Source organism: Xiphophorus maculatus, chromosome 21 (genome assembly GCF_002775205.1).
Source record: "Xiphophorus maculatus strain JP 163 A chromosome 21, X_maculatus-5.0-male, whole genome shotgun sequence".
NCBI classification, from domain to species: Eukaryota; Metazoa; Chordata; class Actinopteri; order Cyprinodontiformes; family Poeciliidae; genus Xiphophorus; species Xiphophorus maculatus.
Genome location: NC_036463.1, coordinates 23,077,593 through 23,191,942, shown reverse-complemented (window position 1 = coordinate 23,191,942; position 114,350 = coordinate 23,077,593). Strand labels below are relative to the sequence as shown.

Genomic DNA, 114,350 nt, shown 5'->3' with positions numbered 1-114,350 from the left:
GGAAGTATTCACACCAGAGAGTTCTGTCATTTTGCCATTAAAGGTACGGAGACCCGCAATGGCCTTCGTCAGGCTCCCGTTAGCTGCTGTGTTTGGCAGAAATGTGCAGCACCTTCCTCCAAGATGGCACACACACCCCTTTTTTCAGCTAGCAGCCTGTCAAGAGCAATGCGGCTTTGGAAAGCCATCAGTGAAGTAGCGGCCAGCTGCTCGTGCACCACCTCGAAACCAGCCTGTGTCCAGTTGCCCAGTTTTTGCACGTTTGTAATGGATGTAATTGATTCTGTCTACGTTTTTGTTTATCGTACACCACCAACAAATCAAAGATTCAAAACCAGCCCCAACCTGATCAACTAATTTATATTCATCAGGTACACCGCGAGGGACGCCGATGGCGGCGATGTACGTGGAATCATCATAATTTTTCCATGTTAGATCGCGTTTCTCTAAATGATGCCACTGCTGTGGCAAAATGCTAGATAAGGTGTGAATTAGATCTTTTGCGGACATAGGATAGACAGACACAGGTAACAGTAAGGAGACTAATGCACAAAACCCTGTCACCTTTCGAGGTAATTTATCAAAAAGTCTGTTGTCACCGCACCACCACCAACATCTGCACGAGAAACAGGGTTAAAGTCATTGTTTACAGTGATTACAGCAGTACACATGGTGTCTGAAAGATTTCCCAATCTTTTCCCAGACCCTGTTATATTTACACATGAGAAGTTACTCGGAGCTATCTTTAGAGAAAAAAATGGTTTCTTTTCATCTGCAGCTGTAAGGGGAAATATTGAATCATAAATCACACAGGTGCTATTAGGATTAGTCTTAGTCATTACTTCTAATAGACATTGTTTTGTAATGGTTGGTGGAGTCACACGAAGTAGAGGCCTTGGGTCCATACATACTACACAATACAACAGTCGTTCCCTGATGAAAACACAAAAATAAAAACAAAAACAACATATTTACTCGCCATTTCATCAAAAGTGCATCAAACCTAAACTATCAAAATGTTATTTAAGAAATTTAACGGAAAAAGTGAAACTTCTAAGATTTAAACGGTTAAAGTGCTTATTTCTGGCAGTTTTAATGATTCTTTACAGCTACTAAAGACCCAAATTTTAGCTTCTCAGAAAATTAAAACATTAAAGACAAAAGAAAAAGGATTTTGAATAGAAATGTACCACAGCAAAATAATCGGCTCTTCATTGAGAGCGGTATGCAAGCATATTACAGAAAGGTGAGGGAAGGTCTTAATTCTGTCAATTAACCTTTAGCATGTTTTCTTGAACCAAAAGATCAGAACTTAAGGAGAAAACAAATCAGTATCAACAAAAAAAAAAACCCTCGTCGAGTATTTCTGTGATTAAATTTTAAACAACCCAACCCCTCTGACAACATAACAAGTCTGAATATGGCCATTTCACGAATACACACATTATTAGGTCCTTTACAATACAATGAAATGTATCAAGTAAATAGTGATGATCAGTGTTTCTCACACTACGTTACATATTGTGAGGTAGGTGTGCCTTCATTCCACGGCTGTACTTCACTTATCGCTACATATGCCTCATAAATAACCCTTAAAAATTCTTGTAATGAGTTTGTAGCCCTTCATATCTGCGAAACATCAAGAAATGAGAAAAACAAAAACAATGTGCAACAAAACTACAGATAAATGCACAGATGGACTAAGTACATGATCACAACTCAAAAGGCAGAGGAAAGCACTTTAAACTTTAGTTTCAGCTTAGAAAAGAGCATACAAAAGTTTTGACTGTTCGTATACTTGATTGTTTCTGAGATAAGTTAGGAAACTGTCTAAAAACATAAAGAAAACCTCAAAAAAGCCATTTTTAATAGTCATTTGTAAAACATTCATAAAAAGTCCGTCTCCCATCCTACAAAAAGCTTTAGCTGAGCTGAACCAGGTGTTTATGTACAGATGTAGGAACATCTGTGATAGCTGGTAGGTGCAGCCTAAAATACCTTAAACAATAATCATTACATCAGGATGAGACAGAATGGAAAAAAACAAAACAAAAACTAAACAATTATATAACAGAAACACTTCAAGTTGAAGCCCGAGGTGGAAAACAGAACTTATTCAAGATCTACAAACACACGCCACACTATCTAGTTTAGATGAGAAATATGCTACTGGTCTCATTTTATCACCATGTTGTTGAACCAGTACAGAAGTCATAAAATGACCTTTACAATCTACCATTTGAACAAAAGGTTTTTTATAGTTTGGTAGAGCCAGTGCTGTGCTTGACACAAGGGCCTGTTTTATTCTGCAAAGGGCCTCTTCTGCTTCATCTGTCCAACTCAGCGGAGAGGACATTTTAAGATCTTTTTCATACATTAATTTGCTTAAAGGAGCCACAAGTTCTGCATAATTGGGCACCCAAGTTCGACAATAGTTAGTCCTAAAAAGGACATCATCTGTTTTTTGTTTGTGGTTTGGGGGCTTGGAGAATTTTTTTTTTTTTTTTCTATCCAATATGGTTCGTCCCCCTGCACTCAAATCATGACCCAAATGTTTTACTTTTTCTTTACATAGCTGGAGTTTATTTTTATTGACCTTATGACCTTCTTCAGCTAAATGTTTTAAAAGCGCTAACGTGTCTTGCTTACAGGTTTCCATGTTTGGAGAGGCTAATAAACATCATCTACATATAACAAAACTTGGCTCCCTCCTGGGGGTCGAAATGTTGACATACTGGCACTCATCACTTGAGAGTAGATTGTAGGGCTCTCACAGTAGCCCTGGGGCAGTCTGGTATATGTGTACTGTTCCCTTCGAAAGTAAAGACAAACCAGAATTGACTCTCCTTATCAACAGGTACTGAGAAAAAGGCATTACTGATGTCTACAACAGTGATACCTTTGCATCTGATCTAAGGGAATTCAACAATGTGTGTGGGTCAGGTACACACGGTGCCCTCTGGATTACAGCATTGTTCACTGCTTGTAAATCCTGAACCATCCGCCATCCGACAGAAGGGGGCTGTTTTTTTGACAGGAAAAATAGGAGTGTTGCACGGAGAATTGTCACACCGTACTACGACTCCTGCCTCAATAAGGTCTTCTATTACTGGTTTTATACCCTCCTGTGCATCTTTTTTAAAGGGTACTGTTTCACCTTTGGCCTATATTCAGTTTTAGGTCGGACTTGCACTGGCAAGGCTCCCTTCACGAGGGCCAACATCCGTGGGTCCTTTGGACCATAATTTATCAGGAATGTCCTTTAAGAGAACTTCCTCTTCTTCTGTAAGCAACAGATGTCAGTGTTGTCTAGAGTGCAAACGCTGCCCCTTTTGAACCCATGCTGTCCAAAAAAGTGCTTTTCTAGTTAACCCAGTAGACGCACTAGTTGCCACATTTGCGGAGGTTGCCACCCAATCAGTAGCAGCTTCTCCTTCCTCAACGACCCTGCCCAATTTATCCCACTGCTCACTTTTATGTTTAAACAGGGACACATGTGGAGTGTTCCATGTTCTGTTCAAAAACTTTAAATCCTCTGGGAGGCTCACTGCTGCCACCGAGGTGTGTTGTGTGTCAGTGTACAGATAGGTCACTGTTATCTTGGCCGGGGTGACCTTGTTGAGCCTGGCTTCATAGTTCTTATCAGGCCCTGGAGTTGTTTTAACCCAAAGACTGATGTGAAGACTCTCAGGAGATCTTTGATCCTGTGGGGCAGAGATGGCTTTACGCCCCTCGCCAGAAGAGTCTGTGCAATGTTGTGTGGAGGCCTGTTAGGCACATCCAATGAATAGTGATAATATGGTTCCCCATATCCCTGGACGACAAAGAAATCTTCCTTTTTTATTTCTGATCCCTGCCTCTAAAATCTCCTCTTCCTCGTCCTCATTGATAAAAAACTTAGTTACCCATGATCTTATTGCGTCTTTTGACCCTGTATGTAATGCATTTTTTTAACTGTTGTTTATATGGACCATTTTCGTCATCATTTTCCACCAGCCCACTGTGCATCTTAAATGTGTTCATCATTCTTGTTCTAAAATCATCAAAGTTTCTTCCTCCTTCTGTTTGATCCTGCTTATCTCAGTGTAGTTTGCTCTGCGTTTATATTTTTGAATTGTTCTTGCTGCCCCCTCTGCTCCTGCATTAGGATTTGCCACTTGTATCATTGGATACAGTTCAGATGTATTTGGGGGACTATCTTTCCCTACTGAAGGACAAAATGGGGGAGGAGAGAAGGCGCGATGGAAGCAGTGGCCCCCTGCACCAAGCTCTCCTCTAATGTTCTAGACCATGCAAACTTTTCTCCTTTTGATCTAGTAATAGGCCTGTCACTATCGCTGTCCTCATATTCAGGGGGCGATGGCAGAGCTGGGTATAAACTTCTACTCTGCCCTCCCGGTTTTACCCCTCTGTGTTTTTTTTGTAGAATCACCATCTAGTTCTCCACCCCCTCCCGCTGCTTGTTGCTGCGTTATCTGCCTCCTTGACCCAGTTTCATTATCCTCGTTGCTGTAGTACATCACATTCCTGTCTTTATTCTGTTCTACACTCCTTTTTTTAGATTTATTCTGCCCATTTTCTCTTTTTAGTGCTAATTCTAACCAAAAATTCACATCGTCATACCCTGTTCGCGCATTTTCTTTGGATTTGACTTTGTTTTTTTTGTTTGATATTATCCTGCAGTAAAGTTTTTGCGAGTTAAGACGGCCGTCAAAGTTATAGTTTGTTATCCAATTATCCAAATGTTTTATTTTACCAGGATCCTGGGTTTCGACATATTTCCAGTCATTTGATGTTAAACTGTCTGTCGGCTTATTTTTACTTATCCCTTTCCCCATTTTATGAAAATTTGGCCCAGTTTGTCGACGCCTAGGGAGTCCTAAAAACTGGGGTTCTGTTCAGTAGGCCAGCAATTGAAATAACCTGTTGAGGTAACCCACGCTTCAACTCTTTCGAGTGGGGGTTCTTACCTCTGCATCCTCAAGAGGTTTGCTGGTTACAATCCTACTGTTTTATATGAGGTAAAATACCGAGTGGTATTTCTACCTCCAATCACTCGCACAGTCACACACTTTTTTTTTTTTTTTTTATTTTGTCGCGGAATTAAGCGCCTGTTCTCGCAGGACTCCGCCGTCCTTTTTTTGCAACGGGTATTCGTCGGGCCCCGTCTCCCTGAACAGGAAGGCACCAGGCTCCGTCCACCTAATCACGGAATTTTGCGCGAGGACTCCGCCGTCCTCCACGGATTTCGTGCTCTATTTGTTACCTGTTAGAGTCTAGAATTGACAGGGTTTTCTGTGCGCGCAATGACCCTCAGTCACTCGCCACTTTTAAACAAGAATCACTCACCCCCGTTGTCTTTCCCTGGAGCACCGTCAACCGTGAGATCCCAGCAGGCAGGTCAAGCTCCAGCCCTTGAACAGGATCTGATAAGTTTCCACTAGGAAACTTGCCGTGCGCACGGACTGTACTGGGGTCGACCAGACCTGCCGGAATCCTTCTGGTGTATTGGCGACCGGCAATCGAAGGACCAAGTAAATGTCAGGTTTGACACCTATTAAAGACAAGTTGAACAACACAGAAAAGACAAGAGAGTTAGATTCTTTTGTACTCGCGAGGAGAACGGACAGAGATGTGTTTACAGTTACAAAATCTCCAACCGCTCTGAAACACATTTGTCCGCTCCTCTCTTTTTATTATCTTCAGAGTCCCTATCACAGAGAGCACTGCAACTCTAAGGGGTGGGTCAAAGCATTTTAGTTGCAGTGCTAAATGGGCAATCACTAACTAAACACATGTTATCTTGCATTAGAACACAGAGTAAAACAGAACAGGTCGTATATCTTCAAGGCGACGGTTCGTCAGCTATCTAACAGCTCAAAGGAAGAAGAAGTCCTGGTGAGCAATGAACCCCGTGAGCACGGTTATCACTGCTTCTCTTCAGGGAGGCCCTCTTGTGAAGACGGAGATAAAGTAGATCAAAACATACAGAAACAGTCTTTATGTTTAGAGAAAATAAAACAATCAAGGAACATAAAATATGAAACACTATTGTTATAAAGGAAACAACAAATATATGATAATATATACATTTCACCTAACATAAGTAAATAATTCCTTAATATTGATGAAAAGTTCTGGTTCCATGACAGATTATTTCACTTATAACAAGATATTTTTCCAAGGCTTCGATGTTTTTCTGACCTGGGAGGAATTATAATTTTTTGGATGTTATTCGTAGTTTATTAAAAACCAAACTAACTCCTGCTAACGTTAAATTACTTCATTCTACCACAAACTTCTTCTGGAGTAAATTCCTCCTGTACTTCATTGCAGACCTGGTGCTTTTGTTATTTTTATTTTAAAATTAATAAAACAATAAAACATCAGCAGTTGCTCTGGAAGTTTTCATTTCTGAGCTGTGAATCAGCAGAAGCTGCTGTTAGCTTAACGCCCCGTTCAGGATTCCTCCCTCATTCTTTACTCAGATAAGATACTGACTGCTCATAATGACTCAAGACGACCACATTGCCACAGAACTAAAACATTCGGGTGGATTTTTACTCAGACATTAAATATTTGGTAGGATTGTCTTTTAAACAATTGTAGCGTTTCGGTTAGAAGTTAGTTTGACCTTTGACCTCTTCCTACTGACCTGATCCTTTCCAGATTTCTCAATTGTCATGACGTTAAAAACGATTTAATCCTGGTCAGTTAAAAGTTTATTTATACACTGCAGTCATGTTGGATAAATCAGAATCCAATGAGTTTCATGATCAGGTTAAAAGTATCGACTGAAATCGACATCAAACATATTTTACATTAAAACTACTTTCTACTTTTAAATTACTATAATTAACAGAAATAAAACTTTCAAACATCTGTTTGTAACTAATAGTTTTTAAATAAATAACTGCAGTTTTTACAACATTTTCAATTATGTTAATTTTTTTGTTGTTTGTTTTAAATTGAAGTTTGATGATTTTTGTCCATAAAAATGTTTGATCAAACTTTGAACATCGACTTTTATCTGGATTTTTATTTTCAGAAAATGAATCAAGATGTAGAAAAACAAACATTAAGGTTAGATTAGAGATTTTTATTTCTTTATATCTTTACAGTTTTACTTCAGAGTGAAGCGTTAAACACCTTAAAGTAGATAGATAGCTTAAAATATTTTACAGGCATTTTTATCATTTATTAAATGTCACAAATATATAACGTATATATATTTATAAATATAAATATATTTATCCTCTACCTGCACAGTGAAATACTTTAATAAATAACGTTACCAAATTAACACTGAAAAACGGAATATTTAATGTGAATCGTAATTTAGCTTAATTATATTCTTTCATTTTCTTCATTTTACATTTTTAGTTGTACAGAGAAAATAAATTAAATATATTTTCTGTTTTTTTCCATCAGCTGCAGCTCTACTGATCTCTGGAGGCAGAAAACGTCTCACTTTCTGCGCTTGTGGAGGCAGAGGAGGAGAAAGACGAAGACGATGAAGACGGTCCAGGTGACGATGATGAAGGAGGGGCAGCGGTGGATGCAATGATGGAGAGGAGCGAGGAAGATGAAGATGAAGGAGGGGTCGAAGTGACAACCTGAAGAGTGGACGACTGAGCTTTGGCTCTCCTGTTGGAAAATCAATAAAACATAAAAATATGAGTTTAAAGGTGGAAAATTGAGGTTATTAGGAATAAATTCAGGTTTTCAACTCGCCTCAGTTCTTGGATCTTCTGGAAAACCCAGGGAGCGAGAAGGTGGCTGCAGTAATGCCCCGTCTGAGTGGTGAAGCTGCAGGGTGCAAAAAGGAGAAAGGTCAGGGGTGTACAAACTTTCTGTAAACCCAGAAGCAGGCCAAAATAAAATAAAAATAAAATAAAAACTAAATTCAGCCAAATAAACCTGATGTTACTGTAGATCAAAACCCGGATTTTTACCAGATAGCAGATTGAAAAAATGAGTAATTTTAATTTAAAAAACTGAAATTTTGTGATTAATCTCAGAAATCTTCTAGAAAAAATTTAAAATACAAATTTTTTTCAACATTTTTGAAAATGTTGAAATAAATTCAATGTTTTTTTCGTTGAAAATTTTTAAGTTTTTCTAGATTTCTGAGATTACGCCCAAATGTTTTTTTCCTCAATGGCCCTGAAACGCCGCAGCAGGTCCTGCGTGTTAAAGGAAAAGCTTTTAATTAATAAGAACAGGATATGGGTCACTTTGTTTCAAAATATTTGTTATATCTACCCAAGTTTTAAAAAAAGAAAGAAATTTGGCTTTTCGGTAAAAGTTTCTGGATTCACTGGTTTTACTTTTGTTCAAACTTAATTATTAAAAGACAAATCCTTCCTGTTCAATTTGACATTTTTCTGTCAGAAATGTTATCATTTCTACCCTGATTACAAATTAAAACCTCCATCTGAATCTACAGGACAAATTTGTATCATTTTTAAAAGCAGTCGGGGGGCCGCATAAAATCTGTCAGGGGTCACAAATGGCCCCCGGACCGCCCTTTGGACAGCCCTGCCCTAAACCATTATTTATTTTGCTGTAAATCGAACCAGAATCCTGGAAGCTATCGCCTCACATGTTCCGTTTTAATCAGAAACTGCAGGTACGTACATCACGGCTCTCACACACGGAGGATTCGGCGCTGGACCTCAAACTTTATGATCGGCTCTGTGATCTCAGCTGTGCTGACTTTCTTACAGCAGCTAAACAACTTCTCACCTGAGAACAACAAACAAATCAAATATTTAATCTTTAACAGGAATTAACATTTAATATTCAGCTAAAAGTTTCCCTTACCTGGGTTTGCAGAAACAGCCGCCATGATCACAGCGACCAGCGCGACCTTCAACATGCTGATGGTTCAGGAGAATAAATAGAAAAGAAAGTATTCTGGTCGGTCAGTCGTCTCACTTCCCCTCCAGAGAGCTGATGGTGAACTGACATCCCTCGGAAGAAAACCTCTATTTATTCAACCGAGAAAAGCAGAAGTTCAGCTCTGCTTGTCATCCAGCAACAACTCAATATTTGACTAATTCAGATGACGAATTTGTAGATGATTTCACAAAATGACAAAAATTATATTTATAGTTTTTGTCGTATTTCTTCCCTGACTGTGTGGGCGCATGAAAACCCTGGGAAATAAAAGGTCAACCTGATGGCAAAAATATAATTTCACTTCAGACATAAACTTGTGGATTCACTGCAAAAACACAATCTTACCAAGGTTTGGATTTCTATTGCAAATATTTTAGTACACTCGAAATAAACTAACTTTACAGCAAGATACAGGAGCTTGTTTTAAGGAAATACTTTCTTATTATTGGTGAAAAAGTTCTAGTTCCACTGGCTGATTATTTCACTTAAAACATCTTATTGTAAGTGAAATAATCTGCCGGTGGAACAAGAACTTTTTAAATAAATAAGGAATTATTGACTAAAAACAAGCTCCTGTAACTTGATTTAAAAAAAGAGTTATTTGTTAGCGTTACTTATTTCAAGTGCACTGATGTTTTCACTAGAAACTTGACAGAAACCTTTGTAAGATTTTGTTTTGCAGTGTAGGGTTAAATGCATCAATAAAGTCAAAATATTTGCATAAAATTTGACCCATTTTCATATTTCTTGTAGAGAATATCTAAAATATTCAAAACAAAAAGCGAAGCTGAAATATTTAGGTTGCTACGCTATTGGCTGCCAAATCAGCCAATCCAGGAGCTGCGTTCATTTTGCTTGGTGCTGATTGGCTGAATGTCTTTGAGCGTAAATAAGGAAGACAGTGGATGTTAGCTTCTTAGCAGGTATATTAGTGAATATTATTAATATTAATTATCTTTGGTGTTTGGTTGTGTTTTCTAAAAAACGTGAACTGGAGATCCACGGTAAGAAACAAGTTAAAACCGGTTTAAAACGATTAAAAAAAAAAAAATCAATATAAACATTCTATAATCAACACCAAAAAGTACAGTAATACATACAACAAACAAAAAATCCCAAAATGAATCTTATCAGGGCGTTTTTGTATAAAAATCCAGGGCAATAAACTAAAATATAAATATTTTCAAATGGGAAATCAACTTAAATGCATTTTTCAACTTCACAAAACGTATAAAATGAATTGAATTAATTCCTGTACAGTATAAAGCAGGCCTGGTTTAACTGCACCAACATTAGAGTATGTAATACATTTTACATTTTGGTTCAACGTGTTTTAAATTCAGGTTGAAAACAAGTAAAAACAGGAAGATTTTAAGGTCAGGATGTTCTTGGTTTGTGGAAGTTGCATTTATGTCTCAACAGGTTTAGCAACGAGTCTCAGCATGACTTAATGCAACAAGTCACAATGTTTTCCCTCCCAGTAACACAAAAACAAGCCACAACACTGATATCTGGACACCTTCAGGCAAAACTATATATAGATATCAAAACTATAATAATCCTGTTAGTCAGGATTATTCACACATTGATCATTATTGTACCATAGAACAGAAATATCATTTGTTGTCTCACTGGGGAGATTCAGGTGTGTAACAGCAGAAATGACAGAAACAAAGTTAAAAACATAAACAAACTTTCATACGACGAACTCCCAACTCAACCTTTATGCTGATAAATTGTCTGAATAGATTATTTTGGTTCTATCTTTATGTTTCTGTGCAAATTTTAACATTTCTGTGTGAATTTGTTTATATCCACTTTCTCTTCTCAGTGCTGCCCTCTAGAGGGCGAACGGTGCCTCAGCAGGTGGATTATCCTGTTTCTTTAAAACGTAGAGATCGATGGGCTCTGTGCAGCTCAGCTTCCGCGTTCAGGGAAAAGCGGCTCGGTCGTTTCCGATCTATTGAAAAAGGTTCTTTCCACTGGGTGTTTGTCCAAGGTAACAATTAATGATGAACATCGATCCGAAGCCCAACAAGTAGCTGGAGAAAGGTTTTAAGATGTTCGCCTCGTTATACACAGATACGAAGGTGAGTTTTGCTTTCTTTAAACTTTGTGGCTAACATTAGCTTTAGCTTATGCTAGTAGACAATATTCTCCGACATTTTTCTTGTAAAAATGTGCTATTTAAGTATCTAAACATTTTTCATCCATTCTAACGGACGATGTTTTTACCTTATGTTCAAGTATATTATGTGGTTTATTGTCGTTAGTGTCAGAGACAAAGTAACGGGGATTTTACGGTTCAGGCTTTTTCCTTCTGAAGAACAACAAGTCCATAGCTTAACAGTAGAGCAGCTCTGGTGTCAACAGTTCTAGTTCAGCTGACTGTTCAGGTTCAAAGTTGTTGCTTTTAGAAAAATATGGCCGTGTTCCTTAAGGTCTCCGTGTTATTTCACTTTATTAGTTTTGCATGTTTCTTGTGAAGCAGGACGGTGTTTACAGCAGTGTGTACAGGCGGATCAGTAGCTTGGCTGTCTGGCTCTGGTCTGCTCTCTCGTTCCCATAAACTCTTTCAGGCTGAATACAGAAGTGATTCCATGGAAATAACACAGGAGGCTCCTTTACCTTCTGCTTTAGGCTGAAGAAGTTGATCCGGAGTGAAGTGAAGGCTGTAAACTTTGCTGTGCGGTGTTAGCTTTAACTAGTAGCACCGTCTTCTTAATTCAGGACCGCTTGGGAATCCATGAAAACTTAAAAACCTATTATATTAGGAAGTCAGCAATGTTCATAGTATTGTTTTATTTGCGTCTGAAATAAGACTTTGTCTTTTCTAGCTGTCATGGTAACTCAAAGCGGAAAAAAGAAGAACCCATTCAAACGGTACCGAGTTCAGGTATAGAAACATTTTGAACACCATTATGAATTAAATCTTTATAATAACCTCTATAATGATAGACATGTAGAAAAGAAAATTGTGTAGATATATTTAAGTATATATATTTTACACAGAATGAATGTAGCATCGTTCGGTTTAGCAACATTAGCGAGCCAGTCGCAAAAATACGGTGGCCGACAGGTGCAAATGCGCAGCAAAAGAGAAAACATGCAAACAAAAAAAAACACGCGGACAAATTAAATGCGGCAAGCAAAAAGCGAATAAAATGCAGCAAACAAAAAGAGAGAAGCAAACAAAAAAGAAGACACCCCGAATGAAATGCAGCAAACAAAAAGTGTTGAAAACGAAAGTGCTCCAGACCACTAGGGGGAGTCAAAGAAAATAGTATTCATTTCTATGGGACCAGATGCAAGATTCAGAGAAAGAAATTTGAAAGAAAGTAAAGGTACGTATTACTATATTTCTTTTCAGATACGCCGTCTTTTATAATATTATAGAATAACAGAATAATTTATGGGTAGCGTGATAGACTTTGTGTCAGTCATACCGTTCTGGGCTCGGTCTCGTAGATGCTTGCCCGAATTAGCAAAGCAATTATGCTAATCATACCGCAAGAAAAAATAAATAAATTACACACTCGTATAATTAAATATCTTTTTTGAGAATGACTCATTTCAGCGTTTTAGTAGGCAATGTCTCCACTTTTAATGTATTTATTTCCTGACGTTAAAAAACAAATTTTCTTTCAGATGTACTGTCCATTTTGTGGAACTGCCGCCATAAATTCTGCAGACTTTTGTTGTCAATGTGGCAGAAACATAAAATTTGTACAAGATCATGCAAACAAAGCCCAAGATGAGAGGAACACTACCACTGCAACTCCTGATGTTCAACCAAGCACCAGCACAGGTAAACCGAAGCATGGGTTATTTATTTCAGCATGCTTAAGTGTTAGCATTTTAAACCATCTGTAGATGCAGGTACAATCATTGCAGTATTGATCGTACCTGCAATTAATAATTAATGCATTTAAATTATAACTAAAGTGCCAATCGTGTATTTTTTTATTACGAATTTCAGGTGTAGAGTGTTTCATGAACTTTAGAGCTATAAAAGAGAGGGAAAGAAAGAAATTTTTTACCAAGAAGCATAAGAACAAAACACAGAAGGGAAATAAACTGAAGGTATGCCTTTAATTTAGTGCAAACACAAACTGGAAATTACATACTTCATCAAATAATTTAATTTGATTGATTAAATTTTGTCTCTCCCCAGATTAATGTTGGGCTTATGAGGATGCAGGGAGATTCCCTTAAGACAGTGAGAGGGAAGTTACTTCCAGTTGAGATTCACCCTGAGTGGGCATCGGAACAAGTGCTTGCTGCTGCTGTAAAGAAACAAAAGGATATAGGTCAATATAGACCTGAAAGATTGTGCCCATGTCTTGTTGTATCCTGATGCAAGGGAGGTTAAGAACATCCCAGGAACAGACATTCCTTTCACAGTGCAAAAGTACAAGGAGGCAATTGGAAAGCCTTACCAAAGAATTACGCTTTACATTTGCCCTGTTGAGCAATTTGCAAAAAGCTGTAAGTGCTTTTGATCTACATTCCAAATAGTTTGAAGATCAATTTTGCTATAGTCTTATAGTTAAAATGGCAAGATTTCCTCCTATATCCAGAATTCTGTGCATGATTAATTCTAGCTATGATGTCATATATTTTATCTAAGGAAGCCAAAGGATTTTCCTCTTTACAAAACCTACCTCCCTTTTGTAAAGATTGATGTACAAACGTACATTTTATTAATTGCAAAATTTAGCCTTGCAAAAGAAAATTTATTATTTATAGTACATATTTATAGTATATTTCTTTTCACTGGTTATTGAAATGATAGTAACCATTTTCCTTTGGTTAATATCAACGAACAAAACTGTGTGGTTCATAGTAATAGAAGACTTACTGTGTTCAAATAACTTCTAAAAGATAAATAGAAATCTGCTGCCCAGTGACACAGTTGGTGGCATTGTTGCCTTGCAGCAAGAAGGTGTTGGTTTCAATTCCTTGCCTGGAGTCTTTCTGTATGGAGTTTGCATGTTCTCCCTGTGGGTTCTGACCAGGTGCTCTGGGAAAAGGGTATAAGACAATGGATGGATGGATGGATGGATGGATGGATGGATAAAGAAATCTGAATATACTGTGCTGCTAATTGTACAAAATTCTATTTGTACAACTGATACTAACATTTTCTTGTTGTTTAACATGTATATGAAGTTATGAAAAATTCCTATGCAACTAAACAATTTGTGGAATTACATAAAAATAATAATTAAAATAAATGTCAAAATAATCATTGCTTTTTAAAGGTTTCAGTGGACAGAGTTCAAGTGATGATGACAGTGTGGTTCATGTAAGGTTGCCATCTCAAGATAGTCCACTATCTGATACTGTGGTCAGTCTGCATCTTTATGACATTTCTCCTGAATTGAATTACATACACTTTCTTTTGATAAGATAAAACCTGTCTTTTATATGTTGTACATAGGTGTGGGATGGTCCAGATGAAGCAAGCACTCCAAGACTGGAGAAAATTTTGAATGGGTAAAATACAAATTACTGTTTGCTTCATATTTTGTTGCAGAAACTGTTATATCCACTTTATAGCTATGTTAATTTTTATTTTCAGGCCTTTTGGACACACAGAACAAGGGTCTGATCAGGTAAGATTGAACTCAATCCCTTTCACAGTTCAATATGTAAACATTACATACCATAAAAGATTTTCAAAAATTCACAAAGACAATCACCCAAGATGAGATACATGACATTGTGTTAGCTAAGTCTGTATGGTATTGCCACTACCACAACTGGAGTACTAATTTATGTTAAATTAGGATGGCGGAAACACCAACGTCCAGGAGCATCCCATGTCCTCAGAGGGCCAGAACCACTTCTATCGGTAGGTTGTGTGAGCACATGTCAACTTTTGCACATGTCAACACATTTACTGAAATGATTTGTAGAAATTACACATAACTGTAACTTACTGAATTATTAATCTCAACTAAAATGTCTTCTTACATTTCCAAACTGAAAAAAGTCATTGAAAAAGAAAGGTTTTGCACCTGTCCAGTTAAAACAGCAACTGGTACATTTGTGAGTGCATTTACTATCTCCACCCAACTGGCACACACATCACAGAGAACCAAGCGCACCCATCCCTTTCACTTAGGCCCATCTGAACTCTATAAGGTAACTTGGCACACCTGTGCTCACAATGATCTCTTCAGACAAAGAGCCTCAGCTTCAAGCTTCCACAAAGACACTCTGGTAGGAAATGGACATTATATCATTTAATCTGCATTCAGAGACCAAAATTAGCCCTTGATTCAATGGGTTTTATGTGTTTGGAATGTAGTTCATTTGTTTGTTCATTCACTGTTAACTTAAAAGTAGCTTGTTAACATTACCTGAAACATACTTAATTAGTTCATTGTGATCTGTAATTGATTTTGTTTAATTTGTTTGTTGGTTTTCAACCTGCTCTGTGACTACTTATGTGAAGTCATGGTGGTCTTACACTGTCAATTGAAATAATCTAAAGACAAAAATAAAAGATAACTAAAAATTGTTGCTGAGATGAGTGGTTCCTGATTTTCTTTGAGGGAAGCAAGCTGTTTGAAGTTTGGGCAGAAGCTGAGGTGGTTTAAAGAGCAAAAAGCTTGACAGCACCATAACTTCTGGTTGTTCAATATTTTTTTTCTTTCAAACTTTGAGTAGTGTGCAAGAATTACCCAAATATGCTGGTGTTAGCTGTCCTACTGCCAAGAATGACTGACAGAAGTCTCTATGCCTTATCAGGGATGAATTTAAATTTACCTAGTAAAGTATTTACTCTATTTCCTTTTCAATACAGCAACTACACAAATGTGTACGCACCAATAATTGTTGACAGCGACTCTGAGCCGGATGAATATGTGATGCAGTTCCCTGAGCAAAGGTATTAATTAGAAATTAGTTTTCTTCTAAATCCTTTTGTGCTTTTTGTATTTGAAATAATTGTACACTTCATGTTTTATAGTACAGACAACGTGACTGCTGCAGACATCATTTCAGAGCTCTCGGCAATGATCACGTCATCATCTCTCAGCCGCTTTAACATAAACAGAGCCAATGTATGGGATGGAGCACTGAGAGGTTTCAAGCGGGCTTCTTTCAACCCTTTCAATGAAATATTTGTAAAATTCACCGATGACGAGGGACAGGCAGAAGACGGCGTTGATAACGGTGGTCCCAAGCGCGAGTTTCTAAGCCTTTTAATGAACTGCTTAAGGACTTGAAGAGTCTTTGATGGGCCAGAAGAAAGGAAATTTATCACTTTTGACAGTGAAGGTATTGCCGTTAAAGGCAATATTTCAGAGTTTTCTCATAAGAATGTGACAGCTGTTGGTGAATGTGTAATTAATGTGAGCAAAATCTACACAGCAGCCAAAAATGATGAATATTTCATGGTTGGGAGGATGATTGCCACTTCTGTCGTTCATGGAGGTCCAGGTCCTCAATTCTTATCTGAGAAGCTCTACCAGCACCTCACAGGAACATCAACAAATACAGAAGGAAAGATAGAAGACATCACTGACAACACCATGAGGGCTTCTTTGATTGAGGTAGGATAGCATTATTGATGAGGCTTTACAAGTTGTTACAATCAAGCAAAAATTTTGTTATTCCATAACTTCATGTAACATTAAGATCATTTGTATTTTGTGTTTGATACGATTCTATTGTGCAGAATAAATCTGATATTTTCTAAAAGGCACATGTTGTCATATTAAAGCACAAACAAGTACCTACGCTACCTTCACTTATGAGAATGCTATATGCATAAAAAAGACAAGCCACTTTATTAGGTACATCTCGTTAGTACCGGTTTGTACACTCATTTGCCTTCTGAACTGCTTTAATCTGTAGTGGCATGGATTCAACTAAATACTGGAAACATTCCTTAGATAGTCTGGTCCATCTTTACATGATGGCATCACATAGTTGCTGTAGATTTGTTGGCAGTACATCCATGATGCAAATCTCTCCTTCCACCACATCCCAAAGGTTTTCTATTGGATTGACATCTGGTGACCGTGGAGGCCATTCGAGTTCAGTGAACTCATTATGTTTAAGAAACCAGTCTGAGATGATTCATGCTTTCTGACATGGCAAGTTCACGTGCTGGAATTAGCCATCAGAAGATGAAAACACTGTGGTCATGAAGTATTTTGCTTGGCAAAATACTCAGGTAGGCTTTGGCGTTGACACGATGTTTGATCGGTACCAATGGGCCAAAGTGCACTCCATAGCACCACCCTGAATCGTGGAAACGTTGATACAAGCCAGATGGATCCATACTTTCATGTTGTCACCAAATTCTGACCCTCCCATCCAAATGTCGTTGCTGAAATTGAGACTCATCAGACCAGGCAACGTTTTTCCAATCTTCTATTGTCCAATTTTGTTGATCCTGTGCGAATTGTTGCCTCAGCTTCCTGTTCTTAGCTGACAGGAATGGCATCCGGTGTGGTCTTCTGCTGCTATAGCACATCTGACTTAAGGTTTGACATGTTGTGTGTTCAGATGCTCTTCTCCATAACTCGGTTGTAACGAGTGGTTTCTTGAGTTATTGTTGCTGTTCTATGAGCTCAAATCTCTCTGGCCATTCTCCTCTGAACTCTGGCATCAGCAAGGCATTTGCGGCCACAGAACTGTTGCTCACTGGATATTTTGGTAACACTTTATTTGAAGGGGGTTGAATAAGACTGTCATGACACTTTCATAAACATGACATAACAACTGTCATGAACATGAATAAGCCTTCATGAATATTTATGACTGTTGTCATAAAGCGTCATTCGGTAAAATATGACACTTTTAATACAAAGTTGACATTATTCAAAATGTCTTTATGACAACTTGACATTAACCAATAATTAAACTTAATCTTTAATAACATAAACTTACCTAATTTTTAAAGTGCAATCAGTAATACTTTTATAACAAATTTATATCAGTAATGATTTCATAAATATTAATTTATGTTTTCGGTTATTGTTCTCTACCATAGATATCCAGTGCAGGTACATTGACTGAACTACACCAGTCAGTTGAAAGACATGCAAGCATCTTGCAAACTGCTGGCTGCTTGCAGTTCCCTGTGACTGTTGATGACAAATTGAAAATTGTAAAGGAGTTCATTGATTGGTACATCATTTACCGCAACCATTTCTCTATTCAAAGGTAATGTTTCTCTTCCTTAACTTAAAAAATAACTATGCTAATTTAGTTACTATTTTGTTGCAGTTAATACAAGCAAATGTACAATAGTGCAAGAATCAATCAATCAACAGCACCCAGCAGCCAAATAAGTAGGAGCCTTATTGATTGGACGGCTTAACTGGAGAAAATTAACGTTACTGTAGGTTAATTCACTGTGTACAGTGCATCAGCAATATTACCTATGCTAAATAAAAATAATAAAAAAAGATTAGACATATTAATGTTCTTTGTGTTACTGAAAAATATCAGCTCTTTTGATAATAATTAAGGTGATTTCTGTTTCAAACTTTTTATAGATTCAAGGATGGCCTTTCAACACTGAACTTCCAGAATGCTTTGGAGCAGCATGCTTCCGTCTTCAGGCCATTTATGTGTGTAAGAGTGGAACAGCTGACATCCAAAATATTGGAGGAAATATTTGAGGTTCAGCTCAGTGAAAAGGGTAGCAGCAGACGACATGAGGAAACAAGAGTGCTAGGATTCTGGAGAGACTTTCTCCTTGACACAGAAGGTGGACTTTAAGATTTATTGCTATATTCTGGTGTTATTGTAATATCTGATACATAAACTCATTGCTTCTTTTCTAGAACAAAAAACGGGTCTCTCTCTCCAGGACATCCTGATGTTTGCCACCGGCTTGAACACACTACCTCCATCTTCAATTCTGCCACCACCAAAACTGATCTTTCAGGCCACTTCTCGTTTTCCTGTCAGTAGCACCTGCCCCAACACTATCAAAATACCAATGTCCAAGACGTATCATCAGTTTAAAGAAGACATGGACTTTGGGATTCAAAACTCCCCTGGGTTTGGGCTTTATTAAGGTCAAATGCATAACAACAAAACAAAATGCTAACTATTTAACTTGTCAAACCTGTTCAGTTATGACACTGTTTAGTGTTTGTGTGCGACCTTCAAATTTGGATTCTTGTTTGTTTATAAGCCGCCATGTTTTTCAGTTTGATATAGTTTTCGACACATGATTCCCAACTCTGTGGATGTGCTAGGCCACACTGTCTCTGGAGGTTCTCAAAATGTGCCTGAAGGTGTTCATCTCCACACTGAATGTTGTTAGTCTCTGTCACAAACTGTCCCAATTGCTCCTGGGAGACTGGGAAACCACAGTCTGTTCCACCAAACCTAGGAATAGAAGAAGCACAGTAAACATTTAGTTATATTTACATTTCTTCACTAAACTGTTACTGCTGTGACTATTGTTGTAACCTGTCTAAATGATTAATTGTATTTAAATTTACATTTTAGAAATTGTCATCTGAAATGTTTAGAATAAAAGGTGACATACTGTTAACACATTGTTCATTATTTTTACTTTGGCAAATTATTTTTTAGAGTTCCCAAAGAGGTTTTAAATTAACCACATGTTGAAGACAAAAACAACAAAAAATTACCTGTGAGGTAGATGATACATCACATCTGGTTTACCAGATGGACAGCAAGATTGTTTAACAGGTCTTATGGTATGTTTATTCCACCTGTCCTTGCATTCATCAAGATCTCTCTGTAGCATATCCATGAAGACAAACCGCACAAGGCATGTGTGGTCATGACTTCCATTGAAGAGATGTCTTTCCTTCAAATCGTTCATGAGATCCATCCAGAACTGAGATCTACAATAAACCAAAATTATAAGATAATTATATCAGCAGAAAAAAATAGGACTAGTTTCTATGTCATGAAAATATTTAAATATATGTTGACCTACAAAGTTAAATATAATGTAAGCAGACATCAACTGTTATACTTTAAATGTTGAGCTTCTGATTCATCCATTTCAAATGTTACACTATAAAATTAAGTTGTATATAGCACAAAAACATAATGGTCATTAAGAGATATGCAAGTACTTCATTTCTTCTGACAAAGTAGAGGTAATCGAGTAAAATGTTGCATTATAATTTTGAAATGTTTGCTTATCCAAGAAGACTACTAAATTTATTCACCTTTTCAAGGTCTACTACTTGATATTTATACAAAAATTACAATAAACTGTTGACAAACTCACCTTTGTTTTCTGAAATATGACCACCAGCTTTCGATGCGTTGGTTGGCTGTTGAGGAGCCATACATATGGCTGGCAGCCCCAGCAAAGTCATCAGTGTGTGATGACCTTAATGTACAATGCATTGCCACCATTGTTCCATTTTCAGTGCCACAGTCTGTGCGGAGGCGCATTGGTATCTTCCCAAATTCTGAGACACATTGCACATAGTTTTGAGCAATGACTCCAGGATCATTATTGCTGGCTTGACACACTAACCATAGCACCTTCCGAGAATACCCATCTATGCAACCACTTATTGCCAAGCCATAGGGCTTTAGTTTGTCATAACCATCTGCATGCCATACATAGTTTGGGCCACAAGAACTATAAACTCTTCTTATAAATCTTCGTCTTGCACGCAGTTGTACTCCTGAGGGGTCAAGTTCTGCCATCAATGCCATGACATCGTCTCTTCTGACAGTCAGACAATACTTCTGTCGGAGTGTCTGCCACATCAAGCGATAGCCATAATGCTGGCCTGGTCCCTTTAGCTCTTCTTCAATAGCAGCACGTACCAAGTGAGGCGGTGTGTAACTTCTTTGTCTAAAGAGTGATAATTTTTTTAATTTGCTCTTTAAGGAGCGAAGGCTTATTTCAACATTGTGAAGGTTTCCCAAGAAATCCAAAATTTCTGAATGACTATAGCCATCATGAAAATACTTTCTAATCAGGTCATCTTCTGAGAGGGTGTCCAGCTCAGATCCTGTGAAACAAAATAGAGCAGAATATCTTTTTACTGCCCAACATCAGGGAAATTAAGTTGGCACAGTAAAAATGTTACACAATTCAAACAATTAAGTTCACACCAAAATAGAATCTGTGTAAAAACTTAGTAACATACAGTACAGTAAGGGCAAAAGTTCTGTGCTGTTATTAAACGTAGCTTATAAATAGTCTACTCTACAAAACTATGTGCAGTTAGGCATGATAATTTTAAAAAATATTTAAAAAAAAATAGAATAAGACCATATTTATTGAGATAAACAGCTGGGATATATATCTAAAAAAAAGTGTGGCTTGTTAAACCAAAAGTACTTCATGAATATGTGCGACATCAAACGCGTTGCTAATTCAAATCCAGTAGACCATTATTAAAGTTACTTATCCAAATCACTGTGCGTTGCTATTTTCTTTTGTAATTTAATTTAATCCCTATGTACGTCTTGGGGAGCGACCGCCCTTTACATGTGACAGTTATCTGCGGCGACAGAAACATAAACAATACGGGGAGGAGGGAGATGTTGTTGCTGGGAAAACAGGAACTATTTTGATCATCTGTCCTCAAAGTCCGATTATTATTAGCGGCTTTGGGCTTCTTTTTTTCTGAAATCGCTTTCAAATTTCATGAATCACGGGTTTAAGTTTTTGGGCTTGGTTTTGATCCTGAAGTTCTTATTTTGACTTGGAAATAAGCAGAAACATATAAGCCCCGTAATTTGTCTGACATCCAAGTAGTTTTAGTCAGGACTTCCAGGTACATCTATTCCTGGATGATCCATCTTGCTGAGCCTTTGGTAATGTCAAGGTAATATTTGTTGTGAGCGACCTTGACTTTTGCATTGCGCTCCAGAAAACGGCAAAATCGAGACTAATATGAACAGCGCAATAAACGTGAAAGCAGCCATGAATGAACGTGTCCGTAAAGTTGCCCAACTAAACGCATTTATAATCTTTAAGTGTCACAAATCTGCGGACAGGGCCATAGCGCAGAACCTAGAGGCCGAGGTAGGAGGGGGCTCTACAATCTTATTTATAGTTATCCAGACAATAGTGGAAATCACAAAAACATACACAAATTACTAAGGTTTTTTTGTGTGTGTGTGTGTGTGTAGGTGTGTGTGTGTGTGTGAGTGTGTGTGTGTGTGTGCGTGCTGTTGTAACCATTAATCTCCCGTTCAGTTCAACCTTATAAGCGGAGATACATACTTGATATTACTATAATTTAATAACTTGCAATTAATTATTTGCAACGTTCAAGCTTTTCACAAGTGGTGGAGATAAATAAAAAAATATGTAACTTAGTGAATTTCCAAAAAAAGTAATCACTAATCTACTTTTTCAAGTAGTAATAAGTATTCGATTTAAGTTAATTTTTACAAGTAACTAACCCATCACTGCTTACCAGTGTCTTGAGCTTGTGCCAAGATCTGCACATTCTTCCCACATGAAAAACAGAAAACTTGAATTGTTCCTAGATTTTGTCCACAGAAACAGCAAAACATGGCCACCTAAAAAAGGTAAATGGTATGCACATAGGTATAGTTGAAACCAGATATGTACATACACCACAAAAAAAACGAAAAAGTTACAAACATCACTATCCCTCTTGTGACAGATAGGTGATAAATCGAATTCACTATCTATCTATCTATCTATCTGTCTGTCTGTCTGTCTGTCTGTCTGTCTGTCTGTCTGTCTGTCTGTCTGTCTGTCTGTCTGTCTGTCTGTCTATCTATCTATCTATCTATCTATATGAGTGTGTAATTTATTTATTTTTTCTTGCGGTATGATTAGCATAATTGCTTTGCTAATTCGGGCAAGCATCTACGAGACCGAGCCCAGAACGGTATGACTGACACAAAGTCTATCACGCTACCCATAAATTATTCTGTTATTCTATAATATTATAAAAGACGGCGTATCTGAAAAGAAATATAGTAATACGTACCTTTACTTTCTTTCAAATTTATTTCTCTGAATCTTGCATCTGGTCCCATAGAAATGAATACTATTTTCTTTGACTCCCCCTAGCGGTCTGGAGCACTTCCGTTTTCAACACTTTTTGTTTGCTGCATTTCATTCGGGGGTGTTTGCGTCTCTCTTTTTGTTTGCTGCATTTTATTCGCTTTTTGCTTGCCGCATTTAATTTGTGCGCGTGTTTTTTTTTTTTTTGTTTGCATGTTTTCTCTTTTGCTGCGCATTTGCACCTGTCGGCCACCGTACAAAAATGAATGTTGTCCAGACGCAAACAGCTAGCTCACTAGCTAGCTAGCAGGTGTATTAGCAGCTAGCTAGCGGTAGCTACAACAGCCTCCAGTCGCAAATCGCAGTTTTCTGCACAAAACTCAGACATTTTCTACTTCACTGAATATAAGTGTTAATTAGGTTAGGTTCTTAGGTTATTTGCAGCAAACAGGATGGTGTATCGGTCAGGATACAGGAAGGAGGACATGAGATCAAACTTGACTTGGATGCGAACTGGTTTATTCGTCGTGATGCTCAGTGTTGCCAGTAGTTTTCCGTCATCAACTTAACACTCGGAGCACCACTTCTCAAGACTACAACATGAATGCGGTCTCACATGCTGAGAACGCAGCAAACTGACCCGGAAGTATATTAAATTGCTCCCATGAGCAGGGCACAGCACTAAACTCCGACTTACGTCACTTCCTAGGATACTCTCTAAACCAACATTACAAAATAAAATACAGAAATGTCAGCGCCTTTTATACAGCCGCCCCCAAATGTGGTTACACATTTGCTAAACATAAAAGGCTTTATCAAGTCTTGGGGGACTTCTGGCTGTCCTCCTCAGTGTCCTTTCCTTCAGCTGGCACAGCTGGTAAAACAACCAACCGAGCAACTGGTCTAGTGTAGACATGTTCACTAACTTTCACATCCGCTGATCTGATAAGTCCATCATCACTGCGGTGAATCTTGGTCACATGACCTATCGGCCATAAGGCGCGGGGCAGCTGGGGATCCACAATCATAACAATTGCTTTCTGCAGAAGTTCCGGAGGGCTTGATTGCCATTTGTGTCTTGTCTGTAAGCCAGGATATTCTCTGATGAATCTTGCCCAGAAGTGATCAGCAAGAATCTGTGAGTGCCGCCAACGTCTTCGACTGAGGTTTTCTATCTCTGGGTAGACCACCTGGGGTAGGGATCCATCAGGCCGCCCCATGAGGAGACTATTTGGAGTCACAGGGTCCACGTCTGCCACGTCAGCTGATACATATCCCAAAGGCTTTGAGTTCAGTATCGATTCCACCTCCAGAAGAACTGTAAGAAGTACCTCCTCCTGTAGAGGTTGGGAACCCACACAGCTTCGGAGAGCTGCCTTCACTGAACGAACCTCTCGCTCCCACACTCCGCCAAAATGTGGAGCTGCTGGGGGATTAAACTGAAATTTAATCTTCTGGGAGGCTAGCTGCCCCTGCAGCGTCTCTGACATGTTGGCAAAGGCTTCTCTGAGTTCCCGGTCTCCTCCCTTAAAATTGGTCCCACAATCAGACCATAGCTCTGCAGGCTTTCCCCTTCGGGCGATAAATCGTCTCAGGGCCATAAGGAAAGCATCTGCATCCAGGCTACTTAGGAGATCCAAGTGTACTGCCCTCGTTGTCAGACACTTGAAAATGATACCCCAGCGTTTCTCCTGCCGTCTTCCTATTTTCACAATCATGGGCCCAAAGCAGTCAACACCAGTGGAGTAAAAGGCGGGCTTGTACAACCTAAGCCGAGCGGCAGGAAGGTCAGCCATCCTCGGAATTGAGGGTTGCGCCCTCCAACGCTGGCACTCAGGACAGGTGCGCTGGTATTTGCGTATTGCTTCTCTTCCACGCAGTATCCAGTAAGATCTCCGTAACTCTGCAAAAACCCGTTCAGGGCCTGGATGATGGAGATCAATGTCGTATTTCTGGATGAGAAGACGTGTGAAGGGGTGAGTAGGATCCAGGACAATAGGATGCAGTGTCGATCCGTCAAGACCTCCTAGACGTCGTAATCGACCTCCTACTCTGATAAGGCCTGCTGAGGTATCCAGTTCAGGTGCCAACGTGAGTAAGCGACTTCTGGATGAAACAGATTTCGCTTCGGCAAGTAAACGACATTCTTCTGGAAATGACTCCTGTTGAGCTCGCCTAAGGAGAGCCTGTTCTGCAGCCTGATATTCCTCAGCACGAGGTGAAGTTGAGAGCGTTTGTCCTTGAAGTTCCTTAACAGAAGCATCCAAGAGCTCCTGCCATGTCTTGTACTCCATTTCATCCCAACAGATAGATGCGGAGGTGGTTACTGTTCCACAGAAGACAGCCTTTCGGAGCTCTGATTCCTCATTAAAGGGCTCAGAGTTAGGCTTCTCTGGCCATGTGTCGGGACTGTGGAGCAGAAAGGGGGGTCCATCTGACCACCTGTTTGGCACTTTGAGTTCTGCCAGAGCCTTTTCCCTTGTCAGGTCATCCGCTGGATTACTTTCGGAGTCTACATAGCGCCAGGTACAGTTTTCTGTCAACTCCTGTATCTCAGCTATCCTGGCTCCTACAAAGATTTTATAGCGACAGGACTGCGAGCTCAACCAGTTGAGGACAGTTGTCGAGTCTGACCACAGAATTATCCCTCTGATAGTCGAGGTGAGTTCTTTTCTCAAGATACTGCCCAACTGTGCTGCCACCAAGGCTCCACAGAGCTCTAGGCGAGGGATAGAGAGGGTCCGTTTTGGAGCTACACGGGAACGAGCTAGGATGAAGGTGAGATGAACCTGACCGCCGCACTCCTCAGTCCTCATATAAGCTACAGCTCCATAGGCTTTCTCAGATGCATCTGCGAAGATGTGCACTTCAGGGATGTCCTCTTCTAAGTTGGTTTGAGTAGGAGCATAAGCGCGTGGGAAGGTAAGCTGAGGTAGAAACTTAAGCTCTGCCTCCCAGTCATTCCAAGCTTGAAGGAGTGTGGATGGAAGGTTTGAGTCATCCCAACCATGCTTCTTATCCCACAACTGCCTAAGGAGGAGCTTGGCCCGAGTAGTGAAAGGTAACAGATAGCCTAAAGGGTCATACTGTGTCGCTAGAACTCTATAGATGTTTCGAAGAGTTGGCATGTCATAGGTCACAGGTCTGTGCTTATAGCCCAAAGAGTCTGTATTCCAGTCCCAACTGAGCCCAAGTGTCGTCTCTGAAGAGTTGGATTTGTCTTCTGCTAACCACAGATCCAGGCTTTGAGATCTCGCTTCAGGGGGCAAATGACTCACAACACTGGGGTCGTTGCAAGCCCACTGACGTAACTCAAAGCCGGCTGATTTCAGCAGTTCTCTCAGTCGGTCTACGAGGATTTTGGCTTCTTCAGGTGAACTAACACTTTGTAGACAGTTGTCTACGTAGAAACACTTCTCAATGGAGAATCTTAGGTAGTCATCGGGCTGGGTGTGTTCTGTCACATGACGCTGTAGAGCGAATGTTGCACAGCAGGGGCTTGAGGTTGTCCCAAAGGGTAGGACCTGCCACTCAAAGATTTTAGGAGGTTCATCCACCTTCAAATCCCGCCAAAGGAACTTCAACAGGGGGCGATCCTCCTGGAGAAGAAGTACTTGATGGAACATCCCCTTGATATCGCCACTCACAGCTATGGGATATTCACGGAACCTAATTAGGACTCCCAGTAAAGGGGCTCCAAGTGTGGGACCAGGCAGCAGAAACTGATTCAGGGACTGTCCAAGGTATTTATGAGAGCAGTTGAAAACCAGGCGATTCTTCCCATTATGACTGACGAGATGATGGGGAATGTACCAGCTCCCCTTTGATGAGGTGTTTTGTGTTACTTCTTTTACGGCCCCAGAATGAATCAGCTTCTGTATTTCTGCTCTGTAAGCATCAGCCTGGTGGGAATCCTTTAGTAGGCGTTTCTCTGTGCTTCGAAGCATGGCCATGACAGATTCCTTTGGTGCATTCAGTTGTGGCATCTGTGCATGACGGAGGAGAGGTGTGGCATACCTCAGCACGCCATCCACCATTATGCGAATCGTTTTAGCTTCGAGTAGAGCCACAGCTTGAAGATCCTGCTTTGACCGGGTCACTTCCTTTTCAGATGTGTAAGGCACTGCATCCATCTGCCAGAGCCGCTCTACATGCTTAAATAACTCATCCGATTGGGAGGACGTGTATAAGCTTAGGGCAGGCTGGGTTGGCCGCCCCATCAAAAGACTTGGTCCCTGAAGGGTCCACCCCAGCCGAGTATGGACAGCTGCTGGACTGCCAGGTGGGCCAAGCCGAACCGGTTCTATGGGGGTTATCAGGTGCGGCTGGTCTGAACCAATAAGGAGCAGTGGTTCGACTCGCTTCAACGCCGGCACTGGGATCCCTTGCAGGTGTTTATACTTCCTCCGCAGCTGATCAACAGGATATGTATGATGAGCTAAGTTGAGGCTGTCAGCTGTAAACGCTCCCTCAATCTTGTGTTGCAGCCCAGGATTGGTAGCTGCAGAGACACTGAAAGATACGTTACGTCCATGTAACATCTGAATATCGTAACGGACGGTGCGTAAAGGAAGGTCCTCGGGGATGCCCACCAGACCAAGGATTTTTGCAGCAGCCGGGAGCAACATGGTTCGCTCGGAACCGTCATCCAGGATTGCAAAGGTATCTAGAGTGTGTTGCCCATAACTTAGAACCACAGGTACAATCTTGAGCAAAACACGATGGCCGACCCCATGTCGATCTAAGTAGAGGGAACCTGACGCTGAATTGGTAAGGCAACTTTCTTCCTTTGCAGAGACACCCGTGTCGTATCTTTCAGTTCTGACATTTACCTCATGAAGAGCCAGCAGGTGTTTTCCTTGGCAAAGACTGCAGGGTTTCTTCAGTGTGCATTGAGCCGCTAGATGATTTCGGGCACAACGCCAGCATCGTTTGTTGACTTGAATCCAATTCTTTATTTCTTCTTTGGAGAGCTTAGCCACACCATCACATTGACTGAAATAATGTTCTGTGCTCTCGCAGTAAGCACAATAGGCTTTGCTCTTATACTTCCCTCCAACTCGACTCTCCTTTGGTAACAGGGAAGTGTGTTCTGAGGGTCCTTTCACATTATGTAGGACTGTTACAGTCTGTTTGAAGGGATGGGCATCCGCCTTTCTGCAGGTCCGTTCTCTGCTACCCATCCCACCAGCTTGGCTATCGAACCCTTGACACCATGACTCCTGGCGTAGCCATTCAGATAAGTCATGAAGGGTGTAGGTGGTGCCAGGCTGTTTGAACTGATGTCGACGAAAGTCAGCTCTTTGCTCTGGAGGGAGCTTGCTTATCAGACGGGCAACGTGAGAGCCACAATTCAGTTCCACTTCTCCCTCAAGTCCTAGTGTTTGCAACAGACCAACTAGTGACTGCACCTGGAGAGAAAACCTTTGGAAAGCTACTATATCACCTCTCCTTATTTCTGGGCCATCTAGGACACTTGCAATTTTCCTTAAAGCAAGCTGATGAGGTTGTCCAAATTTATCATGGAGGGCAGCCATGGTATCAGTATAAGGCTTTGGTGAATTCAGGTAAGCATCAGCTATTAGTCGAGCTTCATCAAACTTAAGATGGTCCACAAGTATTTGATACTTAAAGAGCTCGGTTGCGTTACGAGGGAGTAGGTTCTCCAGGGCCATTCGGAGCCTGGCAAACTCAGTAGGATCTGAATGAAGGAACTTCGGGATTGTTGGTTTGGGCCCCCTATATACTGTCTCAGATGAAAGAGGTGGGGCTGAATTATGCCAATTCGACATCTCACACGCTGCCCCCGTCACTGAAGTATGGGGTTCAACCTGAACAGGGTTTGGTTGCAGCAGGCCTACATTTATTGATGCCCACTTTGAGGATGGCTCAACATGTTGCGAAGAAGCGTGGAACACGTCTCCTCTGTGCTCCTGAGGGATGCGTGTTGGCAGAAAGGATTTACGGGGCAAAGATGCTGTATTAGGCGGGGGGTAGTACTGTAAGCCATAATCTGAATACTGTTCTTCAACCTTTAGTTTGGAGAATCCTGTGTACAGCTCCTCTCCCGGTTCAGGCCACGGAGGTGGATCAGGCCACTCCTCCTCATCTTCATCTTTAATCGGCCTTGTGTTAGTGGTGTACACCCTTTCTGAGCTGCTCATAGGGGGCTGATAAATGGGATATTTTGAGGCAGTCAGCTGAGCCATATCCTTTCTCAGTGAGTGAGCAACTTCAATCAGTGCTTTGATATCACTCCTTGCTTCATTAAGTTCTCTCAGGCCCTCCTGTAGAACTTCCTGTGATTGAAGTAGCTTCTCTCTTTCCACCTGCAAAGCTCTGAATCCTGTATGAGAGGGTTGGATGGGCGTCTCCAGCAGGTTGTAGGGGAAAACTTCAGGTGTGAGATCCCTAAAGTTCCTCCCTTGTTCACTTCTCTCCAGCTGAGGAGAAGTTGGTGCGCAGGTTACATCACTATCACCGTAGCGAGGTGGTGCAGTGCTATACTGAGGTTGGTGTTCCACATGTCTTGGGATAGGCGGTGGGATTTCCCAATGTGGCATTTCTCTAATGGAATGATGTGTGTACTCAACTTCAAAGTCATCAAATCGGCTTGGTCGGCGTGACTGCCGTTTAGGTCTCACATCAGGGAATGACGCTCTGTCTGGCTCCATCCTGATAGCTTCTATCCGGCTCGAAGGACCAGTGTTAATTAGGTTAGGTTCTTAGGTTATTTGCAGCAAACAGGATGGTGTATCGGTCAGGATACAGGAAGGAGGACATGAGATCAAACTTGACTTGGATGCGAACTGGTTTATTCGTCGTGATGCTCAGTGTTGCCAGTAGTTTTCCGTCATCAACTTAACACTCGGAGCACCACTTCTCAAGACTACAACATGAATGCGGTCTCACATGCTGAGAACGCAGCAAACTGACCCGGAAGTATATTAAATTGCTCCCATGAGCAGGGCACAGCACTAAACTCCGACTTACGTCACTTCCTAGGATACTCTCTAAACCAACATTACAAAATAAAATACAGAAATGTCAGCGCCTTTTATACAATAAGAGATGAAATATTTGTGTCACAACAAAACTTAAGACCTGTGATTATTGTATTTAAGACAAACTTACATATTTAAATGAGTTTGAGACATTTTTAGGGCTGCAACTAACTATTATTTTAATAAACAGTTATTCTGATGATTTATCAATTTTAAAAACTTGACATATTCTGAGATTTTCAATTTAACTTTTTAAAATGTGTTAGATGCAAGTAAACAAATACTAATTATTTTCTTATTTAGAAAAGTAATATTTTTATTGCCCAAAATGCAACAGCATTACATTCCTTTAGTGAATTTGAACCAAGAGAAGCTAGAACTATTAAACTTGATGGATTTTGGCTAAAAATGTAAAAATATTTTTGACAGTTTTGGCTTATTTAGTGCTCTGAATATGTTGTTTTTTGAGAAAATTGCCTTTTGTGGGGGAAATATTTTTGCAAGTGGAACTAGAACTAATAATGTACATAAAACAAGCTCTTATAATTTGTTAAAAGTTACTAGTAAGTGAGTTTTGTCTTATTTCAGGTGCACTAAAATATTTACAATAGAAACTAGACAATAAATAGTTGGTAAGATTTTGTGTTTTTCTGGGATTTGAACCTAAGAGCTACTGACGATATGAGATGGAGACCAAAATGAACAAATAATTTATATAAAATCATATTTATTAATGCATAAAGTTCTTATTTTCCCAGATGTTTCCTTCAGGATACAAAATTAAAGCATTCAAGTTTCTTAAGTTCCAAACATTTCCACAAACAACTAAATGAGTAAACATTCAACATGTCCGAACTGCTTCATAAGTTACTCCAAATGTTTATAAATACACAAGGTAATAAATATTAACCTTCACTGTATCAGAACAGTAAATTTAGCTTTACCAAATAAATAATTTAACTTATGAAAGAAACTAAAAATCCTAAATTAATTCAATATAACTAGGCTGTTTGCTCCAGTGTTGATGAAACATGATCAGTTGTTTTCGCCGGAGCCGGAGGTCATGAAGGTCACGAAGCTCTCGTCCTCCTCGCTCCCAGAAAACGAATCGCCGGATGAAACCCCGGAGGCAGAGCTGAAGAAAGGAGAGGAAGAGGAAGGGGGAGGAGTGGAGGGAGGAGGAGTGGAGGGAGGCGGAGCGGAGGGAGGCGGAGCGGAGGCGGCGGAGGTGATGATGGAGAGGAGGGAGACCGATGGTGGAGAGGAACTGGCCGCGCTCTTTAGAGCCTTCGCTGCCCTGTTAGAGGAAACGTAGAAAACAGATTATAGACGAGTAAAACAGAAGGACAAGCGACGTTAGGAGCTTTTATTTTAGACAAACCTGTATTCGCTGATCTTCTTTTTAACCCAGGGAGCCGTCACCTGACTGCAGTAAAGACCGCTTTCTGTCTGAAAGCTGCAGGGAAAACAGAATCCACATTTTATAAAAGTCCAATTCAATTTAAGAATCAAGGTTAGCATCTTAAAATCACACAAAATCTGACCAAGTATTTATGTCTAGATTTAGTGCAAATTTCTTATATCACATAAAATAAGACACAATTAATTTGCAAGTAACTTTTGAGCAAGAAATAAGAGCTTATTTATGTAAATAAACTGTTGATATTGGTTTAAAAAAATACTAGTTCCACTTATAATAAGATGTTTTTTTATCTTATAAGTGAAATAAGCTGCTAGTGGAACAATTTTAAGAAATCATTGACTTAAAACAAACTCTTATTTCTTGTTCAAAAGTTACTTTTAAGTTAATTTAATCTTATTTCAAGTATTATAATATTTGCACTAGAAAGTAGAGAAAAATATATTTTTTTATATTTTTGCAGTGTTGAGTCTCATTATTTAGCATAATCTGAATAAAGAGTGTAAAATTCTCTCATTAAAGATCTGATTTCATTGCAGCTCTTTAGTTTTTGGATTGAAAATACTCACATGATGGCCTGGACACACGGATAATTGGCTTTCTGGAACAGGAATCCCAGGATCGGCTCTGTGATCTCATTCCTGTTCACTTTCTCACAGCAAGTGGCTAATTTCTCATCTGAAGATGAAGATTTTAAAAAAAGCTCTAAGTCTCAAATCATTTGCAAAAAAAATCCTGCTTCATTTTGAACCAGTCTTACCTGCGTTTCCAGAAGCGACCACCCAGACGACGGTGACCAGCGCAGCCTTCAGCAAACCGTCAAACCGGATCATTTTCACTGACTGAGGGAAGAAGTGGAGAAAGTGTTTGGTTCTGGTCAGCCGCCTCTGCTGCTCTGCTGTGAACTGACGGCTGGACGGACGCCGCTTCTACTTAACCGACCGAAAGCAGAAGCGGCTCCCTGGTTAGTCATCTTCCGATTCCCTCAGCTCTGAACATGTGAATGAAGGAGATGCTGACTTCAGGGGAATTCCACCAAATGACCCAAAAACTTTACTGTTCGGAAACGCTTTCATCAGAAAGGTTCGCTCGGAAAGTTGAGTCAAAAATAGGGAGCTCCTCGCTGAGGGGGTGTAAGGAATCATCGAAGGCAAAAGTCCAAACATCTTTAATGCACTTAATGATGGTGTCATTCACACAAGCCCGGCCCGGTCCGCTTTAATCAGCTCCAGTTCATTTATCTGAAACAGTCTGGTTCATTTGGGGAGGTGTGAATGGTAATCGAACCAAAAACATCGAATCTGCTCCTTCAAACCTCGGGCTCAGTTCGGTTGTAGTGAACTCTGGTGCGGTTCGAATGCATAGAGAGGGGCATTCTGGGTAAATACAACCAAAGCAAACGTGCTAACCATGCTAGCACTAGCAGGAGAAATGGTTATTAGTCTTTTACCAAAAACAAAAGAGAAATGCTAAAATAACAACCGCTAAAATCTGATGCTGCTACATTTTGCTCAGGAAGTTGCGCTCAGTGTCTTCGGAGGTTTTTATGTCGTTTCCTTTGGTGGTTCTCGGAGCAGCGCCCCCACAGGTGGGGAGGGGAACAGGTTGGTTTGACCCAGCAGAGAGAAAGAGAACCAGAGTTTCAGGGCTGAACAATGTGACTCTCATCAGCACTGTGATCTCATTGCTGTTTTACTTTATTTAGGCCTTTTTGTTCTGGGTTCAAATCCCAGGCTGTGGTGTTTATGCAGGGAGTTTCCATGTGTATGCTGTGATTCTCTCCAGGTACTCCTGCTACTGGTTCTATGTTGGGTTAGCTGGGCTCTCTAAGTGTCTCTGTGATGAACTGGTGACTCGTCCAACTAAAGGATCCTGAGTCCTGCTGTCATTTCCCGATTATCTAAAATTCAGTTATCTTGTAGATTAATAGAAAAAATATCTATTTTGTTGTCATTTATTATTATTAAGAATGTAGAGAAATTTGGTGAAAAAGACTAAAACAGAAAATTTTATCTCCAAGCTGATTGCCTGATAATCTCTGGTTGCAAAAATCTGATTTTTAATCCAAGTTAGTCCTCTAACTAGGGAGAAATCACACATCGGAGTTTATGCAAAATGTTAAATTTCTCATTTATTTACAGGAATGACAACACAAACGTAGCTAAACGAACAATTGTTCCTTCTTTAAATGTGGGATTGGTCTGCAGTTTAGTATTAAATCAAACAGTTATGTCTCATAAAATTCAACACATCGTCACATGTTAGAGTCCCATCCTTACCACAGAATATCAGGACCAAACTGAGAGAAAGAAAATTTACCTACAAGAACAAAATCAGAAGATTACAATAATGAAGTCATAATAATATGAGAATAAAGTGTAAATATTATCTGAATAAAGCCAAAGTAACGAGAGCATATAGTCATAATTTTCCAAGAATGAAGTTGTAATATTACCAGAATAATGTCAATTTACCAATATTCCAAATTTTAAGTCGTTATTTTCTCAGTTTCACAATTTAATAATTAAAAAATGCTTACAGAAACAAGATGCATGTGCCAAATACTGGAGAAAAGCCATACAAACAGGCCTCAAAGAAATATAATAAATATTCCATCAATGTCAAAAATAATAGAATCAAATATTCAAAGTATTAAAATTTACTTACAAATCTTATTTTCCTCTTTATTTTACAAAACATCCACACAAAAATAAAATACTGTAGCTACATTCTGATGTCCTGTTGCAGATATATTTTACTTTTTACTCTTTTTTATTGTAAAAACCTTTATTTCACTCTGACACAGTGAAACCATGGAGAATAGAGGAAATGTCATCGTTGAGGTTAAATGGAAAACCTCAGAGAGGAGACAGGAAATGACTTGGCGTCGGTTCATTCATGTGATTCACCTTCAGTTTGTCCTGCAAGATTTAAACCGTTCAATATTCCAACCAACCTCTAAAAATGATTACAGATTCATTTTAGTGAACTTTACTGAATAAGTTCCTCTCCGAACAGTTCAGACGAAATTGATTCATCGATTCTTTTGCGAAGTTGGGATAAATTTCTCTGAAAATGTTTCAGCTTCTCACTTTCCTCAAGTTGGAAAATGTTCTCCAGAACTGAGCTCAGAATTTCCCTTTTTGTCCAATAACTAAACTTTTCACATTATTAAAACTTCCTGATCATTTTTTTATGATATATCATTAAGTACTGACATAAAATGTTGATTATTTAACACAAAAAGTTTGATTCCCAGCCACTAAAACACAATTTGTTCTAATTTCTGATCTGTCTTGTAGAGTAAAATTATTTTTCCTTCATCAGAGTCCATCTTTTCACATGCTTTAAAATGTAAAACACACATTTCCTCACAATGCAAACATATTTATCCTCAAAATTAAATTCAGCTTATTTATATTGCATCGATTCACAACAAATGTCTGAATGCAATTTACAAAACATCAGTTTAGAAATATGTTTAATTCAAAGTCAGTTACATGTTTTCAAAGTTCAGTTTATTATTCCAGTTGATAAAAGGTTAGAGGTCAGCAGCAGTCAGATAATGTGTTTCAACTTATTTCTGCACAGGTTTTGGTAGCAAACAGCATAAAAAATGGGATGAGCTGCTTTACATCTGCACAAACATAGATTTCTTTTAAAACCAAACTTTAAACTTCAGGAGTATTTCAGTTTAGATAATATTAGAACCCAAACTGCTGCGTTTGGGAAAAACAGAAGACCGGAAAGAAAAACAAAAGCAGAAGCAGAAGAGGGAAACTGTCGGCTTTCTTAAGTTTTTAAAGTTTCTGTCTGGAGCTCTTAACTTTAAAAAAGTTTTTTAATGCAAAAGAGCAGATTGAGGATTTAAAGACAGTCGGTTTCAATGCAAAGCTAAGAAGACAGAAAACTTGAGACCAAACTCAACTGCAGCTTGAAGTTAATCGAGACTAGATTAAAATAACTCCAGCTTCCTGTCTGATTTTCTCATTGACCGTTTTTTATTCTCAGTTGCAACACGTAATATTTCTGCCAGCTATAAATGCAGAATGGACTTTTCATCTGGAGAATTTCCCCTTTTAAAAAGAGAATATTTCGGAAACCAGCGTTTGAGTAGCACAAAATACTTTCCCAGACCTAAAATAACCCCAAAAAGCTGCTTGTATTAAATATTAATGCCGGTTTTAGAGATCTGGTTTAAATACGACACTTTCAATGAATTTTTGTTTTGAACTGAGTTGTTATTCTGCTGCAGAAAGCATTTCTGAACAGAGAAAATCCAACTGCAGGAGGCCAACAACTCATATTACTCCCACTCTGACAAACTATGATTTAAATTCCTCTTGTCTCCATTGAGACCCTGCTGTAAGGAAATGTTGCTGAATGACTCAGTTGTGATCAGCAGTAACAATATTTCATATTTTGTAGGACTTTCAGCTCTGAATGTGCGAGGAATAATAACGAGTTTTCAGAAAACTAGATACAAGTAAATAATGTGAGAAATTCATTAAAACATCCAGAAAGAGAAACTGAATTTTCTGCCTTGCACAAACATTTTACACCTTCCCGTTTAGATCAGCTCTCTTCTGTCAAGCGTTTTATTTTAACACTCTGACCTGCAAACCAAGACTTCAAAGTTATCACCGTACGCCGCTGAAAAATAGAAATAGCAAACTAAATTTACTGCTACAGTTTGAATGTGCGAACAGGAAACGTGTGAAAGCTCAGGCTGCTAAAGAGCTAAAGGCCTGTAACCATAGCGATGGGAATCAGCTGAAAACCAACTGAACTGACATGACACCTCATTTCTGACACTAAAACTAAAACGTTTCGCAACACTTTGCATGAAACTCTTCCTTATCTGAATTCATCCTTCCTAGAATCTTAAAAACAAGATTATTTTTCAGATGTTGTACGTGCCGCACACAGGCGAGACGTTTTCATTTTCCTGTCGCAGAGTTCACTTCTGTCGCTTGTGGTTGACCACACATGCAGAAAGCTGATGCAACAGAAATGCCAAGCTTGATTAACTGAGGGACGGACTCTGTGCTAAACCAGGGTCAATAATGTCACAAATTTTGAATGCAATAAACCTGAAGTTGTGCGAATCTGAAAGACTTTAGCTAAAAGTTTCTGTTTTGTTGCTCCAACCTTCATCTTGAGACCAAAGATCTTCAAATACTTGTTTTTTGTTTTCAGTCATGATCATAATTTGGTGACTTCAGGTTTGGTTGTGCAGGTTTTAGCTGAGCTCGGCGTTTCATTGATGCAGAAATGGAGCCGTAAATCAGAGGAACATTTTGTGGTGACTGCTGCTCTCTTTCAGTTTCAAAGTGAACACTAGAAAAAGAATAATAAAAATGTTAATTCAAAACATTTATTAAAGTTATAAAAAACACACTGAGTTAGTTTGAAATGACTGGAATGGCTTGTGTTATTGCAAAACACTCAGTGGGAGGATAGTCTGGCAAACTGGTGCTTCTGGAAATGATGTCATGTTTTTAAAAGTGTTTAGAAAGGAAACTGTTTAAAAATAAAAATAAAAACTGAACTCATCTGTCTGCTGTAACCTGAATTTGGGCCGACGTTGCAGCAGCCCTGCATGCAGCCGTCATCACGTTTAGGCCCAGGGGTTCAGTTACAATAAAAATATTCCAAAGAGCACCAGGATGTCTCTTCCTGAGGACGGCCTAGTCAAATCACGCTACCATCAGCGGAGAGGCAGTAGAGCCTTTGCAGCAGGTGATTGTGGTGCGTCTGCACTCAGAGGTAAAAAAACATCGATGACAGGAAGATATTCTGCAGGAAACAGATGGATAAAAATCTTACCTTATTTTTTATCTAGTTCCAAATGCAAATATCTTATTTCACTTGAGCAGCTGCTTTAGGGAAAGCAAAAGAATAAAAACTCTCAAGGGGTTTAGTAGCAGACCACACACATTCTGGACACAAACTGTTCAGACGTCTACCGTCAGGTCTGCGCTACAGCCAGTCAGCTAATCGACTAAAACCTAAAAACATGTTTGAACTTTTCTAACCTCACATTAAAAATGTGTTTCCACACATGAACATAGACGAAGACGCCACTCCTTCAGTTTTATTTCCTCTATAGTTGTCATATTTATGCTGGACCCATTTTTATTCTGTTTGATTCAGGCAGTTTCAGAATCTTTTATTATGAAAGTTTATACAGTATATTAGTATTTTGTTTTAACCTTACATTTAAGTATTTATTTGTTGTTCTTATTGCTGTTTTCTCGCTTCACTTTATTGAATTGTACGACACTTTGGTCAACATCTGTGGTTTTGATGTGATATATAAATAAATTGACCTGCTTAATGTTTGAATTTGTGCAACAAGCAAATAAAACTGATTCAGATTCTGATCTGCAGTGACATAAAATTGTTTGTTTTGGTTTCCCTTTTAAAATAAATGAATGCAGAACCAAATCCTGAGTTAAAAGGTGAATATAAACCATTTTCAAATTTGCAGAAAGGCTATCATGTCAAAAACAGAAGAAAAACCTTCCAGAAACGCTTAAAATTTAACACTAAGTGTAGGAAATGTGTTGCGCAGCGAGCAACAGACAGTAGCGCTACATCGAACCAATACCAAGAATACCCACAGACATGAACAGAAACCGTAACCAAGACAAAACCGTCGCTCCCATCACAGAACTACAATCTTTCTTGTGGCGTCAAAGGTGAAAGCAGCAGCGCTGTGCAACTATTTGACCTCTTACTCATCCGTCTGAAATGTTTCAGATCATCAAACTATTTTTAATGTCAGATAAAACTACAATAAAGTAATTCCCCAGTAAACATGACATTTATTTCAGTAAAGCCATTTACTTTGGAGATCATTAAGTCTATTTGTCAAACAGCAGATCTATTATGCAAAATTAACTTTTTGCACATTTTGATTATTAGGCCCGAGCAGCAAAGCGCTGCGAAGGCCTATTGTATCTGTACTGTTTCTTATTATTCTAACGATTCTGCCCCCCTCTTCGTGCGCCTTTTTGGGGGCTTTATCATATTCAAAAACTCACCAAACTTGGCGGTCGCGTCTAGGCGGTTTAAAAATTTTGAATTTTAAGGTCGCCGCAAAAATCGCAAAAAAAATTGCTCAACGGCGGCAACTAGCAATTTTCAAAAGACCCATTGCTATTCACTTACTTCATCGTAGAGACTTGAAATTCGGTACAGTTGTAGAGCTCACTAAGACGCTCAGAATTTACAAGTAATGTCATAGTGCAAGTATCGCAGGAAGTCGGCCATGTTGGATTGAAGGTCCATTTTGGACCCTATTTTGGCCGTTTACAGCCTTCGTATTTGATCGAACTCCTCCTAGGGATTTCGATTGATCGGCTTCAAACTCGGTCAGTCTGATCATAAGGCATGTCTGATTTAAAGTTATCAAATTGGTGAGTTTTGGAGCATGTTGAAGGGGGGTTACCAGGGGTCAAAGTTCACCTACACGCCATGAAACAAAAACCTCTTATATTTCCTATACAAAAACACATAGAGGGACCAAACTTTCAGTGATTGATCGTCATCGGGTGTCCTAAAATACCCTGCAGTGAAATTTTTTTTTTATGTAGGCCACGCCCCCTGAGAGCAGGAAGTGTAATGTTTTACTGTGAACGGTCGCTATCTTAGCCCTTTGACCTAATCAACATGAAACTGTGTCCAGAGACAGAAGACATGTTGGTGTGTTGTGGATTCCAACCCCGACCGGCTGCGATGAAGCAGGTGGGCGTGGCGGCGTTGCGAACGCCATCGAATTTTGTTTGGCTCTGAATTCCACAGTTTCGGGGTGAGCTGCTCCAAACTCACTAGGATGGATCCTTATCCATCCCCGAACAGGAATCCATAGCGATATTTGGTGGGCGTGGCCTAATTTTTCTACATTGCCCCATAGAATATTTTAAAAAATCAGCCCCAAGACATGCTTTGACTTAGAATTACGAAACTTGGTACACACGTGTATCTTGTCAGGACGTACAAAAAAGTCTCTTAGAGCCATGCTCTAAACCCAACAGGAAGTCGGCCATTTTAGATTGAAGTTCATTTGACCTCGATTTTGACGTTTACAGCCTTCGTATTTGATCGAACTCCTCCTAGGGATTTCGATTGATGGACTTCAAACTTGGTCAGTCTGATCATAAGGCATGTTTAATTTAAAGTTATCAAATTGGTGAGTTTTGGAGCATGTTGAAGGGGGGTTAGCAAGGCTCAAAGATCCCCTGTGATTGACTGTGTAATATGTTACACAGTCAATTACAAAGGGGATTATTTTGTCATATGTAGGGCAATGCTGCCCTCTGGTGTCGAATTACTGAAATAATGAAACTATTTCAGTAATTTCAGTAATTCAACACCAGAGGGCAGCATTGCCCTACGGAATGACAGTTCAATGTTGAATTGAAGAGGAAAAAATTAAATAATTTGTAATTCTAACACAAAAACTCACAGAGACACCAAAGTTTGAGTTATTGATCATTATCTTGTGTCCAATAATATCCAATGGTCAAATGATGACATCACGTAGGCCACGCCCTCTGACAACAGGAAGTCTTGTATTTTTCTGTGAACGGTCGATAGCTTCTGCACCAAACTTTGCACGAGTGACCCTGGTGGGATCCTTGACGACCCTATGTCATCATATTATGACGTCATCTAAGCCCCGCCCCCTCAGAACAGGAAGTGCCGTTTTTTTACTTGGAAAGCTCCGTTTATGGCTCTCTTGACCTAATCAAGATGATTCGGATGATAAACTCTGTCAATGCTCGCTGCTGGCTGAACCTTGTGGGCGTGGCCAAATGGCGAATATCAGTCCCTCGCCATATTCATACGTTTGGCTCTAATTCACACATAGATCATCTGATTGGCGCCAAACTGGATATGTATGACCTTTGTTCACCTCTAAAGAGCCCAACGGGTTTGAAATGTAATTTGGCTCCACTGCGCCCCCTAAGTTAATACATCGGCTGTGTCTCCTCGATGCATCGACCGATCTGCACCAGATTTTTTGACAGTCGTCGGGGAGCGCTGCCGAACGCATTCACGCGTGTCGCCTGGTGGACGGGCGTGGAAAATGCGCGACAGCTTCTGCGGTGGCTAGCGGGCGGCGGTGCTGGAAACTGCGGCAGAGCTTCTGCGGTGGGGAGTTGGCTGCGGCTCTGGAAATTGTGCGAGAGCTTCTGCGGTGGCTTGAACCCCCGCGGTGGCCAATAGGCCGGAGCGGCGCTTGCTGCGAGGGCCGCCCGAGGCTGCTTGCAGCTTTAATTCTGTTTGGGTCTCAACCGCGTCTAAAAGGCTCTTATTAAAACCATCCAGATGTTTTTTGGTGTCTGGAAAATGAGCCTTTTCAAAAACCTCCCAATGGTTGAGTCACATGTCACCGTTACCTAGCAACTTAAGCTAAGCTGCAGCGCATTAGGTCAGCTGGTTTTACCACTGTATGTGAGGTACAATGGCTGCTGTGAAAGATAAGCAGCAACTGATGAATGATTTCTCCAAAAACTTTAAACCAAAACAATTTCAATTCATCATTTAACAAAGGCAACAGCTACTTCTTCCTCAGATCGATTTTCTTTCACTTTAATATATAAAATTACTTAGAAACTGCTTTTTATACTTGCATGGGTTGTTCTGGTTTAACATTAAAACTCTTTAATGAGCTGAACTTTATTCTGAAAAGAGTTTTTCTCCACCAGCTGAATTTTATTTTTTGCTTTAACTGTAACTACAGAAAGTCTTCTGATATTTTTGAGAAGCAGACAGTGGAAAATTGGTGTCATGTACTCATGTAACAGGAAAGACGACATTTCCTTGAAACCCCTCGATGACTTCCTTCCCGCACTTCATGTGTTGTGACTTTAGCTTAAATCTGCTGAGAAAGAGGAAGAAGTTTTAGCTTTGGACGGATCAAACGGTCATGTGACAATTATTCATCAACTGTTGGCGTCTTTTAGCTGGACTGACTCCATTATTCACAGGAAGCGGCGCCGCCACACCCATCAGGCCTCAGTTTGTGATAACGAGCCACTTAAATGAGTCAGATTAGTTAATACATATTCAGCAGTAATGAGAAAGAAAGTCTGTAAGTTTAACTTGCATATTTGTCCTGGATGTGGTCAAGTCTCCTGCTGAGGAACGGCGCTGAATAAATTAGCAGATTTTACATTATGACAGTATTTCTGCTTAAATACATTACTGAGAAAAATACTGCTAAATGTAAGCATTAAAAAAATCATGAGTTTGGACAAGATCAAAGTAAAGCATATCAAAATAAATATCCTAAAAGTGGCACAAATGCATAAAATGCTAAACATTGGTAGCATCTTTTACCCATGAACTGAAATCTAAAGATTATGACACAAGTTTCATAACAGCATCATATTTGTATTGTGTTAAAGTAAGAAAAAAATGTATTATAAAAATAGACGAGGGGAATGAAAAAGTAACTAAATGCATAAAAAGAACCGGTTGCACAATCACAGGCTGTGTGCCAGTCTTTGGTACCGTGAGATTCACGCTGATGTGCTCAGATAGCAACGTCTTTATCTGCAGTTTTATCAACTACGCAGCTTTAGGTGGTTTTTAGGATCTCTAATGCCAGTGGCAGCAATTATACTAACGGTTCAAATGAAAAATTGATAGTGAGAAAAGTATGAATATATGTAAAAAAAAAAAAACTGTTCTGCACAGGGAGCGATTTATTCAACTAATCAAACTGTCACGTTTTTAAATGACTTAAGTTAGCAAAGAATCTATAATGTAATTAAGCCAAATGTCGTTTTAATAGAATCGTCTGTGAACTCAAGAAATATGATCATCAGACTTAGACGTACCAGCAGAAATACATCTAAATATATTTGCTCTTATTTAAAACTGATGCAACATTCAGTTGCACACTCTTCACATACTCGAGCTTTTACAGGCCGAGGATCACTTACCCCGTTTAACAAACCCTCACAGACCACCTGACTTAAAACTGCCCCACAATAAGACAACATCTTAATTAAACATCTGAAATTAAAATGTTAGGCTCTTAACTCACTGTCTTTGTTCCGCCTAATGTGAAAGGTTGCTCTGTTATGTAAATGTGACTGGCCACAATAAAACCTTCTTCAGTTATTCACAGGTTCTGAAAGTACGGATTCTAAACTTTCCAGTAAAAAAAGTCCTTTACTACGAGTGTTGTGTGAACTAATAACGTTTTAGGGCTTTGTAATTTAGAAGCATAATAAATGAAAAAATAAAACATTTTCTTTCAGCCAGTAGATAGCCCAATGTAAATAGTTTTATTCCAGGTGTTAAGATGCAGTTAGTCAGCATGGGGCGCAGCGCCTAGTTACAGTCATATCGCACTCAACATGACAGTATTCAAAAACAAAAGCTCTGCATTTCATCCTGAGACACTTTCCACCGATATCTTCGGGTTTTCTTTTTAGTAACCTGGTCTTCAGCCATTTATCCGTTATTATTTTAAACACAATCCTTTGGTAAGCTAGCTGTAGAGCTGCACTTTGAGCCGAGGTCACCACAAATAAACGTTTTTTTTAAATGCAGTACCTTGCAGACCCCTAGGGGGCGCCCACAGACCCTGCCTTATTACTGGGTTTCAGGTGACGTAGCACCGACGTCACCCAATGCCGATGGAAGGCCGGAAGTAAATGCAGCCAATTTATTTGTGTCGATCCAGCATCAAAATGCCTAAAGTCTGAGTCCTGTACGGTTGTTCCGACCGTTCTAATAGAGAGGAACATAAACGTTATTATTGTGTTTCGAAGGTAGTTGGTCACAAGGGAGTTAATTTTAAAAAACTTACAGAAAAAAGAGGAGAAAAGTGGATCAGCAATCTAAAAACAGGAGGTGCGGAAACTAACAACGCCAGAGTTTGCAGCGCCACTTTCTAACAGGTAACGATCCATTGTTTAAATTGTATTTTCATATATTTTATTGGACAGTTACTTAGAAAGCCAAGCATTCATATGTAAGGTAAGATATATTATTTTTATGCCGTAGCGTGGTTGTCCTCAGAGTGCTAATGTTGTTAGCAGCTAGCTCAGTGCTGAGTCACGGACAGAAAAGATCATGTTTATTCAGTGGGACTTTCATGCTAAAAAAAGAAAAGCTAAATAAATGAAATATAAGCCAGCCAGCCTTACAGTCACAGTGAGCTGTGACCATCCCCACATGCTTCAGCTCCAAGCTCATAGAAACAACATGGGTTAGTTTGTAGTTAGCGGTAGCATCGTTATCATAGACTAATTACTTAAAATAGCACAATTCACCACTCATCCAGCAGAAACAAGTCGACAGCCGTTTAATGTTTCTTTTGATCCTAAATGTTTGACCCAACTTGAAACTAAATGATTGTATTCTCCAGGCTTTTGAAAACTTTCTTCTGGCTCGTATAATATGAGGTCTGCGGCTCCAGATAGTTAGTTATGTGGATCTCCTCGATGTGGGTAAATCCTCAGTATTATGAGAGAAGTTTTTTTTACTGAGATAACACGGATCATATCCTAAACATGTATTTTTTTCGAGATGCCTCGTCTGTTCCAGCCTATTTAGGACATTAGCGTACTGTTGTGATCAATTTTGCTTTGTTTTGAACCAGAGAAATCCACTTCCGGCCCTCCATCTGAATTTCGCGCGTCATCTGGGTCACGTGTCTGAAACCCAGCAATACTGCGGATGGGGCAGAAACAAATTTATTCATTATTCTACAAAATATCCTGAAAGCATCATAATCCTAACAGGCGAACATATTGATTGTCTTCGTCTTTGGGTTGCCAGGTTTGTCCGTCCCAACGTGTGTGTATGGAAAGTCTGTAGGTTGGGGGGAAACAGCGTAGATGTGATGAGCGAGGTGGTGTGATGAAAACCGTAGGGAAAAACCTCAAAGCCAACGCCAACAGTGCAGTACATGTTCATGCTGTCACTTCATGCAGCAACAACCTGAAAAATAAAACACATTTAGAAAAAACTGATCAATAAACAAAGGTATGTACAGATGGAGGTTTTGCAGATTCACCAAGTAATTTTGCTCCACTTTAGCTTCTCTATGCTTCCTTCTGCCTAAAACCTGTTTGGTTTTGTAGTCATCCAGAAAGTGGGTATTTTCTCACCACATTGTCATGAGACCAGTCACTCAGCAGCGTTAAGGAGCAGCTCGGTCTGAATATTTTATAGAGACTACATGCAAAAATGTGGTTGTACAGTCAGGAAGTGAAGAATTTATAGAGGTCAGGGCTGAGTACAACATGTTGGCCTAAATATGTTGAGATTTACCTATTAACCCAAACTTGAGTTATGTAAAAACTCATAAGTACTTGAAAATTTTTATGTCTTGCTGTTATGGATTGATTAATGTGCAGTTATACAAGAGATATCTGTTAAAATATTAAGTAGAGCTAACACCGTTAGCTGGAGCTAACATTAAAACAAATAGGAAGCTAATGAATGTTTGTTTAAAGTAATGACGATGCATTGCTACATTGTGGCAACAAACCGTATATATATGAAATATTTTGACCCTGATGCTTACTGTAAACATAGTTAGAAAGTCAAGTTCTTTGCAGGTATATTCTTCTTTCCGACATTTTCGGATAAATCTTTCCAGTAGTAACCAGTAGTATCTTCATTTCCTCTGGTCGTTTCTGCATTACTTCAACGCACTCCGGTTCAAATTGAAAGGGTCGACTGTTATTGTGCAAAAATTAGTGTTCAGGCTGGACGGAGTTAGCATATAGAAACTGGCATTTATGTACCCAGAATGCAACGTAAACAAGATGGCGACCTCCGTGTGACAATATTCTATATATGGTAAATGTATAAAAGCTAAACAACCTACAGTAAATTTTACTGCATTGTTTTTACATCTGAAAGAAATGTTTATTATTACAACTAATCATGGATTTCTTGAAGACTTGGGCCTTTTGCTGCTGATGAACAGCCAATAATGTTACATATTAACAACATCTTAGACTTTTGTCTCGACTTTATGTAGATCGACCTGTTTTATTGGCCTTCTAATCATTATTGTGATCCTACTTTCCAGGTGGGTTGAGAAATGTTTCATTAGTTCCTGAATTTCTTTAGATTGTGGTATGATGTACGCTACAGATGCATTAAAACAAAAACAAACACTCAAAAACAGCTTCTTCCCAAAAGCAATTAACACTCTGAACACTCACATGCACTAATTATATGGAGGTTATATGTGTATGTATATTTAAATCTAACTGATTGTAAATAATATATTGTAAATAATGTAAATATCAACATATTTATGGTTATATTGCATATATTTCCAACATTGTTTGCACTGTTGACGCTGACTTTTAATTTCATATGTGTGCAGTGACAAATAAATTGAATTGAATTGAATGTGCTACATTGTGAGATTCTTTAGTCAACTTCCTGTTGTCAGAAACATTTTGTTTAAGTGGTTAATTGGTTTTACAGTACTAGCTGTCAATTTAGTCTTTAGAAATGTGATTAACTACAAGTAATTTATGATTTTCCAAGTGGGTGACTGTTTTTAATCTGGGGGAGTAAAGTTTCTAGTGTTTGCAGGGAACAGAAGCAGGCACAGCTTGTGTTTTTTTAACACCAATGCCTCGGTTTGCAGCAGAAGGTAAGAATGATAGTGAAACCGCTTTAACCACAAGTTTCCTTGGTGTTGGTGCTGATGTTTATCTAATAGTTCTGTGTAAAATGTTGAAACTGATTTACTATAAGACGAAATTAATCACAGGCCTGTTAGAAGTAGTGCGTCCTGACGTTGTCCTTCGCTATATAAATCATGCTTATTTCTAAAAGTAGCTACATGGTAGCGTGCATTTCATGAAAATGTATTCTTAGATTACCAGCTCCAACCAGATGTTTACATGCCTGCACTGCATAAAAGACATTTGGCTTTTTGGGAGGAATAACATTACTAACATAATAACATAACTATTTCTAGTACTAAAGGACACTAAAATATATTTTTTCCAGGTATTTTCTTGAACTTTTTCCAAATGAAGGAGTAAAATCATTGGAAACCGGTTGAATGCTTCCAAGAAGTTGGTAATTAAAACTGACACCAGATTCTGTTTCATTTGTACGTTATAGATCAAATCTCTCCTGAGTAGTAATATGAAACTCAGATGGAAGATAAACGGCTTGTGAATCTTTCTATGACTTATGAAAGAAAACCTAATGTGTCTGGTTATGCGGAGCAGGCAGAGTAGATAGTAATTTATTAGAAAAAGCTGAACTGCAGTCTGTTTTGAAGCATAAAATTTAGCTATCAAAATGGATAAATTTGAGCTATTCTCAATTTTAGTAATTTTTTTCTAATAGAGAAACCTGTTATATACTTTTAGTTCTCGACATTTTCAACCTGGATCATCATGACTCTTTGTCTCCCCCTAAAGGTGAAGACCGGATTGCTTTTAAGTTGATCAAATGTCCTGAATTAACTCTTTGATTTTTATTTATATTTAATATATAATAACAGTACCATTTAAATCAACTTAAATACATAAAATATTAAAGTTGATATCTCCTTTTATTGAAAAAAGATGACAAAATTGTTTTTCCTTAAACATTTCTCATTAATCTGGTTGGGAAGATTTTGTTCTGACAGATTAATCTAAACAATATATTTAGCTGTGACCTATCATTATTGCTTGAACAGGTAAGGATAGGTCCATGGCTACACAAAACATGTTAATTACGTTTCTTTTGCACTTTATTGTTCTTAGAGAATGAGATTTTAATCAGTCAGCTGTTTTAGGGCCTCTGTCACTTTAAATCCAAATAAGCTGCTGCTGGCCACGCCCCCATAAAAAAAATGGCTGTAAAAAGATGCACAATTATACACCTGTTCATCTTTGAAAAGCAGAAGTGGAGCCTCCTGCACAACTAGCAAGAATGCAGAGAGTGGTTTCTGGATGGCAAGCCAACAACCAAACACTTGTCTTTTCTAGCAGCCATTGTACAGCACATACAGCAGTGAAACCAGCTGACCAAATGCGCTGGAGCTCTGCTGGCGTTGCTAGGTAACAGGCTGGGTTCCGTTGGGGTTGCTAGGTGATTTGTGACGTTACATATGGGGTTGTTTTTGAAACAGCTCATTTTCCGGACACTAAAAGACTTGAACATATTGCCCAAAAGCAGTTGGGTGTTTTTTAAGCACTTGAGTTGTTTTTAGAAGCAGCAGAGACTCAAATGGAAATACAAAAATATGTAAAATCTGAATTTTTCATAATACGTCTCCTGTAAGTCTAAATCTCCAGGAAGTATGAGCATTTCTGGGCTTGGACGTATGATAGTTAAAAGAAAATCATCAGAAATGAACTATCCACAGTTCAGTTGTATTTGGTCCGTCACCCTGGATAAAAGCAAAACATGTATAAAAGTATCGTGAGGTTGAAGTACTTTTTTTAAAGATTTGATCTTTAAAGACAGGAAAGGAGAACGAGTAAAAACAGGAAGACTCTGATGAAAATCTGCTTTCTAAGATTTATCTCAAACCAATATCACATCATTGACATCATCGTCTGGTCAGCAGAATCGTCCAAAGTGCTGCGGTTAGTGAGCCGGCTAAGTTCACATGATGGAGGGAGCGCCGGTCAAAAGAGTTAAAAAAGTATTCCTGGACTCCTTTGAATGTCAAACATATCAAAGCCCTAAAAAATAAAACAAACTTCTTCAATGATTTTAGTGACTTTCTATCTGCTATTAAGACTGTTTTATTATATTTATCATGCTGACAGAGGAGCAAAAGTTTTTAAAGTTTTGTTTTGACTCTAACAGCCAATGCTCGTCGCGGACAAACTCTCATCAGTAATGGTGTAAATATCTGTCCATCTTCTGTTATCTTCAGAAACGTCATCATTTCTGTTGACCCACACAGCCAGAGAGACGTTTCTCAGAGAACGGCTCAGCTGAAAACTTTAATCAGCTCTTCAGTCTCTCCTTCCTTCTGTAACTCCGTTAATGAACTGTTGGTGACCTTTCAGGTTTTATTTCTTTTAAAGTGAAGGCTGTCTCTCGCAGGACATGCAGTTTGCTAACTTCTTTAATTAAAGAGAAGTTAAAGGGCTAATTTGTACAACAATGTTAAGTCCTATAAGAGCGATGATCAATGCAGAACTGCAAAAAAATTAAAAACATGAAATCTTATCAAGTATTTCTGGTCTAATTTCTACTGCAAATATCTTAGTACACGTAAAATAAGACAAAACTAACTCAAAAGTGACTTTTCAGAAAGAGAAATAAGGTTATTTTAAGTAAATAATTCTTGAATATACATTAAAAAGTAAAGTAGTTCCACTGGGAGATGGACAATGACTTGTTATAGTATTATTAAGAAGTTATTGACTTAAAACAAGATCATATCTGATTAGAAGTTACTTGTCGTATTTAAATTGTTCTAAGATATTTGCACTAGAAACTAGAAGTAATATTAATGTTTTTGCAGCATAGGATTTTGTTTTCCATTTTTACTCTCTGAACCTCGGAGTCTCAACAGCGTTTAGTTTTTGCTGCCGTTTCTGCGGGTTTGCTCCTCCTGCCCTGGTAGATGTCAGATTATTCTAATCCTGGTCCTGTGGCATTTCTTCTTGTAAACCCAGGTAATCTCTCCTCACCGTCACCACTTGCGTGTGTTATAATTTGGAATCAGATAACAAATTATGCAAACACACAGCTTGTTTTCTTGTATGCAAACACACACTTTTACAGCAACTCACACAGTTTCCAAGGCGTCATGGTGACCAAGATAAAGTCAAAGCAACCAGTTTCTCACTAATAAATGAAATAATTTAAGTTTTTATCTGCGCCTGCTTTACGGGTGGATAAATGGAAAAGGCCAGAAAATACTGAGGTTTCTATCGTTAGCATGCAGCAGAGCAGCTGTGCTGACGGTTAAACTCAGAAAGACAGAATAAGCTGCAAAAACACAAGATTAGACCAAATATTTGTGCCGTTGTTGGTGCAAATATCTTAATACTTGACAAAACTAACCTACAAGTAACTTTTCAGCAAGATATAGGAGCCTGTTTTAGGTTAAAAAAGAAAACCTTAATATTGTTTAAAGAAGGATTATTTCAGCTGGCAGATCATTTCACTGATAAAATGTCCTATAAGTGAAACAATCTGCTACTTTTTCATCACTTTTAAGAAATTATTGACTTAAAACAAACTCTTGTAAAAATGGAAAAATGTCATAAGTGAAATTATGTTTTTTAAAACAAAATTAAGGAATAATTGACCTGAAATAATCTCATATTTCTGGTTGCAAAGTTGCTTGTAAGTTGGGTTTATCTTAATTTAAGGGTATTAAGATGTTTTCTCTAGAAACTAGAACAAAAATACTTGGTAATATTTTGTGTTTTTGCAGTGTATCTGTTATGGACGTAGAGTCAAACACAAAATCTAACATAACATTTCATCACATTATTCCCAAATGTATTGTTAAGGAATCATGGCTATTTTTGATGGTTTAATATAGTTAAGCTAATGCCATGTGCGTATAAGTAGACCAACATTCCATTTGGACAAAAGTAGATGCAAGGCAGGAGTTCACAGATAAACATTCTTTTGGCAAGGCTGTAATTTAGACCAGCCATAAAACACAAAGCTCTTGAAAGGTTTTAAATTAGGAGGCCATAAAGAATATCTTCCCCGGCTCGCAGGTTAGAGGTCGGGGGTTTCCCAGGAGCTCAGAGTTGCATCTGGAGTTGACCACAACTTAGGAATCTTGGAAAACACTTAGTTTAATTTCTGATATACCTCTTAATATTAATAGCAATAGTGTGTTAGATTTAAATATATTACCCAAGTTACAAGTACTAATCTAGTTAAATGGAATGTATTTGAAAATGTACTAACTATGACAATATCGGAAACCAAAAGGGAATGGTTTGAATGTTATGTTTTACAGGATGAAAAAGACTTCTATCTCATTATTGTTTGTGATAAGGTAAAGATTCAAATCTTTGGAGAAGCTGACTGCAGAGGAGCAAGATAGGTTTTGTGAAAATAACTTATAATTTTAATAACTAAAATAACTCTTGATATTTGTCATTAAAACTCAGGGGAAGGTCTAAGTATTTGCCAAGGTAGCTCTTGGTTGGTCAAAACAGAGGTACGCCCTATTTGCATATATTAACAAAGAGAAACGCCTTCACTAGAAAAGGGAATGCTCAGTAATAAGAATTCAGACAACTGCCCTGTTTTGCTTTTAAGCATCAGCTGTCTCCAAAGGCGCCTTTGTTCTTATTCTTTTAATTCTTTTGTCTCAGGTAAAGAATGTACTTCTGTGTACTCTGAAGTTTCTTGTTAAATTCATACGGTGTTTTATATTGAATTAAACTCTGTATTTTTGTGACGTCATCGTGCCTTGCCGTTTCCTTGCCGGCTGTGACGAGATCCGCTTGCGACCCGGATAACAGGAGGAAGGAGAGCCTTGCTTTTTCCAAAAATTTAAGCTAACCTAATAACTTTCCTTCTTAACAGTATCAAACAAAATAGTAGAAATTAAATTTTTTGTGCTTCAGCATTTGTCTCATAGTGGAAATGTTTCTGCTGTTTCTGATTCCATTTTTTTAATGACCTTTAAATTCATTAATGCAAATTTAGATCTAATTCAAGCAATAAATGCAATAAAGATTGAGAGTAAAAGGTAAAAACCTGATCTTTACGTTCCTTCAGAGACGTAGCAGATTACAGACTAAATCTGTTTCTGAGTCAACCCATAATGCATCTGCCCAGAACTTTATCACATTTTTATTAAACTCAAACAAGTTGCATTAAAGAACAAACTGTTAACTGACATATTCACAGGAAGGGGAAAAATATGTCAGTTTTGATACATTTAGTAAAGAAGGAAAGCAAAGAGATTTTTCATCGTTTGGCGTTTTGAGCAGAGCGGGTCGGAGCTGATCGGGAAACTGGAGGATCAAAGTTATCGATGCATTGATCATTTTAATTAAGCGGAGCATTATCAGCGTCAGGTTTTCCTGTAGCAGTCAGTAGAACGGGGAAGTCAGTGCTTCTTTTTTGGTTTTGCTGCACCATCTAGTTTCTGTCGACGATGCCCGTTAATCGGGTGGCACGTTATGTTTTCCTGTGAAGAGAAAGAAAAAAACAGGTTTCTGTTTTAAGATAAAATAATGTAGATAAGTCTCCATATTATTGGCTGATTCCTAATTGAGACAAATCAATCAGTTTATTACACAGCTAAAACAAAAGTGTGCTCAATTATTATACAATGAAATACTCCATAATACATTGAAACCAAAGAACAAAACCTGTTTACAGGCCCAAACATTTGTTTAAGAAATAAAAAGTACTGTATACAGTTTTTTTGTTTTTTTTTTACAAATAACTACTGTACTGTAAAATAATAATTTTAATATGAACTGAAGGCGGATTCCCGTGCCCGAATTGCGGAGATCAGCTCCGCCCCCTGAGTTATTGGATTAGAACTGGAGAAAATAAAAAATGATTATGAAAAAAAACAAAACAAAGTACAGTAGGACAAATAGTGACTATCATGTATTTCACTGCTCTTCTGACTGAGCCGCTGCAGCCTGACTCCGCTCTGTAGCGGGTTTTCTTCTAAAGCCCGCGGTGCAGGTGTGTTTTTTGAGAGAAGAACATAGTTATCGGTTGCTGCTGTCGCTCTTTTTTCTTCTGGGCAAAAAGATTCTTACAAACCTACATGCCACCATCGATTATGTTAAATATGGCAAGCTGTTTTACGTACAGTATGTGTACATATTAAACCGCAACGTTGTTGACACACAGGTAGAGAAGAAGCGAAGAGACTGTTTAGCCAATCAGAATGCAGAACACAATGCAGGTGCAAATCCGCGAAGCAGCGAGACGTGACAGGTGAACCGCGAAATAGCGACGGTTCACTGAACTCCAATGTTGTTTTGTTACTCATTCTGCTGCAAGTTGGCTCAATTTTGACGCACAAGATGTAACCGGTAAAATCCGGTTTAGGATTTTCAAAATAAAAGATCCGGAAGTAGTTCATTATTTCTTGCGCGGCCGGTACCAATTGGTCTGCGGACCGGTACCGGTCCGCGGCCCGGTGGTTGTGGACCACTGTATTAGTTGACACGAAACTTTTCAGTTTGACCAAAAAACAAATACATTTTTAAAAAGCACAAATCTATTTTTTTACAGCTCAATAAATAAAAAGTTAGACTTAATTAAATAGTTTTTGATGTTTTTATAGTTGTGACTCACCTTCTCTTTCTTGTCTTTGAACCACTGGGATTTTGGATTGATGCAAAGTCTTTTACCATCATTGGTCTCAACGCTACAAAGAGTGAAATTGAAAAGTTAGACAATTTCATTATTACTGTATGAAGCGCAAAAATAAACATTTAAAATGACCAAAATGTAACATACATGACATAAACATAGAGTGACTACTTAATTCAGTCCAATGTTCTTACATAAATCATATATTATCTGGTAAATAAAATGCTGAATGTAAAATCAGATGAGATAAATAAATGCTGCAATATTTCAGTAATTCTCTTCAGGTGTTACAGCCGATATGAATTACACCCCTAGATGGCGCTCAAAGGGAAGGGAAGAAGATTGCAGTTCTTACATGAAGAAGTGTTTACCACAGGCGGGTCCTGCTTTTTGTTCAAAACACTTTATGATTTCCTCCTTGATGTCGTCTGTCCCTTCGTCACAACAGTTTGGCGTCACATGCTGACATGTGACTGAGACAGAAAACACAAAAATACAAGGAATATTTTCACAAAGTTTTCAAATAATTTCCTCTTCTTTCAAACAGGCGTTAATTAAAAAGTACAACATATTTAACAGCAAATCTTCATACATTTACTGACAGAAGGCTTGTTAAATGATTGGTTTTGCATATTTTTACGAGAGTTACTGATGTTTTACTGACAGTTTCTGACAGTCAGATAATGTTTCAAAAAATGTATTTCAATAATATCCAACATTTCCAGTCTCCTGGCTGACTGAAACACGGTGGTGGGGCAGACTGGATGTCAGATTGAAAAAGAAATATCAGTTTTGTTAAATATTACCTCTAAAAGTAGTTTTATCTCTGAAAGTATTTGCTGTAACTCGTTTTTACTGCAGAGGATGTGAGAACAGATCCGAGTCAAACCCGTTTGCTTTTCTGTAAAATGTCCTGAAATGACGCAAGTTGTGATCTCTGCTATTTAAACAGGTTTTAAATGAATTAAAGTGTTTTTGTGCCATGGATCACTCTGTTGAAATGTCTCCTTTTAATCAAAAATAGTCTTTTAGACCAAATGATTAATTATACAAACTACGGCGTCCTGTTTGCAGTCAAAAATGTAAAACTTTCACTCATAATATCTAGATACTACGGAAGAGGATTAGGGCCACCAAAAGAATAAAAATAATAATTCTGAGATTAAAGTCAGAATTATTTTTTTTATTTTTTTTTGGTGGCCCTAATCCTCTTCTGTAAGATACACAACCTCTAGTTTTTGTGAATGTACTTTACCGTCGGCCACAGCGAGGAAGATCCAAACGGCCATGAAGGGCAGAAACATTTTGCTCCTGGTGCTGAAAGTTGTCCGGTTCTGCTGTGCAGGGGAACCGACTGGATCTCTGGTCCGAACCGCTTCGTTACCTGCTGAGAAATGCAGCTGCCTCCAACCTTCAGCGCTCTTAAATTAATAATCATGACAGAAACCAGCAGGAACTGAGCAGAGATATCTGAACGGGAAATGTTTGAGATAGTGACTGATAATAGGAACCTTTTCTTTCTATTAGTTTGTGAAACGTCTCGGTTCGATTATTCTGTCACAGACACAATTAACGTAATCATCTGAACTAGATTACATTCTCATTAAAAGAATCTGATCACACTGAGGCCTCTGCGGGTTTTTCAGGTCATATTGTACCATATTTTTAGTCTGACACTCGTCCATCCTCTCATATTCCACATAATTCATGTTTTTATGTTTATCAATATGTTGCTTTTCATGTGCAGAGATTTTATTTTGTCTTTCTTCATGTTGTTATTCTCATTGAACAAACGCACAGCGCCTGTCTGCCCAGGTCTAATGTTTGTCTTGTTGTTGTTGTTAGCTAGCATACTGTGATCATTTTAACGTTAGCATAAGAAATTATCCAAAAGTTGGAGCTCAGATTGTGAAAGAGGTTCTTGTTGCAAAGTATCAGGAGGAAGTGACCACAAACAAAATCACCTTTCACTTGCATAAAGGTGTAAATAAAAAACAAAAAGAAAAAAAGTGTTTTTAGTTTCGATACGTTCAATGAACAAGAAAAATAATCAGATTTTTGACTATTTATGTTTTTGATAAAAGCATTTCAGAGCTTCTCGAAGGAAAAACCAACATAGTGGTAATGTTTATTTTAATTTATTTATTGAATATTGAAGAATTAAAAAAACAACAACTTAATCACAAGTCTATAAAAGCAGATAATGTAACATATTTTGGATACAAAGAACAGTCTGGTTAACAGAGCTTCAGAGTACAAAACCTGAAAACAAACCTGAAATTTTTTTACATAAACTCATAAAATTTTGTTTGACATCTTTTGAACAAGCAGAGTTAATTTATTAGAGGGAGCATTTAGCAAATCAACATTAATGAATATAATATTTAGTTACAATAAACTCTACTTTTTTTGATAAATAAACCAAGTTTAATATTTTGAAGTGAGAATAAATTTACATTTATGGATTTGGAGGACAGAAAGTTGTGGAACAATTCCCATACATTTTATACTTCCCTACACTTATAAAACAAATGTTTGTTTCCAACTGAGATCTACAAAAGACACTGCTGGTGTTTCTTAAGCAGAGGTTTTTAGGCTTCTGTTGTTCCTGTAGCAGTCAGTAACGCAGGGAGGTCAGTGCTTCTTGTTTGGTTTTGCTGTAACATGTAATTTGTGACCATGATGCTCCTCAGGTGGGGTGCAATGTAGGTTTTTCTGTGATGAAAAATAAAAAGAAAAAATCTTTTACTTTATTTAAACAGAAAACATGCTCGTTTTTTAATGTCCACATACTTTTGTATGTTGTTTTTAGCTGGAATTATGATTTATGTAATGATATAAAACTTTTCATGTACCAGAAAAAAAAATGAAATAGAAGAAATACCAGAGGCAAATAGTTTTTACAGCACAACAAAATTAGAATTAAATTTAATTAAATTGTTTGGTTGACTCAGTGGTGGTGTGTTTATAGTTCAGGCTCACCTGTTTTAACCATTGGGAATCTGGGTTGATGCAGAAAAATTTATCATCTTTGACCTTAACACTACAAAGAGTGAAACACAAAGTTAGACAATATAATTATTATTGCATAAACATTTGAAATGATGAAAAATGTTTAGATGATAAACATGGGCGATCATTTAGTTCATTCCAATGTTGTGATCAAGATCATGAATTAGCTGGTCAATAAAATGCTGAATATGCAATATTTTTGTAATTTTATGAATGTTCATTTCTCCAGCTAAAATGAAATTACACCACTAGATGGCGCTCATATTACGTTTAAGGAAAACTGATCAAAGCTGAAAAAGAAGGGAAAAGATGGACGGATGAATTTGTTTTCTACTCACATGTAGAAGTGTTTAGCACAGGCTGGTCCTGGTTTCTGTTCCAAACACTTTTCGATTTCCCCGTCGACCTTCTCTGTCCCTTTATCACAGCAGTCTGGGCAATTAAGGCATCTACCTGCAGCAGAAAAAGCAAAATATGAGAGCAATATTTTTACAAAGTTTTCAAATAATTTCTTGTTCTTTTAATCAAGCATTAATTAAAAACTCAAACATATTTAAGAGCAAATCTTCATATGTTTACTGACAGAAGTTTATTTATGTTGCAATGAGATTGAATGAGACACATTTTGTAACGTGAGTTTTACAGACAGACAGTTTCTGGAACATCTGACAGTCAGCCGAGATTTAAAAAAGATATTTAAATATTATCCAACATTTCCAGGCCCCTGGTAGACTTTATATTTAGACTTTCTCTTAATCTTTTAAAGCAGCGTTTTGTATATTCATGATTTACGATTTAAATTTGATAAAGATTCAAGTTCAGGATGAACGCAAACCTAACTGTTAATTCTCTTTAATCTGTAGTTTGAAAGAGTTTTAGATTTGCTGTTCATTGTGAAGAAAGAAATGTGAGAGTTTTGCTAAATTTTACCTTTAAACAGGTAAAATTTGTTTACCTGTTTAAAGGTAGTTTTATCTCTAAACGTTTCTTTAATAACTTACCATAAGAGTCCTCCCTGATATTGGAAAGTCTCCAATCGTTCCCCACCACCCAAAAAAAAAAAAAAATCAACCAAGAAACCTTTGTACTTAAACAATATCAAGATGAAAAGACAAAAGAAACAAAGAACGAAATAAATCTGCCATTTATCTTTAAAAATAAAGCAAGTTAACCACTTAGAATTTAAATAACACATAACTTGTATTGAGAGCCACTACAATAAATACATTTTATCAAGTGGAGTTAGTTATTAAAACTTTTTATTTAGAGCCTTAAATTTTTGTTCATTGATCCAAACAACATTTCAATCTTAGTTTACTGAGAAAAACTTATGTTTTTGCTACTTTCTGGTCAGTTTTGGACCTGCAGCTTGAACACATTAAAAACTTTTCAATCCACATTTTCCGTTACATTTCACTGTAACTTGCAATAACCCCCAAATTGTTCTTAAAAGTGTCCCTCTGTATTGTAACCCCCCAATCGTGAAATGGGATTTCCTCCCTTGGTTCTTACTGCAGAGGATGTGAGAACAGATCCGTATCAAACCCGTTTGCTTTTCTGGATGATAAAATAACCTTTAAGTTGCGATCTCGTCTGTTTAAACACGTTAAAATGAATTAAAGTGTTTTTGTGCATAAGCTGCAATGTGCCATAGATCACTCTGTTTACAAGTCAATCAAAAATAGTCATTTAGACCAAATGATTAGATTTTATAAACCAACTCAATCTGATGACTAATATCTAGATAATCTAGTTTTTGTAAATGTACTTTACCGTCGGTCACAGCGAGGAAGATCCAAACGGCCATGATGGGCAGAAACATTTTGCTCCTGGTGCTGAAAGTTGTCTGGGTCTGCTGTGCAGGGGAACCGACTGGATCTCTGATGTGAAGCGCTTCGTTACCTGCTGAGAAATGCAGCCGCCTCCAACCTTCAGCACTCTTAAATTAATAATCATGACAGAAAGCAGCAGGAACTGAGCAGAGATATCTGAACGGGAAATGTTTGAGATAGTGACTGAGGATACAATCTGAAAGACATAAAAACCACTTTCTCATGAAACGGTCGGAACCAGAGTCCCATCGGTGTGTAAAACGTCTGTTAGATTATCCATTGATAGTTTTAATGAAGAAAGTCGAGACATAAATAAAAGTTTTTCCCACCATGGGAACAAAACTGCTGCAGCCATAATTAACATAAACATCTGTAGTAGATTTCATTTTCAATAAAGATGTAGAGTCTGATCATACAGAGGCCTCTGAGTGTTTTTAAAACATTTTGTAAGATATTACCCTGATATTGATCAGAATAGGAAAGATATTGGCTAAATAAGACCAGAAATGGAAAGTCTGCAAGAGGGAAAAACTCTGCTGAAGCAAATTAAGGCAAAGCAACTTTATTTACACATTACCTTTCAACTAAAGGCAACTCAAAGTGCTTGTATTGAAATGAACAACATACATTAAATTACATACAATAAATTATGACACATCCAACTATTAATCTGTCCTGTGCATTTAGGCATTTATTGAGAATTTGCACCACATTTGTTACTCTTATCTTGTTATTGCGTAATATTTGAATGAGTAGGGAGAGGACCGAGGTCGGGACCTTGATGAACTCCACAGATAATTTGATTTTATAGTCTTTATAGTCGCCTATTGACATGAAAAGGTTCTACTGGATTTAAATTAGGACCTACAGGTTACAGGAAGGCCAAATATGGTCGTATATCTGCCGTTCAAAACCCCTTAAACCAGGGGTCTCAAACTCCAGTCCTGGAGGGCTGCAGTCCTGCAGTTTTTAGATGAGCCTCTGCTGCACCACCTGAATAGAATAATTAGGTCACTAAGGTTCTGGAGAACTGATCTACATAAGGAGGAGGTCATTACGCCGTTTCATTCCAGTGTTTTGTACCTGTGGCGCATCTAAAAACTGGACAGCGACTGGAGGCCTGGAGTTTAACTCCTGTGCCTTAAAGAGTCTCTGTCCAAAGTTTACTGACGTTGGGCCAAGATTTCTTCAAGATTCAGTTATTCTGATGCAACTTGTAACTTATAATAACAACAAACAGCAAATAATAATAATAATAATAATAATACAAATAATAATAACAATAATAATATACACAATAACATACAACATATATTTGAATTTCTATTGACTGCTGCACAGTTTCCCTATAATCTTTCAAACTGACCTGCTGGCTCAGATGGACATTTGGCAACAGTCATACAAAAAGTCACAATAATTAGCATGCTAATATGCTAACTTTAGCTAGCCTACTCGAACATTAGCATGTTTTTGATCATTTTAGCGCCACACCAAAGGTGAGCGTTCTTGCTGCAAAGCTGAGAAGTGAAATGATCACAAACCAAAGATTTTGCTTCTCAGCCGGAACAATAATCCCAAATGTAAAAAACAAAAAACGATGCGTTTAATTACCGGGAAAAACAATCAGATTTTCTGCTGCTTCCCTTTTTGACCAGAGCTGACCAAAACAAATGGATGATTTTGACCAACAACCAAAATATTTCTGCATTGTTAATATTTCTTAAGCATGTTTCTAATTATTTTCTTGTTTTAATAAAGGGAAGTTGATGTTTCTTTCCTTTTGTTTTTGCTCCAACATCTAATTTGTGCCGACGACGCTCGTCAGTTGAGCTGCAGCTTAACCCTTCCTGTGATGGGAAAAAGAAAAAAGCAAATATTTACATATTTTCTGTAAAACAGAAAACTTACACATTTTTAGTCCTCATAGTTGTGTATATTATCTCCAATAATTGATGCACAGATAGTCATTTGTAAATGTTTGCAAGAAATGAGAATAAATTTAAATAGTTTTTGACTCAATGAGGCTCACCTGGTTTCTCTTGTTTTTCAGCCATTGGGATTTCGGGTTGATGCAAAACGTTTTACCACCTTTGACCTCAACACTGCAGAGAGAAGCAAAACAGTTGGACAATTTAATTATTCCTGCATGAAGCGCAAAAATAAACATTTAAAATTAGATGAAACAACAAACAAAGTGAGCATTTAGTTCAGTCCTTGTTAGAATTATTCTGTTTTGTTATCTTTCTTACATTAATACTTTTATATTACTAGTTGTCTTATATTTTAAGGTTTAGTGCCTTTCTTTGACCTCAAGCATGTTTTCCCAGGTGTTCTTTTAGGAGAACTTCCTGAGATTCTCCTTAGTTGCCTCTAATTATCTGTGTGTAGAATTTAGTTTCTGTTTCTGCTTGTTATCAGGGTAGCCCCCCCTTTTGTTAAGATCAGTCTCCCACTTTCCATTCACTCCCTTTCTCTGCTGATAAAAAGATAAAAAGTTCTGCAGCAGGATGGCAGGAGATCGGCTTGTAGGATCTGATCCTCTGTGTGTTTGAAAACTCAGTAACGTTGTCTGTTGTTCTTTTTATTTAGGTGGAGAAAATACCGATCAACTTGGTGCCGTGACCCGGATCTCAATATACCCGTTTGCTGACCGTGCACGGCCAGAGTCAACAGGACTTGGAAACAAAGTCTTCGCTGGGCCAGCGCCCTATGTCCCACTTTGTCTGCCAACGGCGGATTGACGGGATCCGACCGGACAAGACGAACCGACAGAAACGTGAGTTGAAAAAGCGCTATTAATTGGGTTCGAGTCCCAATTCAGCCAATTTAGGGTTATAGTCCCTAAAATAAAACGTGGGTTAGAGTCCCAATTTGGGTTAAAGTCCCAAAAATAAAAAAAAGAGGAGCGGGTTAGAGTCTCGTCCTGGTTCAGGTCCACATAAGGAACCTCAAGCTGGCAGGAAATTTATGTATGAGTGCGAATGTGAAGTGTGTCTGGAGCCGAGTTCTCTGAAAGTACAACTTTTAGATTCCTAAGTGGGGAACCGGGGAAGTCTGTTCTCCAGGGGACAATAGGGGCACGAGAAGTGTACTTCTGTGACGAAGCACAAAATAATAGATCATATTGAGCTAAATCACAGAGTACTAAAATTATGGGAATAGTGGGTATTTTTACTCTTTTTTCACCTTTAAGGGGAGAAAGTAACTATCTAAAATCTAAAAGGCAGATAGTGGGTACAGTGATCCCTCGCCACTTCGCGGTTCACTTATCGCGGATTCGCTATTTCGCGGATTTTCATAATGCATTTTTTTTTTTTTTTTTTTTGCATTGTGCTCTGCATTCTGATTCGCTAAAAACTCACTCCCGCTTCTTGTATCAAAACATGCTACGAATTGTGCTATCATTTTGTCGTCTCGTGCAGTTGTGTACGTACGTAAAACAGCTTGGCAAATTTAAAATTATCTTGTAATTTCGAACATCTCCTAAACCCATAATGTCGACGAAACGGCCTGGACCGACAAAAGCACCTGCGGATGGGACCAAACGGCGGAAGATGCTACCTATCTCAGATAAAGTTAAACTTCTGGACATGCTAAGGGAAGGTAAAAGCTATGCAGCCGTTGCTCGCCATTACGGAATCAATGAATCTTCCGTTCGTTACATAAAGAAGGATGAAAAAAACATAAGGACGACAGCAGCAGTCAATTTTAATACGAATGCAAAAAGGGTTGTAACTGTCCGCAACAAGACCATGGTACGGATGGAGACGGCATTAGCTCTGTGGATTAATGACTGCAGGAAAAAAAACATAACCCTGGATACAAACGTTATCTGCACAAAAGCGAGAATGCTGTATGAAAACTTTGCTGTCAGTGACGGGGAAGAGGGAGAGGATGCCGGGCCCTCAGCAAGTGCTGCTGACAAAGTGCCAAGCGCATTTAATGCAAGCAAGGGCTGGTTTGAAAAGTTTAAGAAACGCTTTGGACTTAAAAATGTTTGTCTGCACGGTGAGATGGCGTCTGCGGATACCGCTGAGGCAGAAGCCTTCGTGAACAATAAATTCAAGGCGATCATTGAGGAGGGGGGATATAAGCCCGAACAAGTTTTTAACATGGATGAGACTGCCTTATTTTGGAAACGAATGCCCTCCCGCACCTTCATCATGCAGGAAGAAGCCAAAGCCCCAGGATTTAAAGTTCACAAAGACCGTTTGACCCTGGCTATGTGCGGAAATGCCGCAGGTTTCATGATTAAACCGGGGCTGATTTACAGGTCTAAAAATCCCAGGGCGCTGAAAAACAAAAATAAGGATGATTTGCCTGTTTACTGGATGTACAATGCAAAGGCTTGGATGACAAAAGCGCTCAATCTGGATTGGTTCAAAAACTGTTTCATCCCGGAGGTCAAGTGTTATTTGAGAGGAAAGGGACTGGACTTTAAAGTGCTTCTGCTCCTTGACAACGCCGGAGGTCACGGTAATGATTTGGCATATGATGGTGTGCAAATCGAATTTCTGCCGCCAAACACTACATCCCTGATTCAGCCCATGGACCAAGGAGTCATCCGTGCTTTCAAGGCTCTCTATACGCGCAACACCCTGCAACATCTTGTTGACGCTATGGACTCGGATCAAGATTTCTCACTGAAGGACTACTGGCGTGGATACACCATCGCATTGTGTCTCCAAAACATTCAGAGGGCCATTCAGGAAATGAAAACGGAAACTCTGAAGGCCTGCTGGAAAAAACTATGGCTAGAGGCAGTGCAAAACGCAACCGGAGGCTCGCTTGACGAGGTCCACCAATCTGCCGTAGAAACAGCTGTGAATCTGGCTAAACAGATTGGAGGAGACGGCTTTAATGACATGAGTCCGGATGACATAAACGCCCTGATTGATGGAGACGCACAGCCGCTGACCGATGCAGAGCTGGCAGAAATGACAAAGCCACAAAGCGACGATGAAAGAGAAGAGGGAGAAGAGGACACGAGAGATGAGGAGGAAGGACTAACGCTTGGTCGCTTAGCAACCATGGTGCGAATGGCCACTGAACTTAAGCGAGTAGCTGAGGAATGGGACCCTTTGATGAGCCGTTCATTACAGTTCTCCAACATAATCGATGGTGGCATGTCGGTCTACAAGGATCTTTTTGCAAAGAAGAAAAAAGAGCGACAACAGCTGCCTATCACTATGTTCTTCTCCCGAACAAACACACCTGCACCGCGGGCTTCAGAAGAAGAGAACACTGCAGAGCGCAGTCAGGATGCAGCGCCCCAGTCTGAAGAGCAGTGAAACGGCCTACACGTGAGTCACTGTATTTGTATACATGTAATAGTTGCTAATTGTAAAAAAAAAAAAAAAAAAAAAAAAGTTTTCTATTTCGCGGATTTCACTTATCGCGGGTCATTTTCGGAACGTAACCCCCGCGATAAACGAGGGATCACTGTATTTTTACTCTTTTTTCTCGCCTAAAGAAAGTAACTATCAGAAGATAGTGGGTGGTTTTTAGCATTTCTACACCTTCTCAGAAAGAAAGCCAGTGGAGAGACATCTCACTGAAAATAAAAAAGGTATGGTGTAGGAGTGGTTGGAGTCTTGGAAGAGAGTGTTGCAAATAAAAATAAAAATAAAAAGAACTAACAGGAGGAAGCAACAAGTATGTTTGTCAGACAAGAGGACAATGAATCTCCAGTGAGCTTCTTCTCGCAGCAGCTCACAGGCAGGAGCTGCAGCAGTGATGCAGCCCCCAGCAGCTGCAGCAGCAACACCTTTATATCCTAAGTTGCCAGATTCAGCTGAACAACCCCTCCTCCCCCAATCGTAAAATTAGATGAAATTGAAACATATCCCATGATACAACCAGGAAAGCAGAATTAGGAGTTTCTCCTGAAATCCTGAGGGACAGTCTGGACAACTCAAAGATCCAACACCAGAACCAGTTGGACTGACAGGAAACTGCAGAGAGAGAGGAGGGGAGGACTACGCTGCAGCGACGCCAGCAGCAGGAGGGGCAGCGAGAAGTAAAGACAGAAAGGAGACATTCAAGATAAGTTACACACACACACACACACGCACACACACACACACACACACACACACACACACACACACACACACACACACACACACACACACACACACACACACACACACACACACACACACACACACACAGTTCTAAACGTGCATCCGCCTGCAGCTATAAGGACCCAGAGAGACTCTGAGCTCAGCGCTCTCAGTGGAAGAGGCTGCAGAGGAAGCAGCTTCATCTGGCGTCAGCCGCACTCGCTGCAGAGGGTCACTAGAGGGAGCCGTGGAGCTTCCTGAAGCGATTCCTCGCTGCAGACTGTAAACAAAGAAGACTGGGAAGGGCAGGTTATTCTGAGGGGCTTTCGAGGTCCACCTGGTGGCACTTAAAGCACGAAGATCTCCACACAGCTAATCCTCTTGCGAACTGGGGTTAAAAAGACTTCCTGCTTCCTCACAGCTGCCATCCCCATTGGATTAAAAAAAAGGGAAAAGATTGATCGTGTGTGTGCGTGGGGGTGTGTATGTGGGTGTGTGTGTGTGTGTGTGAGAGGGAGAGAAAGAGAGAGATGGAGCACTTGGGCTTTTTAAAAAAATATATATATATATGTTCTGATTGATGGATTTTATTTCAATGCTTTCTCATGTAGTTTTGTATTTTCAAGCAAAAAGCTGACTGTATTTGAATGTCTTTTATTTTATTATATATTATTATAATAATTATTTTTTTTCCTTTGGTTAGCGTCCCTTCCCGTCCCCGCCTCCCGCCACGTTGGACTGCAGAAGCTGAAAGGTTCCAGTGGTGAATTTCTTTCTGTGAAAGAGAAGCTTGTTAACACTAAACCCTCTCCTGTGAGTTAGTTTAAATGGCCGGTGCAGAAGCTCCACACTTGTATAAAGAGGTGTGTGTAAATGTGTGTCGTGTACAGTGCAAACTCTGTGTGCGTGTGTGTTTATATGTTGATGCAGTCAGTGTTTTGTGGAGAGGGTTTCAATAGGGGGCGCTACAGCCCCCTTTTTAACTGGAACCTGGTCAGTCTGCAGCGCCCTGTATCCCCCCCGTCCCCACCCGTTTCTGCCCTCCTCCCAGTGTATCGTGGTGACTTTGGCTCCTCATGCAGCCTGAATCGTATGCATGTACCATAACATCTAGACTTAATATATTGTGAAGTATTCAATAACCATTAGTAGATGCTAGTTGAAATTCAAAAAGGGGTATACTTTCTTAGAAAGACAAAAGAAAACTGAAAACTTGCCATTTCTAAGAAAATAAAACTTTATTAGATCAAACATGTCTGGTTTTTCATTCACTTGCTCTTATTAAAATGTCGAGTGAAACTAAATAGGCATCTCTAAGTTAAAAGAAAGTTTGTTTGGTTTCTTTTTTACTCAAAAAGAAAAACTGCAAAAACAGCTTAGAGTGGTCTAGTTTGTAGTGAAAATATCTTGATTAGAAATAAAATTAAAATGAACTTACAAGTAACTTTTCAGCAAAATATAGGAGCTTGTTTTAGGTCAATAACTTTAATATTGATTTTTTTTTTTAAGTATAGTTTCACTGAGAGATTATTTCACTTATAAGATACTTTTCCCTTGCCATAAGTAAAATAATCTGATGGAACCAGAACATTTTTGTCAGTATTGAGGAATTTACTTAAAAACAAGCCCTTTAATCTTGTTACTTCTAACAAGTTACTTCTAACTTAATTTTATTTCTAGTTTACATTATTTACATTACTTTTTTAACTTTACATTTTTGCATTGTACAGTTGAACCCAGATGTTTACATTCAGACTTTTTTAGGTCAAAATTACCATTTACAAAATTCCAAAAATAGAGAAGTTATGTTAGATATGTCTTCAAAGTCAGTCTGACATATTTCCACCATCTCTGGAAATCTTTCTTTTCCTGGATTTATGGTAAACATGTCTTATAAATTAAATAATCTACCAGTACTTTTTTCATCAATATAAAGGAATTATTTACCTAAAACAAGCTCCTATATTTTGCTGCAAAGTTACGTTTAAGTTAGTTTGGTCTTATGTCGAATGTAATAAGATATTTGCACTAGAAAGTAAACCAAAAGCAGTTGGTAGGATTTTGTTTTTGCAGTGCATAGAGTGTAAATCCAAAGTTCTGTGTCATTTTCCTCTCCAACTCTGACAGTTCAGGGGGAGATGAGATTTGTTTCTTAGAAGAGAACTTCAAGGAGGTAGGAGACATTTTTTGAAATCCACATTACTTTTATTATTGGTCTGAAGTAATACTCTATTCTTAAAAGTCATGCTTTCATTAGCTGGAAGCAGGAAATAAAGGTTTCAAAACATCAGTCTGTAATCTACATAATGTTTCACTTAGTGACTTCTTAATTTATTGAACATGATTGTATAAAAGGAAATCACGGGAAGCCAAACATAAAGAGAGAATAAGGTCAAAACATTGTAGTTTGCTTTCTTTATGTGCTTTACAGATGGAACTAAACCGCATCAAGTCACAGGTCTTTGGGGTGTAACTTCAATTACACGCAGTGAAACTCGTGTTATAATTTATGAAACGTGACCAACAGTGGAAACAATGCAGAACATAAGGTTGATACTGGAAAAGCGTGACAGGAATGAGTCGATGGGACCAGAGAGCGATGGCGGCGACCACCACCGACAGGCCTGCAGGTTCGCCATCATGCCTCATTATTCCAGACAGAATTTGAATTCTGACCAGCTTCTTGGAAATGTCGATCAGCTGAACATGCTTGCTTTGACACGGAGAGCTGCCCCAGAGTGGCACAATGCAGAGATTTACGCCCAAGGGAATTATTCCCTGGTGGCAAAACAAAATGTGCCATGAAAACCCAAAACTCATCATTCTCAGAAGCTGTCGGTTTGTGGCTTCCTCATCTAGATTGGTACAAAGAAGATGCAGAGAAGGTTTTTCCCTTCAACATTTGCTACAGCCAATCTGAACTTAAACAAAACAAAATCTCTCCTGTTTTAGGTGAGTTATAATAAACAAATGGAGATGATTTAGCAAAATCATTGCTTTTTCTTTAGCATTTTATTACCTAAATTTCAAATTTATGCCTGAATATTTTTTTACTTATTTTAATTGTATGTAGTTCTTTAAATGTTTTCTGAGTAAATATATTTGCCCATTTATCAATAACTGGAACTTTCAATATCTAGGAAGTAATTTTCTTTATTTACTGTCCATTAAAAGAGCGCCCCTCAGCTCCCCTGCTACTGCGGGGGTGAAATTACTGTAATAACTCAATATTGTCTACAAAGCGCAATGTCTCCTCTTTTCTGACACATTTTAGTTAACCCTTGTGTTGTCTTGCGGGTCAAAAGTGACCCATTACCATGTTTACCTGCAGAAAAAATACCGTAAACTATCTTTTTCCGGCTTGAAATTTTATGACTTCCTAAATTGACCCCATAATTAGAAAAAGTGATGCTTTGCCCATGTGGGCTGCACACCACTAGGGTACAAGGATTGTCTGATGGGTCATTTTTGTCCCGTGCATTATAAAAGTCTCCTCCATGGGCTGCCACCTTATCGTGGTGGAGGGGTTTGAGTGTCCCAATGATCCTAGGAGCTATGCTGTCTGGGGCTTCATGCCCCTGGTAGGGTCACCCAAGGCAGACAGGTCCTAGGTGAGGGACCAGACAAAGAGCAGCCCGAAGACCCCTTATGATGGACAAGAACTTTGGACTTGGTGTTCCCTCGCCCGGACGCGGGTCACCGGGGCCCCACTCTGGAGCCAGGCCTGGAGGGGGGGCACGATGGCGAGCGTCTGGTGGCCGGGCTTTTACCCATGGAGCCCGGCCGGGCTCAGCCCGAAGAGGAAACATGGGCCCCCCCTCCCATGGGCCCACCACCCGTGGGAGGGGCCAAAGGGGTCGGGTGCAGTGTGGGATGGGTGGCAGCAGAGGGAGGGGACCCTGGCGGTCCGATCCTCGGTTGCAGAAACTGGCTCTTGGGACGTGGAATGTCACCTCTCTGGTGGGGAAGGAGCCGGAGCTAGTGCGTGGGGTCGAGAGGTTCCGGCTAGAAATAGTCGGTCTCACCTCGACGCACGGCTCTGGTTCTGGAACCAGTCTCCTTGAGAGGGGCTGGACATACTTCCACTCTGGAGTTGCCCAAGGTGAGAGGCGTCGGGCAGGAGTGGGCATACTTGTTGCTCCCCATCTCGGCGCCTGTACGTTGGGGTTTACCCCGGTGAACGAGAGGGTAGCATCCCTCCGCCTACGGGTGGGGGGACGGGTTCTGACTGTCGTTTGTGCTTACGGGCCGAACGACAGTTCAGATTACCCACCCTTTTTGGAGTCCTTAGAGGGGGTACTGGAGAGTGCTCCTCCTGGGGACTCCCTTGTTCTGCTGGGGGACTTCAACGCTCACGTGGGCAATGACAGTGAGACCTGGAGGGGCGTGGTTGGGAGGAACGGCCCGCCCGACCTGAACTCGAGCGGTGTTCTGTTGCTGGACTTCTGTGCTCGCCATGGATTGTCCATAACGAACACCATGTTCAAGCATAAGGGTGTCCATATGTGCACTTGGCACCAGGACACCCTAGGCCGCAGTTCGATGATCGACTTTGTCATCGTTTCATCGGATCTGCGGCCGTATGTCTTGGACACTCGGGTGAAGAGAGGTGCGGAGCTGTCCACTGACCACTACCTGGTGGTGAGTTGGCTCCGGTGGTGGGGGCGAAAGCCGGTCAGACCTGGCAGGCCCAAACGTGTTGTGAGGGTCTGCTGGGAACGTCTGGCGGAATCCCCTGTGAGACGGAGCTTTAACTCCCATCTCCGGCAAAACTTCGAACACGTCCCGGGGGAGGTGGGGGACATGGAGTCCGAGTGGACCGTGTTCCGTGCCTCCATCGTCGAGGCGGCCGATCGGAGCTGTGGCCGCAAGGTTGTCGGTGCCTGTCGCGGCGGCAACCCTCGAACCCGCTGGTGGACACCTTCGGTGAGGGATGCCGTCAGGCTGAAGAAGGAGTCCTATCGGGCCTTTTTGGCCTGTGGGACTCCGGAAGCAGCTGATGGGTACCGGCGGGCGAAGCGGCATGCGGCTCGGGCGGTTGCTGAGGCAAAAACTCGGGCGTGGGAGGAGTTTGGAGAGGCCATGGAGAAAGACTTCCATACGGCTTCGAGGCGATTCTGGTCCACCATCCGGCGTCTCAGGGGGGGGAAGCGGTGCAGCACCAACACTGTTTATAGTGGGGATGGTGTGCTGCTGACCTCTACTCGGGACGTTGTGGGCCGGTGGGCGGAGTACTTCGAAGACCTCCTCAATCCCACCAACATGCCTTCCACTGAGGAAGCGGAGCCTGGGGACTCTGGGTTGGGCTCTCCAATCTCTGGGGACGAGGTCACCGAGGTGGTTAAAAAGCTCCTCGGTGGCAGGGCCCCGGGGGTGGATGAGATCCGCCCGGAGTTCCTTAAGGCTCTGGATGTTGTGGGGTTGTGTTGGTTGACGCGACTCTGCAATGTCGCATGGACATCGGGGGCAGTTCCCCTGGATTGGCAGACTGGGGTGGTGGTCCCCCTGTTCAAAAAGGGGGACCGGAGGGTGTGCTCCAATTATAGAGGGGTCACACTCTTAAGCCTCCCTGGCAAGGTCTATTCAGGGGTCCTGGAGAGGAGGGTCCGTCGGATAGTCGAACCTCGGATCCAGGAAGAGCAGTGTGGTTTTCGTCCTGGTCGTGGAACACTGGACCAGCTCTACACCCTCGGCAGGGTCCTGGAGGGTGCATGGGAGTTCGCCCAACCAGTCTACATGTGTTTTGTGGACTTGGAGAAGGCGTTCGACCGTGTCCCTCGGGGAGCCCTGTGGGGGGTTCTCCGGGAGTATGGGGTACCGGGCCCTTTGATACGGGCTGTCAGGTCCCTGTATGACCGGTGTCAGAGTCTGGTCCGCATTGCCGGCAGTAAGTCGGGCTCGTTTCCGGTGAGAGTTGGACTCCGCCAGGGCTGCCCTTTGTCACCGATTCTGTTCATCACTTTCATGGACAGAATTTCTAGGCGCAGCCAAGGTGTTGAGGGGGTCCGATTTGGTGGCCTTAGGATCTCATCTCTGCTTTTCGCAGACGATGTGGTCCTTTTGGCTTCATCAGATCGTGATCTGCAGCTCTCGCTGGAGCGGTTCGCAGCCGAGTGTGAAGCGGCCGGGATGGGGATCAGTGCCTCCAAATCCGAGGCCATGGTCTTGAGCCGGAAAAGGGTAGTGTGCCTCCTCCGGGTCAGGGGGGGTGTCCTGCCCCAAGTGGAGGAGTTTAAGTATCTCGGGATCTTGTTCACGAATGGGGGAAGAAGGGAGCGGGAGATCGACAGGCGGATTGGCGCAGCGTCTGCTGTCAAGCGGGCGCTGTACCGGTCCGTCGTGGTGAAGAGAGAGCTGAGCCAAAAAGCGAAGCTCTCGATTTACCGGTCGATCTACGTTCCCACCCTCATCTATGGTCATGAACTTTGGGTCATGACCGAAAGAACGAGATCGCGGATACAAGCGGCCGAAATGGGTTTTCTCCGTAGGGTGGCTGGGCTCTCCCTTAGAGATAGGGTGAGAAGCTCAGTCATCCGGGAGGGACTCAGAGTAGAGCCGCTGCTCCTTCACATCGAGAGGAGCCAGTTGAGGTGGCTCGGGCATCTGGTCAGGATGCCTCCTGGACGCCTCCCTGGTGAGGTGTTCCGGGCACGTCCCACCGGGAGGAGGCCCCGGGGAAGACCCAGGACACGCTGGAGGGACTATGTCTCTCGGCTGGCCTGGGAACGCCTCGGGATTCCCCCGGAGGAGCTAGAAGAAGTGGCTGGGGAGAGGGAAGTCTGGGCCTCCCTTCTGAAGCTGCTACCCCCGCGACCCGACCTCGGATAAGCGGAAGAAGATGGATGGATGGATGGATGGCATTATAAAAGCATTTAAGCACCAGGAAAAAAAAGTACAAAGGCCATACACAAGCTCTCTAATACACACACACACACCTGCATCCCTCTCCATCCCCACACACACATATCAAAGAAACTGGATTGATGTACAAATTGAACTTGCATTTGACCTGCACCTGGACTATCTTAATAAATACAACTAGAAAAACAAAATTTCTGAAGAAATTTAGCTGGGGCCTGCCAAGGCGCGCCCGTGGGGTTCGGGCCCGGCGTGGTCACGCCACAAATTGGCGTCGACGCTAAAGAATGCCGCAATGTAATCAGTAGCACGTGGAGAACCGCAAGAACGTTAAGCGAGGCGGACGTGCACCATTCGGTACGATTTAAAATGTTGTCAAGGCTTTTATTTTGGAAGTTTTGTTAAACTTCATTTCAAAGGGCCAAAGTAATCCCATGCGTAATAGTCCTTGGGTTAAAATAGTTATATAATGCTCAAAACACAAGTGGCTGATGTAAAAATATTCAAGGCTTTTATTTTGAAATTTTCAGTATGCTTCATTTTAAAGTTCCGAACTAATACCACGTGTAACAGTGCTTTGGATGAAAAAGTCAAATAAAGCCAAAAAGAGCAATTATGTCATGTAAAAATATTCAAGGCTTTTATTTTGAAATTTTCAGTATGCTTCATTTCAAAGGGCCAAACTAATCCCATGTGTAACAGTTACTGAGTTAAATCAGTTATATACAGCTCATAGCAGCAAGTAGTTCTAAAGGCCAGTTCTCAGTCCTGATCTGTTTCAACTGAGGATAGATAGAACTACAGCGATGCGTATTTGTAGTCCAAATCAGCAGCCAATAGCCTCTTGAGTTCCGTTGCTATGGTAAATAATGGTCTCAGCAGGTGTGAGCTGTGAGCTCTGAGCTCTCAAACAAACTTTGTGTGTTTGAGCCAACACGTTTTACTGAAAAAAAGCATTGGAAACAAATCCTTCTTGTTGGGGAACCGTAATACATATTCGAAAAGCGTTTCGAGCGTATGAGAGGGCAATGTGTCTTCTGCGATAGTCCCGAGATTCATATCTGTACCTCACTCAGAGCATTTACAGTGATGAGAGAAAGAAATGTTGTGCCCAGATCTGATCCGAGGTCGGCTGTCACTCTAATTTGAGCAAAAATGAGAAACTTTGGGTCGCTTAGAGGCAAATTGTGGACAAACCGTAACTGGTATTGACAAGCCGTCTTCACTTTTGAAGAGATCACAGACGTATCTACAAAATGAAATTTGAATGGCATTTCTAGGTGAATTCGTGACGACACAGCAAATCCTCAAAAATAGGGTATTTCTAGGATTTTTCCCATTGACTTATAATGGGGCTTTTTTCGTAGTTTTTTGCGAATTATGTCGCCACGTTAACCCCAAATCCCACCAGAAGTAATAGCTCCAATGGCGTGAATTTTCTGCACATTTTGATACCTCATTTGTAGGTGTGCACCCAGCGGTATGAGCCGCATTAACGGTGACGGAAGAATAAAGAATATTAAAGAGACGCTTCTCTCCGACAATAGTAATAGGTTCCTGCCATTGCTTTGCATGGCAGGCCCCAATAAAGAAACACTTTCTCCGACAATAGCAATAGGTTCCTGCCATTGCTTTGCATGGCAGGCCCCAACTAGAAAAACAAAATTTCTGAAGAAATTTAGCCGGGGCCTGCCAAGGCGCGCCCGTGGGGTTCGGGCCCGGCGTGGTCACGCCACAAATTGGCGTCGACGCTAAAGAACGCCGCAATGTAATCAGTGGCACGTGGAGAACCGCAAGAACGTTAAGCGAGGCGGACGTGCAACATTCGGTACGATTTAAAATGTTGTCAAGGCTTTTATTTTGGAAGTTTTGTTAAACGTAATTTCAAAGGGCCAAAGTAATCCCATGCGTAATAGTCCTTGGGTTAAAATAGTTATATAATGCTCAAAACACAAGTGGCTGATGTAAAAATATTCAAGGCTTTTATTTTGAAATTTTCAGTATGCTTAATTTTAAAGTTCCGAACTAATACCACGTGTAACAGTGCTTTGGATGAAAAAGTCAAATAAAGCCAAAAAGAGCAATTATGTCATGTAAAAATATTCAAGGCTTTTATTTTGAAATGTTCAGTATGCTTCATTTCAGAGGGCCAAACTATTCCATTGTGTAACAGTGCTTTGGATGAAAAAGTCATATACGGCCAATAAGAGCAATTACGTCATGTAAAATATTCAAGGCTTTTATTTTGAAATTATTATTATGCTCCATTTTAAAGTTCAAAACTAATCCCATGTGTAACAGTGCTTTGGATGAAAAAGTCAAATAAAGCCAAAAAGAGCAATTACGTCATGTAAAAATATTCAAGGCTTTTATTTTGAAATTTTCAGTATGCTTCATTTCAAAGGGCCAAACTAATACCATGTGTAACAGTGCTTTGGATGAAAAAGTCATACAAAGCCAAAAACAGCAATTGCATGATGTAAAAATATTCAAGGCTTTTATTTTGAAATTATTATTATGCTCCATTTTAAAGTTCCAAACTAATCCCATGTGTAACAGTGCTGTGGATGAAAAAGTCATATACGGCCAAAAAAAGCAATTACATGATGTAAAAATATTCAAGGCTTTTATTTTGAAATTTTCAGTATGCTTCATTTCAGAGGGCCAAACTAATACCACGTGTAACAGTGCTTTGGATGAAAAAGTCACATAAAGCCAAAAACAGCAATTACCTGATGTAAAAATATTCAAGGCTTTTATTTTGAAATTATTATTATGCTCCATTTTAAAGTTCCGAACTAATCCCATGTGTAACATGGCTTTGGATGAAAAAGTCATATACGGCCAAAAAGAGCAATTACTTCATGTAAAATATTCAAGGCTTTTATTTTGAAATTTTCAGTATGCTTCATTTTAAAGTTCTGAACTAATACCACGTGTAAGAGTGCTTTGGATGAAAAAGTCAAATAAAGCCAAAAAGAGCAATTACGTCATGTAAAAATATTCAAGGCTTTTATTTTGAAATTTTCAGTATGCTTCATTTCAAAGGGCCAAACTAATACCATGTGTAACAGTGCTTTGGATAAAAAAGTCATACAAAGCCAAAAACAGCAATTGCTGCGCAAGGCAGTTCCCTGACCTGAGAGAAAAAGATAATGCAGAATAATATTATTGCACCGCCTGCAGCGGTGCACTAACCTCAGGGGCATGTTGAGGCTTTTATTTTGAAATTTTTGTTAAGCTTAATTTCAAAGGTCCAAACTAATCCCATGTCTAATAGTCATTGGGTTAAATCAGTTATTTATTGCTCAAAAGAGCAATTACCTAATGTAAGATTTCTCAAGGCTTTTATTTTGAAATTTTTGTTAAGCTTCATTTCAAAGTGCCAAACTAATCCCATGTGTAACAATTGCTGGGTTAAATCAGTTATATAGTGCTCAAAAGAGCAATTATCTGATGTAAAAATTGTCAAGGCTTTTATTTTGAATTTTTTGTTAAGCTTAATTTTAAATTGCCACACTAATCCCATGTGTAACAGTGCTTTGGATAAAAAAGTCACATAAAGCCAAAAAGAGCAATTATCTGATGTAAAAATATTCAAGGCTTTTATTTTGAAATTTTCAGTATGCTTCATTTCAAAGAGCTAAACTAATATCATGTGTAACAGTGCTTTGGATGAAAAAGTCAAATAAAGCCAAAAAGAGCAACTACATGATGTAAAAATATTCAAGGCTTTTATTTTGAAATTTTCAGTATGCTTCATTTCAAAGAGCTAAACTAATCCCATGTGTAACAATGGTTGGGTAAAATCAGTTATATAATGCCCAAAACACAAGTAGTTCTAAAGGCCAGCTCAGTCCTCCTCTGTAGTAACTGACAGTTCCACCATGTTTGTAGTTCTGACATTCAGCTCAGACCTCTTTTGTAGGCACTCAGTGTCTGCCATGTTGTAGTTCTAACCTTCAGTCATTGTAGTTCTAAAGAGCAGTTCAGAGAGGCAGACTAAATTCTATGTCTATTTTGAGTCTAACTGACACTGTTTTGTGTCAGTTAGACTTTTGTTTTGAGTTAAATTTGGCTCGTTTTTTGTTAATTATGTCGCCACAGTTACTCGAAATGCCAACAAAAGTAATAGCTCCCCTCACGGGATTGAGCCTCACGTTTTGATATATATATTGTGAGGGGGCATGCAGCGGTACGAGCCGCATTAACGGTAGTAGGAAGCGGCAGTTATTTTGAGGTGTAGAACAATAGGTGCCTGCCATGCAATGCATAGGGATTACATCCCTATGCATTGCTATGGGCAGGCCCCAATAATAATAATAATACTAGAAAATTCCTGAAGAAATTTAACCGGGGCCTGCCAAAGTGTGCCCGTCGGTTTGGACCCAGCGTTCTGATGCTACAAATTAGCATCAATGCTAAAGAAAGCTGCAATCATATGAATACAATGACAAGAATGTTTACTAACATTGACTTGCACCATTCAGTATGATAAAGTAAGTGTATCAGCTAAAATTAGCAAAAATGCTAATGTTAGCGTGATTGCTGTCAGTAGCATGTGGGACATCACTGGGATGTTTTCTATAATGGTATTACTCCATTCAGTAGACTAAACATGGCTAATAAGTCAAATAAATAGCTAATAGCTTATATAAGCTAAAATGCTAATGCTAATGAACTGCCTTGCTGCGCAAGGCAGTTCCCTAACCTGAGAGAAAAAGATAATGCAGAATAATATTATCGCACCGCCTGCGGCGGTGCACTAACCTCAGGGGCATGTTGAGGCTTTTATTTTGAAATTTTTGTTAAGCTTAATTTCAAAGGTCCAAACTAATCCCATGTGTAATAGTCATTGGGTTAAATCAGTTATATAATGCTCAAAACACAAGCAGTTGATGTAAAAATATTCAAGGTTTTTATTTTGAAATTTTCTTTATGCTTCATTTCAAAAGGCCAATCTAATCCCATGTGTATCAGTGCTTTGGATAAAAAAGTCACATAAAGCCAAAAAGAGCAATTACATGATGTAAAAATATTCAAGGCTTTTATTTTGAAATTTTCAGTTTGCTTCATTTTAATGTTCCAAACTAATCCCATGTGTAACGGTGACTGAGTTAAATCAGTTAAATACAGCCCAAAGCAGCAAGTAGTTGTAAAGGCCAGTTCAGTCCTCCTCTGTTTCAACTGAGTCTTCCACTATAGTTAGAACTACAGTGATGCGTATTTGTAGTCCTAACAAGCAGCCAATAGCCTCCTGAGTTCCGTTGCTATGGTAAATAATTCTCTCTGCCAACTGTCAGCTGTGAGTGAGACATGCAGGGGGAGACAATTCTCTGTTTGAGCCAGCCAGTTTGAACTAAAAAAAGCATTGGAAACAACTCCTTCCCGTTCGGGAACCGTAATACATATTCGAAAAGCGTTTGAAGCGTATGAGAGGGCTATTTGTCGTCTCCGATAGTCCCGCAATTCATATCTCTACGTCACTCACAGTATTAACAGCGATAAGAGAAAGAAATGGTGTGCCCAGATCTGAAATTTTTGAGAAATATATGAAAATACATGGGAGAGAGCCTGAGAGAGCGACAGAAAATCCTGTCGCATGACTTTGCTCTGAAGCACCGTGACAGAAAACCGTAAGCCCTAGAGAAATTTCGAAAACATTTTACCGGAGCAGACAGGCGTATCAATGTCAGGACCGATTTTGATACTAATCGTGCGATATTTATGGGCGTGACGGCGATTTCAAAATTATTTTGGGGTCAAAAATTCTCTTCATTTCTCACTCTAAAAAAGCGGCAGTTGGTGTCAGTTATGCTCTGCGTTTTGGCAGTTGGAAAATTTGCTCGTTTTTCGCTTTTTACGTCGCCATTGTAAGTCCAATTCCTTATAAAAATAATAGCTCCCTTCTCGGCATCGAGCCGCACGTTTTGATACCACTTTTGTGGGGGTGCACGCAGCGGTACGAGCCGCATTAACGGTGATGGAAGAAAAATAAATCTATAAAGATAGATATAAATAAATAAAGAGACATTCTATTGGGTGTAGAATAATAGGTGCCTGCCATGCAATGCATGGAGGCAGTACTGACTTGCTTCGCAAGTCAGTACTGCCTCCATGCATTGCTATGGGCAGGCCCCAATTAAAGAGACGCTTCTCTCCGACAATAGTAATAGGTTCCTGCCATTGCTTTGCATGGCAGGCCCCAATAATACTTAAAGAGACGCTTCTCTCCAACAATAGTAATAGGTTCCTGCCATTGCATGGCAGGCCCCAATAAAGAAACACTTTCTCCGACAATAGCAATAGGTTCCTGCCATTGCTTTGCATGGCAGGCCCCAATAAATGCTAAAACATAACACTCCACATAGTTGTGGATCAAATTGTATCTGAGTCAGTTTCAATTTTTAGCATGTGAATAAAACAGATTATATGACAAACTGGCTTGCCAAAGCCTCTGCTTTGAGAATGGAGGACCATTTAAGGGAAAAAAATAATAGATATAATGCTTAAGGTTTTTGTGAATAAACACATTCTGTCAAAATGAGATCAGCTCAAACATAACCTTCGCTTGTATCTTCTCACCAAGGGTATGTCGAAGAAACTAAGCCATGTCTGTCCTCCGCATGAAATCAGATCTCTTTAGGGTTCTCTGCGGGAAATCTCAATTCCACATGCATGAAACCCGTGCTGCAGTCTTACTGAATGCTATCAACAGAGCAAACACTGACACCAAAGACCTATACATGAACAATGTTCACAGCCACCAGATGACGGTGGCAAGCCTTCAGACATGCCTATTCCTTATCTGCCCTATATGACGCTTGGCTTCCTGGAAACCCAGATCAGATGAAGACGAGCTCATGCAGCAACAATCAGGTCAGGCGATGCAACATATCAGGTCAGGTCAGGCAAAACCAGAACACAAAGTTCTGGTTTTCTTTCTTTGAATCAAAAATCTGCTTCAAATTCAAAGAAACATGAATTTTCTTTGAATTCATGTGGTGATGATGTTGGTGGAAAGCAAATTAAGAGAAATTCTTTATTGAAAAACTTATAGATTATAGGCACTCTAATCTCAACTCTATTCCTACATGAGCTTTAGGTGAACATGAGCATTTAGAGAAAAAAATGTAAAAGTCAGGCAGTTTTTACAGGAGCACAGCGGGCAAGTATCTCACTGATGTACGTGTTATTTTTGGCCACCAAGTCCTGCTTTATTCTCCTGAGCTCTGCCTTCACCTCCTCCTTAGTCATGGTGACGACAGGAAGTGCCTTCACCTTCTCCAGGAAGTCCTGGATCAGCTTTTTTCCCACCTGAAGGAGACACAGGATGGAGATTATTAGGTATAGAAAGCAAGGACCCTGGAAAAGGCAAAAACTTGGATTTCTAGATTAGTATTTACAAATTTTATTGAGGTTTTTGTGCATGTTTGACAAATCTTTTAATCTCCATGGCAACCATTCAGTTGTGCAAAACGCCTGGTTAGACCTAGCTCTGCCTTCCAGGCATAGCTCCTCCTCTGAGCTGCAGTTTGCAAGCTTCCGCCTCACAGATCAGCCCACCCAGGTTACTCCTCCACTCAGCTCCTTCAGACTAGCCAGAAGCAATTAGCAAACATCTGGTGGAACTACCCACCTGCTGAGCTCATTAAACGAGCTGCTTCTCAGTGAAACCCTGGTAAAAACGATGTTAAAGAGTTAATAAAGGAGCCATGTTGTGATGACTTCCTGAAGACGGAGTTTCAAAAAAGGCCCAATATCAAAGCGTTAAATTACAAAGCAAAAATGTTTTAAGTCATATTTGATATATACATACACTATAGCACTTTAACAACTGAAGGTAACATAGCTACTTGATTGTGCTATAAATTTGTGCCTGGAAAATACATAACAATGCCCCTTTAAAGGAAATACTATTCAAGGAGGTGTAAATACTTTTGCAGGGAGTTATTTGTACATAACTCCTGGAAAACAATTGCATTTTCTCAGTAATTTTCACCAGCTACTAATTTATGTTCCGGCTCTGCCTCTGAAGCGCTCGATTTATGACACGCAAGGAAAAGAGAGCAACACTGACAGTTCGCATTAGAGTGACAGCAGAAGAATTGTGTCAAATCGAGCCTTACTTGCTTATCTGTCCACCGTCTCTTGACCTCGGGCTCTTCGTCCCGCTTCGAATCGTCCCCCACAGGTTCCTGGAACTCCTCCAGCTCCTCCGCCTTCTCCCTCGCCACGGAACTCTGATGAAGTCATAAATAAATATAAATCATTTCTGAAGGAGGCTCTAACATCAATGGGGTGTACTTAGTTTTTTACAATTTCATTGATGCTCATGTGAACTTTCTTTTCCAGATGGCCGTGTTGAAAACTAACAACATGTACCAAGAAGTTCTGATGAAATACATAAAATCTAATGTTCACATCAACAACCTACTCAGTAGGTCCAGAAAATTGAGAATCAGTTCATGTATTGAAAATTAGGATGGAAAATTTTCTTGGCTCAAGGATGGAGCCGGGTGATTTTCAGCTTGACCAGGGGGAAAAAATCACATTTTTTCCGGTCCATGAAAGCACCACAGCGATGCAGTTAAAAGGCATGACTTTTCTGGCAGATAAACAAGTTACAGGAAAGTGAATTATTGGCATTAAGAACAGCTTGTTGTGCTATTTATGCTTTAAATGTGTGCTAAAACCAACAAATCCATTGTGACTAAATGCTATTATTAAACATATCTGTTTAAAGTGCTTTGTAAAAGGTTTTTACAGACTTCACCTTCTGGGAATTTTCTGGGGGATTTCACATGACAGATCAACACAAACAGGAGTAAAACTGTAATGAAGACAGAAAAAAAAGACACGTTTTGTCGACCCCAGCCAAGTTTTGGTGCGTCTCCTGCAGATTTGTAGATCTGGATGCTCCTTTAAATAAAAGGTCAGGTTCAGTCAGATTGGATGAAGAATGTTTTTAGTCGTCGTCCTGCTGGAAGGTGAATCTCCGCCGCAGTCTCAAGTCTTTTGCTGCTTCTAACAAGATTTATTCCAGCATTACCCTCAACTAAGCTCCGTCCATCTTCCTTTTAACTCTGACCAGTTCCTCTATCCCTGCTGAAGAAAAGCATCCCCACAGCATGATGCTACTGCCACCATGTTTCACAGTGTCACAAATCTGCCAAAAACCCTGTGTAGGGTATTATTAACAGAGATCCATTCATCCACCAATGTAATGGCTCCACTACTGACCTGGTTTGACTCGGTACAGCATTGTGAGCATGTTGTGGGTCGTCAGGGCGGTGACGTGCAGGTTGTGGACGGCCGGCTGCTGTGCCGCCAAGGCCGTCAGCTCGTGGCAGAAACATCTGATTTTGGAGGAGATGTGTTCACTGATGGCCCAGGCCAGCCCGAAGCCATCGTACGTAGAGGTTCCCCTGCCGAGCTCATCGATGATGATGAGCGAGTTTTCTGTGGCAGCGCTGCAAGGGACGGCACAGAGGTTAAGAGGAGACGCTCGTTTTTCCCATCGTGCTCCGAGGTTTGTTTGTCTCACCGGAGGATGGCGGCAGTTTCCAACATCTCAGACATGAAGGTGGACACTCCCTTCACCTGGCTGTCTCCTGCTCCCACTCGGGCCAGAACGCTGTCGATCACGCTGAGCTCAGCCTTCTTGCACGGCACGAAGCAGCCGATCTGAGCCACCAGCGCGATCAGACCCACCTGACGGATAAATGTGGACTTCCCTCCCATGTTTGGTCCTGCAAGCACAACACCATACAAACCAGAGTCAAACTCAAATGTAAAACTTTTTAAGACCTATAAACATGGCAGAAGTGTACCAAAAATTTTTTATATTTTATGCTGCAGTGGCTTTTTTGTTCAAGTTCGTAACAGAGGTAAGCCAGTGGAAAAGACAAATGTCGTCCAGCAAACCGGTAGGTAATTTTTTTGCCCGTAAGCACAAACTACAGTCAGGACCCGTCCCCCCACCCGTAGGCGGAGGGATGCTACCTTCTCGTTCACCGGAGTAAACCCCAACATACAGGCGCCGAGATGGGGAGCAACAAGTATGCCCACTCCTGCCCGATGCCTCTCACCTTGGGCAACTCCAGAGTGGAAGTATGTCCAGCCCCTCTCAAGGAAACTGGTTCCAGAACCAGAGCCGTGCGTCGAGGTGAGACCGACTATTTCTAGCCGGAACCTCTCGACCTCACACACTAGCTCCGGCTCCTTCCCCACCAGAGAGGTGACATTCCACGTCCCAAGAGCCAGCTTCTGCAACCGAGGATCGGATCGCCAGGGTCCCCTCCCTCTGCCGCTACCCATCCCACACTGCACCCGACCCCTTTGGCCACTCTCACAGGTGGTGGGCCCATGGGAGGGGGGACCCATGTTTCCTCTTCGGGCTGAGCCCGGCCGGGCTCCATGGGTTAAAGCCCGGCCACCAGGCGCTCGCCATCGTGCCCCCCCTCCAGGCCTGGCTCCAGAGTGGGGCCCCGGTGACCCGCGTCCGGGCGAGTGAACACGAAGTCCAATGGTGCCGTTCATCATTGGGGTCTTCGGGCTGCGCTTTGTCTTGTCCCTCACCTAGGACCTGTCTGCCTTGGGTGACCCTACCAGGGGCATGAAGCCCCAGACAGCATAGCTCCTAGGATCATTGGGGCACTCAAACCCCTCCATCACGATAAGGTGGCAGCCCAAGGAGAGGTTACAAACATTAATTTATTGCCAAAAAATGACTGGGTGTTTTTTTTTTAAAGTGCTCAGGCTGTTTCTGGAAGCATAAATGACCCAAATGGAAGAATAAAAACATCCATCCATCCATCCATTTTCTGTTCACCCTTGTCCCTAATGGGGTCGGGAGGGTTGCTGGTGCCCATCTCCAGCTACGTTCCAGGCGAGAGGCGGGGTACACCCTGGACAGGTCGCCAGTCTGTCGCAGGGCAACACAGAAATATAAATACAGACCACTACAGATGATCTTTCCTGCCCCTCAGCAATCACCATCTACAATAACTCTTTAATTAAACGTGTTACTTTTGATTTCCCTTTAGGATCAATAAGGTATTTTTGAATTTGAAAATGTGAAGGTAGCATAACAGGTTTAAGCAGATAGGATCATTTTGTGATTGAAACTACAGTGTTGTATAGTAACGAAGTAAAAATACTTCACTACTTTACTTAAGTATATTTTGGAGTACTTCATACTTTCCTCGAGTATGAAAATTTTTGATGACTTTCACTTTTACTTCACTATATTTCCGAACTTAATCGCGTACTTTTACTCCGATACATTTTCAATGTGTGGTTTAGTTACTCGTTACAAAAAAGCGAGAGAGAGAAACGCAAGTGTTTTGATCCCACCTACTGATTAGCAAGTAGCAAGCAGGCTACCGAACAAAGTCGGTAGCCTACTTGCCTGGGCTTGTTCATCACCTTCAATAGGACACACCTGTTTCGCTTCTCCCATTAAACACAAAGCAAGTCTCGCAATCAGCAGCAGTCACACGGAGGAGGAGACGGAGACCACAACGACTGCAACTATGTCGGACACGGCTCCAGCGGAACCACCAGCTGGTGATGAGAGCCCATGGCCTTATTTAAACACAATATACTCTTTCGTGGGTGTTAAAGATTCGTCGTACCGCATGCAGTTAATGTTATTCCTGCCCGAAGATGTGGAAATTCTATCTTACAAAAACTCCCCGTCCCACTTGAAGAAACACATCGAGGTAACGTCTTATGAAATGGTTATAATCCTCCTGTTTCAGTAACTATAGCTTGGTCACTAGACACTACTGTATTGTGAAACGTTGACCATAAATGAACTTTGTTTGGCATTGTTTCAGTTCCACACATGGTGTATTTAGCTGAGGCCTAATGTTGACTGTAGCAGGCTACCTAGACTCCTCTGTTCAAGGGGGATAGAAGCCATAGCGATAGCAATTTAGACTAAATTTAACGAATATAGGAAAGGCATGCAAGTTCAAAACCAGGTTTACAGATGCCAATAAGCTTCATTTCCCTCCCAATTCTTTTTTTCTTTTGCATAATGTTGGGTAAATTGTGTTACTAGTATTATCAAATATTAGTTCTATTATGTAGCCTTGTAGTTACATTTAGATAATGTTTACTTATATGCTTTTACTCTTTATTCTTAGTATAAGTAATGCTTCTGTGTGTTAAATAATTCTGATTCCTTCATAACTCTTCCTTGAGAGAGAGAGGTGATAGATATTCTCAGCAGGATTCCCTGAGAGATGGAGGTGTTAGTTGCTCCCAGCAGAGTTTTACAGTCCTGCAATAAACTCTGCTCGGTGCTACAAAGCCGTTGCTTTGAAGCTATACAACGTGTCCTATTTGACGCCGTGCCTGGAGCAAGAAGGATTTAGATTGTAGATAACATGTGTTTAGTTTAGTGATTGTCTTTTAGCACTGCAACTAATATGCTTTGACCCCACCCCTTAGAGTTGCAGTGCTCTCTGTAAAAGGGCCTTTGAAAGAAATAAAAGAGGGGAGCAAAGAAATGTGTTTCAGAGCGTTTGGAGATTTGTAACTGAAAGCACATCTCTGTCTGCTCTCCTCGTGAGAAACAAAGAATCTAACTCTCTTGTCTTTCCTGTGTTTGTTTAATAGGTATTTAGACCTGACATTATTTGGTCCTTCGCAGCCGGATGTCAATATACCGGAAGGATTCCAGCAGGCGTGATGGACCCCAGTAAAGACCGTGCGTACGGCAAGCTTCCTAGTGGAAACTTATCAGAACCTGTTCAAGGGCTGGCGCTCGGCCTGCCTGCTGGGATCTGACGGTTGACGGCTCCGAGGGGAAGACAGAGGGTGAGTGGATTCTTGTTTAAAAGTGTGGCGAATGACTGAGGGTCATTGCGCGAATAAGAAAACCCTGTAAATTCTAGACTCTAACAGGTAAAAATAGGGCACACAATCCGTGAAGGACGTCTGAAGTCCTTGCGCAAAATTTCGTGGAAAAAGGCGCACGGAGCCTGGTGCAGACCTGCAGTAAAATTTAATAAATTAGGCGATAAAAATAAAAATAATAAAATTTAATCAATTAGGCGATAAAAATAAAAATAATAAAATTTTCTCGATAAAAATAAAAAAATAATAAAATTTAATCAATTAGGTGATAAAAATAAAAATAATAAAATTTTCTCAATTCGATACATAATGATAAAATTTAATCAACAATAAAAATATTTAAATCAGGCACTAAAAATTGTAATTGGAACGGATGGCGGAGTCCGGCGAAGCAGGAGCTTAAATTCCGCAACAACATGTGTGATTGTGAGTGTGATTGGAGATATAAATACCACTTGGTGTTTTATCTCATATAAAACAGTAGGATTGAAACCAGCAAACCTGTCTTGGATGCACAGGTAAGAACCCCCCACTCGAGAGAGTTGAAGCGGGGGTTACCACTACAGGTATTTTTAATTGCTGGCCTACTGAAAAGATCTCCAGTTTATAGGATTCCCTAGGAGTCGAAAAAACTGGGCAAAATTTTATACAAAATTAAGAAAAATGGGGAAAAGTATAAGCAAGAATAAGCCAACAGACAGTTTAAAAACAAATGACTGGAAATATGTTGGAAATCAGGATTCGCATAAAATAAAACATTTAAATAAATGGATAACAAATTATAACTTTGACGGCCATCTAAACTCACAAAAACTAACAGTACTGCAGGATAAAATAAAACAAAAAACAAAGTCAAAACCAAAGAAAATGCGCAAAGAGGGGTATGACGATGTAAAATTTTGGTTAGAATTAGCACAAAAAAGAGAAGAAGGGGAAAAGAAATCAAAGAATTTGATGTTTTATAGAAGGGAGGATGATGAGACAGGTTTCAGGAGTGTGAGAAGGCAGGCAGTCGACCAGCGAGCAGCAGGAGGGGGAGGGGAAGATAGATAGATAGATAGATAGATAGATAGATAGATAGATAGATAGATAGATAGATAGATAGATAGATAGATAGATAGATAGATAGATAGATAGATAGATAGATAGATAGATAGATAGATAGATAGATAGATAGATAGATAGATAGATAGATAGCATTTATTGTCATTGAACAGAATTCAACGAAATTTCCATTGCAGCTCCCGTGCAAAAGGTCAAATATATACAGTATAAATAAGCAAACACACAATAATAATAATAACAATATATACAACTAAATTAACTAAAGGCACTCAACCACACCAAAGAAGTAGCAGCAGGTCCAATTATGGCAAAGTACAGATAATGTGACAGTGCAAAGTGCAGAACAGTGTGGCTGTGTGGGGGTGGGGGATATGTATGTGTGACTGCGAGGTTATGATATGTGTGTGTGGGGGGGGGGGGGGGGGGGCAGGGAGTAATGGCTCTGACGGCTGTGGGGAAGAAACTGTTTCTCAGTCTATTTGTTGTAGTCCATATATTCCTGTACCGCTTGCCTGATGGCAGCGGCACAAACAGTCTGTGGCCCGGGTGGCTGGAATCCATGGCTATGGATCCAGCTCTCTTCTTGACCCGGTCTGTGTAAATGGAGTCCAGGTCTGGGAGGGGGCATCCCACAATGCCTTGTGCTGTTCTCACCACCCGTGTCAGTTGTTTCCTCTCCAGTAGCTGAAGTAGCTGAAGTTACCAAATACCAAAATAACAAAACAGAAGGGGAGAAACAAATAGTACAAAATGCAAAACTATACCCCGACTTGCTCTCACCCCCACAATATGAGGAGAAAGGTAGTGAGGGGCCTATCACTAGATCACCAAAAGCAAACTTTAAGTGGTCTAAGAACTGGGGAGAAACTTTGGTGCAGGGAGCTGCAGCTCCCACTGGGCTTTTTCTCCCTCCCCCATGTTGCCCTTCAGAAGAGCGAAATTGTCAGCCACACACGACTGGTCTTTATCCTATGATACAAGTAGCAAATCCTAATGCAGGGGAAGATGGAGCAGCGCCCACGATTCTGGTATATAGAACGTGGACCCTGGAGGATATAAAAAAGGCGCTAGAAGGGATCACACCTCTTAAAGAGGATGTGAACCGCTTTGTTGAAGAAATAAATAACATACGTGAATCTTATCATTTAAACGGACATGAGGTTCAACAAGCCTGGATGACTGCTCTAGGCAGTGACTGGCATCATGTTCGAGGAGACTGGACCCCATTATTAGCAGGGAACCCTCCTCAAGTTCTTGCACACAATAGTAATGAATTAACAAACAGAGTTAATGCCTTAGCAGCAAGGACAGTTCAAATATATCAACGCAGAGCAAACTACACTGAGATAAGCAGAGTCAAACAGAAGGAGGAAGAATCGTTTGACGAATACAGCCTGAGAATGACAAAAGTATTTAGAACACACAGTGGGTTGGTGGAAAATGATGATGAAAATGGTCCATATAAACAGCAGCTAAAGAATGCATTACATGCAGGGTCAAAAGATGTGATTAGAGCATGGGTAGCTAAACATTACATAGGATTGGGCACTGGGACTTTAGATGAATACATTAACCACGCTATACACGCAGAAAAGGTCTCAAAAGAAAAGAAAAAGGTTTCAGGAGCATTTTTCCAAGATGAGGAGCAAATATTTTATCAAGAAAGGAGAGGAAGAGGAAGCTTTAGGGGTAGAGGTCAGAACCCCAGAGGACAGAAAGGGAGAATGGGAAGAGGGCACTACAGACAAAACAACTTCAGACAGAACAATTTAGGAGGATGTTGGTGTTGTGGGAAAGAAGGACACATAGCCAGATATTGCCCAGAAAAATACATAGATCAGTCAGCATGACTAGAATCAGAAAGTTTAGAGAGTGAAGAGGTCCAATTAAATCTACAGGATTTATTATCTATGGACAGTGTAAGACCAGAAATAACTCTTTTTATGAATGGTAAACCTGTAGTTTTCCTTTGTGACACCGGTGCATGTAGAACAACATGCAGAGAAAACATTTCTGGGGTAAAGATTAGTGGGGAAACTGTCATCGTGAGGTCAGCTGGGGGAAAATTAACGCAAGTAAATGAATCAGAGCTAGTCTGGCTTAGAGATCCACAGGGACAAGCTTGCCAGTTGTCCATTTTGATGCTCCCAGAATGCCCAGTAAACTTATTAGGCAGAGATGGCCTTATACAGCAAGGATTAGCTTTGATTCCAACCACTGATGGGCACATAGCAGTTAAAAGGCAGTCAGAAATAAAAAAAGGAGATTTCTTTGTTGTTAAAGGAAATGGAAATCCACACTATTACTATACATTAGATGTGCCCAACAGACCTCCACATAACTTTGCTCAGGCACTCCTGGCAGAGGGGGGTAAAGCCATCTCTGCCCCCAGGATCAAATGCCTCCAGACAACTTACACATAATTCTTTGGTTCAAAAATGCGGTTGGGCCTGATAAGAATTATGAAGACAGGCTCAACAAGGTCACTCCAGCTAAAATCACAGTGACCTATCTGTATACAGATACAAAACACACAGCCGTTGCAGCTGTCGCTCTTCCTGATGATTTAAAATCTTTAGACAGAACGTGGACCTCCCTGCATGTATCTCTGTTTAAACAAAGAAATGAGCAGTGGAATCAATTAGGTAATCTTGTTGAGGAAGGAGAAGCAGCTACCGATTGGGTAACTACTTCCTCAAACATAGAAACTAGTGCTTCTACTGGTTTAACTAGAAAAGCATTGTTCTGGACAACAGGGGTGCAAAAGGGACAACATTTGTACTCCAAACAAAACTGACAAATGTTACTTACAGAAGAAGAGGAAGTTCTTTTGAAGAACGTTCCTGATAAATTATGGTCGAAGGGACCCACAGACGTGGGTCTTGTGAAGGAAGCTTTGCCAGTGCAAATTAGACCCAAAACAGAGTTTAGACCAAAAGTTAAGCAATATCCTTTAAAAACAGATGCACAGGAGGGTATAAAACCAGTAATTAAAGATCTTATTGAGGCAGGAGTCATAGTGCAGTGTGAAAATTCTCCATGTAACACTCCTATTTTCTGTTAAAAAACAACCACCTTCTGTTGGATGGCGCATGGTTCAAGATTTACAAGCAGTAAATAATGCCGTCATTCAAAGAGCACTGTGTGTACCTGATCCACATACATTGTTAAACTCTCTTAGATCAGATGCAAAAGGATTTACGGTCGTAGACATCAGTAATGCCTTTTTCTCAATACCAGTAGATAAGGAGAGTCAATTTTGGTTTGCATTTACTTTTGAAGGGAACAGGTACACATACACCAGGCTCTCCCAGGGCTACCGTGAGAGCCCTACAATTTATTCTCAAGTGATGAGTGCAAGCATGTCAACATTTCAACCTCCAGGAGGGAGCCAAGTCTTGTTGTATGTAGATGATGTTTTATTAGCATCTCCAAACATGGAAATCTGTAAACAAGACACTTTAGCACTTCTAAAACATCTAGCAAAGGAAGGTCATAAGGTCAATAAAAATAAACTCCAACTGTGTAAAGAACAAGTAAAATATTTGGGTCATAATTTAAGTGCAGGAGGGCGGACCATAATGGAGGATAGAACAACAACGATTCTCCAGGCACCTAAACCGCAAACAAAAAAACAGATGATGTCTTTTCTGGGGTTAACTAACTATTGTCGAAACTGGGTGCCTAATTATGCAGAAATTGTGGCCCCTTTAAGCAAACTAATGTATGAAAAAGATCTAAAAATGTCTTCCTCTTTGGAATGGACAGAGGCAGCAGAGACAGCACTAAGTGAAATAAAGCAGGCCCTAGTGTCAAGTGCTGCGCTCGCCTTACCAGACTATAAAAAACATTTTTTCCAGAAAGTGGATTGCAAAGGTCAGTATATGACCTCGGTGCTAGTTCAACAACATGGTGATAAAATGAGACCAATAGCATATTTTTCTTCCAAACTTGATAGTGTGGCGTGCACCCAGCCTCCCTGTGTGAGAGCAGTGATTGCTGCTTCTATGGCAGTAGAAGTTAGTGCTCCTATTGTACTGTTTCATCCGTTAACATTAAAAGTACCACATGCAGTTTCAGCACTATTATTACAAACAAATATTATTTTTTTATCGCCTGCGAGGCATCTCTCTTGTATGAGCACATTATTATCGCAACCTCATCTGACTATTGAAAGATGCACAATTTTAAATCCTGCAACTTTGTTACCTTGTCCAGATGATGGTACAAAGCATGATTGTCAGGAAATGGCAGAACAAAACGCAAAGAGTAGAAATGATTTAAAAGATCTACCATTAGATCAAGGTGAAATACTTTTTGTTGATGGTTCCTCAAAGAAAAATGTACAAGGGAAAACTCAAACCGGTTATGCAGTAGTGACTGAAAAATTAGTGTTAAAAGCTGAAAAACTTCCCTCGCACTATTCAGCTTAGGCTGCAGAATTGATAGTGCTAACCACCACTTGCAAATTAATGAAAGATAAAGAAGTGACGATTTACACCGATAGTCAGTATGCGTTTGCAACAGTACACACGTTTGCACAGTACTGGAAAAATAGGGGTATGATAACTTCTACAGGAAAACCAGTAACTCATGCAGACCTATTAAAAGATTTACTACAAGCTGTGCAGCTACCAAAACAACTAGCAATTTGTAAATGTGCCACACACCACAGGGAAAGATAAAGTGTCTCTGGGGAACGCCTTCGCTGATGAAATGGCAAAAAAGCAGCGGAGGGACAAATAAAGGTCTTATATATGGAAGAAAAATCAAACCTATGACAAAAAATCCTAAAAGACATGCAACAATTAAGTCCTGAAAAAGAAAAAGATCTTTGGATTAAAAATGGAGCAAAAATAGAAGATCAAATCTATAAGTGACCTGCAAATAAGCCTATCTTGCCCAAAAACTTGTATAGGTGGGCTGCAATATTGAGCCATGGCGTTTCGCATGTCTCAACTGGGGGGATGGTAGGGCAGGTACATCAACATTACAAAACTTATGGATTTATTTCTTTTTCAAAAACTTTTTGTAGAGCTTGTTTAATTTGTGCTAAACACAACTCTCAGGGAAATTTAAGACCGCGCAGAGGACGATTTCCTAATCCGCAATATCCATTTCAAACAATACATATGGATTTTATAGAATTAAATAAAAGTGAAGGGAAAAAGTACTGTTTAGTAATAATTGATGCTTTCTCTAAATGGATTGAACTCTTTCCTACAAAAAATCCAGATGCTTTAACAGTAGCAAAAGCACTTTGTAAAGATATCATTCCTAGATATGGGATTCCTGAAAAAATATATAGTGATAATGGAACTCATTTTGTAAATCAAATTATAAGAAAAATAGGAACTATGTTTCACATGGATTTAAAGAACCACTGTGCCTATCACCCTCAGAGTGCCGGATTGATCGAAAGGATGAATTCGACAATTAAAACTAGGCTAAAAAAGTGCATTGAAGAAACTGGTAGGCCTTGGACGCAGTGTTTAGATTTGGTAAAATTATACATTAACATTACAAGCACATCAGGGCTTACACCGTTTGAAACTCTATTTGGAAGACCGTATAGACTGCCACAGTTTAAAAATCAATGGGAAATAGACGATGAAGCTAATTTAGCTGATTATATGAGAGCCATGTTTGAAAAACAAAAAGAAAAACAAACTGAAGATTACTCTTTTGTGTCTCAGCAGGAAAATCTCTTAGTGGAACCAGGAGATTGGGTGCTCATAAAAAGCATTAAGAAGAAGCACTGGTACTCTCCGAAGTGGGAAGGGCCGTACCAAGTGTTGTTGACAACGCCTACAGCTGTGAAAATAGCAGAGAGATCAACTTGGGTACATTTAGTACATTGCAAAAAGGTCATTTCATTTTAAAAGTAGCTAAAAGAAGACAAGCTTGTGACGCTCACTGACCTGCAGCGGAAAAGCCCAGGTAAACAGGGGGCTAAACTGAATAGAGGTTTGGTCGTTTGAAACTGGTGAAGATTATCCACAACCCTGCAGTGTTTTTAGGAGCTGAACAAGTTTGCAAATTTAGCAAAATGACAAATAAATGTATTGTTTTTGTTTTTATTGTTTTTTGTTTTTTGTTGTGTTTTCATGTGGAGAAACTTTATGCAAGAAAGAACTCTTGTAGCACTACTCATGGAATGAGAGTAGGGATTCAAGTGTGTATTCCACCTCGTTCTAATACTATTGTTTCAGTCTCCTGGGCAGGTTTAACATCAGCAAAAAAGAACAAAGGGATAAATTACAGGGACAATACTTGGTATATGACAAATGATATCTCTAATACCGGTTGGAAAACTTTAGTAGCTGACGAGGGTAATAGATGGACAAAGACTTGGGGTACTACAACTTATGCACAATATCACAAAAAACTACTGACTATTTCACGCACAGATGAAGGAGTACAGATAGTTATAAACACGATCAAATATCCTTTAATTCCTCCTAGTTTTAAAGGAAAAACAGATACAACATGCTGGGGATTTTATTTATGGGCTCACGCATCAGGGGCTGATTCAAAATTTTTAATAATCTTTTGTGAAGAATCTAAGGAAGAAGGGGGAAGTGATACTTCTCCATGGACAATAGGGGTGAAAGTGAAAGAGGTAAAAACTGTTGATGACTGGTTCAGGGTTGCCACAGGTGTGTCAGGTAATAATAATAACTGGTTGTTAATGGTAGAACAAGCTGCAAAAATGACTAAAAAAGATTGTGTAGTCTGTATGGAACCACGGCCTCTACTTCGTGTGACTCCAGCGATAATCACAAAACAATGTTTGTTAGAAGTAATGACTAAAATAAATCTAAAAGGCACCTGTGTGATTTATGATGCAATATTTCCCGTTGCTGCAGCAGATGAAAAGAAACCTTTATTTTCTAAGAAAATAGCTCCAGCTAACTTCACATGTGTAAATATAACGGGAACTGGGAAAAGAATAGGGAATCTTATTAAAACTATGTGTACTACTGTAATCACTGTAAACGATGACTTTAACCCCATTTCTCGTGCAGATGTTTGGTGGTGGTGTGGTGATGACAGACTTTTTGATAGATTACCTCGAAAAGTAACGGGGTTTTGTGCATTAATTTCTCTGTTATTACCTGTATATGTCTATCCTACATCTGCTGAAGATCTAATACTCTCTTTGTCTAGTGTTTTGTTTCAGAAGAGGCAACACTTACAGAAACGTGAAGTAACATGGAAAAATACAGATACTGATCCGACATACATCGATGCCATCGGAGTCCCTCGTGGAGTGCCTGATGAATATAAATTAGTTGATCAGGTTGGGGCTGATTTTGAATCTACAATTTGTTGGTGGTGCACGATAAACAAAAACGTAGACAGAATAAATTACATCCATTACAATGTACAAAAACTGGGCAACTGGACACAGGCTGGTTTCGAGGCAGTGCATGAACAGCTGGCTGCTACTTCACTGATGGCTTTTCAGAACCGCATAGCTCTTGACATGCTGCTGGCTGAGAAAGAAGGGGTGTGCGTGATTTTTGGAGAAAAGTGTTGCATATTTTTGCCAAACAATACAGCGGCTGATGGGAGCTTGACGAAGGCCATTACAGGGCTCCGTACCCTTAATGGCAAAATGAAGGAACACTCTGGAGTGGATACTTCCATGTGGGATGCATGGATGGATGCCTTTGGGAAGTATAGAAACCTTGTGTCCACTGTCTTAGTATCAATTGCAGTTTTTGCTGCAATTTTGACTTTGTGTGGATGTTGTTTTGTTCCGTGCCTGCGTTCTTTGTTTAACCGTCTCATTACCACAGCGATTTCACCCATGGAGGACCAGATGGCACAGATGTATCCTTTATTAGAGAAAAAATCTGATGTTGACAAAGAATACTCTGATGAGGATTCTTCTGACAGGTATCCAGATCCAGGTTTTTGGACTGGGTATGACCCCTGAGTGTAAACATGTTTGCTTTCCAAAAAATGAACTCCCAGCTGAAAATCATTTGAAGTGGCTGTTTTTGGAGGGATATGAGACATGGAACAATATGTGATAAACAGGGGGGAAATGTTGGGTAAATTGTGTTACTAGTATTATCAAATATTAGTTCTATTATGTAGCCTTGTAGTTACATTTAGATAATGTTTACTTATATGCTTTTACTCTTTATTCTTAGTATAAGTAATGCTTCTGTGTGTTAAATAATTCTGATTCCTTCCTAAGGCTTCCTTGAGAGAGAGAGGTGATAGATATTCTCAGCAGGATTCCCTGAGAGATGGAGGTGTTAGTTGCTCCCAGCAGAGTTTTACAGTCCTGCAATAAACTCTGCTCGGTGCTACAAAGTCATTGCTTTGAAGCTATACAACGTGTCCTATTCGACGCCGTGCCTGGAGCAAGAAGGATTTAGATTGTAGATAACATGTGTTTAGTTTAGTGATTGTCTTTTAGCACTGCAACTAATATGCTTTGACCCCACCCCTTAGAGTTGCAGTGCTCTCTGTAAAAGGGCCTTTGAAAGAAATAAAAGAGGGGAGCAAAGAAATGTGTTTCAGAGCGTTTGGAGATTTGTAACTGAAAGCACATCTCTGTCTGCTCTCCTCGCGAGAAACAAAGAATCTAACTCTCTTGTCTTTCCTGTGTTTGTTTAATAGGTATTTAGACCTGACACATAATGACCAGTTGTGTGCACCACCTACTGACTGGAGCATTGACTGATTCACTGATTTGTGAAGTAGAGTAATCGTAACAGCTCTTTTTCTTCATGTTGGCCGCATTTTCTGTACTATTTATTTTTCTCATTTTCAGCACTGACCTTACTTGAAGGGAAAACTTAAGGCTTACAAAAACTTTGTATTTTCTGTCCTGGAGGGTATACTAAGAAGCTGGTTCAGTTGTAAAGCAGGTTAAGTTAACCTTGTGCTATAGGTAAAGCACCTAATTTTCTTAACTAAATGATGCCTGCAGGTATATCTATTAGCAGGTTTAATTTTGCCTGCACTTGGTTGGGTACATTATTTTAAGTGTATTTGACAAGTTTACCAAAATATAAAAAATGCCATTCAAACTGCATTTGCTTTGTTTTACTTTTTACTTGTACTTTTCATTACATTACTTGAGTACATCCATTTTTACAGTAATTTCCATACTTAAGTACAAGAAGTTTCAGATACTTTAAGACTTTAACTCAAGTAACATTTCAGTCAGTGACTTGGACTTTTACCAAAGTCATATTTTGGAGAGGTACTTGTACTTTTACTTGACTCTGAGATTTCAGTACTTTATACAACACTGTGAAACTGACCAGTCACATGAAACATTTAAAATAATGTCCCAAAAACATGGCCCCTCCCACCTGTTATAATATAGAAGCTCTTCTCCCCCTGGACGAAGCTGATGTCGTTGGGTATGAAGGCGGTGTCCGCGTCCGTCTCCATGCAGGGATGTCTGGCCTGCAGCAGCTCCAGACGCCTGTGGCCGTCGTCCAGCAGTCGGGGCCGGACGTACGGAACCGGAGCGGACACCGACGCCACGGCGAACCTCGCCACCGCGTCGAGCTGCGCAATGACGTCACTCAGTGTCTGAAGGCGATCCACGTAACCTGGAGGCAGATGAGCAACAAAAACCTCGAACAAGCGGTCACAGATGAAGGATTGGAGCATGTGCAGCCACAAAAATTAGATCTGTTTGATTTTTAAAGTGCTAACCTCACCTACAGAAATGGTAATTAGGACTTAAAAGGAATATGTAGTTCAGTGGCCTTTGGAAGAAATGTGACTAAAATCAATTAGAGAAAAGCGCAGAAGGCAGTTTACAGATATTCATCATTTCCATGTAGCCAATGTAACAGATGTGGAAAGGATCACACAGGAATAGTACTCTGCGTTGTTTTTTTTATTCCTATAAGACAGTGGAACACACTCAGCACCAGGTATGATACACGATCACCGTCACAGTCCAGCAGCTCAGTTAGGCAGCCTCTCTTTTTTATAGATTAACAACAAATGGACTAAAGAAAAGTAAAATCTTGCACAAATCAACATCAAACCACAAAATAAATCTGTGTATCCATTACATACCTATAAGACAGTGGGACACACTCAGCACCAGGTATGATACACGATCACCGTCACAGTCCTGCGGCCCAACAAACACATTTTGGAGGGAAACTTTATACAAACTTAATAAACGTAACAAATTAACTTTAACCAACACCAAAGTTTGTTTTAAAAACACTTGCACAGTTAACATTATATTTTTGCAGAACAAAAGCTGTGAAAACTATTTTTAACAATATAAACATTATTAAAAGTGAGAGGTAGCTTTAGCACGCGTCTTACCAGCAGCTCAGTTAGGCAGCCTCTGCCTGGCTGCTGCAGCTACGTCACTGAACATTGCTTTGTGCAACACTAATAACGTTTCCCCCAAAACAATATTTACGTTAGGAACCAAAAATAAAAGCAGTCAAAACAGAAATAGCCATGTCAGCAGACATGTTAATTCGACAAAATAGAAATAAAAATGTTTTGGGAAGGTTCATAAAATAATAAATAAATAAAATTAACTCAGCTACACCAAGACACCAGAGACTCCTCTGCTGGTAAAATCAATGCCATGCTGACAGGACACCAAGCGCAGCATGTGATGGTGAGGCCACACCTGAGGCGATGTTGATGATCTCTTTGACGATGGCGTTCTGGGCCTCCTCGTACTCTTCCCTGTTTCTGGTGTACTCCTCGTTCAGAGAGCTCAGCTTGCTGCAGAGACATAATAGAAAGAGTTCAAGGGTCAGCGCAGCGGCTGACGAGAAGCGAGACTGGGGGTTATGGATCAGCTCGCCCTGACGTGTACAGGCACGGCGAAAACACCCACCTGTTTGTGAAGCGAACGCCGTTCTTCTCAACATCCAGCGTGGTGAAGTTCTTGTTGTTCCTCAGACTCTTCTCCTCCTTGCACGTGACCCGCAGGTAGAAGCCCAGAACGGCGTTGGGCTCCAGCTTCACCGTCTTACCGGCTTCCAGACCTGCAACATGACAGATTGGATTATTTGTTAAAGAAATAAATACCTCTTGTATATAATTTCATAGTAAAACTCCATTCTTAATTTCCAAGTTGTCTGTCCATTTTAAAATAACTAATGTTAAACCTAACTCTGAATTTGGTTATGATGCACTGCAAAAACAAAATCTTACCAGATATTTTTGGTCTAGTTTCTAATGCAAATATCTTAGTGTGCTTGAAATTACACAAGATTAACTTACAAGTAAATATTAGCTTGTTTTAAGTCAATGATTCCTTAAAATTTATGACAAAGTAATAGTTAAAATGGCAGATTATTTCACATATAACGTGGGAAAAATGTCTTGTTATAAGTATTATGACATCACTTAGGCCACGCCCCCTGAGAACAGGAAGTGTCATGTTTTACTGTGAACGGTCGCTAAGATAGCGAGTTTCATGTTCTAATCAACATGAAACTGTGTCCAGAGACAGAAGACATGTTGGTGTGTTGTGGATTCAAGCCCTGACCGGCTGCGATGAAGCAGCTGGGTGTGGCGGCGTGGCGAAGTGACCTGTAACGCCGATGCCATACGTTTGCTTCTAGATTCCACATGTTTCGACCGAGCTGCATCAAACTTGGCCTGAGTGATCCTGGTGTGATGCCTGACAATGCTATGTCATCATGTTATGACGTCATCTAAGCCCCGCCCCCTCAGAACGAATGAGAGAGATCTTCTGTGTTAAACAGAGTAAACAGTCCATGTTCGTCATTTGTAGGGCAATGCTGCCCTCTGGTGTCGAATTACTGAAATAATGAAACGTTTTCAGTAATTCGACACCAGAGGGCAGCATTGCCCTGCAAATGAAATACTTCGATTTTGTAATACACAGGAAAAAATGAAAAATTTGTATTTCTAAAAAAAACTCACAGAGACACTAAACTTTCAGTTATTGATCATCATCGGGTGTCCAATAATATCCAATGGTCAAATGATGACATCACTTAGGCCACGCCCCCTGACAACAGGAAGTCTCATATTTTACTGTGAACGGTCGATAGCTTCTGCACCAAACTTGGCCTGAGTGATGCTGGTGGGATGCCTGAAAATTCTATGTCATCATATTATGACGTCATCTAAGCCCCGCCCCCTCAGAACAGGAAGTGCCGTTTTTTTCCTTGGAAAGCTCTGTTTATGGCTCTCTTGACCTAATCAAGATGATTCAGATGATAAACTCTGTCAATGCTCGCTGCTGGCTGAACCGTGTAGGCGTGGCCAAATGGCGAATATCAGTCCCTCGCCATATGCATACGTTTGGCTCTAATTCACACATAGATCATCCGATTGGCGCCAAACTGGATATGTATGACCTTTGTTCACCTCTAAAGAGCCCAACGGGTTTGAAATATAATTTGGCTCCACTGCGCCCCCTAAGTTAATACATCGGCTGTATCTCCTCGATGCATCGACCGATCTGCACCAGATTTTTTGACAGTCGTCGGGGAGCGCTGCCGAACGTATTCACGCGTATCGCCCGGTGGACGGGTGGGGAAAATGCGCGACAGCTCCTGCGGTGGCTGGCGGGCGGCGGTGCTGGAAACTGCGGCAGAGCTTCTGCGGTGGGGAGCGGGCTGCGGCTGTGGAAACCGTGCGAGAGCTTCTGCGGTGGCTGGAACCCCCACGGTGGCCAATAGGCCGGAGTGGCGCTTGCTGTGAGGGCCACCCGAGGCTGCTTGCAGCTTTAATTAGGCCCGAGCAGCAAAGCGCTGCAAAGGCCTATTGTATCTCTACTTATAATTACAGAAAAACTGTTTATCCGCTGATGAACGGTGGCTATGCTAAAAGCTTCAGCATTCATGCTAGACACGGCTAGACACTGGGGAACGACCAGTGTGTACACAAGCTTGAAACTTAGAAGTTTTATTTGTACCTCAAACAATTTGTACGTTGTCTAATTGCACAAATGCTGCTGTAGCATGTAGAGTTTAGCTACTTAGCGTGACATAGTGAGCACAATATAGCAGCTAACCAGCTTATTTCCTTGATGTTACTATCATCTTCATTCCAAAGATCTAGTAAAAGCATACATTTATAAAATTATGTTGTTAGTAGGTAAATTAAGGTTAATGATTTTTCAGAGCTTGAATGGCACACATAGCTACTTGTGTGTTTTAGTTTTGTAGCTTTGTAAGAAGCTAATTATCCCATTTCCTCTTTATGATATTATCATCTCTGGATAGACATGAACAAAACCCATAAATATATAATAAGTAGTAATCACTATGTCAATTTAAATGATGCATTAATCCAGCAATAATTAGCCTATAGCAGCTAACTAGCTAACTTTCTTTGCATATTTTTCTTAAGTAGAAAGGAAAATAACCCAAATCAAAACAAAAAGCTAAATATTAGCTGCCATAAATATGTTGTTAATGTAAATAGTGTTTGCAAAAGACAAATGCTACTGCAGCCTATAGCTTTAGCTTGTTAATCCTAATGCAGCTGCTAATTCCTTCACTTTGCTTAAAGTAAAGGGTTAGTACAGAACAATTAGCATTAGCAGTGTCTCAAAGTAACAATACATGGTACCAAATTAGTATTGGTGGTATAAACAAATACCTAAATGGCCTAAATAAACATAAACATTTGATATAATGATGGTGGATTTTCATTCAAATAGTCAAAGCCTGAATCTTATTTCTTGACCCTGAACTGCCACCAATTATGAAGAAACTGCTTTTGAAAACCAATTTCAAGTTGTGAATGAGACGACTGGCAAATCTGACCACGTTTCTCTTTTATTAAAGCCGCCGTGTTCAGACGCACTGCAGCAGCCTGCTATAAAGTGGTCACATTACAGCACCAGTTTATTAAACTCCTTAATAATTCATGCATTACCCCTACTGTTGATATTCTCACATTGATTTATTGCAAGGTTGATAATCAGCTTACCCAGATAAAGGCATAATAATGGCTGAACTTCTGTTCTTGAAGCACATAATCAAGTAGAAAGTCTCCACCATGACCTTATATTGTTATCCCTTGTTCCTAATTGGTGTTTCCTATGATGATGTTTAGAAATTAATTACTTTTATGAGCGGTCCTGCTTCGTTACGTGGCAAAGTGCCCTCTGTGTTTTACAACCATGAGGCAAACCGAACGGTGGCACCGCTGTCAGTCTGATTGATTACCTCTGCAAATGTCTTAAGGTTGAGCCTCTCACCTCTCGACATTTCACTAGTTTCCTTTTCCTTAACTTTGACTCCAAAGTTGACAAAACGAATAACGAGCAGGGAAATACCAAACAGTGAAATCAGCCGTAAAAAGGAATAAATGTCAGGGAAAGATTTAGCAGGAAAAATTAGCTTTAAATGAGACAGAATTCACATTTTTCACATTTTTGGGTCTCACCTGCTTCTAAAGTGTTTAAAATAAACACCCTATCGCTTTTTGGGAGCGAGTTAAAGCAGTGTCTGGAAAATGAGTCATTTCAAAAACCTCCCAATTTTTGAGTCACATTTGATGGGCACTGGTTCCCTAGCAACCCAAGTGGAACTCCAGCACGTTTGGTCAGCTGGATTTACTGCTGTATGCACAGCACAATGGCTGCTGGAAAAGATGAGTGTTTTGTTTTTTTACTTACCATGCAGAAACCACTTGCTGCATCCTTGTTGGTTATGCAGGAGGTTCCACTTCTGCCTTTCAAAGCTGTACAGTTTTATAATTGCGCATCTGTGAATTTAGGTGACTTTCCTGTAAAACGCTGGGGACTTTTGTGGAATTTAGGGAGTTGTTTTTGAGATATTTTTCTGAAATAGACAAGTTACTTTCCATGAACTTGAAGGGCCCTCTTTCTAAATTCTTGAAATGTACATTCCCAAAAATTAGAGAGCACTTTACTGAAATTTCCAAGTTAATTTCCTGGGAGTAACAGGTTAAGTTCTTGGATCATGAAAGTTTAAGCATTAAATTCCCAGAATTTAAAGGACACGATCATGAAGCTTACAGATTCCTTTCCTGAAAACATTTCCTGTTTTTTGGGTTTTTTTTTTGGTTATGTAGTAGGCTCCAGTTCTGCTTTTCAAACATGTCCGATTGTATAATTGCTCATCTATTCAGGTGAGTGTAAGTGTTGAGTTGGGGGCGTGGCCAGCAGCAGCCTATTTGGATTTAAAGTAAAAGAGAACCTAAACAAATTCATTCTGACTAAAAACGTATTATTTAAGAAATATTTTGTGCAAAAAATGTAATGAAAATGTTTTGTTTAGACCATAGACCCATTCTAACCAGTTTGAAGAAGCATAGCAGGTCACCTTTAGTGTTGATGTTGCAAGATGGCGACAGTGAGATCTTCCTGAGATTAGTTCTTCTGTTTTCTTCTAATTTTACCCGCTTTAAGGAGCAAGGCGGTTCTTTTATTCTTTCCAAAAAGGCTTTTGAATTTATTTTCAATACCAAGATTGTTGTTGCATTTTAAATAATTCATAACAATTCGTTTTTAATGTACTTACAAGTCTTGGCTTTCCGCATCTGAGGACTGGACTAGCATAAATGTATATATATCCCCGAGCTTCAATGTTGTAATTCATTCGTTGGGGATGGAAGAAGCACAGAGTGGAGGGTTTACGTCTTCCTGCTCAGCACAGCCCACTCACCTCCAGCCCGGCGTTTTCCCAGCAGTAAATGTCATGCTCCAGCCGTGGAACAATAACTCTGTGCTGCCTACATGCTGCCTACTATTCAATGTGGATAAGTGATTTGCCTTGCAGCTGTGTTGACCTGTAAAGTATACTCACCAGGCCTTTTGTTATTATGAGCTCTGACAGCGGTTCAGAGGATCTGGAAGCCTAACCTAACCGGAGGATTTTCATATCAACAATTAATGAGTTTTGTTTAAGAATAGCACAATAACACTTTGCTTTTACAGCTTAAAATGGAAATATCAGTAATAATGTCCTGGTTTTATTAGGTGTATCTCCCAAGCACTGAAATGGGTGGAACAGGGACATTTAATTATATTAATCACTAGTTCCTATAGTGATTGTTTCACTTATAACAAGATATTTTCCCCATGTTTTAGTGAAATAATCAGCTAGTAATTTTTCAACACTATTAAGGAATTATTGACTTAAAATAAACTCCTATATCTAAAGTTAATAACTGACCTAATTCAGCAGATGTCCAACCAATCGGTGCTTGTCGTCTCACAATGAAAGGAATGGAGATTCCATAAAAAATCACTAAATCTAACCAAGTATTTTTGCTTAGTTTCTAGTACAAGTATTTTAATACACTTTAAATATGACAAACTAACTTAAAAGTAACTTTTCAGCAAGAAACATCTTCCAGTAGAACCAACTCTTTTTCATCAATATTAACATTAAACAAGCTTTTATCATTCTGAAAAGTTACTTGTAAATTAGTTTAGTCTTATTTTAAGTAAGATATCTGCAGTAGAAATTAAACCAAAATTACTTGGTGAGGTTTGTGTTTTTTAAAGTTTGTTCTAAACGCTCATCATGTTGCATCCAATCATCTCTATTTTAAGTTTATCTTGACTGTGAGTGATGGTTTGTTTATGCACCAGTGTGGTGTGGAAAAAGTTACTTTTTAAAATTCAAGTTGCATTGCTACAGAATTTCTCAACAAACATGGTGTTAGAATAATTATCTAAGTTCATTTACTTGTGAGTTTATTTGAAAGGTTATGTTTTCATATTATTATTTTGTGTGTAGTTTAGTTGACTTCTTCTCTTCTGTGAAACACTATTAACAATTTGTAGGATGTTTGCCTGGAGGCTAGAGACTGCACATTCCTGTGTTATCTGCTCCATATGTAACTGATTAGTTGTGGTCAGCCATGCCCTTTTAAGGGCATGCCCACAGAAGGTTCCAAGAGCACCCTGTAGAAAAAGGTCATTGGTCAAATTCTTTGTGTGACTATGTGAGAAGGCCCAACCTCCTTCCTTGTATTTTCTAATAAAATCAAATGCAGAGAAAGATCTGGCAGAGTTGATCCCAGACAGTGTTTTACAGCGATTCGTCGCATCTTGGATCTTCCCTCCTATTCTGCAGAAAAGACAATCACGACTGGTCTGAATCCTTGCTAGATAGGAATTAAAATAAACCTATCATTTTGGAGGCTCGTCCGGAATTCCCAACATACCCGCCGCTGACGGAAGGAGTAAGATGCGCTGAAATCTGCCGGCAGTGTTCTGAAAAGTCCCGGGGTGAAATTTCCTCGCTGGGCCAGTGTCTTAGGTCAACCTCCTTCTGCCAACGGCGGATTGACGGGACTCAAAACCGAGACAGAGCAGGATTCAGCCAAGTAAGTAAATGGGATTGTACGGGCGGTTTTCAAGTCCCCCGTTTGACATCAAGTAAAAAAAAAAAAAGGGAAAGTATAAAAAACACAAGTAGGGAAAGGCAATAAATGTGATACCTTAAGAAAACAGTGGGAAAAAGCACGTGGTCGGCTTGTTGGATGATTGTCAAGAATTCTCCACTCAAATCATTTATTGAATTAAGTTTAAGCGAGAATTACCGCAACAATAACTTGGCCACCACCTCAATTTTCCTATTCCCGGTTCTGTTGGTTCTGTGTTGGTTGTTGTAAGGAACGGGAAGAACACACTGTAAAATATGAGTTTTTCACACGGGAAGGAGAAAAGTCTTAAATGGGAAAAAGAAGTACAGTGTAAATGGTGTGTTGAAAGTAAAGCAAAGAAAAAACGTGGTGTTTTGGTTTTAAAATAAGGGTTAAGTAAAAAACTGGTACCAGAAAACGGGAAATTATTGGTTGTTGTTAGATTCTAACATAAGTTTGAGATATCTCTTTTTAAATGTGCACGGGTATTTAAAATAGGTTCCTGAAGACTAGAGTTTAAAAATTAATAAAATTAAAACATGAAAAATGTTAACAAAAACATTGGAAAATTCCTGAAGCTTCAGTAAAATTTGATAAAAAATGAGGACAGACTGAAAATTGGTGACTGATGAAATTTTGACTGACTACAAATCTGACCAGTTGTATTGTGTTTTGTGTTTTTGTAATGTGCTTTGTGTTTTGTATTGTGTTGCAATTCACGTTGGTGTGAAAGAGTGTGTGATTGGAGATAAAATACCACTTGGTATTTTATGTCATATAAATACAGAGCATTTTTTTAGTGCTGTCTCGTGGTGCAAAATTTCCAGTTTTTAGAACACCCTATGTGTTAAACTGGACAAAATTATTAAAATTAAGCAATAACATCAGTAAGTGTGACCTGCAGTGTAAAGATTGGAAGGTTGTTGAAAGATAGAATCCTGATAAAATAAAACATCTGAACAAATTGAAAAAATATGGGTTCTAAGGTTAAATAAATTGGTAGGTCTACAGGATGAAATAAATAATTAAATACATAAAGAAAGAAAGAATATAAAAAAAATGAGGTCACAGAGGATTGTGGAAATGATGTATTGGCAAATTAATAGATGACTAAATGAAAAATAAAGTAAGTAAATAAATTAATAGATAAATACATAAATGATTAGGTAGATAAATAAAAAAATGTATATAGAATTGAGAACTAAAATATTAGATAAAAATGTTAGTTATTCCTTCTAGGCTGAGAAGGTAGTAGTAAAAATGAATAAAATACAATGAGCTACAATAAGACCTTTTTAAATGAGTTGAGGATAAAGAAAACACAGAAAAGATCTTTAGAGAAACAGGCCCTAACTGTAAGAGGAATTGATCAGATAACAACAAACTGGAGCATGCAGCTGATTCAAGATAGTTTCACAATCAGTCTTTTTAAACTGACCAAAACATTAAGATAGATAAAATATTATTAAATCTATAGGACTTATTGATAATTAAGACAGGATAAATTAGAAGTAACTCTCTTGTTAAATAGAAATTGATTAAATATAGAAAAGTTTGCTAAAATTGACAAGATTTGTTGTTGAAGGATAACATTAAGTTTGAAATAACTTATGGGTTAATGAAAAAAAAGATCATATGGAACTATTGTAGAGAATCAATATTAAACTGTAATAAGAGATGATTAAAAAGTGCCTACAGAAAGAAGAGAGGGCTGCAAATAAAATAAGAAAAAGAAAAAATAAATAAAAAGAACAAAACAGGAAAAAGCGACAAGTATGTTTATTTAGACATGAGAATAATGAAGCCCAGGGAGGAGTTGCAGCCCCCACTTGCAGCAGCTCAGAACGGGAGAACAAGCAACAGCTGTGCTGTAACTTCTACCCCCACTAGATTCAACTAACCAACATGTGAAGCCTCTTTACAAACCACTAGTATATGTTTTTTTTAAGTACAAAGCAACCCCTGCTCACAGCAGCTCAGCAGGAAAGAACAGGAAGCTGTAATGCAAATCATTTTCTCTCCCATCAATTAAAGTACCTCCTGACAAAATATCAGAATATAAGTTACAATTTTAGTAGTGGAACGACAAAAGGTACCCCGAAAAGGTTTTTAAGTTCAAATTAAAATTAGAAGAAACTAAAACATATCTAATGATTTAAGTGCTAAAGCCTAATAAAGCAGTAGAAGAATTTTTCCTGCAAGAGTTCCTCCTAAAATCCTTATTAATTATATTTCCTTCCATAAAATCACTCCCTCCAAGAGGTGAAGGAAGGTTTTTATGGTGGGTTAAAGATTTGTTTTGTGATCTGACAATAGAGATTGCTCAGACTAGTGTAGTGACTGTAAAACATAAATTGTGAAATCTAAAAAAAAATAGAGATTGCTCAGACTAGTGTAGTGACCTTAAAACATAAATTGTGAAATCTAAAAAAAATACAAAGGATTCAATTAAACTTTTTTCCTAAGGAACATAGAGATTGGCTGTTTAAATTTTAGGGTTTTGTTTGGCATCGTAGATTATAGGAAGTTGTAGAGAGTCATTATCATCACATAAGGCAGGATTTTGACGTAGTTTAGTTTCCTAAAATTCAGAGAAACATTTTCTCTTTAGAGTAGATAGTTTAAGCAAGCAAATACATAGTGAGCAATGAAATAATGTGGAAAATGTTAAATGTAAGTTTTTAGCATCAAAACACTGAGCCTGTGACAGCTGTCCCGACTGTCACACACAGACACTATTGGTAATGGTTTTCCGTTTTCCCTTAATATTACTTTATATATTGATTAGTGAGTAGTTTAGATTTTTATCTTTAAATTTGTTTTTATTAGCCTGACTCTTTAGTTGACTATTTGTTGTGCACCCATTTAGTTAACTTTATATGTCAGTTCTTTGTATATTTTGTTAAATATAACAAATTAATTTATTTCTTTTGAGTTGCCAGTTTCCTCTGGACCTGTGGCTGAAAATCACACAGATGAGCTCCAGCTGATTGGTGTCCATATAAGGGTGTCAAACTTCCTCAGCAGGCCATTCCATTTGTTCACCAGGGGAGGGGGAAGTTTGGTTTTTGGTTTGGTTTTGCCATTTATTTGGTGTTTCTTCTTTTGGAAAGTTAGTTAAATTCTGATATTTTTTTCATTTATAGATTTAGTAATATTCTGACCAGTATTTGTTAGGTTTTTGTGTGTTTAATTACCCCCTAGTGTGTGTTAATGGTCTGATCAGCCACTATCTAAGTTCCCCTCATGTCTTGTTTGTTAGGTCAGTTTGTGCTTGAGTTTGTTCTGTTACCACCCGAGTTGTACTTTGTTATGTTGACCTCAGTTTGGGCCCATTTTATCATTTTTGGATTTTCTTTGTTAATAAATTAAGACTATATTTTGAATTTTCTTCAACGTCTCTCTGGCTGGTTTATGCAAAACCTTCACAGAGTCTTAATTGGTAAATATGCTTTGTCAAACATTAGTTAAAATTCTTGAGGAAAAATTTGTAAAATTAATTATTTGAAAATCATGAGAGTAAAATGAAATAATGAGCTTTAAAACTGTAATGTGAAGTGTTTGTGGAAAAGAGTCATCTTGAAGGTTTAAATCATGCTGAAATAAATTGTTCTGTTTGTTTTGAAAGTTTACCTTTTAGGAAAAAGGGCAGCATTGAATATGGGTAGAATTTCTCAGGTAAAATAATAAACCTGTTTCATCAACATCTTTATTTAAAGTAGTAGAAATTGTGATACATTAGCAGGTAATGCATCATCAGGGGGGAGAATATGTTATGGGTTTATCTTTTATATTACTTAATTAGATTACTGAAACTTATATTGCTTAGACAAAGTTTTGAAGAACATGTCTGATCTGTGCTACACATAAAAGTGAAAGGAAAGATATTGTTTGGTGAAATATGTGCTTATTTTAAATGGATTTGAGTTGTTCTCCATTGAAGGATGTTCTGACAATGGGCTAAAGTATTTTGAAACCAATAGACAAATTTATAGTGATAATGAAGCATATTTTGGTTAATTAACTTGGGAAAATAATTATAGAAATTAAAAATATTATTGCATTGGCCATTTTCAGAGCATTAATTTAATGGATTAAGAAGGGTTTAAGAAATGTTTTGAAAAATCTGTTATTGATTAAGTTATCACTAATCAGTAGAAGTATTCAGGTGGGTCTGAGATGTGGGATTATAATGATTTTTCTAAACTTGATTTTTGTTTTGATTTTCATCCATTTAAAATGACTTTGAATAAAACTTTAAATTCTACTACCAGTAAAAGGCCTGGAGAAAAATTGGTATATTTTGAAAATGTCTGGATTTGTTAAGTTATACATTGACATTATAATTTCTCCAGGTCTAACTCTTGAATTTTTGTTTAAGGAAAGCATGTAGAATGTTTTAGACAAACAACCAGTAAAATCTAGTTTGTTCTATAAAAGTAATTTAAACTGGACTGTTTAATTCACACTGATATTCATTGTTTTGATGATAAATGTAAGCTATACAACTACAGTACATCTTTAAGCTTTTGTTATTGTTTTGTTTTGTTTAGTCTTATATTACAAGATTAGTTTAAAATGAAGATCTGCATATGTTTAACATTCAGGGCAAACACTAATTTAGAACCATGTCTTTTGAAGCAGGTGATTACAGGATTTCGGTGTTTTCCATCTGTTGGAGGTGTAGTATATAATAATAGAAACGTAAACTGAATGGATCACATCCACCATTTAACGAGCAGAACTGGACAAGTAGGAGATAAGCTTTGCATGATGAGTTGCTCATGGAATTTCTACACACAGACTGGCCTAGAGATCTGAGCTCCAGACCTGACTGAACTCTACAACAATAGCTGTTGTCTCTTAAGAAGAGTGCGACTGCTTGGAGAAGCGGTTTCACATTTATTCCGACGATACCAGCCACAGATGGAGACGAGCGGTGGAGAATTCACTCGGACACATAGTGAATTGAAGATATTTGTGTTGAATACACAAATGAATGATGCCTTTGGAAAATCTGAACTCTGTTTTGTCATTACAGTTTTGCAACTGTTTTTCTGGTGTCCTGTGGATGTGGTCTCATTCAAAGTCTGCGTTCTTTGATGAAAGATTAAAGTAATTCCCCTGATGGAAAATAACAAAGCAAAATTTACCTTTTTAAGTTAAGCCATTGTTTGATTATGCTGACACTGATGAAGATGATACTAGAGAATGTTGTACTCATGTTTCTGATGCTAATGAAACTCATTTTGATGACACAAAGTCTGTCTTGAAAAACCTGCAACAGGCCATGTCACAGGATGCAATTCCCTCACATGGAGAAGTTTTTTTTGGCTCATATCTGAACTATGGTGGCATCTGCTGTTGAAATTAATGATGTCTCTTCTTCTTATTCTTATCTTGTTTTGTATTTTTACTGTCTGGATAATTCCATGTTTAAAATCAATGATAGCCAAAACTGTTGGAAATGTTATGTATCAATATCAACTTGTTGCCTCCATCTCTGAGGAAAACTCTGATATCTAACGTTGTGACCATACATTGAAAATGTGCCAGCAAGAAATGTATTTCTGATGTCTGTGTTAGACTGCATAAGTAATAATATAAAAAACAGGAGGGAATGTTAGAATAATTATCTAAGTTCATTTACTTGTGAGTTTATTTGAAAGGTTATGTTTTCATATTATTATTTTGTGTGTAGTTTAGTTGACTTCTTCTCTTCTGTGAAACACTATTAACCATTTGTAGGATGTTTGCCTGGAGGCTAGAGACTGCACATTCCTGTGTTATCAACTCCATATGTTACTGATTAGTTGTGGTCCGCCATGCCCTTTTAAGGGCATGCCCACAGAAGGTTCCAAGAGCACCCTGTAGAAAAAGATCATTGGTCAAATTCTTTGTGTGACTATGTGAGAAGGCCCAACCTCCTTCTTTGTATTTTCTAATAAAACCAAATGCAGAGAAAGATCTGGCAGAGTTGATCCCAGACAGTGTTTTACAGCGATTCGTCGCATCTTGGATCTTCCCTCCTATTCTGCAGAAAAGACAACCACGACTGGTCTGAATCCTTGCTAGATAGGAATTAAAATAAACCTATCACATGGAGTCACAAAACAAAAAAATAAAATAAAAAATCTTGATAAACTAGCAGGAGAACAGGAACCCTGCCAAGGCAGAAATCTATGTAATATTTAGCACCAATAATATTGTAATTTCAAATTTTAACTAGAAAATTTCTGAAAAAATTTAGCCGGGGCCTGCCAAGGCGCGCCCGTCGGGCATGGGCCCGGCGTCGTCGCGCCACAAATCGGCGTTGACGCCAAAGAACGCCGCGACGTGATCAGTGGCACGCGGAGAACCGCAAGAACGTTAAGCGAGGCAGACGTGCACCGTTCGGTACGATTTAAAATGTTGTCGAGGCTTTTATTTTGGAAGTTTTGTTAAACTTCATTTCAAAGGGCCAAACTAATCCCAAGCGTAATAGTCCTTGGGTTAAAATAGTTATATAATGCTCAAAACACAAGTAGCTGATGTAAAAGTATTCAAGGCTTTTATTTTGAAATTTTCAGTATGCTTCATTTTAAAGTTCTGAACTAATACCACGTGTAAGAGTGCTGTGGATGAAAAAGTCAAATAAAGCCAAAAAGAGCAATTACGTCATGTAAAAATATTCAAGGCTTTTATTTTGAAATTTTCAGTATGCTTCATTTCAAAGGGCCAAACTAATACCATGTGTAACAGTGCTTTGGATGAAAAAGTCAAATAAAGCCAAAAAGAGCAATTACATGATGTCAAAATATTCAAGGCTTTTATTTTGAAATTTTTGTTAATCTTCATTTCAAAGGGCCAAACTAATACCATGTGTAACAGTGCTTTGGATGAAAAAGTCATACAAAGCCAAAAACAGCAATTGCATGATGTAAAAATATTCAAGGCTTTTATTTTGAAATTATTATTATGCTCCATTTTAAAGTTCCAAACTAATCCCATGTGTAACAGTGCTGTGGATGAAAAAGTCATATACGGCCAAAAAAAGCAATTACATGATGTAAAAATATTCAAGGCTTTTATTTTGAACTTTTCAGTATGCTTCATTTCAGAGGGCCAAACTAATACCACGTGTAACAGTGCTTTGGATGAAAAAGTCACATAAAGCCAAAAACAGCAATTACCTGATGTAAAAATATTCAAGGCTTTTATTTTGAAATTATTATTATGCTCCATTTTAAAGTTCCGAACTAATCCCATGTGTAACATTGCTTTGGATGAAAAAGTCATATACGGCCAAAAAGAGCAATTACTTCATGTAAAATATTCAAGGCTTTTATTTTGAAATTTTCAGTATGCTTCATTTTAAAGTTCTGAACTAATACCACGTGTAAGAGTGCTTTGGATGAAAAAGTCAAATAAAGCCAAAAAGAGCAATTACGTCATGTAAAAATATTCAAGGCTTTTATTTTGAAACTTTTGTTAAGCTTCATTTCAAAGGGCCAAACTAATACCACGTGTAACAGTGCTTTGGATGAAAAAGTCAAATAAAGCCAAAAAGAGCAATTACATGATGTAAAAATATTCAAGGCTTTTATTTTGAAATTATTATTATGCTCCATTTTAAAGTTCCAAACTAATCCCATGTGTAACAGTGCTGTGGATGAAAAAGTCATATACGGCCAAAAAAAGCAATTACATGATGTAAAAATATTCAAGGCTTTTATTTTGAACTTTTCAGTATGCTTCATTTCAGAGGGCCAAACTAATACCACGTGTAACAGTGCTTTGGATGAAAAAGTCACATAAAGCCAAAAACAGCAATTACCTGATGTAAAAATATTCAAGGCTTTTATTTTGAAATTATTATTATGCTCCATTTTAAAGTTCCGAACTAATCCCATGTGTAACATTGCTTTGGATGAAAAAGTCATATACGGCCAAAAAGAGCAATTACTTCATGTAAAATATTCAAGGCTTTTATTTTGAAATTTTCAGTATGCTTCATTTTAAAGTTCTGAACTAATACCACGTGTAAGAGTGCTTTGGATGAAAAAGTCAAATAAAGCCAAAAAGAGCAATTACGTCATGTAAAAATATTCAAGGCTTTTATTTTGAAACTTTTGTTAAGCTTCATTTCAAAGGGCCAAACTAATACCACGTGTAACAGTGCTTTGGATGAAAAAGTCAAATAAAGCCAAAAAGAGCAATTACATGATGTAAAAATATTCAAGGCTTTTATTTTGACATTTTTGTTAATATTCATTTCAAAGGGCCAAACTAATACCATGTGTAACAGTGCTTTGGATGAAAAAGTCAAATAAAGCCAATAAGAGCAATTACGTCATGTAAAAATATTCAAGGCTTTTATTTTGAAATTTGCAGGATGCTTCATTTCAAAGGGCCAAACTAATCCCATGCGTAATAGTCCTTCGGTTAAAATAGTTATATAATGCTCAAAACACAAGTAGCTGATGTAAAAATATTCAAGGCTTTTATTTTGAAATTTTTGTTAAGCTTCATTTTAAAGGGCCAAACTAATACCATGTGTAACAGTGCTTTGGATGAAAAAGTCAAATAAAGCCAAAAAGAGCAATTACTTCATGTAAAATATTCAAGGCTTTTATTTTGAAATTTTCAGTATGCTTCATTTTAAAGTTCTGAACTAATACCACGTGTAAGAGTGCTTTGGATGAAAAAGTCAAATAAAGCCAAAAAGAGCAATTACGTCATGTAAAAATATTCAAGGCTTTTATTTTGAAACTTTTGTTAAGCTTCATTTCAAAGGGCCAAACTAATACCACGTGTAACAGTGCTTTGGATGAAAAAGTCAAATAAAGCCAAAAAGAGCAATTACATGATGTAAAAATATTCAAGGCTTTTATTTTGACATTTTTGTTAATATTCATTTCAAAGGGCCAAACTAATACCATGTGTAACAGTGCTTTGGATGAAAAAGTCAAATAAAGCCAATAAGAGCAATTACGTCATGTAAAAATATTCAAGGCTTTTATTTTGAAATTTGCAGGATGCTTCATTTCAAAGGGCCAAACTAATCCCATGCGTAATAGTCCTTCGGTTAAAATAGTTATATAATGCTCAAAACACAAGTAGCTGATGTAAAAATATTCAAGGCTTTTATTTTGAAATTTTTGTTAAGCTTCATTTTAAAGGGCCAAACTAATACCATGTGTAACAGTGCTTTGGATGAAAAAGTCAAATAAAGCCAAAAAAGAGCAATTACGTCATGTAAAAATATTCAGGGCTTTTATTGTGAAATTTTCAATATGCTTAATTTTAAAGTGTAAAACTAATCCCATGTGTAACAGTTACTGAGTTAAATCAGTTATATACAGCCCAAAGTAGTTGTAAAGGCCAGTTCTCAGTCCTGATCTGTTTCAACTGAGGATAGATAGAACTACAGCGATGCGTATTCGTAGTCCTAACCAGCAGCCAATAGCCTCTTGAGTTCCGTTGCTATGGTAAATAATGGTCTCAGCAGGTGTGAGCTCTGAGCTCTGAGCTCTCAAACACACAAGTGTGTTTGAGCAAACACACCTTACTGAAAAAAAGCATTGGAAACAAATCCTTCTTGTTCGGGAACCGTAATACATATTCGAAAAGCGTTTTAAGCGTATGACAGTTCAATGTGTCTTCTGCGATAGTCCCGAGATTCATATCTGTACCTCACTCAGAGCATTTACAGTGATGAGAGAAAGAAATGTTGTGCCCATATCTGATCCGAGGTCGGCTGTCACTCTAATTTGAGCAAAAATGAGAAACTTTGGGTCGCTTAGAGGCAAATTGTGGACAAACCATAACTGGTATCGACGAGCCGTCTTCACTTTCGAAGAGATCACAGACGTATCTACAAAATGAAATTTGAATGGCATTTCTAGGTGAATTTGTGACGACACAGCAAATCCTCAAAAATAGGGTATTTCTAGGATTTTTCCCATTGAGTTATAATGGGCTTTTTTTCGTAGTTTTTTGCGAATTATGTCGCCACGTTTACCCCAAATCCCACCAGAAGTAATAGCTCCAATGGCGTGAATTTTCTGCACGTTTTGATACCTCATTTGTAGGTGTGCACCCAGCGGTACAAGCCGCATTAACGGTTACGGAAGAAAAATAAAGAATACTAGAAAATTTCGGAAGAAATTTAGCCGGGGCCTGCCAAGGCGCGCCCGTCGGGCATGGGCCCGGCGTCGTCGCGCCACAAATTGGCGTCGACGCCAAAGAACGCCGCGACGTGATCAGTGGCACGCGGAGAACCGCAAGAACGTTAAGCGAGGCGGACGTGCACCGTTTGGTACGATTTAAAATGTTGTCGAGGCTTTTATTTTGGAAGTTTTGTTAAACTTCATTTCAAAGGGCCAAACTAATCCCAAGCGTAATAGTCCTTGGGTCAAAATAGTTATATAATGCTCAAAACACAAGTAGCTGATGTAAAAGTATTCAAGGCTTTTATTTTGAAATTTTCAGTATGCTTCATTTTAAAGTTCTGAACTAATACCACGTGTAAGAGTGCTGTGGATGAAAAAGTCAAATAAAGCCAAAAAGAGCAATTACGTCATGTAAAAATATTCAAGGCTTTTATTTTGAAATTTTCAGTATGCTTCATTTCAAAAGGCCAAACTAATACCATGTGTAACAGTGCTTTGGATGAAAAAGTCAAATAAAGCCAAAAAGAGCAATTACATGATGTCAAAATATTCAAGGCTTTTATTTTGAAATTTTTGTTAATCTTCATTTCAAAGGGCCAAACTAATACCATGTGTAACAGTGCTTTGGATGAAAAAGTCAAATAAAGCCAAAAAGAGCAATTACATGATGTCAAAATATTCAAGGCTTTTATTTTGAAATTTTTGTTAATCTTCATTTCAAAGGGCCAAACTAATCCCATGTGTAACAGTGCTGTGGATGAAAAAGTCATATACGGCCAAAAAAAGCAATTACATGATGTAAAAATATTCAAGGCTTTTATTTTGAACTTTTCAGTATGCTTCATTTCAGAGGGCCAAACTAATACCACGTGTAACAGTGCTTTGGATGAAAAAGTCACATAAAGCCAAAAACAGCAATTACCTGATGTAAAAATATTCAAGGCTTTTATTTTGAAATTATTATTATGCTCCATTTTAAAGTTCCAAACTAATCCCATGTGTAACATTGCTTTGGATGAAAAAGTCATATACGGCCAAAAAGAGCAATTACTTCATGTAAAATATTCAAGGCTTTTATTTTGAAATTTTCAGTATGCTTCATTTTAAAGTTCTGAACTAATACCACGTGTAACAGTGCTTTGGATGAAAAAGTCAAATAAAGCCAAAAAGAGCAATTACTTCATGTAAAATATTCAAGGCTTTTATTTTGAAATTTTCAGTATGCTTCATTTTAAAGTTCTGAACTAATACCACGTGTAAGAGTGCTTTGGATGAAAAAGTCAAATAAAGCCAAAAAGAGCAATTACGTCATGTAAAAATATTCAAGGCTTTTATTTTGAAACTTTTGTTAAGCTTCATTTCAAAGGGCCAAACTAATACCACGTGTAACAGTGCTTTGGATGAAAAAGTCAAATAAAGCCAAAAAGAGCAATTACATGATGTAAAAATATTCAAGGCTTTTATTTTGACATTTTTGTTAATATTCATTTCAAAGGGCCAAACTAATACCATGTGTAACAGTGCTTTGGATGAAAAAGTCAAATAAAGCCAATAAGAGCAATTACGTCATGTAAAAATATTCAAGGCTTTTATTTTGAAATTTGCAGGATGCTTCATTTCAAAGGGCCAAACTAATCCCATGCGTAATAGTCCTTCGGTTAAAATAGTTATATAATGCTCAAAACACAAGTAGCTGATGTAAAAATATTCAAGGCTTTTATTTTGAAATTTTTGTTAAGCTTCATTTTAAAGGGCCAAACTAATACCATGTGTAACAGTGCTTTGGATGAAAAAGTCAAATAAAGCCAAAAAAGAGCAATTACGTCATGTAAAAATATTCAGGGCTTTTATTGTGAAATTTTCAATATGCTTAATTTTAAAGTGTAAAACTAATCCCATGTGTAACAGTTACTGAGTTAAATCAGTTATATACAGCCCAAAGTAGTTGTAAAGGCCAGTTCTCAGTCCTGATCTGTTTCAACTGAGGATAGATAGAACTACAGCGATGCGTATTCGTAGTCCTAACCAGCAGCCAATAGCCTCTTGAGTTCCGTTGCTATGGTAAATAATGGTCTCAGCAGGTGTGAGCTCTGAGCTCTGAGCTCTCAAACACACAAGTGTGTTTGAGCAAACACACCTTACTGAAAAAAGCATTGGAAACAAATCCTTCTTGTTCGGGAACCGTAATACATATTCGAAAAGCGTTTTAAGCGTATGACAGTTCAATGTGTCTTCTGCGATAGTCCCGAGATTCATATCTGTACCTCACTCAGAGCATTTACAGTGATGAGAGAAAGAAATGTTGTGCCCATATCTGATCCGAGGTCGGCTGTCACTCTAATTTGAGCAAAAATGAGAAACTTTGGGTCGCTTAGAGGCAAATTGTGGACAAACCATAACTGGTATCGACGAGCCGTCTTCACTTTCGAAGAGATCACAGACGTATCTACAAAATGAAATTTGAATGGCATTTCTAGGTGAATTTGTGACGACACAGCAAATCCTCAAAAATAGGGTATTTCTAGGATTTTTCCCATTGAGTTATAATGGGCTT

At 39.2% G+C, this 114,350-nt stretch overlaps 2 protein-coding genes, 2 long non-coding RNA genes and 1 pseudogene across 5 annotated transcripts; 3 read left to right on the top strand and 2 right to left on the bottom strand.

Annotated features, from left to right (window-relative positions):
• Positions 1 to 14,709: 14,709 nt before the first annotated feature.
• On the top strand, positions 14,710 to 15,973 carry LOC111606192. The gene is made up of 3 exons (XR_002751948.1): positions 14,710 to 14,761; positions 15,719 to 15,802; positions 15,884 to 15,973. It is a non-coding gene; the product is annotated as an uncharacterized LOC111606192 (long non-coding RNA).
• On the top strand, positions 15,930 to 19,066 carry LOC111606290 (G2/M phase-specific E3 ubiquitin-protein ligase-like). Its single transcript, XM_023326803.1, has 5 exons — positions 15,930 to 16,101; positions 16,288 to 16,469; positions 17,918 to 18,090; positions 18,426 to 18,640; positions 18,717 to 19,066. The coding sequence occupies exons 1-5, from the start codon at positions 15,930 to 15,932 to the stop codon at positions 18,950 to 18,952; spliced, it is 978 nt and encodes a 325-aa protein (XP_023182571.1). The 3' UTR covers positions 18,953 to 19,066.
• Positions 19,067 to 19,191: 125 nt separating this feature from the next.
• LOC111606191 lies at positions 19,192 to 22,879 on the bottom strand. 2 transcript variants are annotated; one of them, XR_002751946.1, is made up of 3 exons: positions 22,860 to 22,879; positions 19,539 to 19,757; positions 19,192 to 19,269 (listed from the first exon to the last, which is right to left on the bottom strand). It is a non-coding gene; the product is annotated as an uncharacterized LOC111606191 (long non-coding RNA). The 2 variants fall into 2 exon arrangements; XR_002751947.1 differs by lacking the exon at positions 22,860 to 22,879 and adding an exon at positions 21,293 to 21,411.
• Positions 22,880 to 61,280: 38,401 nt separating this feature from the next.
• On the top strand, positions 61,281 to 62,723 carry LOC111606289 (tigger transposable element-derived protein 1-like). Its single transcript, XM_023326802.1, has one exon. The coding sequence runs from the start codon at positions 61,281 to 61,283 to the stop codon at positions 62,721 to 62,723; it is 1,443 nt and encodes a 480-aa protein (XP_023182570.1).
• A 14,645-nt stretch (positions 62,724 to 77,368) lies between these two features.
• Positions 77,369 to 98,509, bottom strand: LOC111606288 (annotated as a pseudogene).
• Between the last annotated feature and the right edge of the window lie 15,841 nt (positions 98,510 to 114,350).

Bases quoted from the DNA above. Each gene is read 5' to 3' on its own strand.
- LOC111606290 (XM_023326803.1), top strand. From the start codon at position 15,930: ATGATCACGTCATCATCTCTCAGCCGCTTTAACATAAACAGAGCCAAT. The intron at 16,470-17,917 runs GTAGGATAGCAT...TCTCTACCATAG, and splicing joins TGAGGGCTTCTTTGATTGAG to ATATCCAGTGCAGGTACATT. The intron at 18,641-18,716 runs GTGGACTTTAAG...CTTCTTTTCTAG, and splicing joins CTTTCTCCTTGACACAGAAG to AACAAAAAACGGGTCTCTCT.
- LOC111606289 (XM_023326802.1), top strand. From the start codon at position 61,281: ATGCTGTATGAAAACTTTGCTGTCAGTGACGGGGAAGAGGGAGAGGAT.